The sequence below is a fragment of the Emys orbicularis genome, chromosome 10 (assembly GCF_028017835.1).
Source record: "Emys orbicularis isolate rEmyOrb1 chromosome 10, rEmyOrb1.hap1, whole genome shotgun sequence".
Taxonomy (NCBI): domain Eukaryota; kingdom Metazoa; phylum Chordata; order Testudines; family Emydidae; genus Emys; species Emys orbicularis.
The window spans coordinates 85912501-86056679 of record NC_088692.1 but is presented as its reverse complement, the minus strand read 5'-3'; the positions used below and the strand labels follow the sequence as shown (position 1 = coordinate 86056679).

The 144179-nt window shown below is 44.0% G+C and overlaps 1 protein-coding gene across 1 annotated transcript; it reads right to left on the bottom strand.

Annotated features, from left to right (window-relative positions):
- Nucleotides 1-45859: 45859 nt before the first annotated feature.
- Nucleotides 45860-118082, bottom strand: SMAD6 (SMAD family member 6). The gene is made up of 4 exons (XM_065412254.1): nucleotides 117278-118082; nucleotides 109472-109528; nucleotides 107017-107094; nucleotides 45860-46401 (listed from the first exon to the last, which is right to left on the bottom strand). Exons 1-4 carry the CDS (start codon nucleotides 118080-118082, stop codon nucleotides 45860-45862), a joined length of 1482 nt encoding a protein of 493 aa, XP_065268326.1.
- Between the last annotated feature and the right edge of the window lie 26097 nt (nucleotides 118083-144179).

Genomic DNA, 144179 nt, shown 5'->3' with positions numbered 1-144179 from the left:
CTCTAGTGTTTCAGTGCCACCCTAGACAGCCCGACGTTTCCTTTGCAGCCCTGGCCTAGGTAGCATATCAGTGTGGGACCAGAGCACTTCAGAGTCCCTGGCTGCACAATAGCCCCTTGTGCCACTGGGCCCTGGAGATTGCTCCAAGTTGCACCCAGCTGGTCATAGGACCCAAGGGCACCGAGGTAACGTCAAGCTTTTTTTGGCCCCATCCTTTTCTGATCCTGAGCTGAGCAGAGCTGAGATGCTATCATCCCCTTGAAATACTGGTTTGCAAATCAGTGCCAAGACAGCTTAGAACAGCGGTTCTCAAACTAGGGCCGCTGCTTGTTCAGGGAAAGCCCCCGGCGGGCCGGGCCGGTTTGTTTACCTGCCGCCTCCACAGGTTCGGCCGATCGCGGCTCCCCCCGGCCGCGGTTCATTGCTCCAGGCCCATGGGGGCGGCGGGAAGCAGTGCGGGCCGAGGGATGTGTTGGCTGCCGCTTCCCGCCGCCCCTATTGGCCTGGAGCAGCGAACCGCAGCCAGGGGGAGCCGTGATCGGCCGAACCTGCGGATGGGGCAGGTAAACAAACCGGCCCGGCCCGCCAGGGGCTTTCCCTACACAAGCGGCGTCCCCAGTTTGAGAACCACTAGCTTAGAGCACCCATCTGTTTCATGCACAAATTCTGTATGGGGAGAAGGAGCCTAAGCACAGGCAGGAGCAGCCCTAGGCATTTTGCTGACCACGGCAGACACTGTCCCTGCCCCTCCCCCCAAAACAGCCAAGACAAGAAGGTCAATCCGAAGAACGAAGCAAAAACAGGTTGAGTGGAAAAGCGCCCCCTAGAAATTGGCACCCTGAGGCAACTGCCCTGCTTACCTGCCCCTAGCACCAGCTCTAAGAACAGGGCACAGAATAATACCTCAGACCTTCTCAACCCTCTAGTTATGGTAAGGCTACATTATGTTATTCTGTATCACTTGGGGAATAACCAAACTACTTAAGTTATTTTAAATCTAATATACACACACACACACACACACACACACACACACACAGCATTCCCAGGACTGTAATTCCAGGGGTTAAGAACTGGACTTCCGTCCCTTTTTCTTAACTGGGAAGTTTCTGAAAGGTGAATAAAAAGATATCTTGGATGAATCCCTTCATGCCATGATCCTACTCTCCCCCTGGAATGGGGAGGTTCAAAGGATGCTGCCCGCTATAGCTTTTGCCCACTAAATCGGTTTAGAGCAAGTCACCGTGTGCAGCTCTTGCACCTGCACATTGAGCAAAGCCGATAACTGGGCCCACCTTCTGGCCTTTTTAGTGGTTTATTTATATTGCTTTTTGAAAATGGCCACGTCAAGCCAACTCATTAGCTTGATTTTTATCTCCACTGAAGCACTTACTTCCACCCATAAATAAAGCTGCAATATCGAGGTTTGACCTTTGGACACAGAGATAAGGATATTATTTCACCAGCAATGATCCTTAGCTGGTAGCTCTCCACTTGGGGGGGGGGACAAAAAACCGAACCAGTTCTGAGCCCCTAAACTCAAGCAAAACTCCCGTCCCTGCCAGTGAGAGCGTTGCCTTGTAAGTGCCTCAACATTTTGCACAAAATTTTCGTCTTTGTTTTAACAATTTCCATGAACTAGCACAAGTTAGCAAAACCCAATCTAGGCCCTTGGCACTGAGGTACTATGAAGATGGTGCCCTGGAAATATCTAAGAACACCCTCAGACGTTATGAAAGTTTGGATTCAGATCCTGATTAAAAATTTGCTGCTTGGGCCCTTCTCTGTAGGGCAGTGTTTCTCAAACTATTGTACTGGTGACCCCTTTCACATGGCAAGCCTCTGAGTGCGACCCCCCTTATAAATTAAAAACACTTGTTTATATATTTAACACCATTATAAATGCTGGAGGCAAAGTGGGGTTTGGGGTGGAGGCTGACAGCTCACAACCCCCCACATAATAACCTCACGACCCCCTGAGGGGTCCCGACCCCCAGTTTGAGAACCTCTGCTGTAGGGTGTCTGCAAATAATCTTGTGTGCTCCAGTGGGTGAATTCTCTCTTCAGGTCACTTCCAGGCAGGAAGCTGGCAGTCACAAAAGGATTCCCTTGAGGCATTGGTGAGCACCTCTTCATAAAGGCTGCTTCCTCCAGCATGACCAGTGAACAGCTCATAATCTCTTACTAGACAAGAAATCTTAACGTTGGATGGAAGAAAACCCATTACTTGTATTGTCTACAACAGCAGCAGCAACTTAAGGCTGACACCAGGAGGTAGCCATTGTACTTCCAAAGCAAAGAGAAGAGGATCAGTGTGGGTGAAAGGCAGGAATGGAGAAATTACCTGGTGGCAATGAAAGTGCACAATCAATTGCGTATGGTTAACGTCCATTGATTAATGGTTATTAAACCTGCAAGTAGTCTAGGGATGTCAGACCTTTCTGCTAAGCCATCTCTCCACGGGCAGTAACATCACACAACATAATGCTAACCCCAGTGTGATGCGGCTAGCCTGGGCACTTCTTCCTGGTCCATCTGAAAGCAATGCACAACCTTTAAGTTGTCCGCGTTTGCTAACCGTCACTCCAAGAGATCTTGGTGCATTTACCCTCTGCATTACCAGCATGGAGCACCAAGGAATGTTTGCAGCTTTCATACACCTCTAAACGTGGAAAAAATACTTCTCGTTATAACACCTTGATAAGTTCACAGTGGGGATGGTATGATGAGGTTGCCTATGATGGCATATGACCCATCTGCCACTGCTATTAGCAAATATCTCCAACTGCCAGAGATGGAACACTAGGTGGGGAGCATTCCAAGTTACTACAGAGAGTCCTTTCCCACATGTCTGGCTGGGGAGTCTTGCCCACATGCTCAGGGTCTTACTGGTCACCATATTTGGGGTGGGTCAGATTGGCAAAGACCCTAAGGTTTTTCATCTTCCCCTGCAGCATGGGAGAATGAGTCACTTGCTGGTATGAACTAGAGTAAATGGTGTTTCACAGCAGTGTTTTTCACCCCGTCTAAGTACTGTGGTGCCATAGATGTTGCTTTTGGTGTTTGGAGCCATGTGCATGACAGGGAATTTTGGTGCTGTTTGTCTTGGTCTCTTGCAAGTACGTAATATCTATCTTACATGTAAGATAGAACGTCACCCCTCTCTGCAGAGAATCCCTCACCATTGAAACGGACAATTTCAAGTGCTATTTTAGGCTGAAAGGGGCAGTTTATGTTGACATTTATGACTGTCTTCTATTGCAGTCTCAGTGCGTACGGTCATCTTTGGTCTCTCCCATGGTTAATTGCAATGGGAGATTAACAACTGGTGGGACAACAGAAACAGACCCCTGGATATCAGTCTTGCCTCATGGTCACAGAGCAAGTTAGTGACAGAGTCAGGGCAGTTACCTAGGCCCAGGGGTGTTGTGCAAATTAATTAACTGATGTTGTGCAATCAATTGTTTATAAACATCAAGACAGAGGTTGCTATACAATTACTATTGCACATGCAATTTATTAGATTTGTCCTTAATCTAGAATGACTAATTGATTTAATTGTGCTTACTTTCACTATGATTTAATCACAGTGGCATCTGATATACATGGGCTAGGCTGCAAACCCTTACTGCTGTTGGTGAGCACTTGAACAGTTCTCCGATGGGTCAGTAAATGTTCACCAAACTGAGTTCAGGTTTCACAGTCTAGTTCATGCTGAATAACTGATCTATTTGGAAGACAGAGCTAAGGGTAAAATGCAAGAATGAAAGGCTGCATGCACAGTACTGCACCAACAACGTATCCATGAGCCCTGTACCGATGCCATCCTGAAGCACAAACTCCTTGGCACCTTCGCTCATCCCAGAGTCAAGACACAGGGCCTGGTTAACATAAGAACATAAAAATGGCCACACAAGGTCAGCCTCCAGGTCCATCTAGCCCAGGATCCTGTCTTTCGACAATGGCTGGTACCAGATGCTTCAGAGTGAATGAACAGAACAGGGCAATTATCGAGTGATCCTTCCCTTGTCATCCAGGTCTAGCTTCTGGCAGTCAGAGGTTTAGGGACACCTAGAGCATGATGTTGCATCCCTGACCATCTTGGCTAATAGCCACTGACGGACCTATCCTCCATGGATTTATCTAATTCTTTTTTAAACCCAGTTATAAATAAGTTTAGCCTTCACAACATCCTCGGCAACAAGTTCCATGAGTGGACTGTGCGTCGTGTGAAGAAGTACTTCCTTAAGTTTGTTTTAAACCTGCTGTCTATTAATTTCATTGGGTGACCCCTGGTTCTTGTGTTATGTGAAGGGATTAATAACACTTCCCTATTCACTTTCTACACACCATGCATGATTTTATAGACCATCATTCCCCACCCCCATCATCTCTTTTCCAAGATAAACAGTGTCAGTCTCCTCCTGGGGAAGCTGTTCGGTCCCCTTAATCATTTTTGTTGCCCTCCTCTGTACTTTTTCTAGTTCTCATGTCTTTTTTGAAATGGGGCGACCAGAACCGCATACAGTGTTCAAGGTATTGGTGTACCAAGGATTTATATAGTGGGATTATGTTATTTTCGGTTTTATTATCTATCCCTTTCCTAATGGTTTTTAGGATTGTTAGCTTTTTTGACTGAGTATGCACATTGAGAAGGTGTTTTCAGAGAACTAGCCACAAAGATACTACTCAAGAAAGAGATCGTAGCATCAGTTAATTTAGACCCCATCGCTTTGGAGAACATAATCCCAACTATACATACATGTGTTACTATGTACTTAACATTGAATATCATCTGTCATTTTGTTACCCAGTCTCTCCATTTTGAGAGACCCCTTGGTAACTCTACTCAGTCAGCTTTGGACTTGCGTATCTGAGGAATTCTGTTTTGTCTGTACATTTTGCCACATCACTGTTCACTCCCTTTTCCAGATCATTTATGAATATGTTGAACAGTACAGGTCCCAGCACAGATCCTGGTTCTGGTCTAGTGTAAATCAGCAGTAATTCCAAAGTCATTGGAATCACATCCATATAAAAACCTGTGGAGTTAGATTGGCTCCCGGTCCAAGGCCTGAAAAATTGAATCCAGCCTCAACAATAGAGACAGTTTGGTTCCAAAAATGTCAAGGCATAGATGAGTTATTCTCTCTGAGTGCTGGGGAACTGCTGACTCTGCCGAAGCATTAACCTGCTAGGACATGGAGAGCAGCCAGTCTGAGCCTTCCTCTCTGCACAGGTAACTTCGTGTATCTTCTGTTGGTAGCCTTCAGATGGAGCACAAGCCATTTGGTATAGGCTGGAAAGTGCTAGGCAGAGATGAATGTTGGCTTAGCTCATATGCTGAGCACTTCTCATTAAACATCACTGAAGATAAGAAGATTCCGCAGATTAATATCTATTAATTAATATCTAATTAATTATTCTTCACATTGATCTTAATATATTCATCTTCGGTTTCCATGAATGCAGTAGCGCCAGTTTTTCCAGCATGAGAACTTTGCCATGTAGCAAACATTTCATTTCAGCAGCATGCTAAATAAGTGCAAAGGGTCACAGGAGCTTAAAAGCTGACATCATTCACTTTACCATTAATCCTGTGTTGAATATTATCCAGGAGAGAGTAATTTTTAATGAGGCCCTGGTTCGTCTTGTTTAAACTTGCACATACCTGAGCTGCTTTTAGGCCTGGACCCACAGAAAAGAAAATAATACAACTTGGCTTGAGTGCAAAAGAGAGAAGTGCTAAGAGTACTAAATCCACCTTCTTTTATCTTTGCGTTTGCTCAGGAGTACAGAGTAAATACAAGAAAATGGAGATTGTTACATTAAGGCCCACCTAATAATAGTACAACATTCTTAGTGCCAATTAACTCAACCCGTTCAACATTGCAAATCTTTCGTAGTGCACTTCAGATAATATAACTGATGGCAGCCGTAAAAAAGTAAGTACAATGCAATCAACAGTTATAAGTACGATCAATTTCAACAAGCATTACTAGCAGAGAGAGTTTATAATAGCAACACACACAGCACCTTTGTTCTGAGGATCTTCGGGGGGGGGGTTACCAATAATTAAACAAGCCTCAACACCCAAGTGAGGGTATTAAATATTGTGGCCACAAATGTGGGTTCTTAAGGTTAAGCCTGCCAGTCCCAGGGGGGAGGGATAGCTCAGTGGTTTGAGCATTGGCCTGCTAAACCCAGGGTTGAGAGTTCAATCCTTGAGGGGGCCACTTAGGGATCTGGGACAAAATCAGTATTTGGTCCTGCTAGTGAAGGCAGGGGGCTGGACTCAATGACCTTTCAGGGTCCCTTCCAGCTCTATGAGATAGGTATATCTCCATATTATATTATACATTTAGGCACCGAAAATATAAATTTGGGAGTCTAACTTTAGGTTCTCAGATTTAAAACTTTTGGTCTGTTTTACAAAGAGAGAAAAACAAGGCACTGGGGAATGAAATACTTAGGCTAAGTTTGCACAGCGAATTAATGGAAGAGGTAGAAGTCTCAAGCCCATTTCCTCCGCACCAGGTGCGTTCCAAGACATCTGCATTAACCTGGAGCTTCCTCATGCAAACAGTCCCATTCACTTCAGTGGCTACTCACACGAGTGACAACTACTCATGTGACCCAAGGATTGGAATCAGGCCCCTAGAAAGGATACATTCATGAACACTTGCAGTTTGCAGAAGAGTACAGATTTTTCTACTGTACTGGGAGTGGTTGGTTTGTTGGCGTGTGGAGAGGCTTGGGCTAGTATAAGTCTCTAACCTATTTATGAGCAAACATTTATGGCTGTTAAACAGTGGTGTCCAGGTGGTGTTTACAGCAAAGTATTACATATTAAAAGAAAGTGATCAGGAAAGGTGGTGAGGTTCTTTGGTTTTGTTTTCCACAGCCTTCGAGAGGACTGCTGGAAACAGTACAGAGTCTCCAGTGAGGTTCTAAAGTTCCTGATGACCTTTTAAAAATCGGAATGTGGTTTTCTGACTACATAAGCAGATAATTAAAAAAAATATATCTTAGGCCTAATTCTAAGAAATGGAGTCTAGAAAAACAATGGAGTGTTTGATTAGGGAATCTCCCGGGAGGTTTACAGTGTCTGAGCCCCACATTTCTGCAGTGCAATGCAGGAAGAGGTTACAATTATTTATCTTAGGGCAGCTCCTAGAAACCTTAACCACGTTGTTCTAGGCCCTGCACAAACACAAAACGACAATCCCCTCCCCATAGAACTTGTCTAAAAGACAAGAAACAAGAGGTGAATGAGAAACAGTTGGACCGGGGAGGGAAGAACGAATGAGGTAAAATAATAACAGGGCATTTTAGGACACAGTATGCGTAGCTCTTAACCAATGAGCAGCCCAATTCTGCAAACTCTTACTAACGTTAAATTCAGTGGGGTAACCCCTGGCAGTAAGCAGTAGGCAGGACCAGCTCTAGGCACCAGCAAAGCAAGCACGTGCTTGGGGCAGCACAATTCCAGGGGCGGCATTCTGGCCATCTTTTTTTTTTTTTTTTTTTTTTGCCCTTCGGCACTTGTGCTCTCGGAGCTTGGGGCAGCAAAAAACCTAGAGCCGGCCCGGGCAGTAGGCAGAGCAGGAAGCGCTTGCAGGATCATGGCCAGTGCAAGCAGGGCCTGATCCAAAGCCCAGTGAAGTCATCAACTTCAGTACACTTTGGACCAGGAGCCTTGTGAGTTCTGGCATTTCACTAGTATTGAGTGTTTAAACATGCTCACTGCACTTAATCACTCATTAATGCTAAACAGCCTTCCTCTTGCAGAAGGATTGAGAGGATTATCCCTTTTGCACAAACGGGGGAAATGAACCGCAAGGGTCAAGTGACTTGCCCAACACCACACAGCTCCACTCATCTCTCCAGACCACGTTGCCTCTTAAAGGAAGTGCACCCACTGCCCAGTTTGCTATCCTCCCTGATGTGGGGTAGTTCTTACCTCCAATAGCCTTACCGAGTTCAATGAGGCTACTCAGGGGTAAGCACTAAACCTTGCCTTAGCAAACGGTCTGCATGCAGGCTAAGATTTATTGGAATGTATTTGTTATATGGAATTATTCACCTGTAAATAATTCTTGCTCCATAGATTGAGTGTGAGCAGTTTGTGGTGAGTATTCCAGGCCACGTTGGTCAGCTTTGCCAGGACACACAAGTCACATGCTATTGTTTCTGCTCATTGATTGGATAAGGGTTCGCTCAAAGAATCTGTTTGCCAACGTGAACACTGACAAGTTCAAAATTTGCTTTTCCTTTGAACAGGCTAAACATTCCTGACAGTGGGCTCATGTGCTAGAACGTTTGAAGAACGTGAATATACCAAAGGGTGAAGGCTCAGCTGAAGTGAATTCAATTTTTTATTCTAGTAAATATTTGCTGAAAAAATGTTTTGGAGAGGTTTGCCCAGTAAGGATGGAGTAAGAACTTCAGGATTAGACCTTTAGACAATATCACTCCCCCAGAGCCCATACACCCATTCAGACATGCAAACTTAGCACCACAAATGCAGAGACTTAACTGATCTCTGAAGTTTGCAACATTTCAATTAGGATGACCAGATAGCAAGGGTGAAAAATCAGGACTGGGGGTGAGGGGTAATAGACATCTATATAAGAAAAAGCCCCAAATATCGGGACTGTCCCTATAAAATCATGACATCTGGTCACCCTAATTCCAATAGATTAATTTTTACATCACAGGATATAACTTTGTGGCAGATTTCCCAGACTCAGTGAGAAAAAACTATAGAAAAGGCATGGTAACCCCACAGTTGATAAGCAAAGAGACTCCAGAGACTGAATAGATTACAACACGGGACAAAATTTAAAAGTGAGCTTTTAATTTTCATGGTCTAAAGTTAAGTCATCAAGTTTAATTATTTTAGAGATGGAAGGTATGATCTTCATTTCTAAATATATGCACAGAGGCCCATCCAGGGGTGTGGGAGACTCAGAGCTCCAAAATCAATAGGCAATTCTGTTTTCAGGGAAAGAAAAGCCCTAGAGACCTCTAAAACTGTTTGAAAATTCTTTATGGCAGGGATGGGAGGCTTTGTAGAAATTATGACTTGTATAAGCGTAAATTTCAGCTCTGACCCTAAATGCAAAAACTTTCAAGGTGAAGAATAAATTTACAAGTAAAATATGACTTCAGTCCAAGCAACCCATTGAGAGAGTTCTTTATTCAGTAAGCTCACATTAATGGAGCACATTAATGGAACAATGCACAAAAGAGTAAACAAACATGTAGTATGTGATATTAGCTATATATTTGTTGGATCATTTTACATGTTTGATTGAAGATCATTTGGCTTGTGGTCTTACTTTTAAACCTCAATACAACATGACATCCTCATTAGTTGTCCAAGGGACCAATCCTGTTCCCATTGTAGAAAGCGGCAAAATCACCAATGACTTCAATGGGAGTAGGATCAAAGCCTAATGCGGGGGCCAGAAGCTTAGTTGGCTAGAGTAAATCAGTGTAGGGCCATTGAAGTCAAATGAAGCCAAGATTTTTAATTTGATTGATTAAATGCTGGAAGGTACTGGACAGATAGGAATGAAATTTTTTCCATTAAAATGTTTTGTCAATACAAAAATTGCTTTTGGATTAGAGAGAGAGAGAGAGAGAGAGAGAGAGAGAGAGAGAGAGAGAGAGTGTGTGAAAATTTCCATTTTTATCAAAATATTGGGATTTCCACTAAAAAATAAATTCAAAAAGCTGAACTTTTTGGGGGGTTGGAGTTTTCAGTGGAAACAAATTTCAAAGAAAAGCAACAATCAATACTATTTTCCATTTTTGTTGAAAATTTTCCACGGGAAAAAAATTCATTTCTCAGCTGTCCGGAGCACTGAATCAGGTTAGGCCAAGTGATTGTTTAAGTTTAAAATTATTTTTTAAAAGTTTGATAGCTTAGACTTATTTTAAAAAAACTTGAATACAATTTATAAAAGCAATTCAATCCATATTATGGATTAAACCACCAAATCTGATGATGTAAAAAAAACCATTGTTCAGATAGAAAGATAAAACTTCTGAACAGTTACATATTTTTACAGTGGTATTCACATAACTAGACAAGGAGATTTGTGCCAAATAGTTGCTTTAATTAATGCATAGCATATTCTCTCTACAGCATAGCCCACATGCGCCAAGTTTCACCCTGAAGCTAATGTTTACAGCCCAGTTATAAATCCTTGGAAATGCAAGTTTATAATTCTGAGGGTTGCAGATCTGTTCTTGGAGCAATGCACATGTTGTCCATGTGGTGATCTATGGCTTGATGACCTACAGACAATACAAATGGGTTTATCTGGAATAGCACTTAGGGGACTGTTTGCTAATAAAATAACATTTGAATACGTGTCAAGAAGTTTACAATATAGTCATAACAAAGTCAATCTGGATCATTTAAAAAACCACTTTCCTGGTACAAAAATAGTCTTGCTAATGTTCATCTTCAGTAAGAACCTACCAATTGCTGTTCAGTTTAAATATATGTCATTTATGTCAATATAACAGTCATTCTTTCCAATAGCATTTCATCTGCATCCCTCAGCAAGCTGATTAGAACTGCCACAATCTCATTGATAACAGGTGAACTCACATGGTACTGAATGACGATTACTAAGGTGGTGAGTCTGTCACCAGAGGTCACAGATTCTGTGACTTCCGTGACTTCTGCAGCAGCTGGTGCGGCCAGCCCGGCACTGTCCCTGGTGCCCCCGGGCCGCCCCCCCGCCCCAGAGCGTCCCTGGTGCCCCCGGGCCGCCCCCCGCCCCAGAGCGTCCAAGATTTAGTCAAGGGTATATAGTACAAGTCATGGACAGGTCACGGGCCATGAATTTTTCCTTTAGTTCCCATGATCTGTCCATGACTTTTACTAAAAATACCAGTGACTAAAAGGTAGCCTTAACAATTATTTAATATTTATATTAGAGTCACCCCTAGGAATTCCAGTTGGGATTGGGGTTTTGTTGTCCTGAGGACTGCATCGACACATGAAAGAAAATATTGTCCCTCTCCCACATAGCTTGCAATCTAAGACATCGATTACATCTTCATTGTACAGAAGTGGCAGGGCTGGAAGTGTTTAGAATAAAAGATATGTTTGCTTATACTGAGAACATCAGCCAACAGGGTTTATGGAGGGCACTTTTCCCCAGGCATTATAAATGTATAGCTACCCACCCAGGTATGGATGTATTCACCCAGGGTTGAGGGTTTCATTACTAGTACTTTAGAGTGTCTCTCTTTGCCTAAGTATCCCTTTACTTGTACACAGAACACATTTGGCTCTGGCATAAGCTGGCCCAATCTCCAGTGACTTCACTGGAAATTGGACTTGTTGACTCCAGGGATGAATTTGACTTGTGCATTATAAGTAACATATACCCTATGCTTATGTTACATATATCTCTGTCATACAGTTCACATGTCTTTATACTTGTAAATATACCAAAATGCCATATTTCTGCATTTTGTGGGTAGAATTTTAAGTTTACAGTTGAAAATAGGTCTTAAAATGAAATTCTACACTGGGTCAGATACACACAGGATAAACTACACACAGTTAATTCAGGGTGACTTCACCTAATTTATATGCAATGTATGACCTGAGAAAACAGCCACATGAATACGCCTAAAGATTTAGTGGATGCAGCATAGGGGAAAGTAGCAGCCATCATGTTAGTACAGTAGAAAAAAACGAATATAGCCAGAGCTTTTCATCTAAAAATACACACTTTAGGGTAAGTTGTTACTTCATATACGTGATAGCAAGTGCATAAATTAACTGAAGCACCTCTGTGGGTATCGTTGTTTTACTAAAAGATGAGTTACTAGAACAAGTCTTGTACATACATGACCTGACTGAGACAGCAAAGACGACGGAGCTTTTCTGACTGCTATCTTTCCTTTGTTAATCAGAACCAGCCCTGTTTAGCTAACACACAAAATTAAAAGCATGTCCCATTGCTGCTTAGTTGAAAAACAAAAGTGAAACCGATGAGTAGGTTTAAAGTTATGTCTTCTTTCCTATCAGGTTCGATCTGGTTAGTCATGAAACAGTAATACCAGAAAGATTCTAGAAGGAAAATGTCGCTTCCATTAGTCAGATCCAGTTGGCAGGAAAACAGAAATTCTGACCTGTTGGTTTGTTTTCTGCATCTTCAGTTGTGTTGGTCAGACGTGATAGGTGTTCCCTTGGCTTAGATGCCTGACAGTCAGATATATTCAGCCACAGCTTGCTGTGCTAGATTTCCAGGGGCTCATTTTCTGGGTGAACACTGTATTAATAGCAATCACCTCTTCAGCGGGGCTACCATTTTGAGCAAACTGTTAAGTGATGGAGCTAGGTTGACTACAGCTGCAGTCTCCTGGCTCTGAAAATCATTCCTAATCTGGGAACTGAAGATAGAGAACACACCTATTGAAGTCCCAGGAAGGTGGGCGGGCACAAGCCCACCCACAGCGGAAGGCCCCTTCCCCAGCGTAAGGGGAGGAAGCTACTGAACTCAGGGCTCAAACAGTTATGGGGGACAACAAATGAAAACCAGATGGAGAAAAACGAATGAGCAGGCAAAAATTCCTGTTTCACCCTCTTTTGGGAATGATGGGAATCCCTGAGATTCTGTTTGCCACAAAACCTAAGGGAGGGGAAAGGAAACAGATGGACAGTGCTGGACAGCTCAATGGGCCCCATGCTGACTGAGGCAGGTATGCAGCTTGCAGAACCGCAGGAGTTATGACAAGCCCACCAGAGCGCCACAAATTTCTCCCACCAAGGTCTTACCTCTATTGGAGGAATCTATAGTTCTGGCGGCATGGGCAAAGATAGAGTGGGTGCCACATTCAGAGATGAGTAAATTGGTGTAAATTATCTATCATGCTACATCGCTCTTTTCACCCATCTTAGACTTCTTTACATTGAGTTGGCCAAATTCAGAGGTAACATCCAACGGGTCATTAAGAAGGGAGTCTAAATTAGTGTCCTAATACTGAGGGGACCCGAAGGTGCAAGTTACACCAACTTCTGAATATGGCCCAAGTGATGCATCGCAAGGCTTCTTCAAGGCAACGTTGACGCCACTGTCTCATAGAATAAATGCCCAAGATACAGTGAACCTCAAAAAAGGCTCAGAGATGAAGTTTGGATGCAGGTATCCAAACATTTCCATGTGGATGGAAAATTCACCTCAGCTACCCAGACCTCATGAGTAAAATTGGACTGGAAATACTGTATCACCACAACAGGCTCCTTTGGGAGATTCCCACTTCTTCCTGCTTCTAGTAAGGCTTGGAGTTTCACCAAGGGCGGCCGTTCAGGGGAATTTTAGAACTTCTGCTTTTGGTCTGTGGCAGAACCAGACTTGGTGGTTTAGGTTCATTTGCAGCATGAGGGACAAACTCAGGGCAGCTCTCATGTTAACAAACACCACCTCCAATAATTATAATCAATGCACGTGCCCAGCTCCTGCCATCTTCTATTATAAATATTTAACTAGTTAATCTTAATTAAGTATCATTATCCCTATTTCACATTCAGAGAGAGCAAGTGACTGGGCCAAAGCCAGTAGCAGAATCAATAGAAGAATACAGGCAAGGTTAGAAACCAGAAATTCCTGGCTCCCACTCCATTCAATTAAGATGCAGTATGACACTTCCCAGTTTGTTTTCTCCAGGTTTCCTATCAGTAAACATTTTTTCCAGACTTTCAGTAAAATTTGTGTTATATGCATTTATCTGGCTACTAAAACTAGAAACTCCAAGAGGAGGGAGTTTCTTAAACAAGAAACAAGCTCTGTAAAAGAAAGTACCCATGCTGCAGGCGTAATACCATGTGATCATCCATATAGAACTTATCTGATGTTCATATTGCACCAACCACTGTGTATCTAATAGAAGCAGTCTTCCGTGGCCACACAGGGATCCCCCAGGGGTGGGGCCAGGTTCCTAGGCGTACACTGTTGCTAGTACACCTCCCTGTGCCAGCTAGGTGATCAAAATGAAATCCACGCCAGCAGATGGCAGATACCCTAAGGATTCTCTCTTGGAAGGGGCAGAGTAAGTATGGAGCCAAGGCTCCATAGAAGCACCACCAGCAAAGACTGACCAGGGGAGGTACTGGCAACCAGGAATACTTGAAGATGGTAACTGATAACTGGAGGCTGCCTAGAAGAGGAGCAGGCAATCTTACCGCAGGCTTTAAATTGGGAACCAATCAATTTCTCTGGGTGTACCTGTCAGAACGTGCACACTACGTTTATGCACAAAAGACAAAGGACGCTGTTCGCTCCTGTGACGTCCATATGGGCTCTACATACAGCTGCACGGAGGCGGTTAGAGGCAAGCACTGGGAGCTGGGATTCCTGGATCCTGTTCCCAACTCTGCCACTGGCTTAATGTGAGACCTTAGGAATGTCACTTACCCCCTCTGAAGCGGGGTTTTCTCCATCTGTCAAATGGGGGTGTGTGTGTGTATTTATTTGTTTTCAGATCTTTGGAGGAGAGATGCTGTACAAAGAAGTATTAATAAGAGACAAATGAATCTCAAACAGTTTGGAGGTTCAGGTAAGCTTCTAAAAGATTTGATTGCTCATCTAATCTATGGTCTTATACCAGACTCCTGAGTCTGGAAAGGGAGCTGGAAATCGCACAAGAACAGGCGCTGTCACAGAAGGTTTAGGTTACCATCCTACTTTGAGTTGGTCTGGAAATCCTGTGAATAGAACTACAGCCTCCCACGGTGTTTTAGCACTTCTCCTTCCAATCCCTCCTGGAACCTGGATGTGGATTGCTGCACAAAACGCAGCAATCTGACCTCTCCCTAACCGCAGGAGGAGTGCAAGGGGATTTCTTATTTTCTCCATTCCAGTTTGCCCATCCCTAATTAGTATCTCAGAAATCCATGTCAGTATTTCATAACCTTGTTAGAACAATGAGTCTTAGCCAGGATTCTTGGTGTTCCAGAAATTTATAGTTTACTCTCCATCCTGTTCGGAACACCGTCCTTAGGAGCCAAGCTGCCTGGGTGTTCCAAAGAGACGGGGCCAAACGCTGCTCTCCACATTTACACTGCTATAACTCAGAGCACAGTTTGGCCCAGTTGTGTCCTAAAAGGGCAGCTAAAATGGGGTCCTCTAAGAGCCAGGCTGGGTTGGCTCTAGATCGACTTCAAAGACTTGCCTGCTGGAATACTGTAAGGTACTACTTGGTGTGTGAGTGAGGGCTGTTGCATCTAGGGGCTGGCCCACAAGGCAGATGAAGGAACTACCACTCCTAGCAGCTACAAGGGAGTTTTCTTAGCTGCAGTGGTAGAGGCCTGTTTAAGTGCTGAAGGAGCAGAGTTTTAAACCCTGTTCCCGACACGGGTGGAAGAGATTTGCCCAGTCGTTGCGGCTGTCAGTTGCAGAGCCTGAATTTGTCACAGTCCATTATACAGCACAAATAAAAACTTACGGATGCTCACCCACAACAAATGAGACATGGGAGATGACAAATTTATGTTCTGACCAACACTGGGGTGGAATTTGTTTGGGCTCTCACTGGTCTCAGTGCTGGAATCCTTATGTGGGCAAACCTCCTATTAGACACTGTTTGAGTCTGCATTGCAGGGAGAAGCAAGCTGTGTGAATAAATACAATTGTGTTAGAGCATCTGGGCTTCTAATGGGCAGACAAACACTTTGGACCCTGCATTATCACAGCTCCAGGACTGAATGGTAAATATTTCCTCCTCTGTCCAGCTGTAGGCTAAATTCTCCATTTTATAGTCCTTACTCCAGCAAAACTCCCACTGAAATTAGGGCAGGGTTTGCTGGGACGGAAATTCTCAAACACTGGCTGATAACATGCTGGGGGGCTCAACTGAACCTGTCTAGCTGCCATAGCTTTGGTGCCCATTCATACTTCGTATTGCAGTTATTTGGACTGAACTTTTGTAGGGGCATTTCGAACACTTGCTCCCAGACAGTGCCATCCCCCCAGTGAAGCATTAGGAGTGCTGGAAGGTCTGCGGACACAAAGTGTTTAGGAAGCATTTCAGGTTCCTAAGCCAATACTGGCAATGCTACAATCCTCTAAGCACCAATCTCCTCACATTTCCTCATCTCTGGCGTGGGCTCCCACAAGAGAAGAACAGGTGCTGGCTTAGGGCAGCAAAATATTTAGTGACCGTCTTGCATGAGTGACGATGCACAGCAGGGTGGGAGTATATTTCAGTTTACTAAAGAAGCAAACCCCTGCTCCAGGAATTGAATTAATTAAAGCCTGGATAAGCATCTATACTTTGGGAGCTTATCCAAACCAAAGCAAGCGTCCAGATCTTGTGTTTTACTTGCCTTTCTTTTGGATTTTGTTTTGATTGGTGCAACTGTCTTTGGAGGTTTCAACCGCTCTCAATGTCAGCCTAGCCCTGCTCCCATGAAAGTTAGTGGGAGCTTTACTATTGACTGAGGAAGTTGTGATGCCACCACTGAGTGCTTCCCAACATCCCAGCCATGAAATAAATTAAAACGAAGTACCGGGTCTTAGTTGGAGGCCTGGGTCTACTGGTGGGAGCACACGACTAACACCCAGACACTCCAGAGTTCTAATCCCACCTCCAACCACATTTGCCTAAGACAAGGCAAACACTGGCATAGCTGCACCATCTGTAAAATGGCAGTTCTAATACTTAGTTGGGATGTTTATAAAAGCTCTTTAAGAGGAAAGGAGCTGACTAGATCTAAAGTATTACCAACTGCCTGTCTAGCTATCTGTATCTCTCCAAGGTACCCGAGTGCCTCAATAGTTTACTGGAAATACTGCCATCTTATTGGTTCCCGATAAAGTTACCCATTCTAAGCCCCTGGCCGTGTTAACTCCTATGTGTCTTAATGACAGAAGTGTCACAGAGCCTTTCTTACACAGATCAGGTTGAACCGTCTGTAACCCACTCCATTTCAAAGAACCTGTTGTATGTAAAGGTACCAAATCGATGTCCAGGGAAAGCTTTCCTCTTATAGAACACAATCATCCTTGGAAGTGAACAGCTGTAGAGGTGAAAAGGGGAATTCCATTTAGAACAATTACTTGCAAGTATCTCCAGGAGTGGAACTGGCTGGAGACTTCAAATGAATATTTACGAAGTGTTTCTTTAAAGTTTCTGGTCACACTCTCTTTGGACTTGCTGGATTATTCTCGGGAAGCAAGCGAGTTTCCTGGCAGGACTATATGCCCAAACAGCCAATCTTAAGGCAGTCAATTACACAACACTGGCAGAAAAAAAATAATCCAACTTTGAAATTCCAAGTGACCACATTAGAAATCTGATCCTAAGAGTTACACTCACCCAATCAAGAAGTAGAAAAAATGCCATGTGATCTATGGACCCAATCAAAAAAGTTTAACTATCAGATACAAAGTGACCTGCTCACAGACAAACTACAGGCTGAGGATCTGTATTTGCAGAAGTTTTTCCATTTTAAATAAGCTCATTCAAGAAAATCGCCACAAGAGGAGGAGGTAGGGTGACCAGACAGCAAATGTGAAAAATTGGGACAGGGGGTGGGGGGGTAATAGGAGTCTATATAAGAAAAAGACCCAAAAATCGGGACTGTCCCTATAAAATCGGGACATCTGGTCACCCTAGGAGGAGGCAAAATTGACTGAATGAATTATTCATTACAAATCATTAGGCCAACGCTAACCAGTAACTTAATTTCTGATAGGCTAAAGATTCTGGACCTGGTGGAAATCAGCATAGTTCTATTGACAAAAAACTTCCTGAAATCTGCATAGACTTCAGTTGAACTGCACCAATTTACACCAGCTGAGAATCTGGCCCACTGATACTTCCTCTGGAAGTAGGCAGCTTGAGGGATGTCCTTCAGCATGCACTCAGAGCCCAGAGTGATACCAAGAGCATATGGTACTCAGGTCATTTTTCCTTGAACAGCTGAGCTAGAAGTAGCAGCTAAAGGAGTAGTCTCCAGGGGAGAGCTTTCATTTTAGAAAGAGAGACACCCTTCCTGATAATATGTTCCAGTTCCCTCTTCCCCACTAACATCTGGTGCATATTTATAGGTAGCTGATTTAGCCAAAGTGATGATTCCACATATGGTGCTGTACTGTTGCCTTACAACCTCTCAAACTTACTGCCCATATGTACAGTCTGAGCCCCGACCCCTTTCTAGATGTTGGTGGGCAATGATGCACAGCATCTTAAAAAGTCCTCAGACATAAGCAGCCAATACAATAAAAGGACATGTGAGGAAACAAGAGGAGAAAAGGAATGTAGCACTCTACTCAAAATTATAATGGCAGCTATAGGAAACCAAGTGAAAGTTATCCAGTTTGTATAAGATATTATGAAACCCTGTGTCAATCCATCATGTTTTGTATTAAGCCCAGATGTAGATCATCTTCTCATCAAAAGAAGAGTGGCTGTAGTTGTTACAGTTGGCCAGCTGGTTTTAAACTCTCTTTTTCCCTATAGTGTAATATATCCACTGCTCATTGGAGCTCATGTCCCACAGAATAGGTTTGCAATTTGTAACCAGCACGCAATATGCTTCAGCTATAATTTCATAAATCATACTGGAGCCTCTGTTTAATAATAAATCTTCTGATACTTCAGCATTGCAAGGGACAAAGGAAAGGTCTGAAATGAGAGTTTGACTATTTAAAGCAAAATAGATTAAGAGACTTTTGTAAAATCCACAAGGGGTCACTGTCTTGGCAGAAATAATGCTCTAAAATTGACTTAAAATGTATAAATGATCTTATCTCAACTATTCTTTTAGTATGCTTGGGGCAAGGGTGGGAGTCATTAACAGGGCTTGGATTTTGCAGGGTCAATTACATTTCTTGCAAGACAAAGAATAAAAATAAGAAACCAAGGCAACAGGCTATTCAATTTTAACAAAACCCCAACCTCTGCATTCACAGTTAAGAGGCACCTTGTGGAAGTTACTTGTGACAGAAAATATAGCCGTTAATCAGAAAGTTGAAGTGGGATATTGGTCTAAGTACAGTACACGTTTCTTTGTGACAGACTCCTAGCTAGGAAGAAAGCAAGCTCACGAACATGAGCGCTCTCCCTGAGAATTGCTCACATTTAGAAAATGCATGGCATTCTTGCAGGTTTTTATTGTTTATTATTTGTAAAACTGTGCCTAGAGAGAGGCCCCAACAAGAGTCAGGGCCCCGGTGCTGAGCTCTTGTACACACCTGTAGTAAGAGAACCTATCCCAGATGCCAGGTCTCAAGTTCCAGTCAGTGCTACACCATGCCATCTCTTGAGAATAAAATAGATGGAACTTTTTCCCCTTACTACATTTTCAGTGTTGTAAAATATCCCCCAATATGGTTTTATATAAAAATCATCTTACATGTTGCGCGTGTGTGGAGAGAGAGAGAGAGAGAGAGAGAGAGAGAGAGAGATACCCATTCCTCTACTTCTACTCTAGCAATAGGTCCTAGTTCAAAGTCCCGATCTTCTCCTTCCACTATATCTCCGGGATTGGCCACTGGCTTGTCATTCAGTATTAAACTAAAGTACTGCCTCCATATATTTAATTGTTGTAATGTCCTCTTTGTTAAGTTGACATCATCTTGATCCTGGTCTGTTGGTATTTGTTTTTCCTCCTGACAACAGTCTACCGATGTACACTTTCTTCCTGTCAGATTGTTCTGCAGCCATCTGTGCCATTTTTTCTTCATTCGCACAGCTTGCTTCTCCCTGCAATGCTGACTCAGGCAGTGTCTAATGGGAGGTTTGCCTGAGAAAGGATTCCAGGACCAATGGATGCCCACACCAATTCCATCCCCGTGTTGACGTGAGCATGAATTCGTCATCTCATGTCTCTCATTTGTTGTGGGTGAACCGCTAAGATTTTGCGCATTCCACCTTTGGCTAAAGCTTGTGCTATATAATGGATTGAGACAAATTCACACCCTGCAAGTGACAGCCGCAACTACGGGGCAAATCTCTTCCACCCATGTCAGGAACAGGGATTAAAACTCTGCTCCTTCAGCTCTTAAACAGACCTCTACCACTGCTGCTAAGAAAGAACTCTTGTAGGTGCTAGGAATGGTAGTTCCTTCATCTGCCTTGTGGGCCAGCCCCTAGGTGGCAACAGCCCTCACTCACACACACCAAGTAGTACCTTACAGTATTCCAGCAGGCAAGTCTTTGAAGTCCATCTAGAGCCAACCCAGCCTGGCTCTCAGAGGACGCCATTTTAGCTGCCTTTTTAGGACACAACTGGGCCAAACTGTGCTCTGAGTTATAGCAGTGTAAATGTGGAGAGCAGAGTTTGGCCCCGTCTCTTTGGAACACCCAGGCAGCTTGGCTCCTGAGGACGGTATTCTGAACACCTTCACCACAGTTGGGTCAGGGGATACAGCACAAAGATTTCAATAACTTCATTTACCAGGGAAGAGCACGGAGCTGCTCCCAAATTTGTACCAGAATAAGGATGTTTCAGGATGCATCTCAGTTAATAGCAGCACATTCAAGGCAGACTCAGCCACCTACAGTTCTAATGGAGCTGTCCTGTCAATGTATTTAGTTACTGCACAGTTGCTGAGCCTCGCTCTTTGAGAGTTCAAAAGATAAGCAACACTTCTCAGCAGGAGTAGACAGGGAACTGTATTTGAAAAGAAAATACTGACTTATGGGCGTCAGTCCAGAGCCACCTGCAGGTGAGTGGCATCTTGTTGAAAGAGGCGTCACTGTGAGGACCCTGAGGGGGAGTTTGCAGAACCACTAGCCCACCTGCGTTAGCCAGGAGAAGAAACCTACATCTATTTATAGCTAAACACAATATTTAATACACTTGGGATTAACCCCCCCATGAAAACGCAAGGAAGGTTGGTAATGGATTTCACACGGCTCCCATGCTACCTGTCACAAATAACATCACTTGGTTTTTATGCCAACCAGCTACCATTATGAGCAGATTCAGCAATCATCATTAAAAGCTTTGGGTCCAGTCCTGAAGTCCATATTTAAACAAAATTCTCACTGAAGTCAGTGGGAAATTTTTCTTGAATATGGTCCTTATTTTAAATCCATTCCAGTGCAGTGGCAGTGGAGGACTTCTCATGGGTAGATTTCCATTAAGTCCACCTTAAAATCATGTAGGTCAAGTATAGCAGCATATGTGGGTGTGTATATGTGTTACATGCACACACTGAATATAATGTAATAGCCATCAACAATCTTGTTTGGTATGTACATTGACTTCCACTGTTTGTTTACATTTGCACTGGGTTTTTAAGTGCCTCAGGCAGCAAGTAATGGGGCCAAAACAACAAGCTCCAACTAGCTATGTTATTTGGGATGGTTTACTTTCTGCATCTGTCAGCACTTTGGCCCTGATCCTGCAAAGACAAAACACCAGCACAACTACGCGAGCAGTCCCATTGACTTCAATGTGACCATTCAGCTAAATCAAGCTGTGCCCAGGGGTACGTCTTTGCGCAACTAGGATATTTGTGTGGTCAGTGTTTCCCCTGAGGTTTGTGCAAATCTTTCACTTGGAGCAATAGGGATTAAAAACATCTTTATAATAGGAAAGTGTGACAGAACGACAAAACTGGACTTGGGGCAGGTGAAATACCTGTTAAGTTGACGCGTCCATTGAAATAAAAGCTAATGTGCATTTTGACATATCTGATCAATTATCTCTGCCCTCTTTGCAATCTGTGAGAGCTTTACTTCGAAGACAGGGGAAACCATAAAAGAGCTAGCTGCTAACCACACTATAATAAATTTCTCTCTGGGAGGCATACAGCATGTGGTAATTCCAAAAGACAGAAGGACAGAGATAGAGAGACCAGTCTATCATGTACAAAAGTCCAGTATCTTAACACTATAGAGTAGTTCGAAAAAAATTAAATGGGACAGCTCTGTGTTGGAAAATGCTGTTTTGTCACAATCAAAATGTTTCATGTCAATTTCTATATAATCTGACAGAAAAATTTCACAAATATTTGAATCAAAATGGAATATTTCATTCCAACTTTCTCATTTTGTTCTGACAACTTTAACATTTAACTTTATATTAAATAGTTCATATTATAAAGTTTTAACATTAAAAAATAAGCATGTCAATATTAAAATGAAACATTTTGGTAATATTTTGATGTTCCAAAACAAAATATTTCAGAATTTTGACATTTCCTCCTTAAACAGTATGAAAGAAAATTTTGGAATTTCTCATGGGACAGAAATTTCATTTCCCAACCAGCTTTACTTAACTTTTCTATTATCAGAGGGGTAGCCGTGTGAGTCTGTGTCCACAAAAACAATGAGGAGTCTGGCGGCACCTTAAAGACTAACAGATTTATTTAGGCATAAGCTCTCGTGGGTAAAAAAAACACTTCTTCAGATGCAACTGAAGTGGTTTTTTACCCACGAAAGCTTATGCCCAAATAAATCTGTTAGTCTTTAAGGTGCCACCGGACTCCTCGTTGTTTTTTTAAACTTTTCTATGGGAGTTACATTTGCAGTGTCAGCTTGCAGGGTTTTAGCATAGGTTCCATGTTAAAGTAGGTCTTTATCATCAACGTTGTCTGTTTTTCTCCTTTCAGGTGAAATACTAATAATAATAACCCACTGGGGCTTGACTTTAACTTGGAAAAGCTATGGGCTTGCGTTAATGCAAAGAGCTCTCTGCTGTCTCCAGGAAAGAAAGATGTATATGACCTACCTATGGGTCAAGGGCACAGAGAAAGCAACTCTCTTCCTTCTGAGCTTGTGGGCAGTGTTGTGGCAGAAGGGGAAACAAGGATATGTTGGCTCAGCCCTCAGGGTGTCTTCAATGCAGAGTTAGCCTATACTCTTTTCCTCTTGTATTCCCTAACCTACCTCCCTCCCGCACACAAACCCCTCTCACTTAAGTTTAGCAGTGCTTTCAGGCTATTGCTCAGGGGAATCTAGCATGCAGGCTGGTAACCCGCCCATTTTCCAGCAAGAACTGAGGATACAAGCTATACAACTCGAGTGCATGGTCCTCCAATGCCTGCCCATAATTGCCCCAGGTGCCCAGGACAGACAAGTTCTCCCACTATTCTCTGAGAAAGAATCATAGATCAGCGCAGCGTACAGCAGCACACACACCAGGGGACGGGCCTCAAGGAGTCCCAGCACCTGACAGGAGTGAGTGCAGCCCCAGTATGGACACAGCTGAGTGGACACATTCAAATCTGGCTTTGCAGTGTGGCCTCTCACACCCATGTGCCAATCACCCAGCTAACTCTGCAGTGACGACATGCGTTCAGGGAGGTGGAGTCTTCCCACCCAGCTAATGGTTGACTAAAAGGAACTACATGGATTCTCAGAGCCACAGGAGGGGTGTCTACACTGCAGCTGGGAACAAGCCTCCCAGCCCAGGTAGACAGACTCACGCTAGCTCTGTTCAAGCAAGTGAGCAAAAATAGCTTGGACATGGTGGCACTGGTGACAGTTCGGGCTAGCCATCCAAGCTTGGACTCGGGGGGGGTCCGGCAGGCTGGGTAGCCCAAGCCACCTACTGCGCCACAAGATCCACGCTGCTATTTCTTAGCACGCGGAACTAGCGCAAGTATACCCGCGCTGAGAGGCACGCTCTCAGCTGCAGCGTAGACATGCCCAGGGAAGGCACAGACTGGCTAGGCTCTAAGAAGAGACAAACCACCTGGAGCTGGCTGGAAAATGGACAGGGAAATGGTCTGTAGAAAACAAACTTTTATTTGAAAAAAAGTGAAAATTTCCAGCCAAAAAAATATTAAAATTTCAATTTTTGGTTTTCCAATGAAAAAATTGAAAGCGTTCAGGGGCCGCTGGGCACTTCCCACAAAAGTTTACTTAAACCCCATTTTGCATAGATTTTTAAAATTACTTTTTGACCAGCTCTACAGCCACCCCAAAGAGACCTCCACTACACACGGATAAGGGAGTAGGAGGGCTCAACAACCAAACACTACAAGGCAGTACAACTCCCATTGTGTACTACTGCTGGCTCTCTTTGGGTTGGAGCAGAATCCAACCTTGGTGCGAACTCCTCGTTCAGATCACATTCAATAGTTTCATCTAAAAATTAAACACTTGGTAGTTTCTAAAATAACAGTGGGTTAAAATAGCTTCAGTTAGTTGAGGCTTAAGTGGCAACTCTAATATAATGTCAGTTCCTTAGATAGATGGGACTGTTCAACCCACATTATGCGATCTGGACCATCAGCTTGCTTATGAAGTGTTAAGAGGAAGAAGAAAAACATACTGAATTCCCTAGCATTTGAATCATTTAAGTGTTTGCCAAGAATGGGTCTCCCTCGTTACAGTTCCATAATTCTTCAGTCCTTTAAGAGTTTAACTCGGACACATCATTTCAGTAATAATTAACTGTTAACTGCGCAGGCTCTGAGTACTCTTAAGTCCTATGTGTTCAAGCTTGGCATACAATAATGGAACTAATGGCATTTTGATGTTCAGTCTGTTTCATTTGTTACACTATTTAGAAAAAAAAATAAAAGGAAGGGAAGCAGTTTGCAGAAGTCTGAGGGGTTTTTTCCTCCCCCCTTTAAATTTGGAGGGTGAGCATTCCTCTCCCAGCAGATATCATGTATGTTCTTTGTAAACTGGCTTGTGGTTTCAATTCTGTGCTCCTAAGCAGCATCCACTGAAGTGTCAAGTAACCCCACTGCCACAAAACAACACACAGCGCATGCTCAGTGAAAACGGTTTCAGATGTTCGGCATTAACCAACAGAATCTCAGAGTTTTCACTTAGCCCTCAGCCCTCATTAGGTGTTGGGAATGGTTTTCCTCAACATTTACATGCATGGGAGGAGAATTGGTAGCTCTGACTGATGCCTACCGATACACGTACTGGCAATCGGATTTGGAACAACTCACCACTCTGGTGGTGCATTGCTAAGATCTAACACCTTCCTTGAATTATTATTATTTTTTTTTAAGAAGTTCATCAAAAAGTAGAAGATACTAAAGATTTTTGGAGAGAGGCCTGAAATAAACCAGGAATAATCATGAATGATTTACATTTGACAAAAAGCAGAAGGAAAAAGACACCCCCTCAACAAAACAGCTGGCCTACACAATTAGAGCAGAAGGGATGGCCAATGGTTAGGTCACAAGCCTAGAATTTAGGAGACCTGGGATCATGTACCTGCTCAGCCATTCATATCCTGCTTGGCCTAGGACAAGTCACTTGGTCTCTCTGCCTCTGATACCCATCTGTAAAATGGGGATAATAGCACTGCCCTACCTCACAGGGTTGTTGTGAAAATAAACACATTCAGCGCTCAGACTATGGTGATGGCATTTAAATTCCATGGATAGAGAGAATTGTATCATCTTCCACTGCAAGAGCTTCTATCAGTCAATACTGCAAAATGGGATTAAAAAAACCCACCATACCCCAATCCTGCAAAAACAAGCACATGCTTAAATTTACACCCGGGTAATCTGACGCGAGTTAAGCACGTGCTTAAGTGTCTTCAGGATCAGGGTCTAAATTTCCTGGAATCTACAGGAGCGCCCCCTTCCCCCACCCCCATTTTCTTTTCCCTGTATTTGTCCTAGCTGCGCATTCTCTGCTCTGAAACGATGGCAGATCAAAGGAATTGCCATGGTGACAGAACGTGCTTTCACCTGGCCTGGACAGCTGACTAACAGTGAAACAACTGTACAGGCTGCAATCAGTGCAAATAGTTACTGACGTTACATGCACTCCCTCTGAGGCTCCAAGTTTTATGGCTATACTACCCGTGTGTGTGGGCTAAGAGAGAACCTTAGCCTGGGAGCTGAAGTTCCTGTTGAAGAGGTCCCAGTGGCACTATAGGTCACATAGGTCCCAGGGACATCAGGTTGCAGACCCTCTGTCTGGATTAAGAGAGTCCTTTTAGGAGTGGAATACCTATTCCCTTGTTAATAGAAAGCACCCCCCATGACTTGCCAGAGACACTAGCGCTGGATAGCTAGCGGCCAGGATTTCTGCAAATGAACCACAGTGCTTTTCAGGACGGGTGTGAGGCAGGTGGATGACTGCTCTGACCCAGGCCCTGTGGGATGCATTCCAACACTGGTGCGAGTGCTTAGGAAACGTTTGGGCTGACGAGAATTTATACAGTGAGGGAGAGGGGCTGGGCTGCACCTCTCAGAGACACAACACAAAGCTCACAGCCCAGGCACAGGGATCGACGGTGAACTTTCGGAGCCACCTTTACACCCTCCCCATTTTGGGACTGCTGCCTTGTAACGTGCAGCATCACAGGCTGTCTGTGTGTGAGAGTTGCCATAGCAACATCCACTACAGCCGCACCCCAGCATGCCCCCTACAGGAGGGTTTGTGGAGAGGACCCCGCAAGACAATCTATGGCTGTCTTACTCAATTCCTGCACCAGGGGCCTACTACCCCAGTCTGATCTGGGGCTTTTGTGTCTCCCCTCCCGCCCCCAAACTGCAGTAGCAGCATAAGGGGGCCATAGCAGGAGGGAGAACCCCTCCCCTAGTGTTTGCCTTCCATGAGGAGGCAGCAAAAGCTCAAGTTAGAGATTTTTTGGACAAGTCAACGAGATCCACTCTAGGCAGTTCTGTGCATCTTGCTCATATATGGAGAAAAATCCCATTAGTTTTCTTCCCTGACCAACATCTACTTGTTTGCCTATCTGTCCTCAGACTGTGAGCTCCTTCTTGAGGACTTAGAAAGTATGTCACAAGTACTACTGCGATGGCCAGAGAATCGCTATGTAATAACCTAAGAATACTGAGGTGTCATTGTTTTATTAACCCTGTAGGTGACCTGGTTCATGCTGGGCACGTTATTGTATGCTGGGTTATATGACTTTCCCGCGTGACTGTGTTGTTCTAGCTTAATAGGGAACTGTGGGGAAAACAAACAGGGAAACAAACACAATGGGTCCAGATACATAACCTCCAAGACAAACACCTGGTAGCAATGACAAAACAGTGAGAGAAGCTATCAGTTTTGAGGATCCTGGATCCTGTCTCCAATGAAGATACAAGCCTCACTTTGCCAGGCTGGGAGCCAGAGATCAAAGCACTCATCAGTTAAAAAGCCCTTCTGAGGAGAGGAGGGCAGGGGTCAACCGCCAGGGAGACCGGTTGACAAAGAGGTTCTCTACAGAGAAGTCTGAAAGGATGGGTTCCCCCCCCCCCCAGGCTTATTGCTGCCTGGACCCAGGGAAAGGAAGGAGTAAAGGCAACACTGGTTTATATCTTTAAGATCTGTTTTCTCTTAAATGCTTTTGTTCTAAATTAACCCCTTATTCTCAGGTGGCTGTCTGGTCACTGTATACGTGTCATTGCTCCTGGAGGGAGAGGAAACACAGCCACTGAAGTCAGGCCTGCTGAGGTAATCATAGTTGATCACAAGGGAACATAACCCAGGACTCAGCCTAACAGTGGGAGGAGTCACATGATTCCACCTCAAGAGAGGCCAAAGCCAGGTCTTTGGGAGTGGAGAAAAGAGGGTGTCAAAAAGACCAGGAGGAGTCAGAGGTGCTGTTCACTGTGACAGCTACCACCACCAAATAATTAAGTTTTATGCTATGGATTTCATTTGTGGCTTACCAAACAGTCAATGGCCTGTAGACATAGTCCCACTGAATACAACTCTATACATCCAGTGCAGATGTGATTTCAGAGACTGCATCATAATAGCTCTTGACTGTATGACAATAGTGCCCAGAGGGATTTGTGATACATTGTGTATACTTTCAGAAGGGTTCCATGAGGAGGCAGTCCCAAACACTGCTGCAATGACAGCTAACAGTATGCTGTGGTCCCTTCTTCCCAAGCCCTGATCTGCAGTGTTGAAACGGCTTGTTGAATGCATTTCCCATACATAACAAAGATGCTATTGACCCATGTTGGTATCCCAACAAGAGAAATGCCACAGCTGTAGTATACATGACACCATAACTGTTTAGCACCAAGTGGACATCCCATGCTCCTGTATCTGTGTCGATTTCCAGATTTTACAAGGATTCAGATGCTGAGACAGGAAAAGGACTGGAAAAAGCTTTCAGTGTATCAGGAATTCTGCAGCCTTCCCTCCTCTGCTTTCTATTTGTGGTTTGGAGTGGAAGAAGGGGTGGGTGTGGGGAAGAAGGAGCATGAAATATTCTTGACATTCCATGGAGTAAAAAACTTTACAAGAAGGGCCACCGTCATTAGACTTGGGAGCGAGGCACTTCACGGCTGTTAACCAGTGCTCAGCTCAGCCCACAATAAGATGTATTTTAGGGAATAAATGGGTGGGGGGGGGGGAGAATCTGCCATTTGAGAGGAAAGTATGTAGTGGAAAAGTTAAACCATTTGACAGACAAGTAGGAGGGGGAAGGGGTCGAAGCAAGATAGTCAAGCTTATGCAGACCCAGTCATGGAGCTCCTAATGCACTGGTCATGTCTGAAGGCAATCTAGGTCTCTCTGTGATACCCATCAGAGCTAGATATAGGCCCAAATCAAACCCCTGGATTTGTTTTGCGGTTATTTAAAGCCCCAGAATAAATTAGGGCTGCGATCTAAACATCATTAAAGAGACCTTCATAATGAGAAATTCCTAGTGCCTTAGCCACAAGAGCAGCCTGAGACCCAGGATATTGGAGTTCAATTCCAAGCTCTGTCACAGACTCTTCGGGTGACCCTGGCCGAGTCACTTAGTCTCTGTCAATTCCCCATTTGTAAAAACAAGAATAATGAGAGTCTCCCCCCTCAACCCTCTTTTTGTAGTCTTGAGTATTCAGGCCTTGATCCTGAAGTTTATAATGCGCAGGTATGGGAATAAACGCCTCCACCCCACTCAGATCTACCAGGTTGAACCCTGTCTGTCAGATAAAGTAGTTACAATTATTTTTCTGCAATTGGTGGATAACTTATTCACAATTAATTTTTTCATTCAGCCAGCTGTGCTTACCAATAAACCTGGACTGACGCCAGGATTAATTATATCCTCTACAGGCTAGAGACACTGCATCATCATCAAGCAGCATCTGGAGACACAGATGTGGTGCCTTCTATGCACACATGCACCAGTAGTGGCCATTGCACACCTCCGTACACAAACAGGCATGTACATAAAGGAATAACTAGAAGAGGCATGCAGAAAATACCCACTACACACCAGTGCCTATGGCGTATTCCCACAATACCCTGGACAGCCATGTCAAAACACTCTGGTTGTGGTATTTCCCAAAGTAGTGTTTATTCTCTGGAAGGCAGTAGTGCTTCGTATAAAGACATTTTAGAATCACGACTGGCAATGGGGCTGCCACATCATTGGTGAAAGTATTGCTGTCCAGAACAGCGTCACAGGTGTAATATGGGCAACAGCAGACAAGAAAACACAGCCCGAGCTCCGAACACACGTCTCTTCTGAGGATTGCTCTGTAGTCCTCCAATGTGAGTCTGCTACTTCTTTCTTGATGTATGGTGAAAACAAGCGTGGGACTCAGACCTGGCCAACTGCAGTGACTGAGAAAACCAAAGCAATTCCTCATTTAAGGGTTCTTCTGTGTAGAGTATAAAAGTAATCCTCTTATTTTAATGCATCCCCTTTCATTCCAAAGTGCACTACAAGCCAATGAGAAAAGAATTGCCAAGGATCACTTCATCCCCCATTGCTGGGGAAATGCCTCTGGGGAGAAATGCGGTGCCCTAACCGTATTTTGCAACTCTCGACTACAATTTAAGCAGCAAATACTTTATCCAAATAAAGTTGCACCATGAAAAAGGAAGCCCTCTTATCTGAAGGACACCACCGCTGAGTGTAGTACCCCCAAGACTCAGGTTCCCTGGGTCACGCTAGACCCAGATCGGAACTTTGAAACTTGGGCCTTTTTCTAGTTTTCTAAAACTTTAGTTTTCAGAAATTTTAAAGACATTTCAGGAGCTTGGTGGGCACACATCCAGGATCCCCCTATATTTCCATCCTTCCTTCTTTCACTGCCCTCAAGTGCCCTGCTTTGTGGCGATTCTTCTTCTGGCCATGGAGAAATGAGAAGATGCCAATGTTTTGCCATGGTATGGAATGGGAGAGTAGGAGAATCTGAACACTAGCTTTGCCTGGTAAAGAGCCAGAGTCAAATGTTAATAGATGCATTTTCATCATTCCAGCTTGCCCCAAGAACAATGATGACTAAAAAGTGTGAGCTTATGAGTTGCAAAGGTTCCATTCAGTTCATTAAAGAAATTAAATGTTTGGATGCTCATCTGATGCTTACCTGAATCTCATTGGTCTACAAATTGGACTGGATATCACCCAAGGAAGCCTGTACTTGTGAGATATCCTGTATTTCCTGGTCCTGGCTGAGAATACTGTGGGAAAAGCTTTTCTCACAGAACATTGGTGGCTCTACCTCTGGCCCCGACTGAAACCGGAAAACAGAGAGGCAGGAAAAACAGTTAAGCAACATTTTTTCAAGCCTCACAAAGAGTTGTCTGGGTTATTTTTATTTTATCCAAACCTGTTTGCCCACTAAAGAGTAACATTTAGCAAGTTATTCTGAGCAGAGCTAAGGAAAAAAATCTACCTATGAGACTGAAATTAGTGAATTAAGTCAGAAGGTTGTGATTGAGGACATAGTACATAGGAATGCATCTTCTCTATGCCACACCCACAGGGATAGTCAATGGGAATCCCCTGTGTCGGATTGTCACTAGGCAATTAATGGCCAGAAAAACAAACAAACAAACAAGAAGGGCCAGGAACCACTGAAATCTTGGGCTATAGACTGTCTCCATTCCCAAACCATAATTTCTCTTTCGGTCCTGTAAACATTCTTCATACTCGCTACCAGCCAACAAGTTCTCCACCCCCTTCACTGGGCTATGTTTTTAGTCCTGTCATCTGATGCCTTATGGCTCCCTATGTTCAAGCTGATCTGCATCCACATTCCCAGAGATTTGTTTTTGACCTTCGTCTTCCAAGCCACCGTTCTCCACTGAGCTACTTTGTTTTGCAGCCGAGGGAGCAAATCAGTTGTTAGAGGGTGATTTAGTGAGTCATATTTCCTCAAGAATTCCGGGAAATGCTTTTCTGCTTTTTAATGAGTAGAAGGTTTTTCTGCTGACTTCCATAGCCAGGCTAATAAAAAAAAAAAAATGGAAAGGAATAAGAAATTCCAGGAGAACGAAGAATGGGATAGGAGGACGACGACTCTCTCGTGTTTGAATCTGTCCTAAATGGGAGAAGATAATTAGCCACATACATCTAAAAAAAATAGCAACTGTCTATGCAATTTTTAGGAATGCATACCTCAAGAGTGTTCACCAAAAATGCTTGCTTTTATGAAAAAGGAATGGTTTCACAAAGGCACAACTGTAAGAAAGGTTGTAATTTGCCCAAATAAAACTTAATTTGATCCATGAAATAGCTGTGGTTTATTGTGTAATATATGTGCTATGTGTTTTAATTTAATAGGATTCAGTATAATTGCAAACCAGTTCAGTTGCAGAGCAACTTTGGGTTGTTCCCACAGTGTACATCGTATAGATGCTACTTTGTGCCTGGTCATAAATCAGGAAAATAGAATAGGATTACCAACAAAGCAGCAAGCAAAGCTTCAATGAAGAGCAACAAGATGAAACATTCTAGAAAAGCAGGAATAAAACTAATTGGTATGAAATAACCCTTGGTGATCAATGGTGAACTGCAGTGTTGCACTGAGACACTTTCCTAGATCTGATCATAAAGACCATAGGGACCCATATGGAAATTAGAACTAGAATACTACAAGGCAGCTAAGCAGTTACCTTCAACCATTTAGGGCAGGCATTTTGAAAGGCACTAAGGCAATTAGCCACCCAAGTCCCATAGAAAGTCAATGGGTGCCAGTTGGGAGCCTCACAGCCCTTGTGCCTCTGAAAATCTCCTCCTAAAGACACATAGGTCTTTGAAGGAGGATTTCTTAAAACCCCAACAGTGAGGCGGGTGCATAACACACGTGCCCGTCTTTCAAGAGCCAAGATATGTGCAAGGGAGAAAACTCCAGTCCTCCTGTGCTATGGAAGAAGGGATCAGGAAAGAAGGGAAGGAAATAACAAAAGGGAGCAGTGAAGAAGTCCCATACTATTCCTAATTTCCCCTTTCCCCATTACACTGGACTCCTCTTATCTTCTTTTCTCTTTATCTTTTACTACTTCTAACTCTCCAATTTTTCCTTTAAATACAGCGTGTTAGGAGGGCTCTGAACAAGCTCCATAAAATGGCAGGAAGCAACCAGCGGTGACATATTAGTATAACAACTACAGCCGTTTGACTGGCGTGCTCGGCTTCCTTGCGTGATTTTCCATAAGTTCAGCAATTCAGCGCACCTAGTAGTCTCCAGAAAGGAGAGGAGAGAAAGGTTTCTTCCTGGGTTATTTCAAATCCAAAATTATTTTTAATAAAGACTTGCATTATGGTAGCAACTAGAAGCTGCAATCGAGATCAGAGGCACATTAAACCAGATGCTGTACAGACACTGAAGGCCTGGTCTACACTAGAAAATTAGGTTGGCATAACTACCCAAGTCCGGAGTGTGAAAAATCCACACCCCGAGCAGTGTCATTAAGCTGAACTAAGTCAGCACTAGCTGTCCCATCGGCATAGGTAGCGTCTACACTGAAGCACTAGGCTGTAGCATTTTAAGTGTAGACAAGCCCATGGTAAGAGACAGTCCTGCCCTGAAGAACCTACAATCTAATGAGACAAGACAAAGGATAGGAGAGGAAAGAGTGGACTAGACAAGGGAAGTGTCTTGCTCAACGTCACACCTGCAGAACTGAACCCAAGTCTCCTGACTCACAATTCAGCACCCTACCCTTAAAATGGCTTACAGTAAAATAACAATTGAGGTAGCTAAGTGACAGCAGTGTCTGCACCAGCCCCATCTTTCGCAGAACTCCCACGATGAACCAGAACTACTCATTTTCTGGCTCCTATAATTTGACACTACCTAGATAATAAATGCATTCTTGTCAAGTACAAAAAAATGTATGTGTTAAAGGTTAAACTATATTTAACCTTAACTCTGACCCACAAACTGGTCACTAATATATATGGTACCTAAATGTTTTCTTTGAGAGGATACTTTTAAGTGAAAATAGATTACCAGTTAACATATTTTGTCAAACTGGCAGTTGGACATGTTTGGTAAAGTACTTACAACATTCTCAAGAAGAAAGCAGTTATGTGCGCCATATACTGGGAGGCAGTGCTGCCTAGTAGATAAGGCTCTGGAATAGGGGACTCAGCAGTGATAATAAATAGCCAGGAGATCTTGAGGTTCTAGCCTTAGCTTTATTGCTGTTATTAAACATTCATATCCTAGTAGCAATACCAAAATCCTGACTGAAACCCCGCTATACCGGGTGCTGCGCAAACCCAGATCAAAGACTATTCCTGCCCTGCATAGCTCACCGTCTGACACTGCTCTGCCGTTGGCTTTGGGCAAGTCACTCCAGTGATCCGTGCCATTGGTAAAAGGGGAATAACTTGCCCTCCTTTGGGGAGGGCTTTGAGACCTACAGATCTATAAATGCTGAGCTGTATTCTGAGGAATTACGCACATCGTTACCAATGGAAGGCAAAATCGTGTATGTTTGTGGCCTTGAATTTGAGGCTGATCAATGCAAGTCAGTAACTAAGTAGTTGCCATTAGCAACCTTAACTGGGGGCTTTTAATGAAGCGGAGGAGGGTTTTTTTTCCCCATCTTTTATTTGTTGCTTTTGTATAGGTGCCTGGATACTGCACTGAGCTACATTAAAAGAACACAAAGGCTCTGATCTATCCAACACATGTCCTAGCATAGTCCCTGTGCCCACACAAAGTCACCAAACCCAGCCACTTAATAGCAGGGACATGATCCTGCAGATTAGCACAGTGCTTCTCACTACAGCATCCACATGCAGAACCTGAGCCATCAAACATTTTTGTTTCCCCCTTCGCGCCCCCCCCCTTTTTTTTTTTTTAATATAGATACCGATGCAGGACCCAGAGGCTCAGTCTTTCTCGAGTCTGCAACATGCCACTCCAGGAAGCATAAAGCAGACTTAAAGCTGGTTTAAGTGGCTAACTAAGGATTCCATTTGCACTGGAAAAGGAAAAGTTATTTTCAAATCAAATGAGTAACATGCATCAAAGGCAGGAACGACAAATGTCTCTCTCACTGCAGGTGCCTGCTTCCCCAACTGCCTCTAAAGGGGAAAACATCAATTTTCTTCTCCGACAGTTTGCTTTGCAGCAATTGGCTGATTCAAAAATCAACATACAGAACAGATTTTTTTAAAAGGCAGTTTTATTCCATTTAACGGGATCCTCTCAAGTAACTACACTCTGCCTACACATTTTTGCTAAACTTCATACAAGGAGAAATATTAATTCAATGTTTTTGATTCCACTGAAAACAGTTTTGTTCTTTAATTTGGACTTTCCACTGCAATACTGGAAATGGGGGACTGATTCTGCAGTCAGATTCCCGCTGGGGGATTCATGCCTGGGCAGATCTGACTGCAGGGCCCAAAGTACGACTTTGTGATAGTGCCTGAAAACCAGAAAGGGCTCCAAACCGCTTCCTCCCCATCTACACTGTCGTTAAATTGGGTCAACCCCAGTTCAGTGGTCTCTGCTGCAGGCAGCCATTTATAGTAGTGAGTACATTTTCCTAACAAGTTTCCATCTTAAATGATAATTATTTCCCTGCCCACACATTTATTTTACAGAAAACTGTGAATGATTTTAAAGTGGGTAGGTACAATCCAAGACAGTTTTACACCCAACTGTTTCATATGCTCCACCTATCATCTCAGATGGCACTCGACAAGAAATAGCTGGAGACCTTCATGTGGAGAAAAGTAACTCTTAGATGTAGCAAGTTGATTGATCACATCACAGAGTTGCACAAAAACTTTTGGAGGACTGCTATGCTCGGTAAATACTTATTTTATCCTAGGCTCCCAAAGCATTGCCCTAGCATTCATCTTTTAACAAAAATGGCTAAAACAAACTGTTCTAGATGGACATGGAAAAAAGCCTGTGACAGTTGACCAGAGGAAGTTGCTGCTAGCTGTAAGCCAGGAATTGCACTTCAACCCAAGTCTGTGATAACCTCCAAAGCCTAATTTTTCTGTATTAGAAGAGGCTCTCTACCACCATAGAATAGACATAGCCGACTATAGCCTGGCCTTTCAGGCTCACCTCTCAAAAGCACCCTCGATAAGTAAACGTGAAGAAAGAGGGACAAATTCTGCTCTCATTTACAAGGGTGAAGCTCCCTTTGAAACGTAGACAGTTGCATCTACCAAAGACTTTGATGAGCAGTAACATGGAGGTGTAACTAGAAGTAATAGAACAAAAAAGAAAAACAGGTTGAATGTCAGGAGACCTTTCCTGTCAGTGAGGACTACCAGACTGCAAAACAGTCTCCCAAGAGAAAAGGGGGAAGCCCCATCACTTGAGACATTTCTAGGATTGGACAGAGCACGAGAAAAATCAATACAAGAACAATTCTGCTTTGGCAGAAAGATGGACTAGATCAGTGGTTCTCAAGCTTTCTAGACTGCTGTACCCCTTGCAGGAGTCAGATTTGTCTTGTGTACCCCCACGTTTCACCTCACTTAAAAACTACTTGCTTAAAAAAAAAAAAATCAGACAAAAATACAGAAGCGTCACAGCACACTATTGCAGAAAAATTGTTGACTTTCTCCTTTTTATCATATAATTATAAAATAAATCAATTGGAATATGAATATCGTACTTACATTTCAGTGTATGGCATATAGAGCAGTATAAGCAAGTCATTGTCTCATGAAATTTTACTTTTTACTGACTTTGCTAGTGCTTTTCATGTAGCCTATAGTAAAACTAGGCACATCTCTAGATGAGTTGATGTACCTACCCCCTGGAAGACCTCTGCGTGCCCCTGGTTGAGAAACACTGGACTAGATGACCTAACAGGTCTCTCATCTTCAGCTAACATGTCTTGCCCATAAGAGTCACCAGAGAGCAGAAAGTAGTTGCCTAAAAGCGAACCTGCCATCAAAAAGGGAGTTTACTTACCTTATTGTGTCTGGAGTTCGAGATGCGTAGTCCCTATCTGTATTCCACTGTGGGTACATATGCTCTCCCAGCATTCGAGACTGGAGAATTCTCGCAAGCAACACCTGGTGGCTCACGCCTGTGCCCTTGCTCTCCTCCTGTTCCACATCTTGGGTAAGAGGGGCAGAGTGGAGCAACTGCCTCTCCAGTTCCTTCTTTACTCCAAAGCCAGTCATGATTCAAAGCAGAGGGCAAGGGGGACAAATAGGGACCAGACATCTTACAGAACTCCAGTAAGGTAAGCAACTTCCCTTTCTTCTTCGAGTGTTGGTTCCTATGTGTATTGCACTGCAGGTGACTGACAACCAGTACTCAGAAGAGAAGGGGGTGTAGCTGCTTGCAGAACTGCCATCCCAAAGGATGAGTCAGTGGAGGCGGCTTTGACCAGGGCAGAACGTCTCAATTGTGGATGGATCTCCAGGTAGCTGCCCTGCAAATATCAAGCAGGGGCACCTCGAAGTGATGCCACTGAGGAATGAGCTTTTACCCCACCTGAGGAGGAAGGTGTGCCAGTTGGTAAAGTAGGATCAGTTCTAGACACTGGAGGATTCCAACTCAGGCCATGCGGCAATACAAAGGGACCGGAGAAGCGTGGGTCCACACTGCCTCATGTACCCGCGGTGCAGAGCACAAGGAGAGCGGAGGTGCAGACAACTGGACACTGCTTGCAAGAATTCCCTGCTCTCAGGTGCATGGAGCTCATGCATACCCAGAGTGCAATACACATAGGGACCAGTACTTGAAGAACCAGTGCACTGTTTTGCCCCAGAAAGCAACGGGAACCATACTTCCCTCTGATTTTATTTTTATAGACCACAGGACAAATTCTGTCCAACCCAGCCTACATACTCTGCTGCCATGGGATACAGCATCCAGACCTGTGCCGTAAGAGGGATAGCTCAGTGGTTTGAGCATTGGCCTGCTAAACCCAGGGTTGTGAGTTCAATCCTTGAGGGGGCCATTTAGGAATCTGGGGGGGGAAAAATCTGTCTGGGGATTGGTCCTGCTTTGAGCAGGGGGTTGGACTAGATACCTCCTGAGGTCCCTTCACAACCCTGATCTTCTATGATAAGGGACCAGGGGATATTCTCTTAGTCCAAGTACAGCACTGCCAGAAATAGCCCGCAAGTTCACCCCTTGAAAGCTCCGGTCCACCTGGGCCCTTCTCTCTCTGAGCCATGCCTTCAGAAATGTGCCTCCTGGAGACAACACAACCCCAACATATTCTCAGAGCCGGAGTGCAGTAACAGCAATTACTTTGGGTGTAATGCTCATCTCAGTCACACCAATGCCAACAAGAGGGAAATTAGACCCCTGATGCCCAATCGTTTTAAAGCACGAGGTAAATACATCTAGTTGTAGAGTTCACTATTCTGGGCTAACAGATGTCTGCTTCTCCAAGCAAGTTAGCCACATAAACTAGATCGATCCATCCTGACCGCTCATCATTTGCCTCAGACTCTTCCCTCAGGATTAAGTTAGTGTTCCCTGCCATTACAACGGGCAGTGGGTGAAGCTTCCCCTTGGCTCGGGCGAGGGGGTGGGAGGAGCTGAGAGTTCGGTCAGGGCCACTGGTTGGGTGGGGCACACGGGAAGGGGCTGAGAGATCAGCCCTGGCGGGGGTCAAGCTCTCACTCTCAGCTAGGACCATGGCAGATCTCTCTGCCCTGGCTGGAGCTCAAGCCCCTCTCCATTCCACCCCTTCCCCCACAGCCCTGCCTCGTTCCACCCACGTGACTAAGGAGGAGATACAATAGGGGCCTATAAAATCATGAATAGTGTGGAGAAAGTGAATAAGTGTTATTTACCGCTTCACATAGCACAAGAACCAGGAGTCACCCAATGAAATTAATAGGCAGCAGGTTTAAAACAAACAAAATGAAGTATTTCTTCATGCAGTGTACAGTCAACCTGTGGAACTCATTGCTAGGGGATGTTGTGAGGGCCAAAAATATAATTGAGTTCAAAAAAGAATTGGGTAAGTTTATGGAGGTTAGGTCCATCAATGGCTATTAGCCAAGATGATCAGGGATGTAACCCCATGATCCAGGTGTCCCTAAACCTCTGACTGCCACAATCTGAGACTGGACAACAAGGGATGGATCACTCAATAATTACCATTTTCTGTTCATTCCCTCTGAGGCATCTGGCACTGGTCACTGTCAGATGGACCATTAGTCTGACCCAGTATGGCTGTTCTGTTCTTACTGATTTTCCAACACACAGGGGAGCTTCCTGAGTGTGGTGCTGGTGTTAGTGAGAGGCATGTAGCCCTATTGTTGTAGTTAAGCATTCCTAGTATTCGGTATTTGTCCCATCCTAAATACAAATAATTCCTCAGCAGGGGTGGGGGACGATAAACTTTCCTCGTTTCCTGCCCAGACCTTCACGCTGCTGACACACCTGGAGCCTACTGCTCTTCTCTGCCACTGACAAGGTCTTTTAGGTGCCTGGTGCCATCTATACTGGTTTTCAGGGGAAGCCAGTTCTGGAGAGGATTTTCCTCTCCTGTGCTCTTCAGCAAATAGTCAATTCGTGCATTGAGGGTAGGAGAAGAGATAATAGCACTAGGGTGGTGCCATGCACACGAGAGGAGTTCTCTTCCCTGTGCCTCATGTCATGGGGCGGCCCTGCCTGGGGCGCCTAGTGGCAGGCTGCAGCACCACAGGCATTTGCCTCAGTTTACCCTTTTCATCCATGAAAGGAACAGTCTTTCAGGGCCTGATACGAGCCCATCTACGGTCACACGCTATTCATATCCGCAAGTGCAGTAGCTCCTCGCTACCCCTGTAGTAAAACCATTTCCCAGTTCCCGCAGTAAACCTCTAAAGATACAGCAGGTTTTCCAAGTCCTCTCTCCAGAGACATCCCTACCAAGTCACCTCTGTTCCTTTGGACCCCAAGCCAAGACCCCACCCTCCAGGGCTCCCTGCCTGAGAGCAGCCAGTCTGCCCACAGCCCTTCACTCAGCTCCCTGCGGGTTCCAAGCCCTACGCCTCCCTACCCAAGTCCTACTGTGCTCAGGGGGATCCACCCTCCCGCAGCAACCCCCCCTTTCTTCCAGGCTTGGCTTCCCCTGACCAGGCTGGATCTTCCCCTTTCCCTTAGGGGCTGCTGTCCCAGCCTCCTGCTCGTCCGGGGCTCCCAGCTTTGGGCAGTCCTCACCTGCGCCTCCTTCAGCTCAGACTCACCCAGGCTTCCTCCCTCCCTCCAGGGCTCAGTTGCCTTAGGGGTCAACTGACCCAGTCATGGGAGCACTGGCCTCTTCCTTCTTAAAGGGACAACATCAGCCTGTGATGCCCTCAAACAATTCAAGCAGGAGAGAGCCCATTTCCCTTAGGAAGAACATGGCTGACCCTACATTAAATGACAAGCATACAATGTCCAGTCAGGAAATGGGTCAAAATTTCCCAGAGTGGCCGAAACCAAGCCCACGCCGAGCCTTTAACCATGGTTTCTAGAGTCTCTATGCAGCAACTGAAGTCCCCAGCGCAGCCCACAATCAAAGATACAAATGTGTCTTTGCCCTTATCTTTTGCGGTCAGGAATCTGAGTGCTTTGCTAGGTGAACAGCTACCAGACCTGTAGCATCACTGGTGACTGGCGGACCAGCCTGCCCCCCTCCATGCTGACTGCTTGGAAACCAGAGGGGGAGGGGCAGGAACAGCAGGAGCACCAGAGTAAACAAGGTGCTAGAGGACATTAACGCTTTACATGCTGCATTACCTAGACCCGCTTTGAACAGGGCTAGCGAACACAGTCTTTACAACACCAACTTCCTCCCTCAACTGTGCTGGGGGGGTGGGGGAGGGGGAGATTTACACAACACTGGCCTAGAGCAAACACAGCTGTTATTTGAAGCTTTAATTTGCATTACTGTATCATTTCTAGTGATGGGGCCTGATCCAAACCACTGAATCCAGCCAGCTACCAAACTTTGGGGATCCTTAGAGCTGACCTTTGCTCCTGTAGTTCATTTCTACTTATGTCTGGTTTCTTTATTGGCACCCACTTTCAAGGCAAGATTTGGATATTTGCATTATATCCATTTAACTTTCACCAGAAGAGAACATGATTACTGCTTAGACATATCTCAGGTTTTATAAGACCATCCATCCCTCCCAATGGTACCAGCACTTTCCACACAAACACAAAAGTAATTATTTTCTTCCAGCAGGAGCAAACTTAACTATGCATTTGGTCTCTGATTCAGGAACAAACAAGAACGGAAGACCCCTTACTTACCTTAAGTAAGGCAAAAACAATGTTGGTTCCAACGGAGCCTGAGAGAAGCTAGGCTTGTATTGAGAGAAGAATAGCACAACTGAAAATCTAGGTAACCCTACTATTAGGAACAGGTGGCTGTTGTCTTCCCATTTATATAGGGGAGTGTATGAGGCGGAGCTAAAGGCAGTTCTCCATTTAAACTCCTGCAGCTGCCTGCATCAGGTGTGTGTGTGTCATGCATTTAGGAAGAGAACTCAATGTGTGATTGATTGATAGACGGAAAGCCTCTTCACACCATGGGGAAGAGAGATAGATTTACTGCCTAGCCGTGATTCAAATGCATGTTTTGGGCTTGATAGTCTGAATCTTTGAAAATAACTGAGCTGGTTTAGAAGGCATTGGTGCTGAGCAGTTGTGTAACTAAATAGCACTGCTACAGAGCATAAAGTCCGTGTGAAAACAGGGAAGACTGGAAGATGTGGTGGGTTGGAACTGGAGTCCAGAGGTACTTGCTAGTTCAAACCCAGCATGTTAGTAGTAAGCTCGTTTATCACTAGATGGCTGCTTGGTCACCTGTGTGAAATGTGTCTGTGGCCTCACTCCCATTCCCAGAAAACAGGTGTCCAACTCCCCAAAAAAACACCACAAGTGACCCTTGTGGGTAGTTCTAGCTGAGGAAATCCAAATGTGAATAGACATGAAGACTGATTTACCCTCCTGCCCTGAAAGCTGGTGTCTCTGAGCTAGGATTGAAGCACACTGGCAGTATGTGCATTGGCTAACTCACTACCAAACTACATTCATCTAGAAAAGGAATATTGGTGAAATAAAAGCAGCTGAGGTTAGTCTCAGAAAAGGCAAAATGAGAAACTTATTCACCTTCGTCAGAGGCCAGAGGGAACATTCTTTTCTTTTTAATTTTTATCTGACTTCTGAAAACCATCTTGTTTAGGCTGGGTTTCTTGAACTTACAAAGCATGACTCATGAAGTGACTAGAAGTGAGTTCTGGGTGGTCTGATTGCAAGGTCTTTTTAACACGACACTGCTTGAAACCACAATGAAGGCTGTTGGAAGTGCTGATTTATAGTTACCAAACAACCATCAGGTTCAAAAGTAGTGCAGGGGCTTCAGTTCACAGAAGATTTAACTTAAGCACAGTGAGAATCTAGAACAAGGTAAGGACTAAAAGGTCCTAGTTAAATATATTAAAGGACCCAACGTGGCAGTGAAAAACAAAAGTGGATGTCTTAGTTCATAGCCTCTTCCTAAAACCTAAATCACATTTCAAGAGTTGCTGTCAACTGAAATTGGATTCCAGATTTAGTCATGGAAAAATGTGCATAAAATTAAAAAACAAAAACAAAACCCCCTAAATGTAACCATTCCATTGCACCCTGGGAACCTGATCGCTACCATTGTGCTATTTCATGAGGAGCTGTGATACGGCCCAGGAATTGGGTTCAAGGAAAAGCCACTAACATTGTCCAAGCTGAGTGAAGTGCAAAAATGAAACAGCAGGAACAGCGCACAGTAAATGGGATGTCAGAAATTCATTCTATTTTATAAAGCCAAGATGTTGTTAGTATCCCAGGTAATGACGTTATAAATAGATGGAACCTGACTCTGCCGGGCTGTGTCTAGGAATTGATTTACACCTGTCGGAGGTAAAGCTATCAAATCAGAATGGTAGCATAGGCCTCAAAGGATGACAGCAGGGGCAGTGCAGTGGAGAATCAGGCCCGTGGTTTTCATCTGGCCAGGGAGGGTAGGAGTATGTCCTATGGCATTCTACACTATGGCAAGTTTATCTTTATTACTGGGCAGTGGCCTGCACAGACTTTGGGTCCTGGGTACTTCAGTGATACAGAAGTGCATGCTGGGACTTGTAGTCTCCACAGGCAGAACCTGATCCACATCAATGGTTAGAGGTAGTACAAACTGATCTATTTTATGGAAGCTCCTTTGGGCTTCTGGTATACTGCCATTTTGGACCCCCATGTGAAAAAATGTGGGTGCCCTGCTTAAAAGGAGACCATCAGCTACTAAAGCCCTAAATACAAGCATGATTAAAAAAAAAAAAAAAGTTTTATACAATGTAGCACTGCAATTGTTCTCATGACATGAAAGAGTAAATGAATAATGGAAACAGGAAGGGTTTTGGCTTGGGTTTTTTGTTGTTTGGATTTAAAATATCCCCCATACTGTTTTATCCAAACCCGGAGGAATTTGCCAGTACATGTGAATTAGAAAATGAAACAAACCACTCTTTTTTCATTGCTCAGACAGACTAAAATGCATGAAGGCTGGAGTTTTTCACATGGGCAGAGGCATTCAGTTTCCAACTCTCATTGAATTTCAGTGGGATTTAGACTTTAACTATGAAGAAGGCAAAAAGAACTTTGAAAAAGGTAAATATCATAAATGGTGAACAGTAAATTAGACTTTTTTTTGTAAGTTAAATAATCAAAGTTACTATCAGAAATGGAATGAGGGAGAACTGTTCTTTTTTTAAGAAGTGACACAATATGAAAGTGGCCTTTTAAAATACTGCATGTGCCAGATGTAGCCTGTAATGTAGCTGGTATGGCCTTAAGCAACAAAACTAGGCAAAAAGAAAAAGATCAGTACAATATCTCAAGAGCTGGCTTTAAATGATGATTACATGTTTTGACACCATCCCGACAACAACAGTTGTAAAATAAACAGAAAAATAATGATGTAAAATATTAATATTTATGCTGCATGACATCAACCAATCTGGTCCCAATTAAAAATCATTTAAAGCATGATTATAGTTTGAAAAGTGACTGTGAAAATGGCACCGTGGCATTCCACGCTTGTGGCTCACTGACTTCCCAATCAAGTTTGCTTATTTTACAAGTGAGAAGATTTTTTTTTTCTAACTGCCCAAATATCATAACGCCAGGATATAAATATGTGGTACGCCCAGACCTTGATGCAGTTCTGGCCGACTCATAGCAAAAAAGATACCAAGGCAACAAAAATGATTAGGGGTATAGAACAGCTTGCACATGAAGAGAGATTAAAAAGACTTGGACTGTTCATCTTAAATCATCTCTTCTCTAAGGAGGGAGACAAAGGAGGTCGATAATATGATGAGTGGTGTGTAGAAAATGAATACGGAAATTTTATATACTCCTTCCCATAAAACAAGAACCAGAGGTCATCCAATGAAATTAGTAGGCTGCAGGTTTAAAACAAACATAAGGGAGTCCTTCTTCGCACAACGCAGTCAACCTGTGGAACTCGTTACCAGGGGATGTTGTAAAGGCCAAAAGTATAACTGGATTCAAAAAAGAATTGGATAAGTTCACTGAGGATAGGTCCATCCATCCCTATTAGCTGAGGTGGTCAGGGATGCAACTTCATGCTCTGGGTTGTCCCTAAATTTCTGACTGCCAGAAGCTGGGACTGGACACTAGGCGCTGGATCACTCGATAAATGGGCCTGTTCTGTTCGGTCCCTCTGAAGCATCCGTCACCGGCCACAGTCAGAAGACAGGATACTGGGCTAAATGGACCATTGGTCTGGCCCAGTGTGGTCGCCCTTATGTTATTACGGCAGCCATGTAAACTCTCCCTGGGATTTGAGAACTGAGCAGTACTCTGCCTGGCTTGTGCATCCTCACTCATTATTGCTACAAAAAATAATGAATCGGGTCCCCTAAAATCATGACATTGACTTAAGCTCTAAGATTTTTTAAAAAATAATAAATTTGGTGTTCTTTTGATGTGCCTTCTAGTTTATTAATTTTTCGGGGTCACATTTTCAAGCTTTTCTCTGCAACTATGAGGGCTAGAAACAGACTTTTTAAAATGAAAGCTGAAATTCTCACCTAATCACACAGGACTTCAGAAACTGGGGATTTATGAAAACAAATACAGGGAGACTCAAAATAAAATGGCAAGAGATAGCCACATTAGAAATGAACAATGCAATTATCCACTGTACTGATAACAATGCAGGAGCCAGAAAACTCCCAACATTCTCCCACAGCTGGGTGGGTTGGGAGTGCTAACAGGAATAAAAGGTAGGAAAATCATATCTTTCATCAAAAAAGTAAGCAGATTTTACCCTGAATTCACAAAGGGTGCAGATCTGCTAAGGCAGAAAGGGCCTTTTATTCAGTCACTTTTCTGATCACAACTGCACCTCACAATCCAAATGTGATTAAAACAATGCTCTGCAGTCTTAGCTTAGTGGCTGAGATATAGACTAGAAGAGTGGCAGTGCAAGCTTCCCAACACCATGGGGCCAAAATGCCTCAACAGTGTTTCAAAAGTGACTGGAGATCTTGGGTGCCTCCATTTTTGGGTGCCTGATCTGAGACACTTAAAAGGCATATGATGTTCTCAAAAGGGTGCTCAAGCACTTTAAGAACATAAGAACGGCCATACTGGGTCAGACCAATGGTCCATCTAGCCCAGTATCCTATCTTCCAACAGTGGCCAATGCCAGGTGCCCCAGAGGGAATGAACAGAACAGGTAATCATCAAGTGATCCATCCCCCGTCGCCAGCTTTCTGAAATTCAGGCTGCTTCAAGGTATAACAGGTTGTGCATTCCAAAATGGAGGCACCCGAAACTGCCAGTCACTTTTTAAAATCTTGGGCTTCTCCACTAAGAACTGGAGAGAGACTGAATAGCTACAAGGCCTTGATACTGCAAACTGATCCCAGTGGACTTAGTCTTTTAGGATCAGGCCCCCGATTGTATTCTGTCCTTTCCATCAATCCCGTCACCCATTAATTTGCTAAATGTGTGTGTACGCACATACACACTTCACTACATCCCAACCAGCATACTTGTTTTACCAACTGGAATACAGACCAGCACACACAACTACATTTCTAAACAGATTTTCTTTAATCCTTTTTTCCACCCCCTTGATCTTGGCCTCCCTTCATGTATGAAGCACTGGAGACAACTGGAGTCCTCTAGTCAGAAAGGAGTTGATTTTTTAAAAATGAATTGGCATGGATTCGAGCCTGCAATCTTCACTCTGGAAAATCTAAATTGACTCCAGAATGCTTGAGGAGAGACTGCTGAGAACTTTATTTAAAGACAGAAAAATAACTGTTCTTCCCTCTTTGGAAAAAAAAAAAAAAAAGACAATAAAACCCCCCTATAATGCGAATACTTTATTATCAATGAGTGACTGGTATTAGCTTTTTGTCTGGTATTAATAATATTTCAAAAAAACATACATCAAAATTAGGGCTTTCTCCTATTTTTGCTGTATAATTTTTTTAAATCCGTATTGTAAGAATTATATAAGCCAAAGTGCATTTTCCTTTTTTTGTCCATATACACATTGCACCATACATAAATAATTACATTGTAAAAATGACTCCATAATTACAAGTATAATATATATTTTCATATAATATATAAAACTTTATATTAAATCTAGGTAGATGATATTTGGAATAGTCTGTGTTTCTCGCGCTCTCTCTCTCTCTCTTTTTTTTTTTTTTCTCCTTTCTTTCGGCAGAGGCTGATTGTTATCTATTGTTGCTGAGTAATATCTCCAACCAACAAGGACATGATGTGATGAACTGTCTCGAATAACATGGCCCCCATCCTTTAGCAAAGCTTATCCGAACGCTGTTTGGGTCGTAGGGCCCATCTGCATAATCCAGATCCGTGGCGTGTTGTAAGAGGCAAGACTTCTCGTAATCAAATACCTTTATCGAATAGCCAGGCATCACTTTGCGTACTATTAAAGTCCTACAATTGGGAATGTCCAGTGTTGGGGAGTTGACAAAGATAGGATGCTCACTGCGATTGTAGGCCCACACACCATCCGGTTCTTTGCTAAGTAAAATCCCATAGCCGATTTTACTTCGAGTCCTTCTAACAGTCTCACTCCTATTTTCCAGGTTTAGCTGTCCGAGGCAGAAGCCATTTCCTTGAGGTAGGTCATAAAATATACTGACAGACTGTTCATACACTGTGTAGAGGCGTCCCACACGAGTCCGATGTTCCCAGTAGGCAACATTACACCAGTGGCTCTGCTTAATGGCATCAGGCGACATACTGGCATCTGTGGGGGGGAAAAGCAAAGACACATTCAAGGTTGCGGATATAGCATTGACCTATTTCAAGCCACACACGAATAAATAACCCATTTAATAATTACTATCGCTTGAAAATGACACAAGGAAAGAAACCCCTAGCTAAGTCAATCCCACAACAGACCCTCTGTGCCTAGATCAGGGCCATCCAAACGGTCTAAGCTGTGAGCCATTCCAGCGACTTGTCAGGATCCCGCAGATCCCACATATTACACTTTAACGTTTGTATTGTGATAGCACCTAAAGGCCACAAGCAAACTTATTGTGATAGGTGCTATACAGACATATAAACAACAGGCCCTGCTCCCAAAGAATTTACAGTCCAAAAGACAAGACCTAGCAGGAGGATGATACAAACCAAGAAGGCCAGACTGGGTGGTGGGTCGGGAGAAACAAAATAAAAATGTAACAGGACGGTGCAAACTCTTAGCTGGTTAGTAGCACTGATTACAACTTAGGGGGCTGATCCTGCAACACGGAGTCAGGTGAGTCATATTAACTCATAGATTCATAGATTCTAGGACTGGAAGGAACCTCGAGAGGTCATCGAGTCCAGTCCCCTGCCCTCATGGCAGGACCAAATACTGTCTAGACCATCCCTGATTTATCTAACGTACTCTTAAATAACTCCAGAGATGGAGATTCCACAACCTCCCTAGGCAATTTATTCCAGTGTTTAACCACTCTGACAGTTAGGAACTTTTTCCGGATTAGTGACATTAACAGCCCCTTAAATTTTTTGGAGGAAGGGGAAACCTAGCAGACAGTAGAGATCTTCCTCTTTAACATATGGGTAGGGGTCAAGGAAACCAAAAGTCTCAGCATGCAGTGCTCTGTCTTGGGACACCGGAGCCTGGGATCTATAGCCTCCATGGTTTGCTTTTCAATGTTAAAGGTGAGGATGGTCACAGGTCCTACAGCTCTCGTGACTCAAGTGCATGGTTTCAGACTTTAGTATCACACATATCTGCTGGCCAACTGCACTTTTCCTCAAGTACCAACAGAACCACAGCAAGTTCCTTCATGTTACACCTGATGTCAGAGGAGAGGGGAAGTATTTTATCAGAATACCAGGGAATAAACTCCCATATTAACTTAAACATTAATATTCCCCTTTGACAATCTCGGAGACTAAAGGACACAAAATATCTGTGAAATTTCTTCCAACTCACTTTTGAAAACAGAAGTTACTTCAGCCAGGCCTTCACTTTCATAGTCAACTGAACATATAAACTAATGTACCTTGGTTTTCAAAGGCAAACTCTCATTGACATGTAATGCACGGATATACCCATGAAATGTTATTACCTGTCAAGGTAAAGGATTTGAATGCAAGTATATTCTGGAAGATTTCTCCTAGCTAACAATCTTTGACAAAGGCTCTGGTATCACTAGTGAGAACAAGAAATGTGAGGCACCCTTTCATGCCAAGGGTATCATATTTTCCATAAAACTATACAAATATTTGTATATAACATTGAATTACTCATCTTCCTGACCAACAGGAAGGCCTCTTCCTTCTCTGAGCCATGTTGAATGAAGAATGGAGGTATTGGGACAGCTGGAGGCGCCTTTAAAGTTCATGCTTATCACTATTTACAGTGCCTCTAGAAACTGTACAGGAATTCACATCTCTAAAAGGGGCCCTAAAAGGTGAAACAGGCTCTTTCCAAACACGTAATCCTGATGCTTACAGGCTATTTTCCAAAAATCCACTCTGTGATTTCAAGGATGACCGTATAATAAACAGAGATTCTTCATCCATATTCTCCATTTTATTTGAGTCAGCTGCATTTCAATTAGCTTTAGTTTAGATCTTCCAGCTACTACTGATATACAGCGTACGTGCTCCACGTCAGAGTTCTCTCGGCATTCAAAATACTAATGAAGTGCACAGATTAAACCCATCAGAGGAGTGAGCTATGCATACTTTCCTTCACCTATACAAAGCTCTTTTTTTATGGAGGTTAACTCTGGAGTAAGATTTTTCTGCTTCAGATTTGTTTAGTCCTAAATGGTTTACTTTGTTGGCAAAACTATGTTTAGCTACAAGTGCCATGCTTAAATAAATAAGCTAACAAAAAATTAAAGAAAACAATTACTTCATTTGTTACTGCATGTGGGGACTGGTCTTTTCAGAACCAATCTAAGTTGGCCACTTCTGTATAAAATACGCCTAACATTCTTGTTCTGGGCAAGGGTCCCAGAGCTATAAACCCGGCAAGGAGCTCTGCTTTGAGCCGGCCTTGTTCTATACCCTGCATTAAGCTCCCTGACAATATATCACAAGACCGTGGCCTGTTGACCTCTCTGCCTTCATGCCATCAAGTCTGATTAACTCACACACAGGGTGATGCCATTATTTTGCTTCAGAGACTCTATTAAGGCACTGGATTTAAAGCACAGGCCTACAGCCCCATTTCTTTTCATTCTCAAATTACACTGGAGTGGAATGGGCTTTCCTTCCCATTAACAGTCTTTGAATTAAGCTGCTTTGTTAGAGTTTAACTTGAGTTGTAACTATACAACTTTAATGGGGGGGAAGCGGGAAGGAGGAGAAAAATGGTAGGTAATTGGGCTTTTCCACCTCTAAACATAGAGCAGCCTGGCAAAAATCTGGCTGCAAGCACTGACTGCTGCAAGACAAGGACAGGGAATGCCCCTTTATGTGGACGCTCGTGAGCTGTCATACGCACCAACCTCAACGGAAGTATGAGAACGGCTCTCCCCATCCCCCATACATCTGTATATAGAATCTCCCAGACCCAACACACTCACGCATCCATGTGAATGCCTGCCTGCCGGGCAGAAGCTCCAGCCCTGTTTCTACAGAGTCCCCACCCAGAGGTTTGAAGGCATTTTCATTGTGGGGAACGAGACCTGCTAGATGATTCCCTGTTGCTTAAGGTGGCTTATACAAAGGAGCGAGCCAGTGCTCAGCAACTACCAAAAATTCAGGGCAACATCCTGGCCCCATTGAAGTAAAGGGCAAAACTCCTGTTGACTTCAATGTGGCATGGAGTTCACCCTCAGAGTCCTCCAGCTTTTGAGACCTGTTTTCCAGCTTCCTCCATAAAAGGCTAGGCAGTGCTAAAAGCATCGTTTGGCTCCATGACTGCTCTGGTTGTAAACAGGGATTTCTCAGAAGCTGCACCCTCAGTATCTCTAACACTTAAACTCAAAAATTAGTCCGAGTGCCTTTGATAAGCAAGCTACTAAAATTTTGGATGAAAGACAAGGTAGGATCCTGGGGCTGAATTTACTCCTATATTACACAGGCGATGTACTTCAGACAAGATTCTTCTTCCCAGGATCTTAGAAACAGAAGATGCATAAGGCCTATTAGTTAATCCAGCTCCCATGACTGCTCTCAACAGTACGTTTTCTACTCCAGTTTGTACAGCCCCTAGCAATGGGGTTCCCCCCCCACCCCAGGGAGATCACTACACAGTCTAATAGATCTGTCAGGAAGTTTTCCCTAATATTCAGCCTTAATTTCTCCCTTCTTACTTTTGCCCGGTTACTCCGAGTGATATTCCTTGTACCACCCTAAATACTTTCTCTTTATCTCGTTACCACCTGCACTACCCTGTGAACCATTTCTGTGACCTGGTTTGTATCCCTAACAATTTCAGTTAGGGGTGTGATTCTCTACTCAAGTAGTTAAATTGGCACATCCCCCAGTGTGGACATAGTTATACTGGTATGAAGGTGCCTTATACCAATACAGTATATTTCCCTTCCCTTGGATCCACACTAGGTGGGTTGGGCTACTTTAACTATACTATTAAAGCCTTACAGTTTGTGTGTGCAGACAAGCCCTTTGCCAATTTATACAGATGTAGCTCTTTTAGTCTTTTCCTAACGGCCTTTGTTTTGAAGATTTATTTGATTCTATCAGTGAGACTTGGTGAATCTGCAAGGAAACAGAAGTCCCCAGCTCCACTGTGTACTACGGCCTGGCCAACAAAAGGAAAACAGAAAGGTTAACTCAAAAACCACTGTTGGTTATGTCTTACTCACAAGTTCATAGGTGAATTTTGCATAAAATATACACGGATGTTCAGACAGGTATCACTTTCACATGCTGCAAGGACAAAAGGAAGTGGCAGCACATATCTCGATCTCCTAATCCCAGCTCTGTGGCTAAAAATCCAAAACAACGAGACAAAGGAAGTTGCTGTAGAAAGCTCAAAGTTGTTGTGCATTAGCGTAAGCACTGTGTTCCTATACATACTGCAGGAGAACTCTGGCTTCCCTGGGAGTGAGGGTGGGGATGGAGTTACATTTAGGCCAAGTGGGATGGTTGAGCAGTAAACACACACTGGATTCACTGCAGCTTCCCCTTTTCTCCACCCCAACACCCATCCAGTAACACTCAGAATCTTTAAACCGGCGATGGGGGGAAAGGGGAGGGACAGGAGGGAAATACCGCCAATGGAAAGTTAATTTTGTTGATATAGGGTATTATATATACAGAAAATAAGACATTCGTGAGTTTAGCAATAAATACACCCATTTCTCACTAACACGTCTCCATTCCTGAGCTACCTTTGATATTTAGCTTCTGCACTCAGGAGCCCAAATTCCACCAAAATCTTTCTTTGTAACAAATGGCATACCAAATCCAGCTCTGTTACACCAATGTACACCAGTCACAGTAGCTTTCCTGAAGTCAACGGAGCTGTTCTGCTGTTACTGATTGGGCAAGTCACTTCTGGGCCGATTCATAAGGATATTTCTACAGATAGGTGCCGAAATACCTTTAAAAATCTGACCTTTTGTGCCTCCAGCCCCTTGTGAAATGGGGATGTTAATATTTACATGGGGTTCTGAGCAGGAGTTCACGAATATTTGCATGGCACTGGGTTACTATGGCGACGGACCCCTTAGAAATGCCAATAAGTAAAATAAATGAGAGCATGTGCTAGTACTGATTCAGTTTTTATTTTTTTAGATCCATAATTAGCACCAGGGGAGGTCAGGCTAGAAGTTAATGCAAGCCGCTGTTCCTTGCAGGCTGGCCCATTCCTTGTTGAAGCAATTAAAAGGGGAACGAGTATTAAAAGCGCTCTCCTGTTTGTGCTGGAAATACCTTTTGTGCTTCCTGTTTGGAACGTCCACTGTCCAGCCTGAGAAAATGAGTGCCCAGGCTGAAGAAGGGCCTTTCTGAACGGTGCTTGATCTTCGGCACAATATACAATGCTTCTGAATACGTACTATGGATTACGATGCCTTGAATTGTGTTCAAGCTAGCTGTGAATTAGGTCCCTAATAACGAATGTAAGAAGCACAGAATAGCACCGCTCTGAAAACAGCACCCAAGCACATTGAGCCTTCCTTTGTGTACCGCTTGACACAAGAGTCTTACAACCAACGTTGAATTTCTATCTTACATATTTTTATGGGCCCTATTACTAAGGTATCTGAGCACCTCCCAATCTTTAATGTATTTAGCCTCACAATACAAGTTGGGGAAATACTATTACCCTCCTTTTTTATAGCTGGGTACTAGGCTGCAGAGAGGCTAAGCTCCCTGCCCAAACTCAGCCAGGAAATCTGTGGTAGAAGCTTAAACTCAGATCTCCCCATTCGTAAGCTACTCCTTAACCTCCCTTGTCAGTCTTTCAAAAGCCACTTAATTCAGACAGGAATTGAGCAGCAATCTGATGGAAAATTTAGTCCAACTTTATGGCACCTCTACTTTAAAAACCAAGTACATCACCTATCATTATGAAAAGGTTTCGATCCATCAGTGGAACGAGCAGAACTACAGTCACAATGAAAATGACAATATAAGTTTAAGCGACTGCTTATCGATCTTTTTTCTTTTCACAATAAGAATCACTGTCAAAAGACAAACAGCTGCATGATGGAATAACTAGAGAGAGGGTAACGTTGGGGCTGCGGTTTTCAAAATGGCATCAGGGCGTTCGGTGCCCAAATCCCACAGAAACTGACTGGGAGTTAGTTGCTTAAGTAGGTGCCTTTGAAAATCTCAGCCTGAATCCAGAAAATCAGCAAGTTACATAGGCTGGACTGAGAAAATGGGAGTCTTTTGTTCTCACATTGAAGTCATACCCACGTTTTTCTTCTATACGTCACAGATGACGTCTTTAAAACTGTATCCCCTGCCATTCTTCACATACGCACACCCAGCGATAAGAGAGAGGTTTATTCAGCTCTTGAGTAGCTCACAGCCAGTCACAAGGTTAGCCTTCCACCATCTCACAAACCCCAAACGGCATATCCCATCTTACACTACAATTTTTAAGTCCAATGTCAGATATTAATAGGCCCAGCTATAAAAGATCTGCCACTTGCCTTCTGACACACTGAGCGTTAGCATGGAGAGGCTGTGTCAAACTGAATACAGTTAATTGTCAAACCTTTGGGCGGAAGTTAAAGTTCCTGTTCAACTAAGAAAATTATTCTAGGGAAGTAACATCCAGCACAATCACATAACTTAGCCCTTTGGCTCGACACATCGCACTGACCTACATAAACAAAAGCACCCTTACAACCTGTTTGCTTTGGGCTCCAAAGCAAAAAATGAATCCCAACTCCGGCAAATTTCCCTTCCATCTTCCTACAGGGTTGGAAACAGCTCAGTGAGTCACTATATCATAAAGAGCCATTCCAAGTTCTCCAGACTGTTCACAGCACAATGAATTTGTAAACACTGAAGATTTTTTTTCTTTAACCCTTTGACCAAAAGCCTTTATCTCCTTTACCATCTTGAAAGAACCTACAGCCCATGGCTTACGGGGGAGTTAAATGATCAGCATGCTTACTCTGGAAGAGTAATGACTTCATCCACAGTTCCGTGATGAACATATATCCAAGCACATCAATAAACACTGTCAACTGGACTCTGCTCTTCCCAAAACATGTCATGATCACTTGCCAGGCACTAGTCATGGGAACATGCAGTTTTAGGAGAGTGAGTAAGGGAAGAATATTCAAAGTTAATTTTGACTCATAAAAAGACCAGTTTAGATCCAAATACGACATAGCAAGTTCTTCAACTTCACAAATCTCTAATCAGAATGAAGAACAGTAATTTTAAGACTTCAGGAACTGGTTAAAAAGAAGTTTCTGAACCTCTTCGCAGTATTACTGCAGTATTTGCAAAAATGCATTAATATAGTCAGTGATATTAACATAAATCTGTACGGACTGAAGTCTCATCCAATCAAGGATTTCCAAAACACTATCAGCCAAATCAAATTCTGTCCGCAGTTTTGTCTGTACAACCCACTGAATTCAAGGAGTTTGGAATGAGTATGACCTTATATTGCAATTTCCCCCCGTCTATTGCCATCCAGTGAGAATAACATTTTGTTCCAGGTCTGCATGCCCATTTTCTTCTTTATAAAATACTAAAACAAAGAGTTATATATTTCTATTGAAATGCTTAAACTTTATGAGGAGAGCAGAGGATGACTAGACAGAACTATAGTAGAAAGAACAGAAAGCAGGTATTGAGCAGCTGAATTTCATTTGTAATTAAATCTTCCATGGTGTACAGTGTAAACAAACATCATTTGCTGTGCAGAAAAATTGTATCTTTTTGCTAGCTTTCTAGATCATCTTTCCCCTATAATATCATGTATCTGAGATGCCCAATGTACCTGATCCCCTCCCCACACCAACTGTTAAGTTTTGTTGTCCCACATTGTCTTAGTCATACCAATAGATTGAGCTACAGTAAAGTTTGTGGCTTTTCATCTGTAAGGTCTGGAGCCTGGTAGCAATTACGGAGTTCTGCATCTGTTTAACCTCAGAACCTTTGCAAAGCCCTGTTTGCCCATTAGGTAAGTAGTTTTTGTTATTATATTTTTCAGAAATTACCACTTAACCCTAAATTTCCCTACAAACTAAAGAGAGGATAACTTCAACATTTGATTTTGCACTGAGTTAAAAGTAAAATTCTTTAGAACAGCCAGCATTAGACATTTTTAATAGGTGTTTTCCATTCTTTACTGCAAATCGCTCTGCCTTCTGTCCAATAAAACCAACAATGAAGGAATGCAGCATACACTCTACATCAATTTCCAGCTCTAATAGCAGGCTGTTAGTGTCCCCGATAGTATGCATACTTTCCAAGAATATGCAATAATTTGATAGGAATTCCTCTTCCCTGCCTGGAGTAAACAAGGGACTTTTTTTCAAACTAGGATGTTCCTAATCAATCATTACATCACCGTTGATGAAGGCAGATTAGATGCCTTTATTAAAAGAACTTCCAGACGAGACTTGAGAATCAATTACCCCCATACGGGTGTGTACACACACATCCATCCACACACCCACTCAATATCTCTAATCCAAAACAACCAGCCAACACACTTCATCTCTTTTTCCCTCATTTCAGTTCCTTTCAAGGATATCCAAAAAGGAGGGAAGTAAGCAATGAAAAAGTATGTGAAACATCTCCTATGTTTAGAGCAGAGACGGATGTTAGTTTTAGTTAACCGTGTTTGGACGGCCAAGGCAGCTAAAAGTCTCCCCTGCAATCCCACTTTTCTTTGGGGGTGAGTGGCCTAATAATGGCTTTTAAAAGCCATGCAATAGCTGAAAAGGGAACTCATCTAGGGCCCAAAGGCAAATAAAACACACTGAAAAGAGACAGTTAAAAGGTTCAAATGAAAAGGCTGTGCCTCCGGAAAGCTTTCTAAAGGGTCTCTTTATGTGCCCCGTACGCAACCTCACTTTCTGCAGTATCCCCAGCTAAACAAAGTGGCTGCCTGTGCAGAGGTGGATTGGTTTTCATTCTTTTATCTCTCAGCGTATTCAAACAAATCCTGAAAAGATGAACTCATCTGGCAACCCTGACATAAAGCAAGCACTTTAGCCAGCCTCTATTACAAGAGAGCCTGCTCTGTGTCTTATCCACTGCCAAGTATTAGTTTCGCCTCCAGCCATTAGGCTCTACCACTCACCAGACAGCAGGGGCAATGGACAGAATGTCATATCCCTGCAATTTAAATAAATAGCCGATTCCCCCCCCCCCCCCCCCTCTTTTGCATGTTGCCCTTTCTGTGCTGACAACAAGATCAGGAGGGATTTTTGGACAGAGCCATGCTTGTTCAAAAAGAGAAGTGTGTTAGCCCTATACTGCCTTCCTCAATTGTGGTACAGGCCACATTTTTAACAACTATCACTGTAGGCAGCTACAACTTCTGACAGCCACATTTCGGCTGGCGTCAGAGCTCTCTCTGCCATCAAAGCCGGCTTTATCGATCAGATGTATACACTGGAACTCTGGCTCTTGTTTACTTGTGGTCTTGTTCCTTCGCGTCACCATTTCCCCTGGTGAAGCTGTACCTCACAGCAGACACATCCAAAAGGAAATTCTCTCTCTCTCTGTGGGGTCTCAAGGTAAAGAAAACATAACTTGAGGTTCTGACGGTTTGTGAGCTGACAGCACTTTAAATGTAAGTAAAGTTCAAAGCACTTCACTAATAAAATGCTTCTTGTAAACAAAATGCTAACCAAAAATGTCCTTGCTGGCTGTTCCATGCTACCTTTTAAAAGCACGACGGAATTGTCCATCAAATTTTACAAAATTTTTCCAGAAAACACACAAAAATCACTAGATATTATACAACACGCACGATTAAAATATCTCTGCCTCACACTTTAATGTTTGAATTTAGGCCCCAATTTAGCAGTGTTTGACTATAGGCATAGACTTTAAGCCAGGGATCGGCAACCTTTGGCAAGCGGTCCACCAGGAAAAGCCGATGGCGGGCCAGGCCGGTTTGTTTACCTGCAGCATCTGCTGGTTCGGCTGATCGCAGCTCCCACTGGCCGCGGTTCGCTGCTCCAGGCCAATGGGGGCTGCGGGAAGCGGCGCGGGCCGAGGAACGTGCTGGCCGCCCTTCCCACGGCCAGTGGGAGCTGCGATTGGCCGAACCTGCAGACGCTGCAGGTAAACAAACCGGCCTGCCAGCGGCTTTCCCTGGCGGGCCGCGGGCCAAAAGTTGCCAATCCCTGCTTTAAGCCATCCCTATTCAATAAAGCATGTGCTTAAGGTCCAAGTTGTTCTGTGCAGCAACATGCTTTCTCCATGGAGAAGCTTGCAGGAGGCATTCCATTCTACTTTTACCCTTCTTTAGGGTAATAATCTTCCTTTAAGTATAATCTTCCTTTTATTTTCAGTAATATCTTACCTTTTGCTTCAAAATAAACACTACATATTATAAGAAAGCATAGAACTGAGATAATTTTAGAAAAAAATGTTGTCTGTGAATAATTTCCTAAGCAAGAGCCAGCTAGAAAGTGCAGCAAAAAGAAAATGTTCATATTCCAAAAAAATATTGTTACAGACCACGCGGCAGCCATCAGCGGAAATGAACCCTGTTAATGTTCTTTGAAACAAGTTCCAGGGTAGTGAAGAGGTTAAAACTTTCCACAGCAGAAATGGAATTTTTATGACCCTACAAAATACAATTAATTGTCAATCTGCCCCAGCAATGCTCACAATCGTTTTTGTTAAGCCAATATACTTAACATACTTCAGCCTTACAAGTTTCAGCTGGAATGGATCACTAAAAAAGAAACGAAAAACAAAACAAAACAAAAACCCCACCACTACGCTACATTAAGCTCCAACATAAAGAAACTTGTGTAGATTTTCTGCCTGTGGAGAAATTATATATGTGATCATGTATACAGAATAGAACATGATAATCCCAAATGCTCTCATTTTCCACTGTTTCCTTACAAGCATTTATATCTGCTTTTCTGAGGTGCAGAGATACTGATTTGTGACAGATGGCAGCATTTTTCAGTTAAAATGTCACTACTAAAATTGCTTATTTCTGGAGGCCAATTCTTTGAGATATCTTCAGGGCCACTGGTTCCTGTTCTATCCGTTCTCAAGCACCGTAACTGACATTTTTCGTTCAGTTCTAAGATTTAGGAAAATAAGCCACCAATCCTAGGGAAGGCAGATGCTCTGCAAAATGTGAGTTATCCCCTCACAGGAGAGCTCTGGAGCTCTTTCAGAGTCCAACATTTCGTCATTTTGTGGAGGAACTGAAAAACAAAAAGTTCCCCTCAATAAGCGCAATTTCTTTCATTGATTCTCTTCAATGTGGCACCGAAGTAAGTGTCTTCAGGGCCGGAAGACAGCATAAAACAGCCCAGTGTCAGGATTCAATTCTTAGTGTTTATCCCTTCTGCAGAAAAATCCAATGTAGGACAGAAAAAATGTGAGATGTGAGAGTCCCCCTTGTTTGTTCGACAACAAGGGAGCTCATTGGCCGTCCACCGTGTCCAGGCATTCCTTGGTTCCTCTCAGGAAATTGATAGCCACAGCAACAAATAGCGGCAGCCACGCTGTTGGTTTGAGCAAGGTGGAGACAAATAGCGAGGACTGTGATTTTTCTAAGGGGCCATAGGAAATACGCTCCCAGCTCCTGCTGATTTTCCATGGGAACTGGGCCTCCCAGGTATTTGGGCACCTCACTCCCCTGGTGCCTAAATACTTTGGCTGATCTGGGCCTGGGGTGTGTAACTCCCCCAGGACCCTGGAAAGTCCCAGCCTGGACCAAGACCAATAACTCACCATCTCATGAAAGCCTCTGAGAAACTGTCACAGAGTCCAGGCTTTCCATCATGAATTGACCTGTTTATTTGAATGTGTGATTTTGCAGCCAAAGATTCCAATACAATTACCAACCCCGCAAGCCATGCAGTCATCTTATTTCTTTAAATAACTTCCCAATCAATAAAGGCCAGGCTTAGCTGTGCTGAGTCGTATTTTACTCTATCGCAGGACTTTTGGCCTCCTTGAAGATAATTTAAAATACAACTTAGCTAAGACCCTGATTCTACAGTAAGCAACATGCAGGAGCAAGGGACCAACGACAATACCCACCATTAGCATACCAACAACTTTTTCTGCATAAAAGAAACCAGTCCACAAAACCATCAGCTCCTGCAAAACCTTCACACCCCTCAAATACATATGTTCCTATTGAGTTCTGGTCCGAAAACTCCAATTTAAATGACACTCTCAACTTGGATTTTTTTTTTTTTTTTAAACTGACTAATTTCAAGAAACTGGTTTCTGATACATCATTCCTTTGCCTTTTAAATAGCGTGTCCTGAATATTATACTTAAATATCATATAAAGGTTTTTTCTGCTCCCCTGTTGATATTTATGAGGGTCTCTTTGGCAAGAGAGAAACTAGCTATACAGGAGAAACAATGAAAAAGCAAACAAATTGAAAACAACGTATTTATTTTTAGACTCGTAGACTTTAAGGCCAGAAGGGACCATCATGATCATCTAGTCCAGTGGTTTTCAATCTTTTTTCAATTGTGGACCCCTAAAAGTTTTGAATGGAGGTGCTGACCCCTTTGGAAATCTTAATCATAGTCTGCGGACCCTCAGAGGTCCGTGGACCACAGGTTGAAAACCACTGATCTAGTCTGACCTGCTGCACAGCGCAGGCCACAGAACCTCGCCCACCCACTCCTGTAATAGACCCCTGACCTCTGGCTGCGTTACTGATGTCCTCACATCATTATTTAAAGACTTCGAGTTACAGAGACTCCATCATTTACAATAGTTTAAACCAGCAAGTGACCCATTCCCCATGCTATAGAGGAAGGCAAAAAAACCCCAAAAACCTGCCAATCTGACCCAGGAAAAAATTCCTTCCCAACCCCAAATATGGCAGTCACTTGCACCCTGAGCATGTCACTGACCTTTTTACGTATTACTTGCAAACTCCACAGAGTACAGTATTTTCCCGTACAAAGGTGATTTTTTTCAAGGTCCTTTAATCTCCATTTCTCATGGTTAAAAGTTTCATAGGCACATCCATGACATTGGAGCACATCTGTGTGTTATGCTGTACATGTAACTGCTCTGTACATGGCATGTAAAGTTAACACAGTCATATAAACATGTCATAAAAAGGAACCCAAAATATAACCACTTACATTTGCTGCCAATTATGAAAGCAGCAGAGCTGTCATCAGCCCCGATTTGGCGGCGACTCTTTCAGGTTTTGGAAATCAGCCCTGGGCAGTTCCAATCCCAGCAAATGTCCCAGATTCAGACCAGCATTAGGTGGCTGTACAGTAGTGAAACAGCAGCACCTCTTTGGCAGCTTTGACTCCTGTGAACAACTGCCTTACTCCACTCCCTGCCAGGTGCTTCTCAAATGGAGATCCAACCCCTCCCTACCAGTTATTTTTCAGTTGTTCTCAGAGTGCCCACTCCCATACAAGTCAATGGGAGTTTTGCCACTGACTTCAACGACAGCAGGATCTCAGCAAATACTCCAGTCGAGGCCATTTCTTCTGATAAAGCAAGAGGGCATGAAGCCAAGGCCTAAAGAGAACTGGGTGATACGTACTCCATGTCAGAGAATAAGCAGCCAGTCCTGGCGATTAGTGGCAGAGGACTCTTGCTGGGGTAATCAGCCCTGACCCAAACAGATAAGAATCTTCTACAGTCCAGGAGGAGGGGAGAGAAATAAGATGGAAAATGGGAAGTGGGGGTTGGAGAGGAGGAGAAAAAGGTTACAGAAATCAACTTGCCAAGAAATCTGGGGGGTAACAGCTACCAGAGGCTTCTGGGCTCATTCTGGCAAGATTTAGCTTATTTCTCTGCTTTTTTTCTCGTGCCCTTCAGCTTTGTTCTCAGGACACAACACGCTACATGGAGAAATCACCCAATGCACACAGCACCCTCTGGAGGTAGGGAGCAGGGGAGTGTGAAGTGGCACCAAAATCTCTTAAAAAAACCCTCTGCCAAAATCTTGGGAACAGTGACTCTCAGATCCTAAAAGTGTGCCTGCAGTCCTTTACCAGAAACATAAGACAGAAAACACTTGCGGATCTGGGAGAACTCATATAATAAATCATTCATCTGTATGTTTCCCTTTTAGCCACAGCAAAGTCAAACTCTTCCTTCCCCCCACTGTTAACCATCCTTTGTTTGCTTTATCTCTCCGCTGCTTGGGGTGGCACAGAGCCAACTCTTGTTATTAATTAATCTAGGGGACGCATGCTGAATTCCTGGCCACCCTAACCACTTCCTACTTTGGCTGGGATGGTGGGCTGAAATTCAGCCTGCCAAATCCTTTTAGTTACATTAGGCTCCTTGCAATATCTCAACCGTATCTTGTGACCACAAGTTGCAAGAAAGAACATTTAGACTCAAACATTAAAAGAAAAAGAAAAAACCCAACCACCCTTCTGACACACAACAATGTACTAACCATCTAATGCAGTTCCCACAGTTGAGGTGAGATTTCCATTGGGTTAACTCTGCTCCCACTGAAACCAATAGGAGTTTTGCCACTGACTTCAATGGAAGCACAGTTAGATCAATGCAGAGTGTATTGAAAAATCCCAACTTTAATGCTGAGAGAAAAAAACTAATCCTTGACAGATGGGGAGATAAAACTGATCAACGAGCAGAGATGGGGATGCTTCCCCAAACCAGCGGACCCTGAAAACAATGTAATAATAATTTGTGCCTGTAAAGCACCTTCATCTGAGAGCTTCAAAGCATTTTACAAACACTGACTAATTATTAGGTCCACTTTTAATAGTAACAGAAATAATGCTCCTTTGCACTTCCATTTCAGGCCTAGCTCTCAAGGCACTTTACAAAGGTTCATGAATTAAGACTCAGCTCCCCTGAAAGAAAACTATCTTACAGATGGAGAAACCAAAGCAGACAGAAGTCAAATGATTTACCCAACTCCATACAATGAGTTAATTGCAGAGCCATGAATAGAATGCAGAATTCCCGATTCCCAGACCGCTGCTCTAACCACTGGACGAGCGTTTTACAAGAGGATAACCTGAAGCACAGAGATTTGGGGCTGTTAAAACACCATTCTTGCATGCTTCACACTAACAAACCATGGAACACTGCTCTTCCAGCCAGCGCAGACTAGAAACGGACACTTTACAAAGGTTTTCTATATGGACCTAGCCTACCAACACAGTTTTTGTAAGACTGTCGTGCCGGGCAGCTGTAAAGGCATAACTACAAATGTTCAAATCTTCACACCTCCAGCTGCTGCACAACCACCAATGAAGTTCCACTGGCGATAAAGCAGCTGTGGGAACACTAATGTCCATCCAGCACTGATATCATTATGATTGCAATATTATGTATTAATCATATTGCAGTAATCCGAAGAAGCCCCAGTTGATACCACATCATCTGACCATGGTCAAGTTAAAAGTATGTTAAGCAGTGTTAGAACTCCTGACTCACATTCCCTCTAATGTGATGCTGCCTCCAGGCTGAGGATAGAAAACTTTTAGGGTTTTAGGATAATAACTAACAGGGCAATAAGCATTTTAGAACAACAAAGGACCACTGTGCCCAGAAAATGTTGCAAGTGCCAGGCTAGCTAAGTAAGTGAATCACTAGCTATTCATGCCATTTTGGCCATTGTAATCCTCAACATTACTAAGACACTTGTAATTGTCAAAGTGAAAATATCTGTGCACATTTGCTTCCATTCTCCAGTCACAAAAGTTTCTGCACACTGAGGGAGTGGGAGCTCCTGCCAAGCTCGGTGCCTATGAACAGATTCAGCGGTAAAATCACACACGGTAAGAAGGAGCTGTGAAACTCCCAGTCAAATGGCAGTTCAAACAACTAGAGTCATTTCTAGGTGGTCTAAATTTTCAAAAGTGACGAGTGATTTGGGTGCCTCAGTTGTTGGGACATCTTAACCGAATCTGATTTTCCGAAGGCATACACTCAGCACCTTCTGAAAATCAGGCTCTTTAAGGTGTCTCCAGCTGGATATCTGAAAGCTGAGATCCCACAGTGCTTAGTTTTGAAAATTCAGGCCTAAAAGCTTTTGAACAACATCAGATACAAAGTAGGCTGTGAGTGAAATAGCTTCTGAATGCTTTCCTATAAACCAGAAAACTAGTAATGAGGCTTCTTTAAAAAGAAAAACCAAACCACTGATTAGATACAGATATGATTTCATGGATATCTTTTTTTTTTTTTTTTTTTTTAATTAAAGGAGCCCACAATTAACTCCCAAACTGAATTGTTTCCTACTTAGAGAAAAATGCATTCAGTCTTATTCTGATCTAGGACTTCATGTTGACACTGAAGTGGTTTTCACAGGGTTTTTTGTTGTTGTTGTTTTTTTTGCTGTGGGAGATGGGAGGCAGCTAAAAGTCTGATAGAACTGAGACCACGTTGATCATCATGGACTGAGGACGGTAGGATTTGGCTCATGGCTGCAAGCAGCAGACTGGAGAGAAAACTGGGGTTCTGGAGACAGGCATCTGTGGGCTGTATGCCAATACAACTGAAAATACCACTGACTATGAAAGCTCTAAGGAAACCGTATCGTGGATCCATAGAACAAGCTCAGGCCGTGGAATGTCAGGTTGGTGGGGCTCCTAGAGGGCGAGGAAGCAGGAGCCCATCCAGTGTTTTTCTCCAACTGGGCTGTGAAATGGCTGAGGCTGAATAATTTTGCTTCCTCTCTACAACCCTGTTGCCACAGTCCTGCTCCTGAGTCAAGTGACCCTGTGACACCCCACGTGGCTCTTGAGGAATGTGCAAACCTTGGCTCGAGGAATAATGTTTTGAGTTGAGCAGCATGTGGAACTGAGCCCAGCTTTCAAGGGCTGGCAAGCATTCCTTTATCACTACCACCTTTCATGGCCCAAAGGATGGTGTGGCATCACCGTCAAACCCAAGGTAAAAGCAACAATCCCTGCTCTGGTACATCTACACCAGGGGTCGGCAACCTTTCAGAAGTGGTGTGCCGAGTCTTCATTTATTCATTTTAATTGAAGGTTTAGCGTGCCAGTAATACATTTTAACGTTTTTAGAAGGTCCCTTTCTATAAGTCTATAATATAATTAAACTATTGTTGTATGGAAAGTAAATAAGGTTTTTAAAATGTTTAAGAAGCTTCATTTAAAATTAAATTAAAATGCAGAGCCCCCCGGACCGGTGGCCAGGACCCGGGCAGTGAGTGTTACTGAAAATCAGCTCACGTGCCGCCTTCGGCATGCGTGCCATAGATTGCCTACCCGTGATCTACACTAAGATAAAAGGGGTAGGTCACATTTAATACCTTAATGCAGCACGGACAAGTTGTAATTTAACATGTGTTCATGGGGAAAGTGGACCCTTAGACCCAGGTCTGGATGGGATGGCTGAGCTGGGACTTTTCTCTTTCTCCCTTGGATGATTTGGCATTTTGGGACAAGAAAGGAAGTAAGCGTGCCCAGAAAAGTGTGAAGGAAATTACCTTCAGAGGGGGCCCTGCAGCACGGACAGTTCTGTGCCTGTTTCAATTGGAGTGCAAGTTTTATCGCCCCACACACCCCACAATTGGGTTCTATGGGGTCCCCTTTTACTTCCTTCCCACCACGCTAATGCTCAGTACCCCACACAGGCTCCACATCACAGTGCGCCTCCCTCTGCCCAAGGAGGTCTGGATGCTTTTGCAAGTGACTCCCAGCCCTTGGCCACCTGAACCAGCCCCTCGCCCCATATCCAACAGCCAGGCTTTTTTCAATGCCCACACTTACATGGGAGCAACACACGACATGGTTTGCAACATGAAATTAAGATTCCAGCTTTGTTCCTACTGGGCCAAAGCCCAGTGTGGTCCTGCCCCAGGTAACACTCCCACTGAGGTCTTGAGAAAGCACTGCAGGATTTGGTCTGTGGCTCAACTGATGTGATTTTGTATAACCTAGTCGGGGGGTTTGCTGATTTGCTTTGGGAGGAGAGGGGAGTTAGGGTCAGTGTGAATTGGACACCTAATTGTCCTTTGTACCTCTGCAAAGTTTTGCCCTCTGTGTATGAAGCATACTACAGAGATATAATTGTATCGTAGATGGGTTCTACCCCTCTTTTCCTTTGGAGAGAGGCTGACTGAAAATGGGACGAGGTCTGTGTGTTGCAAGGGTGATTCTGGGGAAGTGGCTCTTTGTGGGCGGTAGCTAACTCTGCCCTGTGGGACAGGACTGGAGTAATGGTGGGAATTAAGGCTAGAGCGCATCAGTAGCACTTTTAAACTATCCAGATCTGGATGGAGAATGTGGGAAAGATTCCTGCTCTTCCCCCGGGTCTGCCAGTGTTCTCACTCCCCCGAACACACACACACACACACACAACCATGCACCGCTGCACATCTACACACACACAGACACACACACACTGGTACATTTTTCTGATCACTAGCTTGTTTATATATGTGTAGACATTTCAATAACTATTCCAGCCCTTGCTTTCAGTCAGCAGCTCCTCTGCTCCGCCTACCCCCACTGAGAATTAATCCTGGCCCAAATACTTGGGCTCTTACTCCCGCTTAAGTCAATGGGTAAACAATGAATTAAGGGCCACAGGATTTCGGCTCTATATCAGTATTTATTTTTGAATATTCATAATCATCTCACTGAAAGTTCCATGTTGGAGACTCCTGCCCCTCTGAACTATCCCTCTCTCTCGATGAAAGCATCATGAATCGGCCCCTATGAGAGAAAAGATCAGTGGGAAATAAATCTTGTGTCATTTGCATACTCTATTGGAGCGATGATTGTGTAGTTTAAGGTGTGTTGTTGAATACTCCTCACTCAACATTGGGTAGAGAAAATTAATAACCCTAAGGGAGCAGTTGTACTACATGAGGGCACATATTGGATGGTTTCTGCTAATGTGGGTTAAACACAGTTGTGGAACAAACTTAACCATGTTTTACATACTCACTACAACGGGCCCCATAAATGCACTGAAGTCTATCAGAGAAACGTAATGGAACAAATTCAGACATGGAATTGGCAACTGCAACTCCGCTCTGTGGTTGCACATACTTTCATCTGGTGAGAGTGGACCCCATGTATTTATTAAATTATCTAAAAAGCAGGTATATTCAAGATAATCCATACCATCTAGCAGAAATCCATTACAGCCCAGCAAGTCAGTAATGCATGGCTTTTATAAATCCCCCAAAGCATTTTCACAATAATCTCCCTTTTGACAAAATCCCAAACCATGCATGTACACATGAGAAAGGAGGTGACTCATGCCAACTACCCACCCTTCCCCGAGGAATTTGTTTTCAGTTCTGAAAACCACTTTTTTTTTTTTTTTAAAGTGGAAACAAAAGAAAATACCAAAATACACACACACACACACACACACACACACACACACACACACACACACACACAATCCCCAAATGATTTGACTGATGGGAGAGAAACCAACTCACGAAAGAAAATTCAAACTCAGTGGATCATATTCTGCTCTGTTACACTCATACAAATCCAGAGTAACTCCATTAATCATGTTTTGTTTTGTGTCTCCAAGGAGCAGGGGGGCTGATTTGATACACTATGGGCATTTTAGTACCTAAGCATGAAGCGTACAGTGAAGACACATGGACAGCATTAACTTAAGAGTCTCCTGGTTTTCCGTGTCACTCATTCAGCATAATTTAACTGTAATCATTTGTGGGTTCGTTTTGGGATTCATTGTAGTCAGGAGAAATATGACTGTTCCCAGGAAGGGAAGGGCCTTCAACTGACTGATATATCCTCCTAGCTTTCTTGGACAAACGGACATCTTTGGGGGCGGGTGCAAGACTTTAAAGCTAAATAAATCACCTTTTTAGAAAGCATTCAATTTAATCCCAAGAAACAGCAAATCTAAAATGCCCAGCCTGATCAGCGTTACTGCTCTTAGCTCTGCCAGTCCTTCACTTAGGCCCACAGAACATTCCTACAAAGAGGGAAAGTCACTCTAAAGATTCAGTTATAAACACTGGTAATTAAGACTGCTTGATTGAGTATAACACTAAATGACTTTCTCATTTAAGGAAAAGAGGACAGGAGGGGCGGTAGGAACGTTTGCAAATCAGGGGCAGTCAGATTAACAGAGCATGTGAATGCTTCATTATGGCTAACGAGTTCAAGACTGTACACACTACACACAGTTTAGCACCAAGGGACAAATGTTAGTCTCTCTCTCCTCAATGTGAATTCATTACAAAAATAAAGAAACACACACTTTTGGCAAAGTAGGCTCAATAGCATGTGCTAAACAGATCACATGGCACCATGATATCTCATTTCACTTCATTGTTGAAGTACCTTGTGAGTATAGATCACGCACACGTGTGTGCATGCATGCACACATGGAGTATACACATCAAGAAATAAGCCCAGAAGCAGCAGAAAAAATATTCAATGAAAAAGTGAGGTCTGTTATATTTTGCTGGAGTAAATCAGCAGAGTTGTTGACACAGTTCCATAGCCTGCACATGCTTAATTCCTATTTACACCAGATTAATGTTACTCCTTGTCCTAACATTTCCCACTATTTCTGCTGGGGAGAGGAGTATGTGTGAGTGGTGGGGAAGGATGGGACACTGTTCAACCTGAATACAGTACGCCATGCTGCTGGCATTATACATGCGGTCCAGTTAGTGAACTAGAATCCTTACATTGTTAAAAATAGGAAAGAAACTGCACAATTCACATATTTTATAAAGTTGGGTTAAATCAACATCTGCAAAAAATATCCCCGTTAAACGAAATAGCAGGATTTCATTAAGTAAATTGCAAGTTGGCAAAAATTCTGAAAGAAAGGGAAAAAAACCCCACAGCCAGCCCTGTAATTTAAACCTTACTTTAACTGTGACAACATGACTGCAACAGGCTGCATTTCCAAACGAAAAAATAAAATAAAGTCTAAAAAAACTCCCCATCCCCATCTCAGTGGCCCGCAATGTTTGCAGTAATTATAATGTTACACAGAGCTTTCCCATGGAGAGAAAGGGGGGGGGGGGGGGAAACAAACCCATGGAGCCCTCTTCTACAGTCCCCATTGTCACTGTAATGAAATTGACAAAACCTGCTTGGAGTGGCAAACGCTGGGAGTTTCTACAAGAGGGGCGTCCAAAAGCTTGCACAACTGAAGGGCTGCTGATTGGCAACGCACCCTGGGCCTATGGGATGTGCTTGATTTGTATAAAATGTAGCTCACTGCACTCAAGTTCACCTTCACTAGAATTGTGCAGCCAGCAAAGACTACGGGTTCCCAGCATACAGACCTCCACCCTAATCCAAGTAGAGGTTGTTTAGATGAAGATGCAGCAGTAGGTCTTACAGTCTCCGCAAGCTCTACCTAGTCTGTGGCTGAATGCACACAAAGGGCAAACTTCTGCCTTACACTGATATAAATCCAGGGGGCTGGAACAATCTGTATAGTGGGGGTGCTGAGAGCCATTGAACCAAACTGTAAACCCTGTATATGATGGAAACCATTTCAAGCCAGGGGGTGCTGCAGCAGCCTTAGTTCTAGCATCTATGTGTAAATCTGAAGTAATTCCACTGTCACCATTATGAGTCTGGGGATATGTGGCTTTAACTGGTTAATTCTCACCAGGGACAATTCCACCAGGTTCCATGAAGTGAATTCTTCAATGGAAAAAAGAGACTGGCCAAAAGCTTTAGTTTGGCAGCTTTAGCACTGAGAAATAGATCAGTCTTTGTGATGCTCCATCACACGCACCGTTTTAAATGCATAACGTTTTCCTGCACAGGACCAGAAGCCAGCCGAGGGTCCAATGGAGCGGGAAGGGATGGCTGATAACTGTACCGTCTCATTTATTTATTTCACATTTTAAACTAAAAATTGTGACACTTTTATCTGTAAGTCTTTGGAGATGACAGTGATCATCATTATTTGTATTAATGTCACACCTGAGAGGTCATAGTAGTACCCACAACACTGTTTGTATCTCTGATTCACACCAATTTGGTTTAGCAAAAATACAGCAGCCCCTTCCGAGTGGAGCAAACTGGCGCTGTCACCTATCCCTTCCATGCCTTCTGCTCCACCTATCATGCGGGCCTCACAGCTCTTTATGTATCCTTCTCCCACTCTGGGCTTCCTGCCTTCTTCCATGGGCGCTTTGGGTACGTCTCCACAGCAAAAACAACAACCTGCAGCAGCAAGTCTCCGAGCCCAGGTTGGGCTCACACTGCCCAGCTAAACATAGCAGGGTAGGTGTTAACACCCCCCCTCGCCGGGTTTCAGAGCCCGGGCTCTAGCCTGAGCCCAAACATCTACACTGCTACTTTTCGCCCCGCAGTGCAAGCCTGAGTCAGCTGCTGCGGGGCCTGTTTTGCTGTGTGGACGTATCCTTTAGGTGCACGGAATTACCTCCTGGTCTCACGATGCCAGGCATCCAGCATCTCTTCATTCCAACCCTTCCAAAGAGCCTCTTAATCCCCGAGACCCAGCATTACAAAAACTAAACATCCCACCATTGGGCACGCCTTCCTATGGCCTGCCTCTTCACTGTGGTTCCCTGGCTCGGTCTTCTCGCTTGTGAGCTCATGCAGAAGGCCATCTTGCACTGTGTGTTGTCCGGCAGTGAATGACATTCTTAGGGCCACACTGCGACTTTAGCCACAGCCCTGAGCAAAGGTCGATGAGCAAGCTGCCCCACTCCGGAGTACTGTAGGAGGCACTGAGACACAGAGACCCTTTTAAGTCACAATTCCTCCCCTGCTTGCTCCTTGCTCCAGGGCTGGAATTTGCTGCTCACCTATACCAGCAGCGCATTACGACACCTGCTACGCCAGTTTCAGCTATGCTGGCCAGGTGCAGCGGATGGGGTAGGAATAAGGGTACATACACTGCCTGCTTACTCCTAGCCCATCCAGGTTGAATTCTGTGTTTACCTGACAATTTCTTTTCTTCGGGTAGGTCTACACTTAAAACATACAGTGAAGATGCTACTACACTGACAGGAGAGCTTCACTATAACCGCGTCGCTCAGGGGTGTGGATCTTTCACACCCCTGTGTGACGTAGTTACACCGATGTAAGTTTATAGTGTAGACCTGGCCTTAAAGTAATAAGCTCCACAGACCTGTTATAACAGGTACGTCGGCCTGCTCACAGCTAGGGGGCAGGACCAGCCTTGCCAATCACAGGCAGCAGGGGAATGCCCCACCCCCTGAATCGGTCTCCATTTGGGAAAACTTCAACAGCCAGGACAATTCATTTCTATTTCCCCGAATTACAGATGGTATTACATGTACTTTGAGAAAAAAAACACATGTCCTACTGCAGAGCGTTGGAAATTCCCCCTAATGAGACAACCCCAAATCTCTGGATGTCAATTTCCATCTCTATACTGGAGGATCCGTTTGTCTCCAGTGTAGGCCAGAAACTGTGGATGATCTTACTCAACCTCGCTTGCGCCGTGAAGCCTGCAGGGGCAAAGACGATCTCCCCAAAGGGTAAATGCAGCCCTGGGACACAGCTCGGAATCAGACGGACACACTACCGAGTCCAAATATTAGTGAGGAATTGGAAATGAAGTCTGCAATTTCCTTCCCAAAAGCTCTGCAGCAGGAAAGACAAGGGGAGCCACCGGCCACTGGGGAGGCAGAGAGAATGGATGGGAACTTCAGAGGTGTGGCTTCCCCTTCAGCCAGCGATTGACAGGGCTGGTTCTGTCCCCAAGCTGCAAGCAGGCTGAAGTACTCATCCTAACAGCTCTGTGGACCTCAGCAAAATGAAGAACTGCACGCTCTTACTTCCCCTAAGTTCTGTTGTGCAACCAAGTAGTCCTCCAAGTCACAATCTAGACTTCAATGTCCAACTAAATCCACCTTTCTAATCATCTAGAATACCACCTTTGATGCAAGACTCTTCTGCACAATGAATGTTAATAAACGAATAAAGTTGCCTCTGAAAGTGACTAGTCATTAAATAAAAAGCATAAATAAATGCAACATTCAGTGAAACAAGAGGGATGTGCAACCTTGGGGATGAAGTGTAGCATTTTGAAAAGGAAGACCAATTATTTATTTACAGTGATTTGCCTTCATTCCCCCCCCCCCCCCCCCCGGCATTTAAGACTTCAGTCAGTTATTTTGGATGGCTATTCTCCATGTACAGAGCAGAGAAACGAGCATGCTTATTTCCTTTGTGCTCTAAACATCCGTTTGCTGTGCTAGCGGGAGAAAACTGTGCATCTCAGGAAGCACAAAACAATCAGCAAGTTGAACGGAGCGAAGAGAAAAGAACACACACACGCAGTTCAACAAAAAGCTGAGCACAAGTTCTGTGCCCGCTCACGATCCAGTTGTTGCTTAGGGCTCAGTGAAGTTATGCCCTATTGCCATTCAAGTGTGCATCAATTCCGATTCAGCCTTCTCCTTTAATTTAGTTGGACAAAAAGGGAAAGCAGTTTAGTAAAGGACGTCAGCGGGAGGTAAATGAAATCAGTGGAATAAAATCTATTTGAAGGGTTGACGTGTGTGTGCGCGAGAGGAAAACAGACTTTCAACTAGGCGATACGATTTTTTCTAGTAATGCCAACTAGGAGACGCATTACGATATGCACGCCTGAATGAAAGGAAACAGCAACCACCAGGGGTCTGGACCATTCATTCTGAAGTAGGCCAAAAAAAGGGCTCAGTCTAGCAGTATTACAGCTTTGTCCAGATTCTCCTCGGAGGGACTATTTCACAATGAGGGTCTGGGTGGTAATTCTGCACACCCTTTATCGGAGTAGTCCTTATCCACATGAGCCATCTCTTGTGGGGAGGGATAGCTCAGTGGTTTGAGTATTGGCCTGCTAAACCCAGAGTTGTGAGTTCGATCCTTGAGGGGACCACTTAGGGATCTGGGGCAAAATCAGTACTTGGTCCTGCTAGTGAAGGCAGGGGGCTGGACTCGATGACCTTTCAGGGTCCCTTCCAGTTCTATGAGATAGGTATATCTCCATATATTAGTGGAAATGCCAGCAGACTGTTAGAATCAGGCAGCTGATTTCTACTGGTATCTGTAGGATCCAACTGAAATAACGCTTGCCCTAATAACCACTAGCACCAACAGATCCATTGCTCTGTTCCAAAACCTAGCTGAGCAACTGAAACCAGTTGACAAATTTCAATGGAATTTCCACTAGGGGTCGCATTTACCTCAGTGGACCTTCCTATGCAGCAAGGGCTTAGCTGGGCTGAGAACTCCCGGAAGGTGTTGTCTAGCAGCAAGTCCCAGTGAAGTCAGTGGGATTTGAAGACACTTCACAGCAGTGCTTAGCACCTTACAAGGCTTAATCACAGCCAGCCATCCTTTTTTATAGCTTAATGCTGGACAAATTAAGAAACTACAAACTCACAAGCTCCTCGGCTGCACAGTCAGAAGAACGAGAACGCCCACCCTCAGGCCACAGAGCCAGATTCTGCTCTCAGTGACGCTGGAGTGAATAAATGAAGTGATTCTAGATTTACTGAAAGCAGAAGCTGGTACAGAAAGATGGAGACACATGGAACTCGTGCAAAGAGATGCCACCATTTTGCTTCCAGGGTGCATCTTCAGAGCGGCAGTTCCCAAACAAATGCAGAAGTCTGAAAGCTGCATTAAGCTGTCTGTCTGATCACTCAGACATCCTGTTTATTCCAACGTCTCTGCATCCCTCTGGAACACATGGGTGGAGAGTAAACTCATTGCTATAAATAAACTTTATCAATGGCCAAGAGTTGGTGGTGGGGAGAACATTTTAAAATGCTGACGTTTAAGGGACTGTAGGGGGACAGAGCTGTGATACAGTGAGTAGAATAGAAGGGGACTGAAGGCCTTGTCCAGCTCCCAATGAGGTCAAAAGGAGCCTTTTGTTGGCTTCAGCGGGATCTGAACAGGACACTAAACTTCAGAGAACACACAAATCTTGTGACACACGTAAACCAAAATATTCAAGCTTCTGTCTACCACCACAAGTCTAATCACATGGCACCACCCATCCGCATGTGGTGTACGCTGGCCACATAAATCGAAAAGCTAATTGGACAACTGCAGTGCCAACTGCCTTAAGTGATTTTGCATTTATAGGAAATATTGTATTGTTACTGTCACAGGAATCAAAAGGATATTGAGGAAATACTGGAGCCTGCATAATCTCCACTAACCAACAGAGCCTTCCAACCATCACCGTATGAGTACTGTATTCTTTTATGAACACAGAAGGCAAAATGGCTAGTCACAAACTATAATGTTAGGTTTTCTGGCTGTAGGTGTCCTAACATAATCAGAGTTCTAAATATATAAGTAATAATTACGTTTTGCACTAATTTAACTTCTTGCATATATGGCTCTGACGGTGCTTTATGACCATTAATGAATTATGCCTCACAAGATTGCTATGAGACAGCAAGCTACACTCTTCCCCGTGTCAGAGACAAGTAAACTGGGATACCGGGGTCAGACACTTGTCCAAAGTATTGCGGCAAAGTTAGGAACACAATCAGTCTTATCAGTTCTCATTACCAGTCCTGAACTCTACACATTAAACAACACTTTTCTCCCTTCCTTAACTCAACCCTAGGAGCTAGGTACTGTGGCGTGTAAGGTCAAGAGACTATTCTAGTATCTCCTGGCAGAGAATCTAATCAGCTACACTATCCACCATCAGTTGAGGAGCTAAGGGCAAAGTTTCAGTCATGATTCTGAATTTCCTGGCTTCTGAGGATTCAAGCCAGCCATTAATGTTATTTATAGGTTCCTGTGTATGAATTTCCATTTGTTTGTCTATTTAAAAGCAATTAGGTGAAAAAGAAACTCCTGGAGCACAGACAATTTTTTTTTAAAATGCGTATTAATGGTCTGAAGGATCTAAAATGATCAACAGCTCCTTTGGAGACATACCAGAGTTTCCTTAAATGCTTATTGTGTAAATATTTAAGGTACTTCATAAAATTCCTACAACGTACTTAGCAGGCCATAAATCTCTATGTCAGAACCATTGCTGTCTACCAATTAAGCACACGCGTCACAATTTTTAAAAATACAAACACACAGACATTTTCGAAAGCTAATTCTGGACCCAACCGACCATAAGATCTCCTCAAGCAGTTCCAGTCGATTGTGACAAAGAGCCCTTAGAGAACTCAAGACTGCACGCCATTCCTCCGCTACACTTACACACTGGGTGCTCCTCATGCTAAAAATCAGCAGGAAATAATTACTAACCTGGTCCACCTCTCTCTCCCCCCAAAATGGAGTGTGGATGTGTAATAAACCATTACAGTAAACACAACTCCAGTGGTCACTCAATATTTTTTCCAAACTACCTACAGTAGCCACACAATAGTCTGCATTATGGATGGAAGACCTGCAATTTTTCAATTTAAAGTACACTGCTGAATTTTTTTTTATTATTATTTTTTTTTTGCAGTAAAAGCAAAAATGATGTAAATCTGAAACAAGCCACTTCTATTTGTTTTGCAGTCCTACAGATTCAAGAATGAAATGATTTTCTTTCAAATGCCATGTGGCAGGTTTGAAGCAAAGCCTCATTTGTTATAGTTGAATTCTAAAACACTTCCCCGCTGCAATATAGGTGTCTATAACAGAAACACTACAGCACTAGTGGATACTGCTAGAATAAACCATATCCCCAATAGGTGAACACTTGCTTTTATCAACTAATACACCTGTAATCGGTAAGCTCTGAAGATTGTGCAGTAATTTGCTTGATCACAGCAAGTGACCAAGCTTAACTAAAATTCTTAAATAAAAGCAGATCATTCTAACTAATGGGGCAAACAGCACATTTAGCAGTTTTCCATTAAATGGTTTCTTTACTGCAATTTAGGTTTCTTTGAGGCAAAAAAAAAAAAAAAAAAAACCCTCAAGAAACGGAGATGGGGAAATACAAGGTTACTGAAGTTGCAAATTAATGGCATTGTATTGTGTCTGATGAAGTGCAAAGAAAGTCACTGAAGACTTGGATGGCAGTTAAAGGCTACTCTTTTAAAGATGAAAGTGTTCTATTCAATTAAATGGTTAAATAACATTATCTTAGACTAAATCATTTAAAGGCTTTCACATCCCTTGCATTTCTAGCACTGTTCAATTTTTATTTATTGTTGTACCCTCAGCGATGTGAATGGTGCCATTAGAGGTAACTGGCTTTGGAAAAGGTAAGTTGTGTCAAGACATAAAAGTTCAATATGTGCTTGGTACCCAACCCAATTAGATGGTGAGCAGCCTGCACTTATTTTCTAACCAGCATTATTTTTTTTTCCAGTTTATTCTAAACCACTCCCCAGTATGAACTCCGGTAGCTGAATCCGTGATACTGATGTAAGTCCAGAGTAGCTCCATTGACTTCATGGGTGCTGGATTTACACCATTGTAACTGAGAGCAGAGTTTGGTTCTGGGTACTCAATTCTCTTTTTTTTAAAAAAATGAGCAGCCCACTTTAAATGCCATTCTCTGCCATCAGTTATTAAGTAGCTAGCTCTCTGCTGACTTCAACAGGGAGTTTTCAATCAATGGCATGAGACAGCGCCACGAACCTTAAAATTCACCAGACACTTTTTTTTTATTGTGACACAAATTTTTATCAAAATGAGAGGGTTCTTTCTAAAGAAACAAGCTGCCATACTTGATCTTGTCTATACACATTTTGGTCATCTCACATTTCTCACAGATTGCATTTCATTCAGGGAGTTCTAGTATTAGGTCCTGATACAGGCAACAGAGATGCGATGGGAAGTAATTTCTGGTTTAGCATACACAAAAAGCGTCCAATGCTGTCAGGTGGCCTTATCATCCAGGACAGTGGTTCTCAAACTTGGGACGCCGCTTGTATAGGGAAAGCCCCTGGCGGGCTGAGCCGGTTTGTTTACCTGCCGCGTCCGCAGGTTCGGCCGATCGCGACTCCCACTGGCCACGGTTCGCCGCTCCAGGCCAATGGGGGCTGCAGGATGCGGCGCGGGCCAAGGGACGTGCTGGCCACCCTTCCTGCAGCCCCCATTGGCCTGGAACGGCGAACTGCGGCCAGTGGGAGCTGCGATCGGCCGAACCTGCGGACGCAGCAGGTAAACAAACCGGCCCGGCCTGCCAGGGGCTTTCCCTGAACAAGCGGTGGCCCAAGTTTGAGAACCACTGATCTAGGATGATATTTTCAAAAGCACTTAAGTGAGTTAGGAGCCTGAGTCTCATTTTCAAAAGGGACTCGGGTATTTAGGAGCCTAAGTCTCATTGTAAGTCAATGGCATTAAGCTCCTAAATGCCCGAGGGCCGGATTTTTAAAGGTATTTAGGCACATAAAGATGCAAGTAGGCACCCAGTAGGATTATAAAAAACACTTAGGTGTCTAGCTCCCATAGGAAAATCCCAATAGGTGCCTATTTGCATCTTGATTCACCAAAATATCTGAAAATCTGGCCCTGAATCACATTTGAAAATGGGATTTAGACTCGTAAATCCCTTAGGTGCTTTTGAAAATGTTACTCCCAAGTTTAGGATGAAATTCTACTCACCTCGCTTACACAAAACCGTTGTGACTACTAATATTAGTAAAGCAAGGAGCATATTTCCCTTAATAATCACCAAACTGCTTTCCATTGCTCTGTCCAAAATCTTCTGAAAAGCCCCTGTGCTCTACGAAATATTCCAAATACAGTGTATAATAAATACATCACACTATGCTTATCTGTACCACATTTGTGTCTTGTTCCTTTACAGTTCGATTTAGCAAAGCCTTAAGCACCTGCTTAACTTTAAGCACACAGGTAGACCCACTGAAGTCAAAGGTACTACTCATGTGATTAAATTATAGTATATGCACTTAGTTGAATCAAGGCCTTAGATTATCTCCCCTTATGGAAAAGATTTATAGAATTTAAATTAAAACTGTAATCTCGCTATAGGTATTTTTAGCCCACTCTACAGAATTGAAGAGATTATATGCCTGTCACAGAATTAGCAGACAATTAAAAGAAGGGGGGGGAGGAGAAGAGAAATAATTCTTTACTAAATTCTGTATTTATTTGGAATAATTTTGATAGAACCCTATTAAATATTTATGAAACCCTATCGGTTTCATCCATATCAAATTCTAGAAGACTTTTCCATACAGGTTTGACTTTGTTGTTTATTTAGCATGTTTTAGTATAAAACTCCATATTCACTTATTAGCGAGACAAGCTGGGTGAGGTAGTATATTTTATTGGACCAACTTCTGTTGGTGAGAGAAACAAGCTTACATGTAAGCTCAAAAGCTTGTCTCTCACCAACAGAAATTGGTCCAATGAAAGATATTACCTCATCCACCTTCTCTCTAATATCCTGGGATCGACACAGCTACAATATTGCATATTCATTTATGGTATTCTTTAGATAATCTCTGTCGAGATTGCTCTACATAGCTATCAATTGATAAAATGACAAATATAAATATGTAATATGAAGGTAACATAGTGCTCAGAAGCAACCCTACAATAACAAGCTAGTGTTTGCGTAATGGATCTGGAAAATATTTAGGAAGGGGACAGATTTCTCCTTTTAGCTTCCAAAGGGTTACTATAAAAGGAAGAAATAAAAAGAAGATATTTTTAAACTCCTACTCAGATGATAATTAATGCTATTTGCTGTTCATTACATCATGTTCTTGACTTCAAACAAAATGAAGCTAACCCAGCTCTGATTAAAGTCAATGAGAATTTTGCCACTGATTTCAATGGGAGCAGATAGAGGCTGACGTTAAATTATTTTCTCAATCACATGCCACAGATGATCATCCAAACACCCTTCATTAGCTTGGTTGCCAAAGAGAATAATCCAAGATGGCAAAGTTTCATACCAAACACAGGGCATCAGGTGCCACCAAGTTACCTCAAATATTTCTCCACCCATTAATTCCATACAAAGCCAAATTTTTAAAGGTCTCTCGTGTTTTAATGTTTTCACTAATTTTACAGGTAACATGCCCTGTGCCTCTATTTTAGTTTGGGCTTAAAACTGTGCTGGAAATGAACTGTGCATGCAAATACTACCATTTAAACATCTAGCTATTTGCAAGCACGAGCAAAGATGCAGGTACCTAAATACTAGCATTTGTGCCCTCGCTTAATTGCACCTGCAAAACTGAAGGGTATTTTTACACATTTCGCCCAGGTTGTTTTTCAGTGTGTCTGAAAACAACACGCACATACCTGGTTTCAAAGCAGGAAAAAGAGAACCCCCCCAACTGCTAACATAAATAGGATGGTCTTTTTAAATACAAATGCAATTCACAAGCCCCACCCTGGCAAAAATCAGAAATGCCAGGCCTTAATTAGAAAGCCTACTTATCCAGGCTGTGGCTGGATTATTCAGCATGCTGCGGTAGGGACTAGTTTTCCAGCTATAACTAGTATGATTCTACCCAAAATGCCATTTACCGGTAATAGCATCAATAACACCAACTCATAATTCAAATACCACAAACCCCATTAAAAAGTGAACAGTTGTACGAGGACGTGCCAGTCTCCATTCACACACGGGCGTCAAGCATGTAAACAATGGGTTGAATTCAGGTGGCCTTGAGGATGTGAATTAACTGACGCTGGCACATGTCTCACCTTACAATCGCTTTTTAAAAATAGGAGCTGCTATTAAGTTGTTTTGCAGTTTGAAGGATCCATATGTTTGAATTGCCAAGAACAGACTGTTAGCCTGTTGGTTAAAAAGATTCTTCTAAAATTATGAAGTTTTTCTGCACCCACAGAACTTGCTAAAGATTTTCTTTTAGGTGCACAATACACTTGCACACAAAACCCTGCTTCATTCTGCCCGGGTTCATGACTAGCCTTGTAGTGTTGCATCTACCAGAACAGTCTTGCCGGCACCACTGAATATTCATATGCTCTTCCCCTTCCCTTTGTTAAGCAGGTTCACTGTCTCCACCTTCTCATTTGCTGCAGGAAATTAAGCTTTGCAAAAGGCCTCTTGAGTTAGTCAAGAGAGTCACTGGCTGCACAATAAATCCTGAAGGCAAAAGGCAGCAGCACAACTTACAAGAGGAGAATGAAACCCAGTCTTCCTTCATCCACATGAGTTGGCTTCATACCTTTGGTTGTGTGGCTGTCTGCTTTGTGGCCTATCACCACATCAGAGTGTGAGTGTGTGTGTGTGTACACACACCTACAGAATACTTCTTACCATTCCAATAACTTGAAGATGAAGCTTTTTTTCCTGCTTCCATTCCCTACATTCTCCTTGTGCAGAGAAAACCCCTTGGCCCTCACCAACAGATCTGGCTGAACTGTTAAGACTACAATGTAACTGGAGGTGGCCGTCCATGGCAAAGGGAGCGCTCCTCTTGAAAGCTGAGCAGGAGATTGTGTCCTGGAAATACACTTTTTAGCATGGGACACACAATCCCATTCTGAGTTATATATGTCAGCTCTGTTCCCAGCCCATAACGTTCATATTAGAACAGCCATTCATTCCTGAACTCTTTAAAGTTCACAGCCAATTTGATTTTCCACTCATTTTCACAGTGGTGTACAGCACAGAGACTTGTTATAAGAAATCGGCAAACAGTAATTTGAGCTAAACTGTGCAAAGGGGGCGGGGGGAACCAATTAGAGCTGTGCAAAACTTCCCTAATGAGACCCCAGACTAAGCCAAACTCACCTGGTTTCAGGTTTCCTGACAACTCCAGAAACATAAATATGTTTGTAATTCTTTGGGTGAATCTGGGCCAAGTTTCTAGCAGGCCAGTGCCTGGGATTGAAATAAGGAAAAAACACAGCAGTTTTAACCAAAAACCAGGGGGGGGAAATACTTGGCAGTTTTGGACAAGTTTTGTTTTATCGCAAAACTCAGGGCTCAGACTCCCATGATTTTGAAAGCGCTGAGATCTGTAGAGCTCTGTACCAACCCAGTCCCTAGACTAATCTCAGACATTTCCACAGGCATATTTTCTTGTCAGTCAAGGTTTGTCATGTTGAAAATGAAAAGGAATAAAAGAGCCTTCTTATGAATGCATGGCTGAAAAACCCGATGATATATGCAGATGACTTCCAGCTTACTTCATTACCTTGCAGCAAAGCACACCTTCTGTTCACAGAGAATTCAACACAGTCACACTAAAAGACTATTCACACACACACAGCTTCAGAGGTCTTTGCTCCTGCTGCGAAGTCGGGTTTGAAAAGCAGGATGCTTGGCCGAGGCCTCTCTTCCCTCAAATAAACAATCCACAACCTTATTCAAAACAGAGAGGCACCACTGTGGAAGTACTCGAGTCGCATTATTTCCAAACCCTGATTCCTGATTTATTCACCTCCCCACGGGAATTCCATTGGGCTAGCGAGCATCTTGGAAACTGAACACCGGCCCGAGCAGCCGAAGAGTGAGGCTGAAAGGATAATGAAATAGAGGCTCCACATATGAACACTCCCCCTTTTCCCCAGTGGAGCAATTCAATCATTATCCCATACACAGACGGTCACTGGATGGGACTAGCATTCTACAGGCTCGGAAACTCTTTGGATCATTCAGATTTTTGTGAGTTTTACCCCGTCAGAAGAAAGGCACTAAAGGGGGAACTGTGGATACAGGGTCCCAAGGCACTACAGTAATACAAACAGGCAAATAATAATAATATGAAGTGGCTCAGGGCTGCTAACCCCTTTAGGTGACTGGTTCAAATCCATCCTGTGATGGTAGCTGGTCAACTGAGCACTGTCTGCTCACACAGTGGTCTCAGACCAGCTGCACGCATCACAAGAATGACCACTAAAACCAATCAGGAGGGCCAGGGACTGAACGACGATGGAGGAAACACTGCCAAGTCAAAGTTGATGCAGCTTGATGGGGCACTGTGGGGAAACCTACCTGGCTGCTGGTGATGTGGCGTGTCTCGTAGAGCGTATCAGCCTGTTTGCATGACAATCAGCACTACATTCACAGTTAAAGAGGAAAAAAGTAAACCCACCAAAAGAAGGCTCATGGCTATTACTGCTAACATGAAGAAAAGGGTATAAAACAAAGGTTCTCTCCAGACCCATGGAATCTATGAGACAAATTCAGCTCCCAGGTAAGTGGACAAAACTCCTCTAAGGTCACACTGGGGCTAAAAATGGCTCCTTGTCCTTTGCGGGGTCAGCCCGACACCATATGCAATAGGTATCCTGTTGGTCAGTCAGACTCTCGTCCATACTGTTGAGGAAGTGGGTTTTGTGTTTCGCTGTGAAGGTGCAGAAGATCACGCGCATTCTGATCTCTTGGGAGTGAGTTCTGGATTCACAGGACGGGCACCAAGGAAGTTCTGTCTTCAGCAGACACCACTCTCACTCCGAGGGCGGGCATCTCCATTGCCCCAGAGGAATGTATGTGTCATGGGAGGCTGTGATCACAAAGGGTAAAGCGGTTCCCTCGGGTAATTTAGACAGATGCCAGGGAGGGATTTGAAGCGAGAACCAAAAGCCTGATGACCGGTTATTATTCCATCAGCCTTTTTGTTTTACCAAACCAAAGGAAATCACTGAAGGGGAACGGTGGATATAGGAAGCGGCTCAGTCACTGGTTCCAATCCATCCCGAACTGGCAGTCAGTGAAGAGAATGGAGCACTAGGATGATGAGCTCTAAGTCTGTCTTGCTGAGGAAACTGATTGCTGCGCCCTGAACCAAGTGTAGTTTTTTAAAGCTCAATGCTTTCGTTACCATCATCACTGCCCCAGGAATCAATCCTAAAACACTTAGCAGAAATTATAACTTTCCAATAGGATTTTTCAGACCATCCAACTGAATTGAACAGAAAATTACATCTCTACTATAGACTTTAATATCAGAAAGCCTAGAGAAATGCATTCTTTGATGAATTCTATAGCTCCTTAGTATACTGTCTATAGAAACCTATTGGTTTAATCCCTACTCAATTCTATGGGGCTTTCCCACATGGTGAGAAGGAGCTGGACACTTCCCATCCCATCCTAATCTGTTGTGAATCATACTGTGGTGTGCACTACTAAGCAACGGCTTGATTTCACCCTGGAAGTGGTCACATTTCAGCAGCGGGTGGAGTGATCGCTGCAGAGATATGATCTATACAGCAGATCCAGCAGAATATATCATCTGTAATATAAACATAATTCCCTGTATATGTTTGGGCTACATTTCAAGTTCAAAACTTTTCAAGTGCAAGCACCTCTAGCCAGGCCTGATTTTCAAATATACTGAGGCCCCTAAAGTTGCAGATTGGTGTGTCGTGGGACCCTCGGGAGCACCTAAGCAGGACACAGAAATTCCCTTGAGGTTCCAGCATGCCAAACTTCTTTGGAAGGTTTTCCATAAATCTGAAGCAACACGTGTTTACATGGATCAACGGTAAAGGGGGAAACCCCCTGAGAATATTGTATGTTTCAAAAGCAACAGACCCAGGAGCAAAGCGTTTTGAAGGCTATGAGAGCTTAAAGAATGCCAGACAGGCACCAAGAAACAAGCAATGAACATGCACTGGCGTTGCTGTAAGCCAATTTCAACCTTGCCAGGCCTCTGCACACAGCTTGCTCCTGCCTTCAAGGGAAAATTCATTTTCATAGTCAGCTGTTTCCAATTGTGTACTTTTCACAGCCTGCCCTAACTACCTGGGGGTGGGAGGTTGGAGAGTGTAAGGATTTCAATAATATTGTGTATAAATCTCAATGAGAGTGGAAAAGAGGGAAGGGCAGGAAAACAAGATTTTTATACACCAGGGTACTATGGAAGTTCAAACTGCAGCTGATCTAGGATTATCTTTTAGCTCTCAAAAAATGTTCTTGTGTTATTTAGTTTGTCCTCATTTAAACTGGGATCGCTCATGTAATACAAATAAACCTCTCAAACGCAGTCTATTCATTTGGATCAGCTGGGCAACACAATCCAAATATAATTTGCCACAAATGAAGCATTTACATTCAAGGTGGACAATAAACATACATTTTTTAAATCATGCCTACAGTCATTCTGTATTCTGCTATTAAAGCAATTCCCATTAGCATCACAATACTTAAGGATCCGAAGGCAGTTCTATCAGTATCTTTTTATCCTGCGTTTAAAAAGCAGTAATTAAAATTTGCACTGCACTGAAACTCCGCATACAGATATCAGCCTGGTATAGAACTGCTTCCTGTCACTTCACATTTTAATTTAATACAACCTGTTCAGATATTGATCCAATAACGTGTGCAAAATAGGTTATGTTTGCCAGTTTCTGACATTTTTGCATTCAAAACTAGATTACTTTTGGAAAAAGAAATTTTTAAGAGACAAGCCTTTCAGTATTTTTTTATTAAATGGCCATCTACTGGTGAACCATGATTGGTTCAAATCCAGCTCAGGTAGGTAGCTTCTGTAGCCATCAGAAAGCTGCTGACTGAGTGAACTAAACCAATGGTCTCAGTTCAGTTATTAGTGGCCAGTTGTCCTCAAATCTCAAAATCCCCCAGCATGTTCCTTTGGCTGACAGTCACAACAATCAGCCCAAGGACTAAATGATCATGGAGACTGAAGTGTTCTTTAATCCTTCCAGTGCCGCTGCCTGTACGCTCCTGTTCTGTGAAGAAAGAGAAAACTTCTGTCTCCTATGACTGCCCATGCAACACCTTTGCCTAGCCCTGAAATTCACACTTGAAAAAAAGAAACAGAACTCAGTTTAGCAGAGATCTCAATGTTTGACAACCACAGTATCTTTTATTCCTAAAGAAATTTGACAGGTACCATAAGCTCTTTCTTACAAGGAGGGACGCAGTTGGCCACGGCAGTAATTTTTTGCAGTTGTCTCATTTTTTAAAATTGTTTTACATGACTGCTTGGGAATTTTTTCAATGTGTATGGCAACCAATTTAGAACGAGCTCCTGCAGCTGATCTGCAGACAGAACCTACACGGATGTTGTCAATGCATTTAATTTCTGCATGATTTGGCCTATGTTCCTCTTCTTAGGGATCTCACAGAAATACAGATCTGTTTACTGCGAGTTCTGCAATACTGGGGCCTATTGGTGGATGGCAAAGGAGGAGGTAGACATGGCGTTTTAGCCAGGCCTCTGACTTTTCTGACCCTAGCCACAGACTCTGGGGAACTCATTCTACCTCTCATCTGTACACGGGATAATAATACTGTATTGCTTTCCCCACCTTCTGATTGTCTATTGAGATTGTAAACGTCTCAGGGCAGGGACTGTCTCCTACTATGTGTTTGTACAGGACCTAGCTTAATCCTGTAATCTCGTTGGAGCCTCAAGCAACTGTTCTTCTTCAACGCTTAGCCAGAGTCAGCCATAGAGATCATTAGCCATTCGGTCCATTCCTGTGCGACCGCAAGGGATTGACAGGACAAGAGCCCAATGTGGAACAGACTTGACGCACCCGCCTTAATAGGGGTCTGCCTGTGGGTCGGTGGAATTTTATCCCAGATGTTGCAAGCCTCCTGGAGAACGGCATTCCCCGGAATGTCTTGCAGCATTCTGGCAACGTGTCCGAAAAGCATAAGACGCCGTCTGCAGACAATGGCCCCAGTAGTCTATAAGCAACTACTGAAATACCAATAATTATTAATATTAATCCACATCTGATTTTTAGAAGCGTGTTGGAACAGTATTTGAGTGTGTTGTATTCTGCGGGTGTTTTTGCTAATATGCTAAACAAGGAGAGTGCAAAAACTACAGCATAAACAATTCCCAGCAGCAAATACGCCAAACACAGCCACAAGGCAACAAACAAGGAAAATTCTTCTTATTCCTCCCAAAAGAGCAATATATGAAGGAGGTGGGGCAGGACAGTAGTAATGGAGGAAAATACCTTCCTTCGGTCTGGCGTTAAATCACTCACTCAGTTTGAAATATACTGTTTCTCTGCTAGGTAGATAGACAGACAAACAACATGGATTCCTTTAATCTCCTATGTCCTCGGACAAGAGTTGCTGGATTTTTATAAAAGAAAGATATACCCTTCCAAGTTACAACACAGGTCCATCATGGGCAACACCCTGATGCCAATGTATGATGCTCCACCCTGATAATGCAAACATGCAAAAGTCAATGGACACTATGCTGTCCCAGAAGACACTATCTTCCAGTTCCCTTTATGCTATCTGCTTATGCCTTGAAACATGAGCTTTGATTTCCTGTGCCCTAGCACGTATGTTTAACTAAAAATGTTATTACTGGTCACAAACTAATCCAGCTCTTGTAAAATCCAGCCACAATGTTTTGACTGAATGGCCACCTACAGCAAAGAATTCCGCAAGACAGATACATGTTGTTTGAAGAAGTCGTTCCTTTTGTTATAGGCTGAAGAGTGACCATTCATTTCATGCAGTGATCTCATGAAATAATTAAATCGTTTCACGTCTAGTCCACTGCACAGGACAGTTTGGGCAGAGGTTTGTTGGGATTGGTGCCAAAATTTGAGGAGCTGTAGCTTCAGCCCACATTTTCTGTGTTCTCCAGCATCTAAGTTTCATTGATAAAAGTTTCTCCTCTCACACCTGTGCAAATCAGGAGTGAAGCCATGAAGCGCGGGAAGGATCAGGCACAAAATCTCATTGTAGCAATATTTAGAATGGGACAAAATGGTGCCCTGATGCAAGAGGGTTCGGTATAGAGGGGGACAGATTCTGTTCTGATTTACAATACTTGCACCGCCATTGAAATCAATGGTGTTGCAAGGCGAAATGGAGCCCTATAGGAGGTGCATCCATTTACACCAAGGTTCAATTAGGGTTTCAGATTCTCAGACAAGTGACTAGAAGCCAGTCACCCCATCTTAAGTCAACGTAGTTCCATTTCAAGGGAGAAGTTGTTGTGGTTTGGAGGAAGAGTGTGTCAACGTGCAACAAAACAAAAAGTAAGCACCCAACAAACCCCAATATTAAACGGTTCCTACTTGATCTTGTCCACTAAATGGCAAACATTCCATTGGCCAAATTTCCAATTTTTCTACTTCCAGTTTCCCACACCACCTTACTATGGATAAAAAACAGACCGACTATGCATCCCTGTCATACGTGCAACATATGTGCATGCATGTGCATATATGTGCGCGTGCACACACACACATATTTACTTTGCAGATTCTGGTTGCAATTTTCCAAGTGCCTAAAGAATCTAGATGTTCAATTTCTATTAAGAATGAGAATTGGGCATCCAAATCCGTAGGTGGCTTTGAAAATGTAAGCCTCATTTTTCTTTCCTGAAGATTTGAACTCAGCCAGTCACTGAGGCTTCCACCAAAAGCAACAAGCCTCACGGGCAGCGTATCTCAGGGTCTAAAATACGAAGTGTGAGTGAGCCTTTGAAGCAAACCCCTTCAAAGAAGGACACATACCAAAAGTCGCTGAGGTTTTCTGCACAAACAAATTCAGTATGGCAAGAGCAAAACTAATTTGCAAAGATCTTTAATGTTAAAAGTTTCAATTGACTGACCCTTTCAAGCACAGCTGAATTCAATTCCAGCCCGAAAGATTCATATCGCTGGTTCTGAGTGGAAAACACTAAGGGTATTTTAAGAATATATGGCCATAATTACCTGAAAACTTTAAAAAGCCACTAACTTTTTTTGTTTCATAAAGCAAAGGAGCTGCACAGAGTGTTTCCATTCTAAAACCAGCTCTATGTTTGTACATACTTGTGCTGACATTTCCCTTTCATTAAAATAGCTCAATAAGGGGGGAGGGGAGGAATAACTCTCCATGCATATAGGATCTTTACCTTACTTTGTACTTGCAACGGAATTTCCTTGATCTCCTTCAGAGTGGAAATTTCCATAGATCTCAGACTTACACTGCATGCAATTCACTTTGGAAAGTGTCCTGCAGTATGGCAAAAACTGGTTCCATCTCTTTCACTTGTTTCTTTTTGACAGGAGATGGGCATAAATCTTTCCAGAATGGGCATAAATGAGTTTAGCTAAGAGAATACAGATGTGACATTTTATTCACTGGGTGAACATGCAGGGTTGGAAATTTCCCAGGAAAAACTAGTTTAATACCATCTTAAACCCAGTTTAAACCGGAAAACTGGGAACAATAATTGGATCAGTGTCCAGCAAGTTCAGCAAGCCCAGAATGAATCTTTTCATACTTTGGATGCATCCATTCAAAACTGCAGGACAGGCTTGGTCTGCCTGCTAGGCCACAGTTGGTCTTCTGCTGCAGAATGCTGCATGGCTAAATGCACCTGGACTGAGTCTGCAACTCTGCTTGCTTCTGACTGCTTAATGCTTCCAGCCTACAACTCTGCATTATTGGCGTTTTCATGGAACTGAACGTGCTTGACTTTTGTTTATTACAATATTGAAAACTGAAATAGGAGTCATGACGTGCGTAACTTCCTTGATAAAATACCAAACCAAAAATGTATACAGACATTCCGATGTTCAATAGTCTAATTACATATATTAGTATCAGTCCCACTTGCAATTTTACTTTAAATAAATAAATAAATAAATAAACTGGGGCTCACTAGTTTTTCCCAGGGCGGTAAAAACCACCTCTGGTAAATAGCATGCCATCCCTGTGAAAACGCCTCCGAAGCACTGGTGTTCCCAGAGGTACACTTGAAAGAGCTGCCCTGCCTCCATGCCAAACACAGTTGTGGATTAGGCCTGCAGGTGCCTGGAGGCAGGGAGGAGCTGGAGGAGAAAAGAGGGATGGGGAGGAGACCGCTTAATACTGTGCAGCTGGCTACAAACAACAAACAGTTGCTTTAAACGGTTGGCAAAAAAACCTTAAACCACCACTTTATGTTGACGTATTCATTCTTGCCAGTGACACATCAACCTGTTTGGTTAATAACAGCAGAAAACAGAAACTTTGCCTTTCGTTTCACTTGGCAGGCCACAAAAGTTTGGACTCCAGTTTTTAAAAAGGAGAAAGTTGACGATACTTTTGCCAGGGTCCCCCACACTGTACATTGTAAGCCACAACGCTGACTGTATTTAGAGACGGGCCAAAAAAACCACCTTTCCTCCAAACTTCTGCACCCTTCGTCATGTTTCAGTGGGTCTGAACGATCTCTGGTTTCGGTTCTGCACCCCCACCTCCTCTGCCTACCTCAGGTGCTGTTAAGTCCTAATGGGAACATTATGGGCCAAATTCTGATACCCCTACACACAATGGGTGATATCCTGGCTCCCATCCCATGGCAAAACTCCCATGGACTTCAGCTGGGCCAGGATTTCACCCACAGCTTGCTCCACATTGGGTTTGACAGCACTACTCAAGGAATCAGATATTACTTTGGTGTGAATAAGGGTGGAACAAACTAGCCCTTACTTAGTTTCAAGGGGACCGATTGTGGAGTAAGATGGAGCAAGGATTTCAGAATCTCGCCCTTAAGAAATTACTTGTCTTTTAGAACTTATCTCCATGAGAAAGTTGCACCAGTATCAGTGCAGTTAAACCAGTGCAAGTGTTGAGTGGAGACTCTGATTTCTGTATAAGAGCAGCTTATTTCAGTTTAGCTTAAGTTGATTAGGAACAGGTCTAATTAAACTGGTATGTGTATCACAACACACGAATGTTAAAGGCTAATAATGCAGACTTAGGTGTGTGGACAATATGTTCAATATTATGGCACCAAATAGAGAAGTCCAAGTAGAAAACTATATTCCTAACAAGTGATATTAGCGACATCGTCCCCAGAAGTAGCCTATATATTCATGAATGTTATTTTTGCGTGGTATCTTAAAAATAGCAGTTGTTAGTAAATATGTAGCATGCTCCATCCACAAAGTTCCTAGCTCTGTGCTCAGATCCTTTCTCTGTAAATTCAGAACGGGGGAAATTTTCCCTACCTATTAATTTTCTTTCTTCAAGATCTACTACTCCAGTCCAGGCTCAGGTTTCTGAACCAGTACAGAAGACTGAAGAGACAACCTCCTTATAGGGAAGAGTCAAGTGTTTGGGCCTGATCTTCAGCTGGTGGAAATCAAGGTAGCTCCATTGACTTCAATAGCTGAGGATCTGACCTATTTTCTATTTTATGCATATGGGTCACTCCCTACAAGAATATCATTAAAGGCTGGCTGAGTTGTACATGGTGGACATCCAATATACGGAAGAGGTGATTTAGTCAAACACAACTTACTGGTCTCATTACCAGGAGTAAGTGGGTGACATTCCATGGCTTGCCTTTTGCAGGAAGTCAGACTATCCAATGGATCCTTCTGGACCTAAATTCCATGAATGTAGGGACAAAAACTAACGTGTAGCTTGTTACATGTGTAACATGTAGTGTGAATGGCAGCTGTGAGGGTAAATGGGAGCGCAGTTTTAATGCTCAGAGATCACAACTATAAAAGATGCTTAAGGATTCAGGGGCCCGATTCTGCCCTTGTGTACGTACATACTTCTCCTGTTGGCCTGGCTGGAAGCTGTGTAGGTGTTCTCAAAGGCAGTGTTTGGCCCTAGTGAACAGGGATAACTTGTCATTCATTCAGAAGTGACTAAAAACAGAGCATGGGGAGTTTACAATCCCAGTGGTCAATGTTTGCTTTCTCTGCTCCATGTGTACTGTTGAGGAGCAGCCAGGGATGTTCACAGATTACTGAGCCTCTTGGCTGGAAAGGATGACTCAACCAAGTCATTCTCCGAACTAGACAAACTCACATTTTCCCGGCGTATCGCCTCACAAACAGACCGTTGTCTGAATCCAATGCTCTGACAAGAATGGAGAACAAGTGTTCAGTTGTCGAGGGTCACGCTTTGCAACAGTCACGAAAAGGAAGGAAGGAAGGCAAAGTGCTGCGGATTGGCACGTATGTCAACCTGGCACCTGTGAGGGCAGAACCTCAGCTGGTGTAAATCAAGGTATCCCCGCTGAATGGAGCTGGTCCAGCTTACATCAGCTGAGGATCTGGCTCCAACGTTCAGAAGTACATATCCCCACACTGCTTTCTGTGCAACATGGAGGGAGCCCCTTCTCTTCGATCAAGGAATGTTTGCGGTTTGTTTGTTTTTAATAGGCAATTATTTGAAGCAAACTGTGTTAAAAAACAAAGAAAATGGTCAACTGACTTTGTTTTGTTTTTTAAAAACAAAGCCTTTAGCATTCTTTGGCTTTTCCTATGGAAAAAATCTCAAACTAGGCCCTAATAAATGGAAAGATCCGAAAAAGAGTTGGCCTGCTGGAGCATTTTGCCTCCCCAATGGGCTACGTAGATAAATCTGACACACTCACTGCTAGAGCACTACACGGCTGCTGAAGAACCCGTTCCCAAGCCCAGGTATTTCAGAGGAGGTTCTTCTCAGACATGATACAGCTTTTTAAAGGGGGTTTGTTCTTTTTGAAATCCCACTGGTTAATAGTAAGCAGGTGACCAAAATTAGACAGGTGCTACTGCCCTCCCAAGCGAGCGACAGTCCATGTAAGAGGGAATTCATCGGAGGACATCACAATGCAGGAGAGCATGATGCCCCAGGAGTGCAGTGGAAAGGTGGCCGCTGCTATGTGCTATCAGGAGGTGTCTAGCAGCAGGAGAAAGGCTCATGCCTACTCTTCCTCCCCAAAGGGTGGGGGCAGTGGAGTGGGGAGGGCAGAAATCCTCCCAAATAAACGAAGCAGAGACTGTGAGGTTCCAGGTCTACAGCCAGCCCAGCTGAGACTCAGGGGCCCACTGTGATAGAAAACATGGGCCGCGGGGGCACTGGTGAAACGGCAGCTGGGAGGGGAAACGGGAGCTGCTGAGTTCAGGAGCGGTGGCGGGAACAGAGAGGCAGAGAGCAGACTGTACTGGGAAAGTAGGGAGCGGGGCTGAGATGTGTTGAGAGGGGAAATGGTAGGAACGGAGCTAGGGAAAGGGAGAAGGTTCCTTACGGAGCTAGGGAAAGGGAGAAGGTTCCTTACGGAGCTGGATCAAGGATGAGAGACCTCCAACTAATCAACTACCCAGCTCAGCTTCTGTGGCTTCCCAAAACGAAGCATGCTGATGTTGCCTCCCTCCAGCTGCAACACAAACTAAGAAAAAAAGAACCAGGAAAGTCACGACAAGAACACGACGATCCTCATTCCACCCTACCTTCTCCTCAGGAAGGGCCATGCAAATTAGGGACAGAGTGTCTGCCTTCAAATCTCTCTTTTTAGTACGCAGCTTTGGATAAGACATACACAGATCCCAGTGACTTCAAAGTCATGCACACACTTCCACGTCATCCACGACAATAGGAAAGGGAGGTAAATGGTTTTAATAACTGCTGACCCCCTTCCACGCTACACAGCCTGTTCGGCCAAGCGCAGAAGGCAACGTAAGTCCCAGTGCAGCTTTGCCTCAGGCCATGTCTACACTACGGACCTATATCGGTATAACCACATCGTGCAGGGGTGTGAAAAATCCACACGGAGTTATGCCGACCTAACCCCCGGTGTAGACAGCGCTATGCTGATGGGAGAGCTTTTCCCGTCGACACAGCTACCGCTCCTCGGGGAGCTGGGTGAACTACGCCAATGGGAGAAGCCCTGCTGTCGGCGGGGTAGCATCTTCACTTAAGGGGTACACTGGTGCAGCTGTACTGTAGCGCTGTATATGAAGACATACGTCCCAGTGTCATTTGCAGCGGAGATGCCCCAGGTGGTAGCACGGCATACTGCAGCCACATCAGAGTCCGAGCATCCACAATGGAACATCACTGTCGAGCTGAATAGAAGGAGAGTTTCAAAAGCTTCTCTGCTACTATGACATTGAGCCTGTCAATTGTCTGGTGTTCTCTGTGCCGGCGTAACGGGGCTAGAGGCTAGGAAGGCAGTGAATAATCCCCTCACCTGAGTGCAAAGAGCTGGCGGAGCTGTTCTGAGACTGCTACTTTAGACTACGAGTCAGAGTCATCTCCATGGTTCTGTTCCTTCCCTCGCAGGAGAGAATGGAGAAGTCACATAGTAATAGATCTGCCAGCACTGTCCCTCCCCCGCCTCAAGGTCCCCTCTGCCCACAGGGAAAGCACATGCAGCCGGGCCTCACCCTACAATGGGGGTGTCTGCCCTACATACAGCCCCTGCAAATGCCACACAGCAGAACCATAGGCGCCGACTCCATGGGTGCTCCGGGGCTGAAGCACCTACGGGGAAAAATTGGTGGGTGCTTAGCACCCACTGGCAGCTCCCCCCCCCCCCCCGTCCCAGTTCACCTCTGCCTCCACCTCCACCTCCTCCCTTGGGCGCACCGCGTACCCGCTTTCCCCCCCCGGCTCCCCGTGCTTGCGCCGCGCAACAGCTGATTCGCGCTGCAAGCGCTGGGAGGGAGAGGAGAGAGAACACGGTGCGCTCGGGGAAGAGACAGGGCCAGGGCGGGGATTTGGGGAAGGGGTCCAATAGGGGCAGGGAGGGGGCGAAGTTGGAGCAGGGACTTTGGGGAAAGGGTTGGAATGGGGGTGGGGCAGGGGCAGGGAAAGGGTGGAGTCGGGGCGGGACCAGGGGCGGTGGGGCGCGAGCACCCACTGGCGCCAGGGAAAGTTGGCGCCTATGAGCAGAACCACACTGGTCCTGCAGCCCAATGGCCATCTGCCCTCAGGAAGGGCATGGGGAGACAGGATTTCCCCCTTCACAGAAAAGGGATATTCTGCAATCTGCTGATCCAATGACTTCAACTGGGTGTCTCCCTTTCACACCAGCGGAGAATTTGACTATTTGGTTTTCTACAGCACCTTTCATACAATGTTCATTACAAACCAAGGAGTTTAACGATGCTGGTACAGCAATGGCATAGGTCAGCACGGCAGCTCATCTGTGCTCAGCAATTCTTACACCCAGCTTTAGACACAAGAAAGAACAGGTTTTATTACAAAAGGGAACATAAGCCTGGAAACCAAGGTTGCTCCTTTGTCACAACAAGCAGCTTGGAATGTTTGTTTACCTCCATTTAGACACTGACCAGAAATCTCAGCTCAATCGCTCACTGAAGGCTGGCACCTCTGATGGACTGCCACCCTTTGGTGCTGCGCTGCAGAGCCAGACACGGGCATGACCCAACACCCTGAGGTCTGGCTCGAAGCCAGAGTTTTCTGGGCCAGGGAGAACGCTGTTGCCAATAGATCCATGCACACACAGACTGTTGTGTGCTAAAAGCAAAATGCTTCCAAAACTGTGAGCAAACTGACTTCAAATGTTTTTAAAAAGATATGATAAAGTTCAGCCGAGGGGTTGGCTTTTGGGGGTTATTTTAAACTGCATCTACTTCCAGGTCTGATGCTGTCAACAAATTGAACTCCCTTTCTGACTAACTAAACTGACATTCAGATTCCCATCAAGGGCAATAAACCAAGCCAATATATCAAGGAAGGGGCTAGCAGAACAGCCTGTTAACATGCTCCAGGATTTTATCGCTGGACATGGTCTAATCCCTGTTCCAAACCAAGGAGCTGTAAAGGCCATTACAATTCAGCATTTAGTAATTTCAGAGGAGGTCAGCCAAGACAGGCATTTCCATGCAAAATATTTTTATACTTACAAGAAAACCAAACAGCAGTTTTCATCAGTCTTAGTGCTGATGGCTTATTGCACAACTCTTCTTACCGCAGCAGGTCACTCCAGCCCTCCTTTCTGCTTGAGGGCTGTGCAGGTACTTAACCACAGCAACGCTTTCTTCAGATTAACCCTGGTACCCTCTTTCTGAGGGAAGCGCCTGAGGCAGGAATGTGGGGGACAGGAAATGCAGCCCGCTGCTGGGAGAGAGCGCTAGAGAACGCTGGCGTTTTACATACATTCTCTACTTGCGGCTTCCATTATTCTGCAATTCTTTGCCTCTCGGGGGCAAGATATTTCTGAGGATATTTGCATAGTGGATCACTTTTCTGGCCAAAGGTGAACAGTGGGGAATAATAAACACTGCCTTGATATTAAAGGATAGGAACAAACTTCTCTGGACCGGTGCCCTGTGGACGGGGGCCATGCATAATGGAGGCCAGAAAGCACATCATCATATGGCTGAGGATCCCAGCAAACGGAACCAACAAAAGCGCTATGTCCACACTGCAGTTAGCCAACGTGAGCGGCACTGGGAATGGGCGGTGGAGGCACTGCCTAAGTCTGAGCTCCCAGGATGCACTATACCTCAAACACAATGCCCCTGGGAGTGCAGTCGCTGCTACCCACAGCATACATTCCCCTCCTGAAGCCAGCTCCTCCCATAGCCCCCATGTGGAGGTGGAATGGGGCTCTCCTCATCCCCTCTGGAATGCCCAGCCCCACTGCAGGCACAAGCTTAAAGCAGACCCTGTACAGAAAACTAGGAGTCCCTGCTTTCTCTTCCCCCTGACTTGCACACCAACCAGGGCAGGGCATAATCGAGCAGGGAGGTGGAGATACAAATAGCAATGCGCATGTCTGTAGTCCCCTCCAACCCAGAGCCAAGCCTACTCTGCCAGTAAATTTAGCCTGTGGTCCCAGGGAAGCTAGGCAGTTCGAAGTCTTAGGCAGCACAGCCAGAAACGGTAAGGCCTGTACTTGTCAGCTGCTTAATCGCACAGTAAAATCCACACAAATATCCAGTGTTCCAGAGAGGCAGGTTTAACTATCAAGATCTCTGAAGAACGGCGGATGTTTTCCTGGAGTCACTTTTTTTCTTTTCTTTCCAGTTTGTCTTAGGAGGAGGAGGGAGTTTTTGTTGTTTTTTCCCCCCTTACTAAAACACGTCTCACACCGCACACCCCTTTTAGATTTGAGCATCCTCCAGAGGTGAAATGCTGAGTTAGCTATCGGCTTCCAGGAAAGGAGGTGCCTTTGATGAATACCAAATCTACAGGCTTCAATCGTTTCGGTGTGCGCCACGCTTTTAATAAGTTACTTCCGTGGAAAACCTTAGTAACTCAGTTATAAATCAAGCCTATAAACACTTCTCCTCATCAAAGCACCAAAACAAAACATCTATGACTGTAACTCTGAATTCTAACTTCTCCCTACCAGTTCATATCAGAAGCCAGAATTTCTCCTTCATACCATTCACCATTTTCAAAGGTTGTAAATAAGTTATCTCCAGCATTCAGCAAATCCATTTAAAAAGCAAAACACACACACACACACACACACACACACAGAGAAAAAAGTCAGCTCAAATGAAGATGTCCCATCAGACATGTACTATTTAAAAGACACAGCGGGAGTTACATCAAACACATTTTTACTACCTAGAAAGTCACATCCAATTCCTAACAGGGAACAAGATAGTCATGTTTTGGCTAGAAAGACTAAATTCATTTATTTTTAAATAAACTTGTTTATTTCCTGATGTTTCCTTTTTAAGTGTGATGCTTAGGTGCTTGAACAAACGAGGGCTATGATTATTCTGCGATTCAAGGTCAAACAACTAGTCAATGAAACAGAGACAAAAACATAGTTTATCTGGGTGTTGTGCTTTCTCAGAGAACGTCTACATGGAAAACATTCTCGCTAACTACTAAAACCCGCTTCCAATTCCAGGTAAGAGGGGGAGGAAGGGTAACTGTTTTGTCTTTTTTGTAAAATGACCAATGAACCTTCACTTCACTAAGCTACTTAAATGGGAAAGTCAGTCCTCAAGTATTGCCTGTCTCGGCTATTTCACCTGTCCAAGCCAATGTCTTTCTGATTAGACAAATCAGCTTTGTTGAAAAACAAAGTGCTCTTGGAGTTGTCGTCTGCAAATTCATACAGGCATCGCTGCACCAGTTCGCAGTGAGTTCTGGTTTGGAAGGCTTCCTTTGTAAACGTAAGGGTTAGAGAATTTATTTCTTTGTAAATCACACATGAGATTCTGGAGCACAATGATGCAGCAATTTAAAAATTATCTGGAATTATGTGGCAATGTACCCATGATTGCATTCTGCATGGTCCCTGGGTATCCCATGTAAATCAACAGGAGCTACATATGCATGTCTGAATGTAGAAGTGTGGTCTGCGGGGTAGCTCTGATATAGTGGATTTGGCCCAGGCAAAACGCTGATGAGACCTAACTTTGAGTGCCAATTCTACCACTGACTGTTTATTTGACCCTGGACAAGTCATTTCTCGGCATCTCGTTTTCCCATTTTTTAAATGGAGACAATGGTGATTTTCCACTTTTGTAAAATGCCGTAAGATCTATAGAGAAGTGCAAGCAATATTTATAATAATGGGAAAGGAAGCACGGCCCTGTGGTTAAGGCACTGGGCTGGGACTCAGAAGATCTCGACTCAATTCCCAGCTCTGTGACAGATTTTCTGGGTGACTCTGAAGTGCCTTGGTACCACATCTGTAAAAGTGGGGTAGGAATCCTCTTCTTCTAATCTTTAGACGTAAGCTCTTCGGGTCAGGGTTTGTACAGCACCTAACGCAACGGGGCCCTGATCGAGGCTTCTAAACACTATTGTATTAGTGCTACCACGGTCACTTACCCTACAAGATGTGCTGTCCACACAGATTCCACTCTTGGTGCACATGCAGCCCCATGCGTGCGAGATCAGATTCTTTTTGAACAGAAATGTCCACGGAGGCCCCGCCCTCTGGGAGCTGTTGCAACTACCGTAGCCTAGGGCATAGGGGGCAGGGCAGCCTCCGGCACCTCTAAATTCCTTCGCCAATAAAGAATCCCATATGTCAGGCTGCCAAATTAGCAGGGACACCTCTCAAAGAACCAGAGTTACTGTAAGGTAAGTAACCATTCTTGCGTCTTCGAGTGACTGTCCATACAGATTCCACGCCTGATGATTAGCAGGCCATAACCCATGCTCAGAGGCAGGTAAGAGGAGTTCTATTTAAATATCAACTGAAGGACCAATCTGCTCTAGGAGCCTGCCACAAGGCATAGCAAGTAGTGAAAGAAGGGACTGAACTCCAGGTCACCGCCCTATTTATCTCAGTCAATGGGACGATATTCAACGAAGCTGCAGATGCCACCTGGGTTGAGTTAGACTGAGACCTTTCTGCAACCCATTGAGATAGTTTTGGGAAGGGTATCTGCTGTCCTCTCATTTGTTCTGCAAATGCAACAAATAGTCTGGATGAGGCTCTAACGGACCCAGTCCTGTCTAAATAAAAGTACCAGGCTCTCACCACACCCAGCACTGTGTTGTCGTTGTTTGCACTGCACATCCAGAACATACACAGTTCCAGCTAATGGAGGGTCATCCTCTTGTCTCTCAGCCTGTCCAAGATCGGGAAGTCCGGTACCAGTCCCACAGCTAAATCAGCTAGTGCCGAGAACCGTCCGTGCCATCTGCACCCAAGCCACCTTAGTTGTTGGCGCCAATAAAATGGGCATGGATATTTTCAGTGCCACTCAGCACTGAAGTAGGTTCTGCTGCATGAGCGGAACCAGGGGCAGCACAATCAATGCTGCGTGACGCGACCACCTGTGCCGATTTCCAAGTCTCTGCCTTGAGGCTCTTTGATGTTGGAGTTTTGGGGAAGAACTTTTGTCTCCGGGGAGGGGGGGGGGGTGCATCTGTGCATGCCCTGATCTCTGGAGCATTGCTTCTGATGGCCTTATCCTGGCTCAGCGCACAAGTGGTGGAACAGTGAAGCTACTGAGCATCCTGTGAGCACAGAATATCGTCATCATGGCTCACGGAGGGGAGGGGGAAGCCACCAGGGAGTGTAACTGACCATGTGGGGGAGGGGTGGGGTGGGGGGCACCAGAGAGTGTAACTGACCAGGGGGTCGGGGGGGGGGGTGTTGTCTCTCTGGTTGCTTGCCTGGATCGGAAGACATCTGCATTGATCTTTCTCAGAGATGCAGCCTCAGAGATGAAGCCTTTTGTGCGCGTCGAGAGGATTTGCACACTGAACAACATGCAGGAACGCGCCCTTCTCCTAGGCATGAGAGGCAGGGCGAGTGCCCGTTATTTATGGCATTATTGTGTTGAGGATGGACTAATCTCGAACCCTGGAGACTTAACTTGGGCCATTTGGGGCATATGTTTGGGGGAGTCTATACCTTGCACAAAGGGGTGAAGTCCTAAAGTAGCTAGGCAATAGAACGTATCTAGTGAACTGACCACCAACTAACAGTAACTCGGATACTGTAGGGTTCTGTCTCATAGCCACCATTGCTAACAAGGAACCGAGAGGTGGTTGAGGCCACTCCACCCTTTATAACCTTGGCTACAGCGGTCGCAAGGGCTCCCAAGAGGCTGGTGTGGCCCCAACAGACACTGTTGTTCAGAAAGAATCCGGTCTCGCATGCATAGGGCACATGCACACCTACTGTGCAATCCGTGTGGAAAATCAGTCGGGGAACTATTATTATCATAGTTTGGCCCTAGGGTACAAAAGCATTGATTAAAGAACCTCCTCCAGGCAGGGAAAGTGTCTTTTATTTACCTGTAAAGCACCATGCATGGCTACTGTAAGGCCTTATGATAGTGCGCAGGGAAAAAGATGCCAAGTGGACATGGGTCCTACAATATACAGGTCCATGCCATGGTCTTCCTCCAGCTGCCCCTCTCGGCTCCACTAAAATGAAGCTGGGAAGAATGCTACTCTTGGCTGAGTTCCCTTTCCAGCCTTTCAGCAAGAAGGATGTGGTGCAAGAGCTCACGGTCTCTGCATACCTGATTGTGATGTCACAGCCAGGGAAATTTGCCCTCATCCCAGCCTGGAAAATGCCCTTCTCAGGAAGCCAGTAGGATTACGTGATTACTTCCTTTTGGCCACGTAAAAGGCAGCCGAGCTGAGAACAACAAACTTTACTTGATGTTAGCAAAAGCTGGAGAATTAACGGATTTCATTATACACAAGTATCTTACTGCATCCACAATGGAATACTCTGAAGGCCCTGCACACTCGACATGCTTATTTCCCACAGGCTACTAACACAGCTCTATTTAGGTTTTATTTCAAAGAGGAGAAGGCTGCGGGTAGGCCCATCGAAATCAGTGGGAATTTTCTCACTGACGGCAACGGGAGAAGGCCTTAATTATTCACCTGCAAGTTTTGTGTGAATACTTACTTACACGCATGCACAAATGACGGCAGACACAAATACAAGGTGGGTTTTTTTTTTTTTTGCGCCCCAATCGGTGATGTGTTGCAATATTTAAATGCAGTAACAACTGTGCACAGGAATTTATCTTCTGCAGTCTGCTATTGATTATAGGGCATATAACATTCAACTTGATCTTGGGAGCTTTTCCTTCCATTTGCAAATCATACACCAGCTTATATTCATTAAGTCCAATGGTTCCAGCAGCACATTAACTTGGCACTAGTGGACCATCCTATATTATATTATATTCCTTATTCCTACACTAATATAGTGGGCTCTCTTTCTATGTTACTAAAAGTCAACCAAGCCGCACAGTCTATTGCTGGTTTTTCAGCCTTCTCTTAAAAAACAAATTTCATTCATAAAGTTATCATCTAGGCCACCTACAGAGGCAAGTACAATTCTAAACCCAATCCAGACGCCCATCAGTGTCTTCCCTTAAACCTGTTGGCTTTTGGTGTATTTAATGTCGATCCAGAAAGACTTTAAACTTTTGCTGTAAAATAAACTACAACACCTGGATTTCCCTGCCACCTGCGTGTTCCAAAATATTATACATGCCATATCACAGACTTTCCATAACTTTCCTTTTAAAGATTAATTAGTTATCTGAACAGTGATTCACCTTGTTGTATGTAAGTGTTGGCTTTGATGTCAATTCCAGACATGGTAAAAATTTTGTATTAACAAAAACAAAGTGAAGGGACCTTACTGTTTTGGGTTGGGTTTTTTCAACTTACTGGGAAATGATATTGCTCAATCATGCTCTGTGATTTTAATTTAAAGGTTTATAGAGCTCAATGGGCCATATGGGGAAAGAAGCCAAGAATTATTTTCTAAAGTAAACTGGAAAATAGATGCACTTTATTTCCCGTTGGCAAACTAAGACTATGGAGGGAAAATATTTAATATAAAAACATCTGACAAAGCACCTCCAGGATGTATTTTTTTGCATCAAAGAAGTAGCTCTTGGCAACGAACACGCTACCCTGACAAGAAAACTTTTTAGCCGAGCCCTGATTGTTATAGACTGCTCAGAGTGAGGAGACATGCCAACTAACCTGAAGTTAAATATGAAAGAAAAAGGAAAAACATTACAGGCGCAAATAAACATCTGTCTATGATTAACCTGGACGCACAGACATGCACTGGCTTTTTCAAAACGAACTCGGTGTCTTTTAAAAAAATGATGCAATAATTTTACTATTTAAGACCCTGATCCTGCAAATGCAGATGCCCCATGGAGCCCCAATGAAATCAAAGGGGCCCTGCATGGAGCCCCAGTGAAATTAAAGGGGCCCTGAGCACAGCAGGCTGTCGTACGTGGTAAATTGCAGGATCAAGGCCTAACGCAGGGAGTAGTGACTGTTGCCTACACAAAGTAATGGAGAGCCTGGTGCAACAAATGATTTAGTCTATTGCCACAATCCCAAATACAGAGCGAAACGACAGCAAGAGGAGGAACCAAACTACAGAAACAAACGTTTCACCCCCAACAAAAAATTTGCTCCCGGTTTAATTTATGTGAAAAATAATATCGGGTTTTCTATTAACAGATAATTTCACAATCTCTCTTCAAACCTGGAAAGGTTAATGTTTGCCCAGTTTCCACACACACCCGCCTCACATATTTAGAGGCTTTTCTTTTTTTCATATTCCTAACAGAGGAGATCTTCATAAATTTCCTTCTTAGCACAAGTCCTGGCAGTCTTAAGGGAGGGGTGGGGGGTGAAAAGGGGGTATTCATTTCTCCAGTCAGTTGGGACTCAAAATATGTTCTCTTACGTTCATCTTCAATGCTTGCTGAAAGCAGAAAATACCATGCCCATTGCTTTGTGCTGAAGGAATTGCCGGAGTATTGTTTTGTGTTGCAATTCAGGGGCGTATTCCTTCTTGAGCGCTAGGACAATTCCATTTCTACAGCCTCCCTCCTTCTGCTGCCCCATTCGCACACCCACCTACGTGTCACCCCCATCCTCAAACAAATGCACTGACTTCCCAGCCGTTGACAGGGCTAGATCAAAACCGCCCTCATTGTATTTAAAAACCCTTCACAGATTTCCTCCAAGCTGCTTCATAGCCAGTCTCTCTCGATTCCATTCCTTGTTCCTCTGCTAGGTTAGCACTGGCCTCCCGTCTCTGTCCCTCCACATTAGTGCAGGGTGAATAATTTGTAACAAACCATTTATTTGACAACTCTCACCTCTTGTCTTTGGGAGCCGTCTGCAAACAGAGCTGTATTTTCTAGACTCTACCCCTTATTCAAAATGTTCATTAATTTCCACAAATAATTCTTTGTCTGGTGCGAGCATTTGACATTCGAGCTGGTCGGAGCGGAGGCAGGGAGGCCACATGGTGAGCTTTCTGCGCCCTCGAATAAGGATTCTGATGTGAACAGCCATGATCCCAAAGCTGAAATCTGCTTTTCACGAATATGCTCACAGTACTAACAGTCACCGTTTCAGATACACCTTCCCGCCAGCACACTCAACGTCTCTGGGACGCAAACTCATCGGGGTGGGAATGCAGAAGTGAATAATTTTAAAATCCAGATGAACACTTGCGGAAAATTTTCTGTTGCATTTGCCCTGCTCTGCTCCACAACATCTGCCATCATTAGCGCGAGAGCCTTCTCCTTTTCAGCTCCTGCCACTTGCAGCTGGCTTCCCTGTCTATCTCCCCATCCGCCGCCTCTCCATTTCATTACAATTCTCGGCCCATAACTCGTCTTTTCTCCCGTTCCTGTAGCTCTGATCTTCCCCCCTTTGCTTTTACGCAGGATTTAACTCAAAATCGCTTTGACGCATTGTACTTGACGCCGCAAGGTGCTTAGTGCCCCCTGAGTCAGAATACTGACCCCAAAAGTCCACACAGGAATACTCACCCCACAGGAGCTTGAGGGTGCGCAACGTTTTGCAGGATGGGGCCCAGAGGTTATGCAGGATGGCCTGGTACAAAATAAAACTGAATTGCATTGCATCAGTATTCATCGTTTTACACACACACACACACACACACACACACCCCTACGAAGGGAATAAAGTTTCCCTTTGGACAATATTGACACCCAGGATTAGCACTTTGCAGCAAACACTCGATTCTCAAAGGAATTTCCATAAGCACCACGCAAAGATTTATACAGGCCCCGATTAAGAGAGAAATAATGAACAGGCACGTAGCGACACATGAGACAAGTTGTGGGGACTAGCTGCTCATGTTGAGAGAAAATGGCCTTCACAGAAGCTTGGCCCTGACTCTTGCATGGAACTGGGCACCACCCACTACTCACTGAACAGTTTCCGTGGAGGCACACAGACCGATCTCCGTCTGGCATAGTGTGCGCACGCTGGGCTAAATGTCCCACGGCCCCCTGCACAGGAGTGAATTTCACCCATAGTTACTGCAAAGCTGATGCCAGCCTGTTTCTGCATCGAATATTTATGCCCTTCTACTGTTGTTCCAAACGGAATCTAGCATCCCAATACCTCTGCTTGCTCTTGACGCCCCAAAGGGCAGATAACTGCTCCAGGCTCTAGTCTACCATAAATAATAATGAAGACAATAATATTGTTCACCTTTCACCCAAGCAGATCAATGTTTTCAAATCATTAATGAACATATGAGGTCCCTGTGAAGTATACGTTATTAGCCCAATTTTATAGATGAAGAAACTGAGGCATGGAAAAGTGAAAGGGAATTTGTGAGTCACTGACAGCACCAGGAATAAAAACCAGGAGTCCTGACTCCCAACCCCAGGCTCTACCCACTAGATGACATTTGCTAGCCTGGGAAGCCAAATTAAAGCTTAAAAAGGACTGAAATGCCAGAAGACCCAAGCACCACGATCCACTGAACTGGGCTCAGAGCCTCTGAATGGGGATATTCATATGGAGATGATGGAGGGGACAATGCTCAGCTCCTAGGAGTGGGAGTGGGGTTATTTGTTATGTGACCAAGCTAGGTGCATGTCATCAAGCTGATTGGCTCCATTCAACGCACTGGGGAAAGAACGGGGATATGTTGAGTACTCAGAGTAAGCTCCAAATGGGACCCATCTTGAGTGGTACCTGAGCATTTGGAACCCCTGCTGAAGTTCCTGCAAGTTACAGATGCTCAGCCTCATTCAGGATTTGGGCCATAGGGAACGTAGTCAGATGATGGACTGAGAACTGAGTGACAGATGGGCCCGTTAGAAACTCAGATTTGCTGTTGAAATACTAGAGATGCAAAGCTCTAAGAGAAGACTGGAAAACTGCAGCATGCACAATACTAGGATAATACCCCCAACAGCCACTACTCTTCATACTGCATATAACCGTCCAGACTCCAGGAGGAGCTGACACCCCCATTAAATTAGAACGGAGGGTCACTGTTCACATGAATTTCTTACAGCTGGCTAGCTGGACAGACATTGCGCTGATGTCCAGCCTGCTGTGTGCTTGGGAGTGGACAGTAATGAAATGCCAGGCTATGGGGTTTTGAAAAGCTGGCTGTACAGGAGACGGCATCCCTCAGTGCTCAGGGACCTAGGAAGGGGAGCAAATTCCATTGCCCCATGGACCATCCTACACAGCGCCTACTGCAAGGCACGGCTCCATCTGCTTGAGCGTGCCACGGCAGTAAAGAACCAGTTTCCACAGCAGCGCAGCCCTCTAAATGCTAAGCAAGTCTAACGGGTACAGCAGCTTCTTGGCATTTCAAACAGGAGCCAACTGTCTGGGAAAAAAATTACTACTAATGTTCCATCAATGATGAGTCACGGGGCTGAGGTTTTGATTTTGGACTGTTGGTGTTTTTTGTCCTTTGAACTAGCAGGCCCCCACCTTCTCCCCGTGGGACTGCAAGGAGCCCAGGGGTGAACATCGCAGCACTGCGGACCCAGTCTGGAGGTTTGCTCTCTGCAGTCAGCTAGGGTGGGATGCTGCTCAGCTCCGGTGCAGAGTGTTTCACGCACAAGTGCAAGGCAAATAGTAGTGAGCAGGGCATTCATGAGAGTACGGCAGCACAGCTGCCAAGCTCCCCATGACTAGTAGCAGGAGAGCAAGTCTGGGGCGGGGAGGGGGAAGAAGCCTGAGAAAATAGCACTGTCACGCCCATCCCTTTTCTGCCCTTTGACTTGCAAGTAAGGGAGTGGGCAAGGAGAGCGTCGTCTGCTGAGTACGGAAGATTGCACGTTGTTTGAGTTTGACTTCACTTGTGTTCATACTTAGCATCCGCTCACACGTGCACTGGAGCATGAGCAGCCAGCACACCCTGCCGCGTATCACATAACGATCACGGCCCACAGCTGGGTACTGCTCACACTGAGCGGTTCTACTAGCAACACTTACGTCATTCTTACCAAAGTTCCGACCTGGCCCATCACTGGACCAACCACACGCCCCTTCTCACGACTGAGCCATGTGGCACTCTGCACGTGCGTGCATGCGCGCAGATAAGGACTTGATTCTGAAAAGCGCTGAGCACTCTGGTTCTGATCCAAGAAGGCACTTAAGCATATGCTTAATTTAAGCATGTGTACAAGTCTCTCTGATGTTCTCAGGCCACTGCAGGATCAAGACCTACTTGTCCTGTCCCCCCACCCCCTGAAACACAGGCCTACAACAATCAGCAGTAATAATATATAGCAGGGGAAATAACTACAACGAGGAAAATACGTGACCTCTCTTTATACTCCCTAACCCTAAATCTGCTGCTGCTTGAACTAAGAGACTGGAGACTTTGGAACCAAACATTCGTATTTGCCTTTTCTGAGCAATCCTAATCTTCAAAACCTGTCATATCTTATCAAGAAACCAGAAGCAGCAGCCCAGGCTCCAGACTACGCTGTCTTTACGGGTTGCTTGCTCATGGGAGAGTACACTTGGCACAGCGTTATCCCGGAATAAAAGACTTACTTTACTGACCAAAATGTTTTAAGTCCCAGCTGAGGGAGGGTCCAGGGATTCCACTGTTGTGTGCATTTGCATTAACATTCTGCACAATACATTTAAGAAGCTTTCCTTTATACCTTGATAAATGTCTATGATTTTTCCAGTGCAATCTTAAGAAGGCTTTTGATAAACAGAAAAGATAAGATTAGCTTTTGGGTGTCCTTTTCCGGGCTATGATTAAGCCACCCATACTCTGCAATTTTCATAGTGGATTTGCTGGTTCATTAGAGACTTTTCAAGATTCCTAGGATCAATACTGTGCTCATGAAAATAAGGCCAAGTTCAAAAGGAGAGCGGTTTTGTTTTGTTTTACAGAGATAACCATTTGACTTCTTGCTAAAACTTCCTGGCTAGAGGTTCATCAGCTAAACTAACAACAGTGAAGAATGGACCTCTTTGTTACCCAGAAACTGAATTTTGTGGTTTTAGTAGGAAAAGCATTTTTGGTGATCAAAGCTAAAGTAAAAAAATAGTAGTGGCTTGATGCTAGATCCAAAGTTTTCTTATTTTTGGAACAGGAGTTAAATGCACACTTCAGTTTCTTAGATACACGGAGAAGGCATGGCAGACATAAGTTTTATATATCATTGCATATACGTAAGTTGCACCAGAAACTAAACAGAACAAATTATGGCACTTACATTGTTCTAAGTTACGTTTTTCACTTCCTGGTTGACAACACGCATGGGTTAACTTCAATGAAACTCTTATCCTCTATCTGTGATCATGGCCACTGGGAGACAATAAATCACCTAGCCCCAGACTCTTATTAAGAGTTGCACCATTTGAAACTACACAGAGGGAGAGAAGTATCCAATTTCAGTGCAACCCTGGTCACGTTATCATTATGTTGTTCAAGTAAAAGCTAAAATATCTCTTCTACTGCGGAAAACCTTCCAGACGTCCAACTCAGATAACACAGTAACTAAACCAATACCATCCATAGGAGCTCTGTTTCTAAAATTAACGGTTATTATCAAATTGCCATAAAAGCTAGGGACATCGGAAGCATTATGAACTTGTACACAGCACAAGGAATTTGTTAGAAATTGCAAACATATATTTATTACAATGAAACTCAAAACAATCCCAACTCCCCGCTATCAAGTTTTCCCCTGCTATGGACAATTGACAACAGGCACATTGGATTCAGTATGTCAAAACACCAAGACGTATTCAACTGTACCAAAAGAATCCTAAAGGGCAATGAAAATGAAAAATGTATAAGGGAGACGTGCTCTACCAACACCATGTACCTCTTCAAAATGCCATGTGGTATGGAACTATTTAAACGGCCTAAGAAATACATCGCTCTCCCAAAGCTTGTGATAAACTCTTTGACAAGATAAAAGGAGTAGGGCGAAGAGGCAGTCTCCTGACACTATTATACAGGCGACAGCACCTCAACTGATATTTTGATTATTCAGTCCCCTAGGGGGAGCCACAATTCTCTGATGATCTTTAAGATGTCTGTCATCCCAATAACCAGCAAAATCGGGATTAGGAAAACAAAGGGACAAGAAAGCTCATACCTTTTGGTGTATTTAAAAATTGAGCCTTGCCAATCTGTGCTAGCCTTGTCACTGAACGAAACAAACAAGACTAATCTCGAATACTGCACTACATGTGAGCTGCATTAACAGCCACTACCAAAACTAATTAAAAGTAGCTGTATCTTTCAGATATGTAATTGTTCAGGTGTGATAAAACAGTACTACTAGGCAAAGGAGCCATAAGGACTAGAGCAGCAGCTCCCAGACTTTATTGGTTCATGAACCACGGTTTTAAAAACTGCTGTGAATGGATGGAACATCAAGCTCACGTATCATTATGGTTTGGGAACACCTGCACGAGAGGATATACCGCATAGGGCAATCACAGGCTGGCCAAGGAATGAGCAAGTTGACCTAACAGACATGAATTCTATGATTCTGTGAACTGTTACAAAAGAACGCTCAAGGGACGCTCACTTCGTCAGTGCATGTGCCATTGGTAGAACATGAAAGGTTTGCCAGCCATTCCGCCAACATTTTATCCCTGCTGTCTGAGGTTCACCATCAACTGTAATACGTCATCGTTGGCATAAAAACTAGGTCTGAGCCTGTGAACAGTGCTCTCCCACCCCAAATTTACAAGCTGAAAGAATAGTTCGGCCCACCACTCTGCTGCAGTAAGTGGAGTTACACCCTAGTTCCTGTCCAAAGCAGCTTACAATCTAAGTCTCCAAGCCTACAAGTCTTGCCAGCAAGTCAACCTCTCGGCCTATGGCCTACGTGAAGCCCCGTTAAAATCAATGAGGTTCCGTACAGATGGTGGGGAGCCAATTCCAGAAGAATGGCCTATGGGCCTGATTTTGCAAACTCTTGCTCACTGGCTTCAACAGGACTGTATGGGATAGTAAATTCTGCTCACCTGAGCAAGCGTTTGCACACTAAATCCTGAAACACAACAGTTAATTCATGCTGTAAATATTCACCAGGGACAATATAAAAAACTCCATTAAATCTGAACTGCCCGTTCATTCTTTTTATTATAAAATATCTGGCGCTTAGAGACCATTCTTAACTCCCCCTCCTGTGTCAAGGTTTGAGTAGGATCTTTTAACAGTGGGTGATTTTATCACCCTCCAGAGTAGGAATGGAGTTCCTGCCCTAACTCCGAATCTCCTTGCTTTTCCAAGCGTGCGTCAGACAATTAACAACATTTTAATACAGCTTGGAGTTTGCGAATAGCTCTATTCAACCAACCAACTTGAACAGCCCCTTCGATTTTTTTCTGTTTTCCCTGAGAATCTCACATACAGAACTACATTTAATTCTGCTTTTCTGCTAAAACCAGCAAGTACAGCTCCAACACAATAACCATTCAACTGCTGATGTGTTAAGGTCTGCCAACCTGAGAATTCTCCCGGGGTGGTGTTTGGTGAGTTAGTAGCCTCTGTTTCAGTGTAAGACAACGTGGAATCTGATAGATCTGGAAAACAGAAGGAGAACATTTAGTACTTTTGTGCCACAAGCGCTGTGCACCCACTCACAGACATACTGTGCCACTTTGCCTGCCCACACCTTCCAGAGTGAAGCTACTTCTGACCCAGGGCGGAAAGTAAGTGCTTTACTTCTCTTCTCTGACAGGCAAAAATGAAAAGTTTCAATTGCTTTGACCACAAAAATAACTACAGTTCAGTTGATTAAACAAGTAGAAACTTGGTGCGTACTGGATAAAGTTACGTTAAGCCTCTAAACAATTCATAGTTACTATACTTAATTATCACCATTAAAATTCTTGAAGCTGTTTATTCTTGCTTCTTTCCTTCCTTCCTCTTTGCTGAAGCTAAGGAAACTTTGTTTTAACAAGTTAAGAGTCCTTGTTATTCTCTTGCTTACCCCTTTAATTAAGCGCTCAAATGTTTGCTCACAGATTATTTTTTCAGTCAAATAAACCCGTGAAGTACATCTCACTGTTTTCCATACCTGCAGCACAAGTAGCTTCTAAAAGGAATTAATTTTGAGCTTATTTTTTTTTATGTAATGTCAGCTTAGACGACCAGCCCTTTCATTTTCCGGGACACTCTTATGGCTGGACTTCTGGTGTGACCCATTAGCCATGACGCATACTATCCTCAACTGCAAAAAACACTGGGAGTTACTTCTCTGGGTGAGGTTGTGCCTCTCAGCAAGGGGTGGCAAATGCACTGCACCACCCCAAGTGTAGTCCCAGGAAGCACTGTGACTCAAACACCCCGCCAGGACACAGCTCCCTCCCGAATTCCCTTGCTCTGGGGGTTAGTAATTTGCTGCTGGCCCAGACCATCAGGGAATTATGAAACTGCCCACCCTCCCTGCCTACCTGCTCCAGGATGTAGAGTAGTGGTGGGCAACCTGCGGCCCGTCAGGATAATCCGCTGGCGGGCCGTGTGCGGCCCGTGGGCTGCAGGTTGCCCACCACTGATGTAGAGAGTACCAGGCACACAACACCCATGTGCTCCTAGCCCGGCCCAAGGTCTGAATAGCCTGCGCAAAGGGTGTAAAGGAGGTTCTCCTTTCCCATTAGGCCTTGCATAGTTGCACTGTGCACGCCATGGTCCAGCCTTTGGCTTTTGTTGGGATTTTTTTGGTTGCTCAGTTTTCTTGTTAGTTGTTCTGGGGTTTTTAGAAAAGATCAAAGGCGCCATTTTGAACTCTTTACTCAGTCCTTTGGGTCTGACTCTACCTCCTGTATGACCCCACAATTCCCAGTCTGGTGTTCCTGGGTGCACCTCTCAGTAAGAGACCTCAGAGTAATGTATTTGCCAAGTGTGTCCTTATCTATTTGGCAAATACTGAATGTTTCCTCATCCCGCCCGCTCTGTGATTCTAACAGCTCTGTGATGACCATGTCTCTCTCTTTGTGTACTTCCTCTTTTGTGAACCAGCATTACTGACCATGGGAGAACTGGAGGAGTAAGATACCACTCAAAGTGACTATCATTGGAAGAATCTGGCCCATTGCCTACAGAGTCTCTCAAAAAAAACACATCAAACTTCCCCCCTTTGAGGTGCACTTGTTACTTCCTATTTACCTGGATACCGTGAAAGCCAGGGCAGAATTTGGCACAGCGTCTACTAAGGGAATATATGCTTTGGAAGGCATTCGCTATTGAATTTTGCCAATTTTAAAGTAGGTCACATTTTATGCTTCACTGTGACCAGATTTATTTCAATGATACTTTTAAAAGTCGGAATAATTCATTGGAAAAAATTAATTCCATTCAAATGTTTTACAGTATGGAGCTTAAAGAGCTCGTGTCTCAGTTTAATAAACACTATACTAATAATGCTTAGCGCTTACGTAGCACTCTTCGTCTTGAGATCTTAAAGAACTTTACAGTGAAAGTATAATCTTCCCTATTTTACAGGGTGATAGGCCCCAGGTGAGAGAAGCAGGACAGTTACAGAGCTGGGGATAGATCCCAGGAGTTCTGACCCCCACTCCAGTCTGCAATTCAATCTAGTATCCAATAAAAAAATTAAGTCTGATAACCAGTCATTACATCTTCATTAATAATGACAGTGTTTCACCTGAATGCAGATTATTCTGAAAAATACAGATGTAGCAAAGAATGTGTATTAATATATAAAACCATTGGTAATAAAGATATGATAAAAAAACATACAGGTTATTTTATTTTTATTCATGTATTTCTGATAACTTGTCAGCTGATGCTTGTTCAGAATTAGTGATGACCTCCACGTTCCTACATTTTGACATTTGCCTGACACACCAGGCTGGAAATGACCCCAGTAGAAAACAATAGAACATTTTGGTTATGAACTGTGAATGTCCTAAGAGTTTGTAAAGAGAAAATACTTACCCAGTGGCTTTTGCTCGTCATGAGGAGACAGCCGAGAATAAGGAGGCGGGGGAGACTCTGGAAAAACAAGACCTCATATTAGTGCTATATCAGGTTAAAAGTTCAAACCCTCAAGTTTTCCCTCCTAGGAAGTAATATTTTGGTGGTAAGGTAAATCCCCATTTATAACATGGCAGAAAAGTCATATGCAAATAACTCTTGGCCCAGATATTTCAAAAGCAGCTGGTGATTTTTGGTGCCCAATTTAACACACCTGTAAGGGGTTTCCAAAAGCGCTGAGCACCCACCCTCTGGAAATCAGGCTCCTTTAGATTAGGGCATCTCCAAAAATCCAGTTACCCAAAATCATCAGTCCCTTTTGAAAAGCTTGGCTTTTATCAACTGGTCATCTGTCTAAAATAATCCTGTTTCAAAACATAAACATGGGTTTAACAAGAATTCGCTGGATATTGTGTCAAAGAGTAAGAAACTGCATAGCATAAATAAAAAGACACTATCTTAGGACATAAAAGAAAACATTATGATCCAGATTCTGATCTCATTCACACCAACGTAAATCCAGTAAACCCAATTAAGCAACTTAGGTCTGTCCCTATAACTTCCTAGATAGAATAAAAGGTCAGTAGTAATAGCCTACCATAATGGCATGTTATCCAATCTAGCAACACTACACCAGCCTTGATTCAACAAAGTACTTAAGCATGTGCTTAGCTTTAAACAGGAGTAGGTCTACTGACCGTTGACTTAAAGTTGAGCATGTGCTTAAATGCTTCTTTGAATCCGGGCCACCTACATAGCTCTTGGACCACTTACATAGATAAGGACTACTCAAGAAAATAATGGTTGTATGATAATGCCCTTTAATTGGTCAGACTTTTCTTTCATTGATCAGGCTTGAATAATGAGAGTATAGCCGTAGGAATATTCTACCTACCACCTGACCAAGATGGTGACAGTGACTGTGAAATGCTCAGAAAGATTAGAGAGGCTACAAAAAGAGAAAACCCAATGATGGGGGATTTCAACTATCTCCGTTTTGACTGTCACCTCAGGGCCGAATGAAGAGATAACATTTTTAGACACATTAATGATTGCTTTTTGGAGCAGCTAGTTCTGGAACCCACGAGGGGAGAGGCAATTCTTGATTCCGTCCTAAGTGGCACACACGATGTGGTCCAGGAGATGAATATAGCTGAACCTCATGGTAATAGCAACCATAATATAATTAAATTTAACATCTTTGTAGGGAGGAAAATAGCAAAGAAACACACCACATTTAACTTCAAAAGGGGGAACTACACAAAAACAAGGAGGCTAGTTAAAAAGAAATTAAAAGGAACAGTCACAGGTGTGAAATGCCTGCAAACTGCATGGACCTTTTTTAAAAACACCATAAGAGAGTCAAACTATATGTATACCCCAAATTTAAAAACAAACAAACAGAGGACCACAAAAATTGCTATCATGGCTAAACAACAGAGTAAAAAAAAAATTCTTTTAAAAATTGGAAGTCATATCCTACTGAGGAAAATACAAAGGAACATAAACTCTGGCAAGTAAAGTGTAAAAGTATAATCAGACAGGCCAAAAAGAATTTGAAGAGCAGCTAGCAAAAGACATAAAAACTAACAGCAAAATTGTTTTTAAGTACATCAGAATCAGGAAGCCTGCCAAACAATCAGTGGGGCCACTGGAAGATCAAGTGCTAAAGGAGCACTCAAGGAAGACAAGGCCATTGCAGAGAAGCTAAATGAATTCTTTACACCGCAGAGGACGTGAGGGAGATTCCCACACCTGAGCCTTTCTTTTTAGGTGACAAATCGAGGAACTGTCCCAGACTAAGGTGTCAATAGAGGAAGTTCTGAAACAAATTGATCCATTAAACAGTAGTAAGTCAACACAGCCAGATGGAATTCACCCAAGAGTTCTGAAGGAATTCAGACATGAAATCACAGAATTATTAACTGTGGTATTTAACCTATCACTTAAATCAGCCTTTGTACCAGATGATTGGCGGACAGTTAATATAATGCCGATTTTTTTAAAAGGCTCCAGAGGCGATCCTGACAATTACAGGCTGGTAAGCCTAACTTCAGTACCAGGCAAATTGGTTGAAACTATAGTAAAGAACAGAATTGTCACACACATAGGTGAACACAATATGTTGGAGAAGAGTCAACATGGCTTTTATAAAAGGAACTCATGCCTTGCCAATCTATTTGAATTCTTTGAGGGGGTCAACAAACATGTGGACAAGCGTGATCCAGTAGATATAGTGTACTTGGACCTTTAGAAAGGTTTTCACAAGGTCCTTCACAAAAGGCTCTTAAACAAAGTAAGCAGTCATGGGAGAAGAGGGAAGGTCCTCTCATGGATCAGTAACTGGTTAAAAGATACAAAAGAAAGGGCAGGAATAAATGGTCAGTTTTCACAGTGGAGAGAGGTAAATAGTATGGTCCCCCAAGGATCTGCAGTGGGACCAGGGCTGTTCAACATATTCATAAGTGATCTGGAAAAAAGGGTAAACAATGAGGTCACAAAGTTTGCAGATAATACAAAATTACTCGAGATAGTTAGGTCCAAAGCAGACTGCAAAGAATTACAAAGGGATCTCACAAAACTGAGTGACTGGGGCAACAAAATGGCAGATGAAATTCAGTGTTGATAAATGCAAAGTAATGCACATTGGAAAACATAATCCCAACTACACAGACAAAAGGATGGGGTTTAAACTAGGTGTTACCGCTCAAGAAAGATCTTGGAGTGATTGTGGGTAGTTCTCTGGAAACATCCACTCAATGTGCAGCAGCAATCAAAAAAGCGAACAGAATGTGAGGAACCATTAGGAAAGGGATAGAAAATATCATAATGACATTATATAAATCCATGGTACATCCACACCTTGAATACTGCGTGCAGTTCTGGTCAATCCATCTCAAAAAATATATTAGAATTGGAAAAGGTACAGAGATGGGCAACAAAAATGATTAGGGGTATGGAACAGCATCCATTGGAGGATTAAAAAGACTGGCACTGTTCAGCTTAGAAAAGAGATGAATAATGGGGGATATGATAGAAATTTATAAAATCATGAATGGTGAGGAGAAACTGGGTGTTATTTACCCATTCACACAACACAAGAATTAGGGGGTCACCCCAACTAAATTAATAGAGAGCAGGTTTCAAAACAAAGGAAGTTTTTCTTCACATGATGCACAGTCAACCTGTGGGACTCGTTGCCGATGTTGTGACCGTCAAAAGTATAACTGGGTTCACAAAAGAATTAGATAAGTTCACATAGGTCCATTAATGGCTATCAGCCAAGATAGTCAGGGACACAGCCTCATGCTCTAGGTGTCCCTAAACCTCTGACTGCCAGAAGCTTGGACTGCATGACAGGGGATGATGGATCACTTGATAAACTGACCCACCAGGGCCATTCTTATGTTCTTTTTTTTTTGTTATATAAATTTGCTTTCAAGAATGTAACATTCTAAAAAGTGAGAGCCAAGTGCTATTGGCAGGGTCATATCAGTTAATTCCTGTTAAGCAGAAATTCCCACTGGCTTCAATGAAGAGTTCTGCTTAAAATTCAATGGCCTAATGTGGCCCCCAGATTATTGAGATTAGCGTGTGTTCTTCAGTTTTCTACAGTGACCTGAAAACAAACGGTTTTGGCAACACAATGACCCCCTAACCTATCTGCAGTTCAGTTTGGATCACTTTATTAAAAATAACCTCAATCTCCACAGTGTGATGGTTTTGATTTGGACTGCAGTCATTTACTGCTTCTGCAGAGAGGAAAGGTCCTACATCTTGAAATGAGCATCAGTAACCATAATAAAACAAGAGCACACAATTCTCTTACTCTGCTCCAGTGCACAGGATCTGCACAGCCAAGTCCACTTTCTCCCAAGTATTTAAGAGCCTCAAAGAACAAAAAAAAAGTAGCCAACATTCCAGATTGTGGTGATTCTAAAGGAATGGGATCTAATTGCATTAGTTGTGTCTGCAAAATGTACTTCTTATATTCTAAAAACAGACTTATCGCTGCACTAGATTTCCTCTGTCACAGCACAGACAGCATTTTCACACCCTTCTGCTAGTTACACACTATAAACCTAGTGATAAAGGGTTGGGTATACGATGTGAACACACACATCAGAATCCAGAGTAGGCAGACAGACATGTTTGAAGAAAGGGCATCAAGGCCAGATCCAACTCTTACTGATTCTCATTTCCAGATTGCCCTCAATGGGAGCAAAATCCAGCCCCAAGTGGGTGGGTCCCAACACAAATTGGCAGTATGAAAATGATAAAAAGACCATTAAGAGCTGTGCTGTTTCTTTGTGGTTTTAATTCTACATTGTTTGGAAAGCTTTTACATAAAAAAGGAACTTGTAAATTTCTACAGATGTAGCCTTCTCTAAGGTAAATGTAAATGCACATCTGCTACAATTAAAATGTGATTTCATGTTCAGGCACCTAATAATCTTCTGGGGAAAGAACTGCATTAGTTCTCTGCATAAAATACAGTCATTTCTTACCAAAAAATGGCACAGAGCGAAACAGGATTTCTGCTTGCAAAATAAATAAATAAATAAAATAAAAGCTCTTCCCAAGAAAAAGTCACATTAACATGATATTTAATGTCCTTCCGGATTTCTGTTCATAACAAACTAAAACAGCATTTATGCATGAGCTAATGAACCTCAAGAAACTTCAGACTACGTGAAAGTTGAGAATTTTCTTTGGTCAGGACTTTCCATCTTAGAATCTCTTTCATTCTTCTATTCTCACCCTGTATTTTTACACAGAAAATGGATAACTAACCTCCATTATTTAGGGTGGGCTATTTGGTTCACTCTGCCAGGTTTTCTTTGCACTAAAACAGCTATCACAAAGGAGTATGTGCTTTCCCCCACCCATAAAGACTAAACTGGCTGGAAGAAGTTAAAAAAGGGGTCACTGCAGCTTTAAGAAAGGCAGCAGTAATTGCCTAGATCCCCAGTCAGTCAGATAAACAGCTAGTCAGACTGGCGCCAGCAATATGCAAACTGCATATTATCACCACTTCTTCACCTAAATAGCAGAGGGGGACCCTCCTTAGGAAAAAAGGGCTTTTTAAGTACAACTTGAAACTGATCTCAATTCAAAGGGGATAATGCCAGGCCAAATAAAAGAAAAGTTTTTGTCTGTTTAATGCCTGTATTCTTTGCTTCAGCAAACCTATGTTTTTCTAGGCTGCCTTCTAAAGTCACTTAAAAGTTGTGTCTCCTTCAGTGTGATTTAGATAATAGTAATTTTGTGACTATAATTACAGCAAAATAACAAATGGGGAAGCAAAGAGACTGGGGTTTATTCCTAGATCATGGAGCTTTTGGGAGAAGGGGCTTTAAAAACATCAGTTGTATTCGTGATTAAAGTATTTCTTAAAATGTCCATCCACAGATATGAAACATGTCTATGATCTGTTGGGTTAAAGGCAGGCACCTTTTAAATGAGTACAGACCTCTCCAAAGCACTGATCTCAGCAAATACACGGCTCTGGAAGTTTTCCTGCTGTCTCAAAATGGGGGGCAAAGACCGGGGGAGTGCCACTCTTTCTGGTGTCTTTTTAAAAGCATGTTTGGAGAAGGAGCCCAAGGAAAAGTCCAGTTTGTCTCCCTCAATGACAGAAACTACACCGAGCCTTATCAAGCCACGCATCAATGAGCGCCAGTTATGTGCACCATGCAACCAGAGCCCAGCCGCCTTCTGAAAAGAGGGGCTGCTGGCTCCCTTTGGGGAGGGCTAGCTCGAAAAGGGGTGACTGGAAGGGGGTATGAGACTTTCTCCAGCTCTGGGAGCCTTCGGCCTCTTTGATCCCCCCCCCCCTTGTTTATAAACCCCTCATCCTCACACAGGCAAACTCCAGTGTTGGGGGTTAATTCATTCCGGGGAGCTGCCTGGCCGGCTGTGTAATGCCTAAAAGTGAACAGCAAACTGAGTAGATTAAAGCTACAAACTCACCATGGGCTTTGCCTCGTGTAGGGTCTATTGCCCCAACTGGCTGCTACCTCTCCCTCCCTGCCTGAACACACACACATGCTACTGGGACAGTTGTGGCCCCTGGGGGACAAAAACAACAGATCTCAGCAAGTAGGTAGACCAGCACCAGGGGAGCAGGTGAAATGGGTCTCAGCCGGCTCTCACCAAGATACCAGGGCAATAGAGCTTGCCATGTTTGCCCCACGCCAACAGAACTCACTTGCCTGTTGTCATGTGGCTTGTGCAGACCAGCAGGGTGCAAGGGGGCTGGGGCTGAAACCTACTACTGGGGACCCGCATGGCTTCTGTGTGGAGCTCACAATTTTATCAGCAGCAATTGAGAGCAGCCTTCTTCCTCCCTCTGCACTAGTGCCTCCTACTGGCCTTTGCACAATGGGAAAGAAGCGCCCCTGCCAGACTAAAAGGGAGACAGAGGCTGCGGGGGGGTGTCTATGCTGGGTTGCCTGAAAATGCACACACAGTTCCAGTGCACTGAGGCATTCTCAAACTCCTTGAATGGGTGGAAAAATACGATTCATAACATCAACTGGCTGGCTGCGTATTAAGAGTGTTTCCTTGACTCCATTTGGAAACAATGGTGCAATTCATAGACTACACCAAAGCGGTGAAAATCAGGAGGAAGTTCAGACCTGACATACAGACGTAGGTACAACATATTATGCACACGGGAAAAGGTTCTGCACCTTCCTAAAATCCAGTCCAGCAGGGCTAGGGCTAAACAGCTACACAGAAAGTGTGAAGGCGTTTAACTGCAAGAGATTTGGAGATCCCACACCAGCCACTACACTGTTGAACACTATCCCATTGTGAATTATCAACAGCTAAATTTCAACACAGGCTTCTAAAACATCTGTGATGGGCTACTGATACAAGCAAAGAGCATTATATCTTAAACCTAAATCAGGGTACAAATCATCTTAATTAAAACAGAAAATAATGCTCCTGGTGTTCCTAGAACTAAAATATTCCTTCCCACTTTAGTTTTGGTTGTTTGTTTTAAACACCTAACTCACCGATCATACCATCTTTCCCTTTTATGAAAAAAAAAAAAAAAAAACCTCTGGGGATGAATAGTTCCTGATGGCTGCCTACACAGAAAACTACAATCTAATCCAAAAAGGGTACTGGAATATGAGCAAAAAGGTGGTGTTGCCAATTTTCTTGGCTTTAGGGCTTTTGGCTTGTGTAGGCCTTTATGCATCTTTGCATCTTCCCCTTAACTCTCAAGCCTAGATATGGTTAGATCCTTAAAGCACCAGTGATAAGCATTTTTGATAGAGGTATCAGATTCAAGTGCTAGTTATTGCGGCTAATCTGAGGCAGATCTGACAGATTTTGCTCATGGTTAAAACAAAAAATCCTGCAAAGAATCGTACTTGGGGGTGGGGTGGAAGAGGACAGACAAAAATAAAAACTGACCCAGCCCTAGCCAGGTGCACCTGGGTTGGCCAACCATCTGTATTCAAACGTACATCGTACGTAGCGATTAAACCAAGCGGGGACTTTAGAGGAGGGCTCCCCAACACCGGGCTTAGAAATCGGGCTAATCTCCATGCCATTCCCCCCCGCCCCCCTAGCTGGACGGGGCGCGATCTCTGCTCTCGGGCTGGGGTGGGGGACTGGCATGCTTAGGGCTCCCAGACCGGGGTGGTTGTGAAACCACCCAGCGCCCCGTCTCCCCTAGGCGGGATGTCTCTGCGCACCCCCAAGGGAGACCCCCCCCCCATCCCAGACCTCCGAGGGGCCGCTCCTTACCTGGCCCACAGAGCCTGCTGAAGTGGTAGGGGTTGCAGCAGACCGTGGGGCTGTCGGCCAGCCCGAAGCTCTGGCACTCGCACAGCGGTTTCAGCTCCGCCGGGTGCTGCAGGTCCGGCCAGCGGAACAGCTTGCCCAGGAGCAGCTGCGGGGGCGCCGCCTGGCCCCCCAGGCGCAGCTCGGTGCGGGAGACCAGGACGCAGCCGCTGGGCATCCCCCCTCGGGACTCCACCGCCTCCACCAGGCTGTCCAGCGACCTCTCCTTCAGCCGCTTCAGCAGCGAGTAGGTGACGGACTTGAGCTCCTGCTCCAGCAGCAGGAGCCGGGACCGGGCCTCCCGGCTGCGGGGCTCCGGGGGGGCTCGCAGCGGGAAGTCGCAAGACCGCAGCTCCCTGTCCCGGGAGGAGGCGCCCGCGGGCCTGGGGCTGCCCGGCTCCCGCTCCTTGAAGAGGCAGCAAGTCACTGTTTTGCATTCGCTCTCCTGTGCCCACCACGGGCTCTCCTCTTCCCCGTCCTCCTCCTGCTGCTGCCCGGGGCCGCCCCGGGGCCCATCCCGCTCCGCCATGGGGCTCCCCCTGCCCTCCTGGCCCGGCTCCCAGGCGCACAGCTCCGCTGGGTCCCTCGCCAGGTTGCGGGTTACCGTGCGGATTTCCGAGGAGGGGTTTTTCTCCGGGGTTTTGCTGCGGCTGGTGCCCCCACCGTGGTCCTGGCTCTGCCTGGAGCTCCCATCTGCCCCTTCCCTGTCCGGGATGACACGGCTTCTCCAAAGTCGCCGCACAAGACCTGAGCGTTTGGACCTGAACATACGACAGCTCGGAGCTGGTAATTTCGGGGGTTGGGGGGTTGGATTTTTATTTGATGCCCGCTCCTTCCCCGGCGCAAGCCCCGCGATCGCCACCACGCATGGAGCGGCGGCCCCTCGCAGCGCCGTGCAAAAGCCTTGCACAGCTAATCGCCGATAGATTGCAACAAGGCTGCAACATGAGGGAGACTGCGGGGAGGGGAGGAAGAAAGGGCCGAGAAGGCGCCGCGGGGGGCTACATCGACACACACTGGGGGTCGCCTGCCAACGCTCCTTTGCAGCGGCTGACCCGGGAAACGCTCAGAAGATGCCCTACATTGACTAGCAATTTACAGCCCAAGCTAAAGCAGCCAGAGGGGTCACAGGCAAACGCGGCTGCTGCTTCTCAAACACAAATCCTGCCTTGCAAACTAGCCCCATCAACTGCGTTTCTTTGCCATTAAAACAGTGAAAGGGGAGAGGTGGCAAATCCGAAACGGCTGCTCTGGATCAGTAAACTTGCACCAGGTCCTAGACTTGGAGTTGTTTCCCTTTAAAACAAAAAAAAAACAAAAAAAAACCACGCACGTTTCAACATATGAATGGAAATTGTAAATATCCCGGAGAGAGCTGCTGGAAATCCTTAATTAAGGAAAACAAAACACACAGAAAATCCAATCCACTATCCTGCACGTTGGAGCGCCTGGAATATATGGTCCTGGAGCAGCCCCCACCCCAAAAAGTGACTTCTGCTTGCTCTGTTGCGATGGGATCTGTTTAAACAGCACTGTGCCTTTCTTTCTTTCCCCTTCTCCCTCTCTCTCTCTCTCTCGCTCTCTTTCTCTCTCTCTTTTTTGTTCTTCTAAAACACACACAGGGCCCCCTAGGAGAGGACTGGAGTCATTGGCTGCCTCCCATCATGTGCCAGTCTAGACACTTTGGCGGCTCTCTGTGCACTGATTGTTGCGCAAACAAGGTTTCAAGTTTCTTAACTCTTAAAGGAAAACACGTCCCTTGCAAAGGCGCAGGCACGGGGGACGGGTTTGTGGGGGCATATTCGTTCCCCGGCGGCGTGACAGCCCGCCAGCCCCTTCACACACACACTGACCGTTTGCTAAAAGATGGACCCCGAGCAAAAATGTTAGGGGAAATTCGGGGATCAAAAAAAAGTGCTTGCAGGTGGAGGGAAAACTCTTCAGCTGAACTCTGGTGTCAGGAGTAACGTGCGGTGTGTGGCGCATCTGGTCTTGTTTCAGCTGGTAAATGCGAAGTCATATTTATAGCATCCACAACCCCTCATTTTTTAATTGTATAAAAAGCAGTGCCTTGCACATGCCATCCTTAATCACTGGCGGCTGAAGAAGACTTTGATCTTGTTTGGCAAAAGCAGGAGGATAATGCATGGGCATGGACCAACAGCGAATCCCCACTGAACTAACCATCACTGCAGGGGGGGAGAAAATACGTGTCTTTTAATGCTTTGACGACCCAGGAAGTGAGCCCCCTCTTTGCAGATCAGCTACGCCACTTTTTAGCTTAAACAAAAAGTACCTCTGTTAAAATGTTTTCTCTTCCTGCTGGATACACATGTAGTTCCAAGAAGTGCTTCCCAGGGACACCCTTGAGTTATGAGGCTGCTTTTTATTGATGTTATAAACAGTAACTCATACACAACCTTCAGGGCTTTTGTTTAGGTTTTATTCATTATTGGTCGTCTATGGAGGACGAGGATTATTGAAGTAGTAGTTTAGCAGGAGCAATCGTTCTGCAATTCATCACCAAGCCTTTAATCTGTCAATTTCACTTTGACCCAGTCATGTAACATTTCACTTGAAATAACTTTCTGTTTAACATTAATTTACAACCTCCCCACTAGGGTGGCGGGTTGTTTTTTTGTTTGTTTTTTCTCCAATTGGCCTTTTTGTTTTCTGGTTTAAGATGCTGCGCCGTTTTACAATTACACTAGGAAAACTAGGTCAGGAAAGCATGTCTAAACTATGAATGTTCTAGCTAGAACTTCAGCACATGAAGAGTTAATGTAGTTTCCTCCACTGGAGTCAGGGAGACTGGGACACACCTCCTGGATGTATTAACTTGTTCAGGGTGGCAAAAGTTCAGGCTTGTAAAGTCACGATTGGCTCTCAGCAGAAATGTGCCTCGCCCCTTAAATGCTGATTAGTTGGGCCAGTGAACTGGAGCAACCTACTTTATATCACAGATTGTCACTGAATGAAAGAAATTCCGTTATCGTCATTGGTCCTCAGCGGTATTTATGCATCATGCACCTTATGGTGGTTAGTATATTATGGTATAATGTATAGGAACTTGAAATAAAAAAAAGCAATCCATGATTTTAGCATGCACCAGCACAAGCCTTTGCATTCGGTTTTGTCCCTGTTTATAATCTGCTCCAGCGTAGATTTAATTTGTTACTTGCTAGCTTGGCCTCAGAACCTGTAGCTCTCAGCATTACTCTAGCTTTAGTTCTCGGCAATTTGACTACCTCATTCAGGAATAAGTCTCACCCCGGAATTTAGGAGGCTTTGGTTTAGATCTTGGATGTTACAGATCTGTGAACAGTGTCTCTAGTTTAATTAGAATGCCCAGATCCCAAGTGCCAGAAGCACCAAATAAAACGACCATGAATATTGGGTTAGAAAATACTAGTGGGAGATTAATTATTAGCTGGCAGCGAATTTAATTATTCAGATGACACCCTATATTATGAGCACTTCAGCAGGTTGTATGTACGTTTCTCTATCACAGATCACAACAATGAAGCTGTATTACAATGACAGTCCACTAGAGGGAGGCACGGGCAGCTCAGAGCTGCGGTGTTTTTGTTAAACACTTGAAACAACGTTTTCTGGGGCAGAGAAATTGATTTATTCCGCCCATTAATAGGTTAGAGTTTGTTAAAAGTAGCAGCAGCTTTCTCCTGCTAGAAACATAATATTTGGCGTGAAACTGAGTGGCTAACAAACGTGCTTTCCTGAACTTATTATCTCAGGACTAAAAAAAGTTTATTGAAAACTAGATGGGCTTATTATAGTTAAAATATGACTTATAATTTGTATGACCTTTCCAATCTCATTGAATTTCACTTTTAAGTGGCAACCGACCTTTTGGGGAGATTTCTACGTGATACTGCAAACCTGCCGCTTATTAAATGTTACCTTCATTGTACAACATTTTTTATGTTTACCTTGCCAGGAAAGGACATGTATAAAAATGTGTAAATATCAAGGGAGAGGCTGCTACGGTAAGATAACTTTGCTCTGGTCGTGAACACCTGCTTGAATGATGTTCGCAATGTAACTCTCTCATAACACAGTATTCTAAAGGGGCACAGACATTTTGAAAGGTCGCTCTTGGGTAGCAGGAGACCCTTCCAAACTCCTTGCCAAACATTTTTTATTGTGCTACAGGTAGTAAAAGAGTTCTCGACAGGTCATCATTTTTCTGTGCTTTTACCTGCTCAATTCCCCTTTCTCTGTTCATTCTCAAACATCAAAACAAGGTCGTTTTGCAGCTAAGGATGGAGGTTTTTCACAGACACAAATGCTTACCGAAATAATTGTTTGGGAAGTCAGAGCTATACATCAGAGACAAATATAACCAACACGTATAACAGACCCCGAGACCCTTTAACGCTGATCCTAGAACCAGTTGAATTTTTTTGATAACATACACAAACCAAACATGTTCAGAATTTCCCCCCATGCCACCTACCCCTCCCATTCCCAACCAGTGATTGAACTGGTCCGGACATTTTAATGAAAATGAAATTTCAATCAAAAAAATAATAAAAAATAAAATTAAAATGTTCATGATTTCTTCCCTCTCCTCTGTTTCCTGACCAACTCGAGGCAGCAGCATGGTCTTATGAGTGCAGCTCTCTGCAAGGACCCCTAGGCCTGATCTAAACACAGAGTTGCATGACTTTAACCAAAGCCGTGATTCTAAACTGATTTTGTTAAATCAGCACAACTTTGTGAGGACACTTAAACTGATTTAAAGCTGGCCTATAGCAGTTTAGCTTGCCCCTGTACAGTCCAATATAACCAATTTTAAACCAGTATTAGTGTGTCCACACAGGGGTTTGTACTGGTTTAGCTACATTTATGTATAGACAGATCCCTTTTGACTTTGGAATTCTCTTCCGCTCCATTCCAAATCAGCCCAAATGTATTGACCTGCAGGGCAAGCTCTGCAACTCTTTTTTTTTTAAAGCGGGCTGTAGGGTGGTGCTTGGAAAGTGGAGTTGCCTTTGGGAACTGAAGGAAACAGGGAGTTTGGGTTGGGTGATGTGACTTTGCTGCCTGGCTGGTGTGTGCTGGGTGGGACTTGGGGCTGTTCTGGTTTTCTATGGTTCTGACCTGTACATTCCATTGAGGGCAGCGTGCCTAGAGCTTGGGATAGGCATCTTTTTCTGATCTTAAATCAAAATAAATGAACACCACATATTAAGGGCCTGTCTGCAATGGGATATGTGTTCTGCTGTAGCTACACCGAGGCAAACCTCCCGCGCAGCTGTAATAGCAGGCTGGCACTGGGGCAATGGTCCTATACTGGGCGTTGCATTATATCTTCATCAGTACAGACATCCCCACTATAGACAGGCCCTTAGAGTCATAGGGCACCATGCCACCCTGGCATCAGCTGGCACTCCTCCACGTAATTTCAGTTGCTCCTGTTTACCCCAGGGGTCAATTTGGCTCCAAGTGATGAACCCTCCTATATCATTTCCATGACAAAAAATAAAATGCTACCCTCTGATTGTCATTATTTATTCTTTGTCTGACCATAGCTCCTAGGAGCCCCAGTCATGGACCCCAGTGTGCTAGGTGCTGTACACACACAGAACAAAAAGACAGTCCCTGCCCCTAAAGCGCTTACCTGGCACATCTCTGACACCCAAGGCTCCAAAGGGCAGATTCCTTGACCAGTATTTTTTCAGTTTCCCAACTTACGCTTCCATGGTTTGAGAAGACAAACTAAAAAGAGGTAGAGAGGAGAATTCATCATTTCAAGTGGAAATGCTTGAAGATCCCTATTAGCAGCTAGCTGTGTGACTGTATTATATATTGTGTGTGGCGGAAGACAGTTGTCATTGATAACTCATTGCACTTAGCCCTGTAATAAATCCACTTTTTGTTTCTGTTGGTCATTCCAGCACCGTATTCGAACTACACTGCTGCCTCATATAATGAATACGAAGCCAGAGCATCAATTCCATGTGTGTGCATGCACCCGGGGTCTCTCTCCAAGTGGGGAGAACACCCCATCCCTCCCCACTCAAACCTCTCTCCACCTCCGTAGGGTTTTCAGGGCTTTAGGGGGAAGAGCAGGGGATTAGCTATTCTCTGCAGTACTGTCCCCAGCAGACCCACTAGGTTTCTATGCAGAAATCCAGTTGGGAGTGAATACAGGGAATCTCATTTGAATGTTCACTCACTGGGCATGGAAATTATGTCATGTGACAGACCATGATAATACTAGGATGTCTCCTTGCTCAGTAGTGATCTGCAGCCTAACAACACTTTGCACTTATCTAATGCTTCAAAGCAATTTACAAATATTAGCCAACGCCCCACAGAGGCAGGTAAGTATTATCCTCATTTTGCAATGGGGAACCAGGGCAGAGGTTACATGATTTGCTAAGATCACAGAGGAAGTCCGTTTCAGAGCTGCAAGCAGAATTCAGGACTTCTGAGATCCAAGGGCTGTGTTTAGACCATACCCGGCCTCTAGCTACTCAGAATTCATGCTTTTTTATAGGTCAGAACTTGATGGACTTCAATGCCTTTAAAAATTCGCCAACTCTTTTCTTTCTAATATCAGCAAACTGGTGCCCAAATTAGACCGTCACAAATGTGCAATTACTAGTGGCATCTAAATATAAAAACCTGAAATAGTACCTCATTTAAGTAACGGACCTGTTATTGTTTTGGCAAGCAAAGTATTATGCTTCTCAACAGTGTATAATCATCCTGCATGCAGTATAGCTCAAAGAACAATGGAGCCTTCAAGATAATAACTCAGGCCTGCTATCATTGTAAGCACAGGTATGCAACATAGGAGTCCCAATTTGACTAAATGTGCCATCTATTTCTTTTTTTTTTTTTTTCAACAAGATCACATTGTTTGGCACTCTAAAATGGAGCAAGAAAAACAGAGACCTCAATTGTACTTGTCATAATGTACATATAATTTATAATAATGTTGGTTATTAAAGGATTTTAGTAATTAATAGTGGTGTGTTATTTCTTTTGCCTCTTATAAAGGCAAACATTCTTGCGAGATGCTCTCGAGCTTGTCATATAGGTCTCATAATAAAAGCTGGATAAAGCATTAGAAGGTTTTAAAAGTTTGCCAGTTACCTAAAATGGATCCTTTTTTTATTCTGCCCACAGGTACTGTACAAGGTCAAATCCTCTAAGGCCTAGAAGGACCATAAGTGGCCCCAAAGACAGGGGAATGAATCAGACTGTTTCTCCTGCCCAGAGAGAGCCAGGATGCAGATGCATTATGCGGGGAGATGGGAGACAGAGCACAGACCTGCAGTGGCCGCCACACCAGCATAAGGGGAAACTGAGGTCAAATCCTGCATATAGGGACCATTTTATTTTATTCTTTTAATAAGAAAAATAATCTGGTAATTTGCTAGATTTTATACCTTCGGTATATTTAAAAGGCTTTAAACCGAGTTAAACTAACAGATAAGAAGAGATTTAAAAATAATCTGAATGATTAACATTGACGTTTAAAAACATCCCTGTATTTTGATCTGATATTATTTGTATTGCAGTAGTCCCTGGAGGGGTGAACTCCGATCAAGCCCCATAGGCCAGGGTGCTGTACTTACATGTGGTAAGAGTCGAGACAGTCCCTGCCTCAGAGAGTTTACAGCCTCAATGGACAAGAGAGACAAAGTCTAGGAGAAAAGAATTATCATCCTCCCTCTTTGACATATGAGGAATTGAGTCACAGCCAGCTTCAGTGACTTGTAGAGTTGGTTTGAGAAATTTCCACAGAATCCTGTTCCTTCAGAAGATGTGATTCCTTTCAAATCAAAGTCTTGCGAAATCGGGTTGCTTTTGCCTGAATTTTGTTTAGGAAGAAAACCAGAGGGGAAAAAAGTTCTGACCTTGCTGAAACATCCTGGTTTGACATTTTCTGACTGGAACATTTTGATTTTTCATTTTTAAATGATTTCGTTTTGAATTGTTTAGCTTTTGTACTATATTATATAATACAAAATTGAAACAGAACATTTCAATCATCCCCATACACAAAATGCCTGGCCTGCTGCTTCATAAGGAATTTCAAAATTCGGGAGTTCCAATTTGGAACCAAACCAAATTTAGAAATCTTGAAATTCTTCGGGAAACCGTTGGCAAGTCACTAGAGGATAAACATCCTCTAGTGACTTGCCAACGGTTCCCCAGGAAGACCCAGAGAGCTCACACCCTGCCAGGCAGTAGAATACAAACATGAAGATCAGAGGCGGGGAGGGAGACATGGAAGAGAGAAGTCATCTGTGCGTCCTGCTCCCCTTCCTTCCTGACCCTGCAGCAGTCCCTCAGCCGGGGCTCCCAGAGACTGGGGTTCATGGGATCTAAGCAGTGGAAGAGGAAGGGGGCAGGATGGGCGGTGCGTTTACCTCAATTGAATTCAATTTCCTGCTCTGCCACAGACTCCCTGTGCGACCTTGGCTGAGGGACTTCGTCTCTCTCCATGTTCCAGTTCCCCATTTGTAACATGGGGATAACGCCCCACCGCCTGGGGGTGTTGGGAGAGTGTTACATTAAAGATTGTAAAGGTGCTCTGATACTACAGAAGTATCTACCCTCCCAGGCAGGAGATACCCCCCTAGATAGATTTATATACTGCCCCAGCGTGTGAGGCAGGGAACTGCCTGAGCCAGCCAACAGCAAGTGCCAAGGAGAGGGGAGTGTCTAAAGCCTGCCCTTCTCAGCGAGTTAGGCCCCTATGTCCCTGTGAGGGTCTGGGCCCTAGATGCTGCAGGGATGGGTGCATTACAAATGCCTTAGACCAGTGGTTCCCAACCCTTTCCTTGGCAGAACCCCCCTCCCACCTAGTCGGGAGCCCCTCTCCCATTTAGCAATTTGGGAAGGCCAGGAGGGTGCGAGCCCCCAGAGCGAGAATACATCTGCACCTATCGTAGTACTGCTTCCTGGAGTATTAGGTCAGTCTCCCTCCTCTCTGGGACTGGCTCTTGGGCAGCTGTCAGTTGCTTGCCCACTGGCCTCTGTGCTGCTAGGAGAGCAGGTAGGTAGCAAAGAGGCACGAAGGGGAGAGCAAGTATTTTCCCTGCAGATCCAGGGCCTTTGTGGGTCCTGGGAGGCCTCACCCCCTGCTGCTTCTACTACCCTCATGCCCCCACCAGCAGGAGAACAAGGCGCTGAGTATGGGGAAGAGTTAATGGAAACTTGACAAGACAAACTTTGCTGAGTTTCCAGGCCTTTCAAAGCCCATCCCTCAAGTATCAGCTGTGGGTGGGGCGAGGCTAGGCCGGCCTTTCCAGGGCTGTAGTAGCATTTCAACATGTACAGTCTTTATTAGGGACCACAGCCTCAGGGCCTGACAGCAACAGGCATATTGCAAACCCCAAGCAGCAGATAAAGATGCTTTTCTCAATAGATTTCCTCCCTGCTCTCTTCCTTTCTGCTGATTCGTGACTATCATTCCTACTCCTCCTCACTGGTTTTCTCCATTCTCTCTCCCCGGCCCCCCTTTCTTTCTTTCCTCTTTTGCCCCTGAAAGAAAATTTCTTAGTGCTGCAAAAATTTTCAATCCCTATTCAGTACATAGCTGTGGGCAGAAGAAAAACAACAGAGACTCCAATCTGCAGACAGCACAGAGCTAAGAATATGGTTCATTGTCTGGCCTACTGTCCCCTCAAATGTCTTTGACTCGGACACTCTCATAACGCAGCCAAAATAATATTTTTAACCCCCATATCTCATGGTGTAATTTCACAGTCCAGCAAGAGATGATCACAGCAGTGATCATAAATCATGAGTGGCTACCTTAAAACACTTGCCATCCTCCTCCCTTGAAATACTGGACAATTAGAAATACATCCTTACTATACAAGTTGGATAGTATATATTCCAGCAAGTATTCTTCTCTGGTATTATCAAAAAGGATAGATTGTAACCCAGATGGAAATCTCAGGCTGATTTTAAAGAGGCCAAATTCACATCCTGGGTCATGTCATTTTCTGCCAGCATCCAATGAGGTCCCAATCCCCAGAGACAGAAATAATTGCAGTCCTCAAAGATTAGGACTTCTACTTCAGGGCCTTCTCTAAATCAAAGCCATGGAAAAGCCAGAGCACAGCAAAATATCACAGCAGACATTTAGTGTAATGAATACAGACTTCTTAGGCTTTTTAAAAGAATCTGCATCAAATGTTTCCTGTATGTTACTCCAAAACTCCTCCGATGTGCTCCAAATGAAATAAGAAGTTGGATGGTTCTTAGCTCTCCTGTCGGTTTTAGGAGAGACATTGAAATATGGAAACCAACTACAGGCGTAGCCCAGCTAACAGTTTCTGGTGGTGCAGAAAATGAAAAGCAAAAATCACAGATTATAGGCGCAAGCTGCTCATGGGCAGACACAGCTAGGTAATGTCAGAAGAACAAGAGAAACCAAACCTAAGCAGCGCTTTCTGTACCCTAAAAAGGGTGAAGAACTAGAGACCTACCCATTGGACCATCCACGCTCTCTTCCACTAAGCCTGAATTGCCGTGTATTGTATGCACATTATTTCTAAAGTGGTGCATAATATGGCGGGACCGGTTGACTCAGGGGAGCAGTAATAGGTCCATGCACCCTTCATTTCTAGGTCTCCAGTTCAAAGCCTGCCCAGAATGGTAGCCCACAAAATGTTGTTACCATCCGATTGCCGGGCAGTGAAATAAGGTGGGTGGTTTCTGCTCGGTTTCCAGTGGGCACGTGTTCACCAAGGGCTGAATGGGTCACGGAGACAAGACCATCCCCTTGAGCTGGTCACAACAGGAAGGGCCTTAGACACATTGGCAGGGTCATGTCACTCTACCTCTGCTTTACTTATTCTGGGGGCGACCCAGGACTTCAGCCTCCAGGGTCCCAGTCCAGCCCTAATTTCACAAGGATGTGAGTAACAGGTAGGGTCAATGCTCTGTGTTTTGTAGCATAAAAACAGAAGCACTGCTCTGGGGGAATACACTGCTAGCCACCAGACCAGCCTGCTGTAACATTGGGAATTATTTTCAGTGCTTACAAACTAAGTAGGCAGGACAAAGGGCAGGAGGGGTCTCCTGAATCCCAGTCTGGTGCCTTATGCACTAGGACACACTGCCTCCCAATACACACGGTAGGGCTGAGCAGGCAGAACACATGGTGTTGACAGTCTTGCACCACACACAATGGAAATGAATGAGCACGACTATGGCGTTTGCAGTGATCAGTTTCCAGGGGGCATGGCTCTGACCACTGAGGAGGCCCCACTGGAGGAGGGATAAAAATATGGTAATATGGGGCCATATCATGACTGTGGCCATGTGCTCATGCAGACGAGTGAGCTGCATTTGTTATCCTTACCAAAGGTGGACAGAGCCTGGGCTCCATCCCTCCAATACGACAGCCAGTGCAGAAGAGGCAGTAATCTGTGCTGGGGAAAAGGGCGGAGCAGTTTACTGGCCCCATTAAGCAGAGGTGGAAGCAGGGACTCTCAATCACAATTCAGTCCCTGCTCTGCTCCAGGGACAGCACCACTCTGTGCTGCCCTTCCCACTGGGAAGATGCTGATCCAGGCTGCGGTATACACATGAACTAAGAGTCCCACGGAGCCCACGTCTCAAGCTTCATTTCTCCCATTCTTTGATATTTCCAGCTTTAGATAGACAAGAGGGTTGAGCAGTTTGAATTCCGCTGGCTCTGTTATGACTACAGGAGTCAGATGATATCACAGAAAACAGACACTTCGTTCAAATCGGAAGGGGAGTACAGCAACCAGTGTCCACATGGGGATACATTCTACAATAGCTACCACCCATAACAAACACATCATATTTTGTCCTTTTTATCAGCATTTATTCAGCAGCCTGTGGCAACAGTTTGCCTTTCTGGAGTCTTTTCCAGGCAGATAACACCCAGTGCTGAAACGACTCTTAATTTTTTTGGCACAATTGTTGTGGATTGTCATTTTCCATTTGGAAACGTTCGACAGTAACAAAAACACTCTGGCTTTGTATGTGCCACAAACCTGATCTAGAAACAGACTGGGCAACATGCCAACCCAAATTAAAAAAAAAACATTTTTAATTTAAAAAAAATTGACTTTAATTAACAAAACTCTCTTGCCCTCCACTGCAAATGGCTGAGGGGCACCCGTGCTGCCATTGTAGCCCCGTGAGCTAAAAATGTGGTGGGATGGGATGAAAAGGAAGCATAACTTGACCAAAACATCAAAGCAGACCTGAGAGAGGTCAGATATAAATGGTATTCTGTCCTTTTATGCAATAGTTTGCTCTTCTATTTATGTTGGTATTTTCTGGGAAGAGCTGGTCAAAGCCAACTAGGGCAGGCTTGTAAAAAAGATAATTTTTCTCCCTTGGAAATCACAAAGACAGACGGACTGGGCTGCTGGCTTTCCTCCCTCCCCTAGATTTGCTGCCCTGGGCAATTTGTTCTGTTGCAGCAGCTCTTTGCTGAAGTGACTGGCGTCTGGTACATTTCAGAGCAGACGCCAGTCACTCCAGTAAAGAGCCGCTTACCACATCTTTGGTAAATATTTTCTGCAGTGGTGCAGTAGGGATCTTATAGGGCAGCACTGTTATTTCATAGTCATCTCCAATAATAACTCAAATGGAGCAGTGCAGAAATGCCACAAAATACCAATCAGCAAAAAGCTGCTGGAACAGAGCAAAAGTTTGGAGCAGCAGGAACAGGGGAAGGAAGAGGGGGAAACTGCCCCTGAACTTCCTAAGAAAATGAAAACTATTAATTCTGAGTTACTGACTAAGGGGGATCATCAAAGTTAGAGTGAATGGGTCCACTTCAAAAGGCCCATTCAAATGTGCATGTTGGTCAAGCACCAGATACTCGGGTGCTTCCCCCAGACTCTATCCAAACCTCTTGGGTCTTCCAAACTGGGATGTGAATCTCATTAAAAAAAACAGGTCTATTCTAATTAGAGGTGATCAAAAGTATGGGGAATTTTTTTTACAAAAAAATTCATCCCTTTTTTAGTCAAAATGTCAACCACCTCTATTTCTAATCATTCCACTTTCTGGTTGAATTGCAAGCTCTGCAAAGCCAACTCAGGAAGGAAAGAGGTATGTGAACATGGAAAGTGATGGGGTGGGAAGGAAGGGATCTGACCTGAAAGTCCTTGGTGCTCATGGGTGTAACAGAGGGTACATCATCTTTAAATATACACCAGGCAGGTCAGGGTATCAATAGAATCCTAGGTGTTAACGGGAATAAACTCTGCTAATAAAAAGGAAGATTTGGTTCAAAAGTCACTCCGGTCTCTGGAGACCTTTGTCTATCCTGTTGCCCATGATATGCCCGTGGAAAGAGATCCCCCATCTGAATGCTGTATCCATATATTAAGTGTTTCACTGCTAAACAGTGAAGAGAAATCTCTCTCCAGAAAACCCCTGTGAGAAGAACAGAAGCAGTGGCTTATTTTCCAAAACATCTTTAACAAAAATCTGCCTCCACACTAGGATGCAATCTCAGACATTGTTGTAAGGTGGTGTATGCCTAGACCTGGAAATCAACTTCTCTTTCTCTGTCTCCACAAAACAAAATCTCTTTGCAAGATCAAGATCAGTCAGATAATCCCTGTTGTTTCCCACCTGGGACAGGACATATCTACCTCCCTTGTCAAATCCAATCCTATTTCTTAGGACTCTTAATTGAGGATTTCCAAATCTCTCTCTGCATCTACAACCAAGCTGAGACACATTTCTAAGGCTTCTCTTAACATTTGGGTAACACTCCTCCAAGGGGCCAGGTCCTTAGCTGGTGTGCATTGGCACAGCTCCATTGAAGGCAATAGGAGCTACACCGATTTCTACCAGTTGAGGTGCTGGCCCATATATTTAAGTTCACCTGTCTTTTGTGAATGATTACCTGGGGACATACACCAATACCGGACCTAGACCTGGAAGCTGACTTTTATTCACCCTATTCAAAGTACATTGGTCAGCACGTTTCCGGTGTAGAATCTATAGACAGTGCTTTGGCAACTGCACAGAAACAAGTATCTGCAGAAATTCATAGAAAGCTTTAAAAACTTACCCATAGTTATCAGTTTTTAGATACTTAAAAGAACACTCAAACTAATAGCTTTCCATGGCCCCTCAGGCTATATACACTGATAATATGTGGCAAGGACACCCACATCTATGTGGGTGTATTACCTGTTTTAAAATGTCCTTTAAATAAAAGTTGATGGTTTTTAATAATCTGTTTCTTTTTATTTAATTAATAAGTAGCTAGCTATTAATTAAGCACCTCTCTACACCAAAGAGGATTAACTCAGAGAGAGACAGAGAAAGCCGGGGCGGATGGAGGAAGGTTTGTTATTAATTTAGGGCCCCCAAAGCAAGCTGTCAGATTGGGTGCTCAGGAGGCCATAGTCATATGACGGATACAATGGAACAATACTATTGCACTTTTCAGCTGCACATGGGATGTTTTCAATCACCACTGAAATGCATCCACCTCTGATCTGGAGCACAGCAGCTGTTTAACAGCGCACAACAGCCTAAGACAGGAAGAATTTAGGAAGGAAGGTAATTATTTTGACTAAAACACCAGGATTAGGTCATGACCTATATATTACCTGAAAGATGCAACTGCCAACACAACTGAGCTCTCTAGCCCCACAACTGGGCATAGGTTCTGTACCTGGCTCAGACTTAAGAGTGTTGCCGACTGAATCACCAATATTTCCACTCATATAAAGTTATTATAATGGGTCACAGTTTGGGAAAACAATAGAATGGATTCCCAACGATCCAGACAGAGATGCCCCAAAAGCTTCAGGTAACAAGAGGAGCTGGATCAGCATCCTTTGAAATGCAAGCTCAGGGTCTTCACACCCTAGATGCAGATATTAAATACATAGTACTAAATAATAACAGCAGCGATCACAGAGCTAGTTATGAATAGCGTCATTAGACAAACAACAAATGTTGCTCTCTAAGGCATAAAAGCAAGGGTAGCATTTTTATTAGTTGAGGTTTCTTTATTTTTTATGGCCTTATCCACAAATGCAGAGAGCCAGAGGGAATTATTTCTTACTTACATTAAAGCAAAGAGCCAACAGACCACAGCAGCACATCCACCCCTCCTATCATTACTTCTTCTCCAGGATTTATATTATTCTCATTGTTAACCCTTGCCCAATGCAGTTATCCTTACAACACACTGAGTGCTCTATCACTTCTAAGTAGCATTAGTATTCATTGTTATTATTGCAGCATTTAAAGTATATTTTGATTATATTAAAAGGAATGTTTTGCCAGCCAAGAAATGTCCATGATGTAATTTTTTGATGCTAATGCTGCTCCCAGGAACGACAATGATGACATTAGCACTGGATTCCAATGAGAGTCAGATTAGGTGCTTAAAAATACATCACCCTGTGATTACCTGGGATGCTCTTGCTCTGCGCCAGGGTTAATGTGAGGGCAGGAAATTGTTCATAGGGGCCCTCTATCTTTAGGTCTGACAGAACCTGAAATTGGAGGCCTTTGAGAGAGGCATAAGGCTGTAGATCCCAATGCTGCTCCCTTAGTGGGAGTTTTGCCATTGATTTCAACGGAAGAAGGACGGGCTACAAACCCCGTTGCTGCTTTGGATCAAGTCCCGGGTGGGTATTTTCATTGGGCAGGAGGTGGTAATAGCAGGGAATGGTCTATTCACTGGCCATTGACCAGTAATGGATATTGTTAGGATGGATGCAATAAATGCCCCAATCCTGGAGTTAAATTATACCAGCAGACCTCCCCATGGTCCACTCCCCAGGATCCAATGGCAGGCTCAGCGTCTGCTCCCACAGCCCTTACTCACATGAGTAATCCATGAGTAATACAAAAGTGGCGCTCAATGGGATTCCTCCCAGGAGGGTTGCTGAATCAAGTCTAAAGAACATTTATCTATACACAAATATACTCTTAGTTAAAGAAACACAAAGACAAGAAGGTTTTTAAAACAGTTTTTAAGCAGCTCAGTTAAGAATATTAGAGGTCTTTGCACCCTAGACGTTTCCTGTATATTGGCCTGTTCCCCTTAACAGCTAATCTCACTGAAGCTTGCAACATTATCACCATGGAACAAATGTGCATGATGTGTCATTATATTGAGTTTAGTTACATTTCGTTGCTGAGGGGTTGAAACGTTTATTGCAAACTCCATTTGCTACAAAGAGTTAAGATTTCACTTCCTAGCCTGTTTTTGTTTCTATTCACATGTCAGCGCCTGTCATTTTTTTAGTCAATAGGACATGTCCAAGGGATGGAGACAGACTGGGTTAGTCATTCTGACCATGGGTCGCCAGTCACTGAGAACTGCCTGAGGTCATTTCCAGATATACCACTAACAATGAGAGGGAATCTAGACCCAGGAGACGTGCAGGAAATAGTGCTGAGATTAAAGACAGAGATAGTCCTCTACAAACGTACATTGGAAGAATGTTCCCTATGTTCTGTCAACAGAGTTTCTTCCTCGCTCAAGACTGTCTTTCTATTTTAAGTCTGCTTTCAAACCAAAAATGGTAATCCTATTGCTTAATGACTACCAGCCAAACTTGCACTACTTTGGGCTGCAGTTTTAGCCATAGGAGCTATGCTCAAGGAAATGAACCTACAAAAGCTGCTTTTGTTCCCGGAGTTGCTTTAAACAACATCTCCTTGTCATGGAAAGTCTCTGATAGGTTTGTTTCTTTGACCAGTTAAATCACTTGGCATTAAAACCAGTCTGGAGTCAGGGCCCTTGATACCATTCCGGGCTCTCTGCAACTGACAGTTAACACTGGTATAGGCTCTAGACAAGCTCAGTGGGTTACAGCCACACGGTCAGACTACGATACCCTCCTTACTGCATAACTAGTCCCATTAACATGAATGGGGCTGACTCCAGGAGTGAGGTATTAGTCATGGCAGAACCAGGCCCATTCTTTGCACCTCCACAGTTAAGGCTGGGTCAGCACTTCGATAACAGTCCTCCCATTTTATTAAGGGGTTTGAAATGCAGCCATAACTATTTGCTTCTATCTCTTGAAGCAAATTTGGGGCCATGGGAAATCCACCTGGTAGCTAACTTATTGGGGGTAGGGAGGACAAAAACAAAAAGCAGCTTGGGATGAGTCTTGTAACTGGAAAACAGCTTCACGTTTTAAACTAAAATTGGGCAGGCCATTCATCTTCTGCAATATAAGCTGCCTTTGGGTGTTTTGGAAAAACATTAGTAACCACCACATTAATGGTTTAGAAGTCTGATTTTCCATCCATATACACTAGGTGCTTTTCTACACAGAGCACTAGTGGACACTATGGGAGTGTGATTCTACCATGCACTAAGATGCTGCGTATTAAATGATCTGCGTAGACCCTGTTGGTGCAAACTACAGGAGTGCTGTTGAACAATACTACATTAAAGTACACTAGGGAGCATTAATTTCTCACTAGCAGGGTCTACACAGAATAATTGATTTGCAACACGTTAGTGCACTTTAGAAATCACACCCCCTAGTATGCGCTGCTGCTCTCCAGACAAGCCCTAAAATTCCACGAGGCTTTTTCAAACCCAGAGTGACTACACACAGCTTCATGTCCCAGGCAGATGGACATCATGGCTCAGACTATAATGGGGATGTGGCACACAAGGATCCATCATAATCCATTGGCAAAGTAAGGGCTAAATTCTGCCCGCAGATGCATGTATGGTTCCTGTTAACTTCCGTGGGAACACAGGGGTCTAAGACAGACTCAGAATTTCAGGAGCCGCGTGGTAGATTATAATCGCTCCTTAGAGACACAGGATCACGCTGACTATGCACCGCTGAACAGAGGGGCAGGAGTGACTTGAGGCCATGCTAGAGAACAAACACACTCATTGCTAACTACGCCCAAGACCATCAGCATTCTTAGGTGTTGTTTTTTGTGGAGTTATTTATGTCCATAGCGCAAAGAAAAACCTGCAGCGCCGAGTCTCAGAGTCTGGGTCAATTGACTCAGGCTTGTGGGGCTCAGGCTGCAGGGCTAAAAACAGCAGTATAGCTGTTCCCACGCAGGCTGGAGACTGGGCTCCAAGACCCTCCCCCCTTGCCGGGTTTCAGAGCCCAGGCTCCAGCCCAAGCCCAAACCTCACTACTGCTATTTTTAGCCTGCAGTCCAAGCCCCATGAACCCAAGTCAATCGACCTGGGCTCTGAGACTCACTGCAGAGGGGGTTTCTTTGCAGTATAGACATATCCTTAGCAACACAACACAGGCCAGGTCTTGTAGAATTTTGTGTGTGCTGCTGCTGAAGATTCAAATCACAGAGCAAAGTTTTCCTGCCTTGACAGCTTTCCTGCATTAGCGCTCGGTATTAAACAGGGCTAGAGGCTGCTCTAAATGGTGTCAGGTGTCAAGGGGCCAGTCACCAAGACATTGGTACAGCAGCCAAGGATCCGGAGGGTACGGAGATACCCCAGGTACCCTCTTTTCCCCAAGCCTGCACTTAGGAGGGGATAGTGTAGGAGCACTATGCCAGCTCTGCCCATTGGCGAATCCCCCTGCCCAGGGGTTACTCTCCCTGGTTACGCTGGCTGTACGTCTTTTTGTCCCAGTTATCTAGCACGATCGGTCATATCACAACTCAGAGCCTGGCCATCGGCTGCTAATGTGAGCCCTCTAATTACACCCCTACCCAGCTGACACAATGACATCAGCTTATAATCATATGTTCTTAGAAGAGAAAGAAAGTGTTGTCAGTGCTAGACGTTCCCGTTCTTCGACACTGGGGCATTGTTCTCGGTCTGCTCTGGAAAGCACTGACATCAAGAGTGATAGGAATGTGCTGCCGTTCAGTGCTGGTCTCCCTTTCAGAACTGTGCGTACATTTTCATTTAATCCCTACCCTGTTGTTGTCACTGGGCCAGCGGCACCGAATACAGTGTGCCTGGAAAGGAGGGAAAAGCAGACTGAAAAGCAATTTTTAAAAAGTGCATTGCGGGGGTTCCAATGGATTTTCAGTTTTCCTGCATTCTTATTTTGTATTGGTTGTAACAGGGCATTAGGGAGGGGGGCGAATCTTATTGAAGGCCATTCATTAGTAAATTGTATTATTATTTATTTATAATGCAGTCGTGCCTAGATGCCTCAGCTGATGTCTGGGCCGTACTGTCGTACGGACTGTACAGACACATAGGCCTGCTCTACATCTAAAACGCAGGTCGACTAGTTCAGGGCTGTGAAAAATTCACACCCCGAGAGACATAATTAAGACCTAAGCCCTGGTATAGACATCTCTAGACTGACAGAAAAATTCTTCCATGACTCTCAGAGGGGTGGTTTTATTACAGTGACAGAATAACCCATTCCATCAATGTAGCAAGCATCTATATACCATGCTGCTGGAGACATAGCCAAAGTAAGAGACAGTCTCTGCCCCAAAGAGCTTGCAAGCTAAATAGACCAAAGGTGGGAGGGGAAGCAGAGGTCTCACAGCAGAGCGGGGAACAGAACCCAGCCTTCCTGATGCCCAGCCCAATGCCCCACTCACTAGACCATGTTGCCTTTCAATTTTGCCATGAAGATTTAATTTGTTTTGCTCCCCAAAGAAAACACAAAGGAAAAAAATATCCTTGTTTGGGATGCAATTGGATGTTCAATGCTTTCGAAGGGCTTGATCCATCAGAAGCAGAGGTACTCAACACCTCACAGGATTGGGGTCCAAGGCAAAAACACAAGTAAATAAGGGGTTACCGCATATGGACCTACATTAAAAATGCGAGTTTGCTCTAAGCTTTGTGCAAACCAGTCAGCAGTGCTCTGGCTTCTGCTTTTGATATGCTCAAAGCAACAGAACAGAGTGTGGACTCAGAAGCCCAATTCACAGGCACCCCACATCTCTGCTATCTCTGCCCTTTCACTCAGCTCAGATGCAGAGATTATCGTTGCTCAGATTATTGTCTTCGGGACTGATTTTCCACTTACTTACACGGATTTTCCGCTGGTGTAACCTACTGCCTTCAACTGAGTTACTGCTGATTGATTCCGATGTGCGTGAAAGGAAAATAGAGCATTTGGCTTTGTCTTCATTAGGAAAACTGGGACCCCCAGTTCATCACTGGCGTGCTGCTCTGCCTGGACTAGCTGTATTGTGTGGGCCTTTTTTCCATCCTCTCTCTGAGCAAGTTTAGATGCTCAAATGGAGGTAAAAAGGACTGGGTCCTGTCTGCATTATGGCTACCACCTTTGCTGCCAGTGGTGGAACTGGACTGGTGCAGAAGCCTCTGTCCTGGTGTAGATGTAGCTCCTGTGTTTCCTGTTGGAAAACATCTTTCCCCTTTCCCCATCTCTGCCTTTCAGAGACTGCTCAGACATCACAAAGCAAGGAGGGAAAATCAAAGAGACACTTAAAAGAAACTATCTTACAAATTCATTGTCAGTGTAAAAATCTTCTGAGACCAATAACTCTTTCCGATAATTAATTAAACGAAAGTGTCCGGTGAAACTAGATTCAGATGTGCCATCATTGGCAAGGCTGTGAGAGTACTCACAAACTAGAAACATGCAGAGAAAGAGGCTGATCTCTCGAAGTGTGAGAAAACAACCTGTGGACAGGGTGAGGTTAGCGCTTGAGCTGGGAGGAGAAAGGTCATTCCATTTTGTGGAGGATTTAGATATTTCGAAATCTGGTTGCACTCCAACTCTGAACAAAAATCAACAATTTTGAAATTCTCTGTGAAAGGAAATGGAGCCCTGGCTCCAGGGCAGGCTGCCTGGCGGGATGCCCTGGAGACAGGGATGTTGGAAGACCTAAGAGCATGGGTTGCCATGAGCCTGGGCTCCCAGGTGTTCCTCTACTCATCAGCCTGCCACGTTTTGAAACCTGCTAGGTTCCAGCAGAACTTCGTCAAAATCGAACCCTTGCCACAGAAACGTTTCAATTTGGACTAATCAGCAAATTTTGCTGAATGAAATAATGTTTCATCAGAGTCTTTCCAACCAGCTCTTGCTAGAGCCAGTGCCCTCTGTGTGCCATCATTCCACAGTTACAGAATTTGCTGCAGCATTCCCCTCATGCAGCAGAATGGGGCCCTGGAATCTCCGCTTTCATTTAAAGGAAAAAGTATGTTTCTAGCCTTCACAGTTGTGGGGAAAACATAGAAAACGTGACCCAAGAATAACTGATGTCTATCTGAACTAGCAGGCAGCCTAGAACAATAGCTCTGAGAAGTGTTGAATTGTCCCATTCATCTACATCTGATGTTAACTCTGAAACCTAAAGAAGACCGACAGTCTGCTATCTATTAGAAAACTCAAAATGTGGACACAGCATAAAATAACCTGAATTTAATATCAAAGTAAATGCACTAACTATTGTTTATTTTCATGTGTAATTCATTACAAACCTCCATTTTGCAAATTTATCGGAGGCTGCTGCTGAATTTCCACTGGAGTGCTGCAGAATCGAGGATTCCTGCTCTATAATTTAGGCGCAGCTTACCACAGGGTGCCTGGGCCTTGCTGATAGCCTCACAGCTTACTCTACAGAGAACTGATATGAAAGTCAATTCTTTTAATTTTATTATTGAGACACACCAGAGTCTAGTGGATTAGGCAGGGGACTAAGAACCAGGAACTCCTAAATTCTGAAACTGGTTTACCTCTGTGGCCTTGGGGAAGTCACTTAGTGTCAGTGCCTTTACGTCCCTATCTGTAAAACGTGATTTATAATATCAAGCTACCTCAATGGGGTGTTGGGAGTAGGTATTAATGGCTGAAATATGGGTTTATTTTTATTAACATTTGAAGATTTCTCAAATGTTTTACAAATATTTCTGAACAATCCCTCTGCTTCTCTCCATGGGACTTTGGCCCAGATCCTATAAGGTATTTCCCATTGAAATCAATGGGAGTTAGGTGCCTTTGAGGATCTGGGCCTTTCCCCAGGAGCTGCTTGCTCTGACTTCTCATCACCTACCTGAGGATGTGATACCTCTGTTGCCAAAGCAACGATAATATTTCCACTTTCGCTGGGGACCAATAAGCTGCCTCAGGTAAATGAAGAGACATGTGTAGAAATCCTCCTCTGCTGCTGACATTGCTACATCCTGCACTGAAATTGACCAAGAGAAATTTAACCAAAAAGTTGCTCTGCATAAAATGCATCATTCCTGCCCCAGGCCATTGGGGCGATTCTTTGAGCTAGCACGTTCTGATCGTTCCCAGCGACGCCAAGATTTCCACTTAGATGTGAGGCTGCAGCGCAAACACCAGGACAAAATTCTGCGCTCACTGAAGTAGCTCTGCTGGCTTTTATGGAGTTACTCCACATTTACACCAATGTCAATTTAGTGCTGAGTTTGGCCCAAAGACTAAGCACACTTCAATGCCCAAGTAGAGTGTGTATTGCACTGCATAGCTTGAGAGCCGTTTATTGTCCTCTTCAACATGTAAGTTGCAATATATTATTGTAGGAACTGATAATTGTAAGGGCCTGTCGCTGCCCCCATTAAAGCCAATGGGAGTTTTGTTGCTGTGTTCAATGGGAGTAGAATAGGACCCTTAGACTATAAACTCTTTGGAACAGGACTTTGTTGTTTGTTTTGCAGTTCACCTCTTGTACAGAGCCATGGATCCTTCTCTAATAAATCACTGGTGAGTAGATCGTGTGTTCCTCTACACCAGTGTTTCCCAAACTTGGGTCGCCGCTTGTGTAGGGAAAGCCCCTGGCGGGCCGGGCTGGTTTGTTTACCTGCCGCGTCCACAGGTTCGGCCGATCGCGGCTCCCACTGGCTGCGGTTCACTGCTCCAGGCCAATGGGAGCTGCTGGAAGCGGCGCGGGCCGAGGGACATACTGGCCGCCCTTCCTACAGCCCCCATTGGCCTGGGATGGCAAACTGATGAGCGATTCTAAGTTAAAGACCCAAACCTGGATGTCTCACACATAAGCCAAACCCAGGAAAACAGTCCCTTCTCAAATGGTTCAGGTTATTATAAGGAGGATGCAAAGTGAGGCTGAAGGAACCCAGACTGGAACTCCTGGAACAGAAAGATGACTCCAAGCCCAAACTGATGCCTTGCTTTGTTGCTAAAACAGCATGCCATTTCTGTACTAGTGTATGGCTCATTAAAACTCCTCCCTTATACTTTAGCTCAGATTTACCTATCCTGCTCTTTATTCTTGCTCTCTGGGCAAAATTAACTTGTTATCTATCTAAAGAGACATGACTCTGGAAATGCACTTAGCTGTCATGTGAGGCATACATTTAAATGTGGCAATGAAAAAAACCATTCTCCACTAACAGCTGACAAAATCCCAGTGGAATATACCATGGGGGATTATTTTATACTTATGCAGCATAGGGACAAAGAGTGATCCGGATGCTTTTCCTGAGGAAAAGCACAGCTAGGGATAACCCGCGGACACAGGAAAGGCTTATGCGCTTTATTCTTATAATTAACTTAAAAAAGAAAATATGTGAGGATGAAATTGTATCTCCATCGGTTCGTGAGTTCATGCTGCAATTGTCAATTAGGGCAAACATGCATTTTCTCCCCTGGTTCTTTTCAACTTAGATGGATTTATTAGCCGAGATAGGCAGAACAACCCTAAGGAAAAATAAATAAATAATCACAAGTTTGAGAGCAAAAAGAAGATGACACTGGACTTCCAGGATGGCAAACTTCATTTTTATCAGTTGTAAGCCAGTTCAGTGCTACTAAGGACCCAGTCCGAAACCCACTGGTGTCAATGGACTTCCACGGTAATTTGATCAGACCCTGTTGGAATTACCATCTGGCTGCCCATCCATCTATCCTTCTGTTCACCTTGCTCTCCTGTATCTTGACTGTTACTGGGAGATTTTTTTGGTCATATTTTCTCCCCATGTTTGTTAAAGCCTATGAGATTGCTGCACATAATAGAACAAACCCCAAAAGATAAGGCTAGTTTAATTAATGATGGAAGAGGACAAATAAGGAGACCTGGACCCTATGCAGAAGGCCAGCACAAAATTTAGGGTTTAAATGGGACTTAATTGCTGCATAAGCCTTTTGTAGACCCTATGAATTTCACCTGTACCACATATGCCTTTGGTAACAATAATGAGGGTCAGATTCACAACAATGTGCCAACATTTGGATTCCATCAAGTTTCTCTCTTTGATTCTCCTGCTGAATTCCTAAATCAGTGACTTGGCTATGAACAGACTAATTTTCAAAAGAGTCAGTCATATTTCACTCCTGAACACTCCCTGCGTCTCTCTGACTGCAGCGCTTCTGTATCCGATCACATCACATGTTTTAAGCAATGGCTACTCTGTGTTAAGATCTCTGCTTCACAGGGAAAGATAAAACAATACAGCATTCTGAGCTCAACTTCAGAATGGAGGATTTGGACATTGTTTTCTTTTCCTGTTTTGTTTTGCACAGAATATTTCCCCTCCATGGAGTCACTTAGACTCCAGAAACAGACTATTAATAAACTTTTGACTGCTTTGGATAGTCCAAGCCAAAGGCTGAACTTAGAGGGGGAACGGAACATACAATTGTATAGAGCTTTTCATCCCAAAGAACATATAGCGATTATCCACCACTGAATTACAACAATCTTTGTGGTGGCACACAGAAGCTGTCTAACAGAACAGAGTCTAGTCTACTGATCCCTGAACATGATTGAAACGACGTTCTGAATGCCCAGCACATGCTTTTTTTCTAGCTTGGATACTGTTTGGTGGCTTTCGTCAGTGACTTTTGGTCGACTAAGAAGTGGCCATATCAAAGGGGAGGAGGAGTGGTCTTGTGGTTAAGGCACGGAGCTGGGAGACGGGAGTCTAGCCAGGGATCTAAAGCCATTCTTGTTTGACATCAGCAGTTCCCTGCTGGCCCCATCAGAAACTGCCGAATGTAAGCTGTCATTTTTAGAAGGAAAATAATTGTTATTTTGGAGCCTAGGCTTCCACTCAATCAGCTCCTATGTGCCAAAGTACAACTTGCCTTGTCTCCAGCAGAGGTTTAGAAGGTGTTAATTACAATATGCTAGCTAATACCTTCTAAACCCCAGCCCACCCTCCCACGTTTTAATCATAGTCTAGACATACCCTTAGAGGAAGAACCATAAATAGATTCCAGATCTGACTCCCAGGCAAAAACCAATTCAAGAAAATTACAGTCTCCAGTGGGAGCTGAGGGTGCTCTGTACCAGGTAGGAGTAGGATCTTACAGCACTGCCAAGATCCACTTCAGTGGTAGATGAAGTCATTTCTATATCTAGCTTGGATGTAAAGGGGTTTGGGATCAATGGCATGAAAGGCCACCTGTTAATGTAAATATCATTATGAAACACAACTTCTAAATGCATCCGAAGAAGTGGGTATTCACCCACGAAAGCTCATGCTCCAAACGTCTGTTAGTCTATAAGGTGCCACAGGACTCTTTGCTGCTTAAACATCTAAATAAAGAGTCTGAATTCCCAAAGAAACATACAGGGATAGAGATTATGGGCCAAATTCTGCTCTCAATAGCACCAGAATAAATTCAGGATAACTCCACTGAAGACAAATCCACTCTGGATTTGCACCAGTGAAACTGAAAGCAGAATCTGGCCCCATGTGTCTTATTTTCCCCTAAGTTTTCAAATAAGATCTGTGTAAAAATGACACATTTGTCTCAGACTTGAAGAATAGTTTGTAACCGTTTCTTCATTAGGGCCTGCATTTTCAGAAGCACATTTGTAAAATGCCAGATGCTCACATACAGTACGTATTGGGGTGCACACATCAATTTGCACACACCCTGTGCATTTTGTGCATGCACCGTTAGTATGTACTTTTATAAAACTTGGGCTGTTTTTGTCCTTTTCCTTTCTACAGCTTATAAAGTTATAGAAGTGTAGAATTACAGAAATGTATTGAAGTATTTGGTGCAGGGAGAAACAGCGAGATTGAGAGCAGTACTGTCAACCCCACGTGTTCACAAATTGAGTCAAGCCAAAAAAAAATCACAAGGCTGGCTTAAAAATCAGAAGGTTTAAAAAACAATATATTTGGAAATCACTTTATTGGCCTTCCAGTTTCTGAGCCTTTTAAGGTTCATATTTTCAAGCTTTTCTCTGAATCCATGAGGACTGGACATTTCCTTTTATTTTAAACGAAAGCTGAGTTTCTCATCTAATCACATGACTCCAGGACCTGACGCTTTACCAAAAAAACGTAAAATCCTGGCCCCATTTAAATCAATGCCAAAACTCCCATTGATTTCAACATGGCCAGAATTTCACCCCAAATGTAACGAAACGTAATAAAATCATGAGAGTTGGCAAGACAAAAAGAGAGAGAGAGATTTCCAGATATCGGTTGTTGCTGCTCTGGCAAACAGCCAGGGGATCATAATAATACACAATCTCAAACAGGCTCTCAGAACAGCTACACCGTACCATTCCCAGCCCCAACCAAAACATAATGGCACGAAAGGAGCTGACGCTCACACCAACCACTACACTACAGCCTCTCACTACTTCTTGCAGCTCGGACTTTCACTGGTGGCCAGAGCAAGGGAACAGAAAGAAAAAACCGATTGGTGCACCAGAAAACACGATATTAAAATGATCCTGCTGCTCTCCATTAAAAAAGCCACCCAGTTCCGCAGGAAACCCACAGGTCTGGCAACACTAATGCTAATTTATGAAAAGACCCATGTACATTCCAGATGTTTACTATGCGAGGAGGGGAAAAATAAATTAGGACTTTTCTCCTTGCCTCTATTGAATATCTGTTGGAAAGTCTGCTCTAGCATAAATTCCTCCAGCAAGTCCAGAGGCACCGACAGAAGAGCGATGCTTTTCATTACAAACCTCCGGTAGCCTCCATCTCCTGGCC

What these genes read in the sequence shown, in the direction of transcription:
- SMAD6 (XM_065412254.1), bottom strand. Translation starts at nt 118,082, where the DNA reads ATGTTCAGGTCCAAACGCTCAGGTCTTGTGCGGCGACTTTGGAGAAGC. An exon ending in CAGCAGGCTCTGTGGGCCAG is followed by an intron (nt 109,529 to 117,277) that starts GTAAGGAGCGGC and finishes TTGTTTTTCCAG; the next exon opens with AGTCTCCCCCGCCTCCTTAT. An exon ending in TGACGAGCAAAAGCCACTGG is followed by an intron (nt 107,095 to 109,471) that starts GTAAGTATTTTC and finishes TCTGTTTTCCAG; the next exon opens with ATCTATCAGATTCCACGTTG.